Here is a 144,179-nt window from a genome sequence, read left to right on the forward strand (position 1 = left end):
AGCCCAAGCTTGAAGGCCCATGGAAAGACCTCTACAGCAGCCTTTATGGCGCTGCCCAAGCCATAGTGCAGCCAAGCCGAGATGTCGAGCGAACTCGCTCAGCCTCTAGGATCAGCCCCTAGCGGCCCACTTTGCGCAAAGCTTAGCGTGCCCAATCCAGCAAGCAACGCAGACCTCCTCACGCGCAGCCCGGCAACGGTTGCAGTAGCAGCCTACATGGAAGTAGCCCATTTCAGCAGCTTTTCAGGCCCAATCTGCGCACACTCCAGCACCCCAGCAGGTTAACCCGCGTGCCCTGACTCGGATCCGTGCCTCATTACGTCTGGGCCAACCTATTTTTTGGTGATCCGGACCCATTTTTTTAATGTTTTTTTTTACCTATTTTATGTAAATTTGGCATATTTTAGCTTAAATCTCACGCCTGAAGTCCATTACACTTCCACCACTCAAAGAGACGCATACCGTCCAAGCTCTTCCAACCCAAATGGCGAACAGCACTAGTCTTGACAAGTCATAAAGTTGACAAGCACCCACGTGTAGCAAAAGACCTTGGTGAATTAGCTATTGCAGTGTACCGAGATGTAGCGTGCCTCAGACGAGGTGTCCCGAAGTAGGACAAGGGCAAACAACGAGCCTCTCCAGCAGCGCCCTGGCAAGCAGCTCATCGACCAGCCACGAACTGACCATTCGGGCATTGTACATTCTCGACTGGGTCCCCGAGATAGCGTATACTCTCGTCTTAGCGCGCGGAGGAACGTGCACTTTCGGTTAGGTGCACGGACAAGCATACACTCACGCTTGGGTCCATACTCTGATAATCAACATGAGCAACCTTCCAAACAAAGTGTTCATTCGTAGCTAGGCCTGCAAGGAGCATCATTCACATTACATCGGAGTAGGCAACACGACAGACGAAAAGAAGTAGTCACATAATTCGGCTCAAGTTCAACTGTAAGCTTACGAGTAATTCGCTCGCCTACTAGGAACATACCACATGCACAACAACCGCAACATAGATAAACTGAGCATATGAAAAGGTAGCCTAGACCAACAGGTCACGACCGGGGGCAACCAAGAGCTCCGCTACCCTAACAAAGGAAAATTTAGGAGAAAGTAGAGAAGCTCCTGACAGAACAATTGTGCAATTTCCAAACGCAATGAGGTCATAAGTAAGGCACTTGAGCAGCCTCGAAAAGAATAAGGACGAGAAACAATACAACAACAAAACAGGAAGAAGGCTAAGCATAATGACTGATCCCTAATTGAATGAAGCCCGATGCCAAAGAACTACTATAAGTTCTTGATCCCGATCCACCAAATCCTCCGCGACATCAAGAGCGAACCATGGTTCAAGCTATCGAAGCAATCAAAGGGAGATACCTCTAAGTTAGAGGTCCTAGTCACACAATTGATGACTGCTACACTTGAAGAAACTACCTAGAAAAGCTAGTGGAAGAAGGCAATGTCAATAGATACATGGACAAGCCAACTGCCTAACCTAGAAGGAACACAAACGCCGACAAAGATCTACTAACTAAGACAATTTGGATCAATGACATCTTCGCCGACTTCGAACACTTGGGGGCAACCAACAACTCCAAGAAGAGGAAGATCCAGTAGGCTCTATTAGTCTCACAAGTTTCGGCAGTCAACACCCAACTTGGACCCATCATTGGCTTCACCGAGCAAGATGCCAAAGGCGTCGACTTCCTACACGACGACGCACTAGTGGTATCTGTCTAACTAGCCCAAGCTATAATCGAGAGAATGATGATGGACAAGGACATCGCAGTCAACTTACTCCAACTCTTAGTTATTCAGCAGATGGGCCTGGAAAACACGATTATATGTTGAGCAGAGATACGCACCGGATTCAACGGTCACACCTCGATTGCCATCGGAAAAATAACACTCGACATGAGAACACCCCCAGTGGTTTCAAAGCAGACATTCATAATAACTAGCGACCCGTCTCCCTAGAACTGGGTTCTAGGTCGGCACTGGCTAGTGAGATTGGCCGCGGTAACCTCTATTAAGTATCAAAAAATCTGATTCTGCATCCCGGGAGGAGAAGTTGGAGAGATCAAGTCAAACCAGGCTACATCTTGACGATACACTGTGCAAGTACTGAATGAGTCAAAGAAGAAGTCATTTATCCCCGTAGAGGCTACTAAAGTGTAGAAAGACAACTCTACCTTAACCGAAGATGGGTTAAGAGACGTTAATCACATATTTCTTGACCCAAAGCAGCGGTCAGACCACATCAACAACTTGGCGAAGGCAACGAGGCCTAACTTCGCTAATGCATATTCAATGTAAATCCAAGCGATCTTGAATATGAAGTCACCCATTACTCTGAAAGAGATTCAAGGTCTGACTAGATGAGCATTCGCACTCAACCGTTTACCCTTGTGATCTACTAATCAACGTGAGCCATTTTTTCGACTCAATAAAAAAAGAACAACAAGACGAACAAGACAACGAGTGCGAGAAAGCATTCAAGGACTTGAAGAAGTACCTGACATCACCTTCCTACTATCCAAATCGGAAGTAGGGGAATACATATTCATATGTTTGACGGTATCTGAAGCAGCAATAACCTCTACCCTAATACGAGAAGAGTCGGGGGCCCGACTACCTATATTCCACAGTTCAAAAGCTCTCATCGATGTGGAAATCAGCTACTAGAAATTCAAAAGCTAACTTTGGCGACAATTGTTGCAACCCAGAAGCTTAAGTTATACCTTCAGACCCACGTAGTCATCTTCATGACACACTATTCCACCTAATCCAAATGTGTGACAATAAAGGCGCAAACACTGGCGGAAGCAAAGTTTTCTCACGAACACAACAACTTAGCCCAAAAGGTGCGCCAAGGGCAGACAAACACTAGAAGGACACACTAGGAAGCAAGTTTTGTCATCGTCGCCCTACAAAATTCTACATAGGAGCAACATGTATCGACAATTGAGCTCCACCCTCTTGCTGCGCATCACACGGCCCCAACCGACCCTTGTTCCATAATTTAGCTCTAGAGTGGCCCAATACTGGCAGTTAAGTGTCTCCTACTGTGTGTAACATGGCCTTAACTCCATGACTCCTTACCGAGCCTTCACGCCTAGCTTAGGCGATGTAACAGAACGACCTAACGACGCCTTGCAGGCAACCGAGCATGCCTTAGCCAAGCCTGCTTCACTTGATAGAGACTTCTGGCATTTGCACGTTGACAATACATCCAATTACAAGGGCCTAGGAGCAGGCGTGGTCCTTGTCACCCCAGACGATTTGATGCTTAAGCATGCAATCACTCTAGGCTTCAAATCATCCAACAATGAAGCAGAGTACGAAGCCCTACTAGCATGCATTCGAACGACAAAAGACTTGGCGGTGAAAAATCTTGCAATTCATTTTGATTCCCAGTTAATCACTAGCCAGACTACAGGGGAGTACACGGCAAAACATCTGAAGATGGCGCAGTACTTATAGAAGGTATAAAAACAACTTGAGACATTTCAGACTTACACCCTCACTCAAGTTCCACGGGCAGACAACGCCCACGCAAACTCGCTAGCCAGCCTAGGCTCCGCCCTCAACCACCTACTCAAACGCTCTATTCAGATGAAATATCTAGACAAGCCAAGCATAAAGGCTGAGCCAGCAGCCGAGGTATCACATGTTAGTATAACTCTAAACTAGCAAGATTTCATTATAGACTACTTGGTTCATGACACACTCTTCATGGAAGGATTAAAGTTTGAAAAGCTCCAAACAAAGGCAACACGTGACTACATGTGGAACGACATTCTCATTCGAAGATCCTACACTAGACCACATCTTCGCTGCCTAGCGTCTCCCGATAACCTAAAGGTTTTAAGTTCAATCCACGAAGATATTTGTGGAAATCACTCAAGAAGCCAATCCTTAGCACATAAGGCTCTTAACATAGGCTACTACTAGCCTCATATGCATCAAGACGCTAATGAGTTAGTATAAAAGTGCGACTGTTGCCGATACCAACACTGCCTACCAGTGAACTACACTTGTAGACTAATCATTGGTCGTTCATACAATGGGTAATCGACTTGGTAAGGTCAAGGCAACCTGCTACTGGGGGTAGAGACATTATGATCGTGGCAACTGACTACTTCACCAAGTGGGTGGAAGCAGAGCCCATGACAACCATAACTCAGACGGACATAAAGTGTTTCATATGGAGGAACATCATTTGTCGATTTGGCATTCCTTAATCCATCATCACAGACAATGGCCCGCAATTCGTAGGCAAATATTTGACGAAGTTCTTCCAGAAATATGGCATCAAGTAGCACACATCCACGCCGAGGTATCTTTAAGGCAATGGGCAAGCCAAAGCATCCAACAAGACGATTCTTGACTGCCTTAAGAAATCCTTATCCGACAAGAAGGGAAAATGGCCAGACGAATTCCCCGGATGTTTATGGGTGTACATAACCAAACGATAAGCAAACGGTGAGACTAATTTGTCTTTGACATTTGGTTCAGAAGCAATCATTCATCCCAATGTTATCTTGCCAAGTATCAACACTCTACTGCCAAGCATCCAACAATACAGAAATGAGATGGCCACAAACTTAGATCTAGCAGAGGAAAAACGCAAGAAGGTCATCACCCATATCACAGCCTACCAGCAACAGCTCATCTATATCTACAACAAAAGGGCCAAGATTCAACAATTCTAGCCTAGAGATGTAGTCTTAAGAAAAGCCTTTATCACTGCCTGCAGAGAATGCTCCAAAAAGATTACTCACATATGGGAAGGTCCATATAAGATCAGCAGAGTAAGCAGTAAAGGTAGCTACAGCCTCGCCGTCATGAACGACAAAGAGATCGAAAAATAGTGGAACACCTACAATATAAGGAAGTACCCTGCGTGACCTCCCGCTACATTAAAGCTCGAAGACTCAAGTAGCTCAACGGGCACCACCTCGTAAGCCGATGACTATCTGTTATTATGCAGTTCCTACCTTATGTTGTGATGCAGGCCACATAGGTCAAATGATTGAAGAAAGCCAATGTTAACAGCTAAGTGGTCACGTGGACTAGTCTGCTTTTGTAAGTAAAGAGTTCGGCTGCCGACCCTACGACTAACAACTTTGCAGAAGTTCTACACTAACACCTGCGACTGCATAAGCTATGTGGGCCTATCTGCTTATAGAAAAGCAGCAAGCCTACCGATGGTCTAAAGGTCAAAGGTTGGCTGTAAACAAAAGAAGCAAAGATGAAGAAAAGCAAAGGATGCAAGTTTATTAAATTTTCTATCAAAATTGATAAACAAATAGCAAAGGCTGAAGAAGTTCAAGCAAAGCAAAAAGTAACAAGGAAAATAAAGAAAATCCTAAAGGCTACCTAGAAAACTACTTTTCTGCAGTTTGGACATCCCACAACTACTCGGTCCCCACACCTTCAGCAGTCACAACGCTTTCAGCAGCGGCATCATCCAGCACTTCACCTCTGGCTAGTCCAGCCTAGGAACTAACTTATCTGACTACTTCACCAATGGAAACCTCAAAAGTAAAGGTAAGTAAGTTTTCCGAAGAAATAGAGAAGGTCTTAGAGTCTTTCCCAGCAAACTTAAAGTCAAACGGCTTACCAAAGAGATGATCTACATAACCAAGCTTGTAGAAATCGGCATGACTCTGAACAAGCGAAGCTTCGAGCCCAGCCTCGAGCCTAGCCTCGAGCCCTTCAACTGCTCGTTCTCCTCGAGCAGACCAACATAGACGTGCTGCAGTTCATCCACTTCATTTTTTAGATTTTCATTGATCTTCAGTGCAAGCCTATCGACGACCTTCTTGAAGTGGATCATTTGATTATAAGCAGCAATCAATTCTTCATCTTTTGCGTAATCAGCAGAACGAAGCTCAGAAACGGCACGCTCAAGATCTTGAATTTGAGGTATGTAACATCCAACCTAGTCTTCATTTCCATACTTAACTTGGATCGCGTCAAGCCTAGTCTTCAAGTCAACAATATCCTAGCAAGTGGTCTCAAGCTGCAGAAAAGTGAGGGGCAGAGATATTGAACCTCTTCAAAGGAATAAGCTTCAGCTGCCATAGTTTTTGCCACTTCCTTGGCAGCCTCAGTAACCTTATGATCAATGAGTATAAACTCGGCTACTAGAATCATCATTTTTCTGCATCATGGTAAGCAGAGCAGTTCTCATATACTAGGTTATATGCTTCGCAAAGGAACTTAGGCAAACAACCCCTCTAACACCATCAACAAGTTTGGCACACGCGTTCATATCTTCAAGTAGATCGGGCTTAAAAAATGCATAGATCTCAGCAGACTCTCCAGAAACAGGCTTGGTGGATTTCTCACAACTACTCATGCGAGCAGTCTCTTCTTTCTCAGTAGGCGAATTAGTCCCAAAAGCAAGAGGAGTGGGCCTTGGTGCCACTTGAGCAGCAAAGTCCACTTTATCACTCTTAATAGTAGCAAGTTTCCCCAAAGGTGAACCAAACTTAGCTCCTAACGAACATCTTGGTACAGACTTCAGTACTGGGGGCATGACAAAACCTGTACACTGAGCAATCCTGTCAGCAATCGTACTAGCCATTTTCGGCATGTCAGGCACCACAAGCTCAGATTTAACAGCCTCATTTTTCTTCATATCAAAATAAGTCAAGTCAATCATAAGCCTCTCGGCAGCAGGCGGACCTTCACGAGCAATGGAGAAAGTTTTCGATTTTTTCTCAATTGGCATCTCTTGAGCATACTGGAAAGATCTCTTCTTTCCACATTCATTCATAGTACATTCCACGACACGATCGGATGAGCCAATGCATCCGCTTTAATCCTTTTTATCTCCTTTCTCTGGAGCAACCCACATTTCTCCCAACAAAAAGGATTAAGCAGCCAACACCATTTACTGTACTCAGCAGGGGAGCTCAACCCATGCTGGCTTTTCCCTCATTTTTTCTCTCGAACCAGCAAGCATGATCTTTGCATGCCCATCATTCCAGCAGCCCATGAGGCCTGTGACCTCATCATTTATCTCAATCGCCGACCTGGCCCACGTCAGGTCCAAGAGCCCAAAGGACATGAGCCATGCGGCTTGCCTAACACTGCGCCTCAACGCCTCAATCCGTGGCCCCACCCACACAGCTACCCTTGGCTCTAGCCAAGTCGAGCAGGCCAAGTAGTGGTCTCTGCCCCAACACTCCTCAGCCCATGTTGAGGCAACTTTTAGCCTTTGCTAGCTGACGTGTCGCACCACCTCGACAGCTGCTCCGCGACAGCACTATCCAAGAAAAAGACAAGGAAATTAAATTTTTCTTACCTCAGTGCAGTGTAAAGAAGATGAAGAAAGCAACAAAAGACGGTCTTTTGTACGGGCAAGTGTAAAAGATTGCTAGGGGAGGGGGAACAAATATCCTCTAGCTTTCTCTCTCTTGTAGGGTAGAATAAATTGCTCTTTAAAGTTGATTTAATCATATACTAAAGGTAGACTTAAATAGACTTTAGAAGTGATTTATTTCCCTTTCTTAGAATGATCTAATTTCCAATTAATGTGGAAATCTACATCAAAATATGAAACAATCTTACGTTTCCTAAAGCAAGGGAAGATCTCTACACCTGCTGCCCTTTCTTGCGAGCAGCCCAACAGGTGTAGAGGTATTTATGGAGCAAAAAATAATCAAGAAAATTATGGAGGCGACAAGTGAACTTTTGGGTGAAAAAGACAAAATTATCTTCAAGACACACCGAGATTCCCACACACATGCAATGGACAATAACAGCTTAATCAAGGAAAAGTCAAAGGTGATCAAAATGATATTTATTCAAAACTCTCTCATCACTCCTCATCAAATCTTCACTCAAAATGTAACTCCCAATTATCCTATTTAAATTAGGATTGATTACCAGGTTAATTGCAAGATATTAACCTCAAAAAACTACCATAAGTGGCCGGTCCCTATTCTCCAAATAGGGCTGGCCACACCCCTATATATAGTCTCATTTCTCCACCAAAAAACTAAGTTCATTCTCTCCCTAAAATTTCCTAAACACTTTCTCTCTCAAATTGTAACTTTGGCATTGGAGAATCTTCGGCCAAAGCACCCACCCCACCCAAATTCATTGTGGGCACTTGAGGCTCTTGACCTTGATCTTATGTATTATTGTTTTGCAGGTGTATTTTCGTCAAATGAGAAGAACGCGGAAATTTGCATCCACAATTATGGTTAGGAATTTTTACTAAACTTTTATTTTCTCAAAATATGCTTCTAAAGGTTTGCCTCATCTTCACTAATTTTCTAGCCATTCACTCGCTCTAAATTTTGTAAGGGCTTATCGGCCCTTCCTTGTATTCCCAATTAATTTTATAATAAAATCTAAATTTCCTTCATAGTTGAGTAGAATTATGGTCAATTAGCAAATGTCTTCCATAATTTTAATGTCCTTAGTAGTGGGGTCATTTCATCGTCAATTCATAAAGTAGGATAATACCAAAGATGCTAGTTAGCATCTAGCACTTAGCGATACTTTGACCTTCTCCACTAATTTGGTAGCTGCTATTCACTAGCTCTATATTATATTGATTGTGTCCTTAGACAAGACATGGAAAGAATAGTAGCAATCCAGAATGTCACTGCAGTTTAAATAATCGAAATGAACAAATTTTGTGACATACTTTTGGGTTTTGGCATCTCTAATAATTGTGGTCGTGAAAAACAATCACGATAAAAATCGAATTTGTTGGGGTTGGATTTGGGAGAGGGAGGAAAAGAAAAACAAGGAAACACACAAATGTGTTGTCTTTCAAAAGAATCTGTGATAACAAGTTAGCAGGTTAAACGATACAAAAAGAGAGCAATTAATCAAGTTGTGGAGTATTTTGGAGAAACTTTACAAGATAAATTATAACTTATATTGAATGGTTATACTTCTAATTGTACTGAGGTTTTTAATAATTAAACTAAACACATGTCGAGCTATGCATGTGGTTAAGTGTGATTAGCAGTAAGCTGATAGCCGTCTCTAAAATCTTTGACAAAATGAGCATTCATTAGCTGTGAAGGTGCGAGAAAGTGGTTTCTTCTAGTGAATTTAAGTTGGTCAATTTATGAAATTAGTTTAATAGTACGTCCCCTACACTTTATGGATCTTAAGTTTAAATCGCCATTAAAAAAAACAAATAGTATCTTAGTGGATAGCATGAAGCTACGTAAGATTCTTGGGCTAGAATCTGCCTTGGAAATATGTCTCCTTTCTCCCTCTGGGCTCACTGTTTGGTAGATTGGGAGCTTCCGGGTCTTTTCTTACAAGAGTAATTTGCTAAGTGTTTCAGTGCCGTTTGATTGAAATCAAAGGAGTGATACAGTAAAGAAAGGGTATAGTACAAGTGGGTCGAAAGTGATCTGCTACAATACATGAAGCGATTCAAATAACGTGAATGATGGTATTAGTATCGCATACCGCCGCCATACTGACAACGTACATAAATGTATTGAAACTGAATATCGGGATCATATCAACATTCAGATTCGAGTGGATATGGACACTTTAGCCACCCACCGAGACGGAGACCAAGTAGCAAGCTAACTCCATAGAATTCGGCAGATGGTAGAATTTCAACATGAAGTATACCCAATCAGTACGAGGAGTAAGTCGGTAGTTCTCTTAGGAGCTTGTTCCATCGCCCACTGATTAATCATATGGATCTGTTCATTTGCTAAGAAAATCGAAGGACCGTAGCAAAGTTCGCAAGTTTTGATTGAGAAATTCTTCTGTACTAGCCTTCATACATGTGCTCACGTGCATATAAAAGATATTTTTTGAATCACGGCGCGCTATACTCAACTTATACATTTTAAATATATTTATATGCGTGAATTGGTTCAATTTTTTTTATTTCACTGTTTTCTTTTTTATCACCGGCGCTATGCGCATGGATGGTTTGCTATAGGACCCCAAACTGAAAATGGGATCCAGGATCCCAAACCAAAATTTTTTGGGACCGAATTTGAAGACCAATCTCGAACCGAAATTTCGGTATTCCCAATTTTTAGGATTACCGAAATGTTTTTGGTATTTTGAGATGGATCGGGATTGTGTTTTGGGTCTTGGGCTATTGGGCATAAATTTGAGATTTTTGGGTTGTGGCCTAACATTTGGGCCTTTGGCTTAAAATTTTGTTGCCCAATTTCATATCAATTGAAATTTAGGTTTTTTTACCAATTACCAATTTGAAATTTCTTACCAATTGAAATATCAAAACATTCTTACCAAGTCAAATTGACATTCCAAAGTTCCAAACTATTTAATTTCATACTTTTATTTCTAATATAGTCTACTCTCAAATTACTTAAATTTAACATTCAACATGCATGCAACCAAAATAAATATACATATGTATTTTCGGTTTCGTTCGGGATTCCCATACCATTGAATATGTAATCCCGATTCTCGTACCAAAAAGTTCAGGATCAGTTCAGTATGGATCCCAAAATTTTCGGTACTATTGGTTTGAGAATTTTTGGGTATGGGATCGAGATTTTTTTGGTTTGGTTTGGGATTTTCGGAAAAAAAAAATTCAGCCATAGCTACGGGCCTCTTAAAATGTCTTGAACGTGTTTAAAAATAGAGAAAATGGTATTTAATAAACAACTGTTTGTGTGATAATTCGATACAACACTTGCAACTTTACATAAGAAGTCATAGCTCTTATAAATTCAAAGAGTTGTACAATTGGACTAAATAAATAATATTAAAACATGCTAGAAGAAACTCGTGGATATTCCACATAATGGTGAGATACTAATTATAAAAAAATAAAAACTTAAAAAAAAATTTGTTATGACTAAAATTACCAAATTATCCCTGCATTATTTTTATTTATTATTTTTGGTTGCTTTTGAACTTTTTTTGTTTGGAGGGCATTTCTTGTGACAACCCGTCCTGAAATATATTTTATTGATGGTGAAATGACTAAAGTGCCCTTGAACGTTTTGTGGTGTTGTGGGGTTTAAGCTTAGGATTTTGACCCATTTCTTTTATTCCTAAGTGTTTGGAACTTAAGTTATTTTCTTGTTTTTTGTTGTGGGCCAATCCGGACTACACATACACCCACACACGTTGACTCTCTCTCTCTCTCTCTCTCTCTCTCTCTCTCCTACTCTCTCAACTTCCATCTATTTTTCCGTACAACAGCATGTACCACTTCGAACCTAGTTCACTAATCGCGGATCGAGGCTTTGAAGGTTGGTTTTGTGTTCCTTGCCAGCTCCAGAGTTCATTCATGTTCCTAGTTCGACGTGAAGACCTTGTTTTCCCAAGAACCAGAGAACCCAATTTTGGAGCACTGTTCATTCGATCGTGATCGTGGACCTTCCAGTGAGTTTTAAGACCCTAGGAAGCTTTAGAACATCTTCATGAAGCTCGGGGAAGAAATTTGAAGTGATTTGGACGCCGAGAAGCCCTGTTTTGGTAAGTTGCAGAGGTGGCCGGATTATCGTGTCTTTTCCAGTGAAATCTTGTGGATTTTAAGACCTAAAAGTGGTAAATTTTTGTTCATCTCATCCTAAGCTTCATTTTGGTATATAATTCATGAATTTTGGTTGAGAATCGAAGAAGATATGAAGTTTTAAAGATTTGTCCAGTTTCCGGTGATAACAGCGGCACTGTCGCCGGACTCCGGCAAACTAAGGAAGAAGGACAAGAATATTTTGTCAAAATTGACGTAATATTCTAATGCCGTCAAGTAATTATAACGATATATGCTGATTTTTAACGGAATACTCCCTAACGCCGTTAGGGAATCCGTTTGGTGTGCCAGGCACATGCCTGCGCGTGAGCAACGCGTCTGCTCGTGCCTTGGCCGGCGTGTGGGTGCTCAAAATTTTTTTCTAAAAATATGGGGGTGTTCCTGAGGTTGAGTAGATCTCGGTGGTATATTTAAATACCCCATTTGAGCAATGTGTGAGAAGTTATTACCTAGTTTTGTGTATGTGCTTTAAATAATGTTTATATAGTTGTTTTGCATATAGGTGAGACCTATCTTGAGGACGAGCGCAGTCAAGCAAGGCTCGGAGGCTACGACCCTTCCACATATTAATGAGTGGGCTTTTCTTTTTCAGTATATGCCTATATACTTGGTATTTTTCCCAGAAAATGCATTTAAATGAAATTATGTTTTGAATTGCTATGCCTATTGATTTATACTTAGAATATGAATTAGTATAGTATGCATAAATATGATTAAACATTGTGGACGCTCAGGTAAGTACCAGGTAAGTTGTATACTGTTTATGTGTGATTTGATGATGATGTGAGATGTGTTGAGAATTTATAAACCTACACCCCGGTGTTAGTGCTCCCGCCAGTGGCCAGGGCACAGACCTTCACGTGATGTTCACCTCCTGCACCATACGCTCACCTTGGATCCAAGTTAGGTGCACAATCCTGTCGTATAGACCATTATAGGTGGTTCTGACTCGTAGGTGACTCTCGATTATTCGCACAGTCTTCATGTGATCATAACACTAGAGCGTATTTATTTATTTACACCTAGTCCTATCTTACAGACCAATTTAGATGGTTCCGACTTGTGTACAGGCATACTTGTTGAGTTATAGATTCAGCCGTACATGTTACTTTAAGTGGATCCGGCTGATATGCTATTTAACCTAAGCTATTGATTCTGTTATTTTGAGATATTTGGCATGGCATATTTAAGAATATCATTTTCTGAGTATGGTTTTGAGATATATATATGCATTTTAATTTCTGGGAAATTATATAGGTTTTACGACGAGAGGTTAGAACTTTTGATAAATGAAATGGTTTTGAAAAGCTTTGTTTTTGGCCACTCACACTTTCTGTTTTGCGCCCCTCCATGTTCTAGTTAGGAGTGCTTGTCGGTGGCTTAAGAGGAATTCACGGCAGCTTTGATAGATTATCACCAATGTAGAATTATCTTTGGTGTTGTATAATTAGTATTCGTCCTGCTGGACTACACTTAGGCTACTTATGCTCTAATTGTGAACTCACACTTATTGTCGCACTTGCACCTTACCTTATCTAGTGCTCTAGTTAGTTGGTTTTTATTTATTCGCATTTCCTTATCTTTAATGCTTCCGCACTATGCTCATAGCTACGTCATCATCACGTGACGGCCAGCATGCCTCGATCTAGGTCGGGGTGTGTCAGTTTGGTATCAGAGCCTAGGTTTGGCAGTCTTGATATCTTGTGAATACTCTAATTGTTTTGGTGTCTTCTATCAGAATTATGCCGCCTCATAGAGAGCCACGTCCTTCAGTTTTCCTTGATATTGCTTATTTAGGGGAAGTTATAGCTAATGCTATTCAGTCTTCGCTTCGTCCTCCCCAAATGACTCATCTGGAGATTGTATATAATTTGAAGTTGAATCATTTCTTGGGTAATGAAGGGTTTAAAGAAGTAGAGAAATGGATTAATCATCTTGAGAAGACTTTCCGTTTAATGCATAGACAGGGAAATCTTCCGGAGAATAGGTGGGTTGAGATGACTACCTGGTTTTTAGGTGAGCAACCTGCATCCTGGTGGAGATAAGAGTCGTATCAGTTGTCACCAGAGGAAGTTGCTGATTGGGAAGTTTTTAAGCAGTTATTTCATAAGAGATTCATTCCTCCAGAGTATATAGATCGCAAGAAATAAGAGTTTACAAATTTGAAGCAAGGGAAGATGACTACTAATGAGTACTACATGAGGTTTACTAATTTATCTCGCTATCACCCGGAGGTTGCTGCTAATCCGGTTAAGATGGTTCGTCGTTTTAGATTGAGTATTAAAAAGAAGTGGCGTTCTATGGCGACCACAGCTTCTTGTGCTACTTACCAAGAGTTTTATGAGGTTCTAATGCGAATTAAAGATTCAGAGAATATGCCTAGCGATAGTGATGAGGTAGAAAATGATGAAAATCAGAAGAAAGATAATAAAGGTAAAGGTCAATCATCTTTGGGACCTCACAAGTCTCAAAGTTTTAAGAGAGATGGAACTAGTTGCAGTTCTTCTAGCGGAGGTATGAGTTCCACTGGTCAAATGAGAGGTGGTAGATTTTCTGGGGGTACTCGTTTTCAAAGGCAAAGAGATTCTGGTAGCACAAGTGCACTTTTATGTCGTAGGTGCAATAATCGGCACTTTGGAGAGTGTAGGTGAGGCAGTAGTGGATGCTATACTTGTGGTCAAATGGGACATAGGGCTATGCATTGTCCTTAGAATCAGCAGAGGCCCCAACAGCCTTCCTTACCACCACCAGTGTCGATTCAGCCTATTTCAGGAGCTAGCAGTTGTGGTCAAGCGGGTCATGGAGGTACTTATCATTACCAGGGCGATGTAGCTGATTATTCTGCAAGACAGTATCAGTATCCACATGACCCGTATCAGCAGAGTGGTTATCCTTAGTATCCTGGAGGTAATATGCCATATCCGTTGTATTCAGCTGGTGGATCACAGTGGTATCCTGGAGGACAATCCCAGCACGTGAAGGTTGCTTCTAGTAGTGCGGGATCTTCAAGGTAGCCTGGTCAGCCGAGTCAGGGGCTAGGTGTGCAAGGACGAAGTAATCAAGCTAGCAGAGGTCGAGGAGGTCGACAGCAGACCCAGGGACATATTCAACACATGACATTGTAGGATGCTCAGAATAATCCTGATTTGATCATGGGTACGTTGAATATTCTTGGTCATTTTGCTAGAGTATTAATTGATTGCGGTGCTACGCATTCTGTTATTTCTCATACGTTTGCTCAGTTGACACAACCTCATCCTACACCTCTTGGCTATGATTTAGAGTTTACGATGCCTAGAGGGGAGAGATGTTATGTTAGTTGTGTATATCCAGGATGTCCCATGTTAGTGGAAGATGTAGTTATGCTAGCTAATCTCATCCCGTTAGATATTGTGGATTTTGATGTGATTTTGGGCACATATTGGTTGTATTACAATCGTGCCAATATAGATTGCTATGAGAAAGCAGTTACTTTTCATCGTCCTGGATTGCCTGAGGTTATTTTTGTGGGCGAGCATAATGGGGTGTGGCATGGTGTTATTTCTACCATAAGAGCTAAAAAGTTGTTAGAGAAAAGTTGTCAGGGGTATTTGGCTCATGTAGTGTTGAATGATAAGGTTCCTAGCAATGTGGAGAATGTTCGAGTGATCAGGCATTTCCCTAATGTGTTCCCTGATGATTTACCTGGATTGCCGTCAGACCAAGATATGGAGTTCACTATTGATTTGCTTCAAGGTACAGATCTTATATCTTTAACTCCTTATCTAATGGCTCCTTCTGAATTGAGGGAATTGAAGATTCAATTGCAGGAATTAGTTGATAAGGGTTTTATTCAGCCTAGTACTTCACCTTGGGGAGCTCCGGTGTTATTTGTGAGGAAGAAAAATGGGACTTTGAGGCTATGTATTGATTATAGGCAATTGAATAGGGTAACAATTAAAAACCGTTATCCATTGCCTCGTATAGACGATTTATTTGATCAGTTTCGAGGTGCCTGTGTGTTTTCTAAGATTGATTTGAGGTCTGGTTACTATCAATTGAAGATTAAAAGTGAAGATGTTCCTGAAACAGCTACTAGGACTCGATATGGTCATTATGAGCTTCTTGTGATGCCATTTGGATTAACTAATGCACCTGCAACTTTTATGGATTTGATGAATCGAGTATTCTAACAATATCTAGACAGGTTTGTTATTGTTTTCATTGACGATATTCTGGTATACTCTAAGTCTAAATCAGAGCATGTTCGACGTCTTACTTTGGTGTTGAAGAAATTAAGGGAACATCAGTTGTACGCAAAATTTAGCAAATGCCAATTCTGGATGGATTAAGTGGCATTTTTGGGACATGTCATATCAACTCAAGGTATTCAGGTGGATTCTCAGAAAGTGGCAGCTGTTGAGAATTGGGAGCAACCACTAACCATCACCGAGGTACGAAGTTTTCTTGGTTTAGCAGGTTATTATCGACGGTTTGTTAAAGATTTTTCAGTTATTGCATTACCACTAACGAGGTTAACCAGGAAGGATGTTAAGTTTGAGTGGGATGATAATTGTGAGCAGAGTTTTCAGTAGTTGAAATATTGTCTCACTCATGCACAATTTTGAGATCTACAGTGATGCTTCCTTGAATGGCCTAGGTTGTGTGTTGATGTAGCATAGTAGGGTGATTGCTTATACGTCGCGATAGTTGAAGCCTCATGAGATGAATTATCCTACTCATGATTTTGAGTTAGCAACATTCGTTTTTGCTTTGAAGATTTGGAGACATTATCTTTATGGCAAAAAATGTAAGATCTTTACCGATCATAAAAGTCTTCAGTATCTTTTTACTCAGAAGGATTTTAATCTTCGGCAACGAAGGTGGATTGAATTGCTCAGTGATTATGATTGCACAATTAAGTATCACCCTGGTCTTGCAAATGTAGTGGTGGATGCACTTAGTAGGAAGCCTCAAGGGAGAATTAATGCTTTATACGCTTGTCATGTTCCTCTTCTAGCGGATTTGAGGTCCACTAGAGTGAAGTTAGGAGTGGAAGATCGAGGGGAAGCCTTACTTGCTAATTTTCAAGTCAGGCCAATATTAATTGATCGAGTGCTCGAAGCTCAGATGAATGATGAGGACCCAGTGACGATTTTGGATTGGAAAGATAAGGTTCTGAGGAATAAGATCGTGCGCTTTGTGAAAGTTTTATGGAGGAATCACTCGGTGGAGGAAGCCACCTGGGAGACAGAAGAACGTATGAAAGAGTTATATCCGCGCTTATTTTATGGTTATTAGCGGTTGTTCATTGTTGTATGGAAATTTCGGGGATAAAATTTTCTTAAGGAGGGTAAGTTGTGACAACCCGTCCCTAAATATATTTTATTAATGGTGAAATGACTAAAGTGCCCTTGAATGTTTTGTGGTGTTGTGGGGTCTAAGCTTAGGATTTGGACCCAATTCTTTTATTCATAAGTGTTTGGAACTTAAGTTATTATCTTGTTTTTGGTTGAGGACTAATTCGGACCACATATACACCCACACACGTTGACTCTTTCTCTCTCTCCTTCTTTCTCGGCTTCCATCCATTTTTCCGTACAACCGTACAGACCACTTCGAACTTAGCTCACTAATTGCGGATTGAGGCTTTGAAGGTTGGTTTTGTGTTCTTTGCCAGCTCCAGAGTTCATTCATGTTCCTAGTTCAACGTGAAGACCTCGTTTTCTCGAGAACCAGATAACCTAGTTTTGGAGCACTGTTCATTCGATCATGATTGTGGACCTTCCAGTTATTTTTAAGACCCTAGGAAGCTTTAGAACATCTTCACAAAGCTCGGGGAAGAAATTTGAAGTGATTTGGATGTCGGGAATCCCTGTTTTGGTGAGTTGCAGAAGTGGCCGGATTATCGTGTCTTTTCCGGCGAAATCCCGTGGATTTTAGGACCTAAAAGTGGTAAGGTTTTGTTCATCTCATCCTAAGCTTCATTTTGGTATATAATTCATGAATTTTGGTTGAGAATTGAAGAAGATATGAAGTTTTAAAGATTTTTCCATTTTCCGGTGATAGCAACGACACCGGCGAACCAAGGAAGAAGGAACAAAATATTCCGTCAAAGTTGACAGAATATTCTAACGCCGTTAGGTAATTATAACGGTATATGCTGATTTTTAACCAAATATTCCCTAACGCCGTTAGGGAATCTGTTTGGTGTGCCAGGCACGTGCCTACGCGTGGGTAGCGCATTTAGCCGTGCCTTGGCTGGCGTGTAGGTGCTCGGAAAATTTTTCTAAAAATATGGGGGTGTTCATAAGGTTGAGTAGGTCTCAATGGTATATTTAAATACCCCATTTGAGCAATGTGTGAGAAGTTATTACCTAGTTTTGTGTATGTGCTTTAAATAACGTTTATATAGTTGTTTCGCATATAAGTGAGACCTATTCTGAGGACGAGCGTAGTCAAGTAAGGCTCGGGGTTTACGACCCTTCCACATATCAGTGAGTGGGCTTTTGGTTTTCAGTATATACCTATATACTTGGTATTTTTCCTAGAAAATGCATTTAAATGAAATTATGTTTTGAATTGCTATGCCTATCGATTTATACTTAGAATATGAATTAGTATAGTATGCATAAATATGATTTGACATTGTGGACGCTCAGGTAAGTTGTATACTGTTTATGTGTGATTTGATGATGATGTGAGATGTGTTGAGAATTTATAAACATGCACCCTAGTGTTAGTGCTCTCGCTCGTGGCTAGGGCACAGGCCTTCACGTGATGTTCACCTCCCGCACCATACGCTCACCATGGATCCAAGTTAGGTGCACAATCCTGTCGTACAGACCACTATAGGTGGTTCCGACTTGTAGGTGACCCGCCACGTGATCGTAGCACTAGAGTGTATTTATTTATTTACACTCAATCCTGTCATATAAACCACATTAGGTGGTTCCAACTTGTGTGCAGGCATACTTGTTGAGTTATAGATTCAGCCGTACATGCCATTTTAGGTGGATCGAGCTGAGATGTTATTTCACCTGAGCTACTAATTTTGTTATTTTGAGATATTTGGCCTGGCATATTTATGAATATCATTTTCTGAGCATGGTTTTGAGATATGTATATATATATATATATATATATGCATTCTATTTTCTAGGAAATTATACAGGTTTTAGGGCGAGGGGTTACAAGGAATTCATGGCAGCTTTGACAGATTATCACCAATGTAGGATTATCTTTGGTGTTGTATAATTAGTATTCGTCCTGCTGGACTGCACTTAGACTACTTATGCTCTGATTATGAACTCACACTTAATGTCGCACTTGCACCTTACCTTATCTAGTGCTCTAGTTAGTTGGTTTTTATTTATCCGTATTTCCTTATCTTTATTGCTTTCGCACTATGCTCATGGTTACATCACCCTCACGTGACGGCAATCATGCCTCGATCTAGGTCGTTGTGTGTCATTTATGTCCCATTATTATTAATTATAAAAAATAAAAACTTAAAAAAAAAATCTTTTTATGACTAAAATTACCAAATTACCTCTGTATTATTTTTTGCTGCTTTTGTACTTTTTTATTTGAAAGGCATTTTTGTCCCATTATTTTTTGGTGAAGCCGTGACCCCAAAAGTTGGCTTCCGCCTTTATATATAGAAGATTTGTTTGGTAACTATGCTCCTTTTTAAACGCGTGCAATTTACATGACGAAAAATTCTCATCGAATTGAGGTCAATGATCAATGCCTCTCAATTTGTCAAATTTTGTAACCGTTTTAATGATTTTTTAATTCAACACCAAAGTTACAATTCGTTACTTATAACACAAAATCAATGCTCTCAGAAGAAAAAATAAATTGAAAAGGGTCTACAACAAGGATAATGTTACGGGATCAAATTTTTTAAATCATATGATGTGGTTGTAGATGATTGGATAATTAATGAAGTGTGATTAAGATGCTTATTTCTTAATGGTGGCGTATCATTTGGTTTAAAAATTTAGTCTCCCTAACATTATCCTTACAACAAATGACCTCGTTTACGAACTAAGAACATTTCTAAATAAGATGTCTAAATGTCAAAATCAGCAATAACAGTAAAAAATAAGACAACAGCAATGCTTTTCAACTGAGAAACTAAATTTGATTTGGCATGACATGGAATAACATATCTCCCCCTTGCTGCCAAATTTGACACCATTTTCAAAAAAATTTAATTAATTATTAAATGCTTTTTAAAAAAAAATTATTGATTTAAAGCGTTACCTTTTTATTTCTTTTCATTACCATGCGATGTTTAAATATTTTTTTTACTTTTTAATTCATTTTCTTTTATTACCAATGCAAAGAAGATAAATATAAATTTTTTATTATATGTTCAAAATTTGACATATCGATCGTAGAGCAAAAATTTAAAAGATGTCAAAATATCACATAAAGCTATCACATTCAAACTTTTCTAGTGTGCAACTTACAAATTAAACGATCCTTTTTTATTTGATAAAACGATATTTTGGCAACTGTGCTTGGATCAACAAAGATTTAGTATCGAACTCGTCGTTCAAAAACTCAACCTAAGGCTCTTACTTAAAACTAAAAAAAATGGCTTTTCGAACTAAAATGCCCCTCGATTAGGTCGTTGATAACTTCATATCACCCAACCAACGCATCTCTAATTCAATCACATCGCCAAAACATTAGAAAAGCGCTACACTTGCCTGTACTCCACAATGGCACGAGTGGTAGGCCCATCCACTACCAACATTCATCTTCTTTGGGTGGGAAAAGACTGACAGCACTAGAGAATGCGTCCATTCTACGACAATTCATGACATCCAACCAAAAAATAAACCCAGACATAAGACTTCCAAGCGAAAACAACAGCGGAACTTCGAGAGAATTGTTTTTAAGTAACCCCGAGAGAGTCGATACGCCGTACTCGCTCTGAACCGTTAAATATAGACAATGTGATGGGTTAAATAAGCATAACTCAATCATAGTAAACCGTAATCAGCTGATAAACGATAGCTGATCACAGTTGACTGATTGATCAAAAAATAAGAATGATGATGCCGAAAATTGACATAAACCTGCTGTTATTCAAATCCAAAAAGTAAATTTACTCACATAAATCCAACATATAATTCCTTGAGTTTGCATTACATATTCCAAAACTAAACAACACTATTAAACATCAGACACTTGAGTAAATCGCCAAGATATCCCTCAGAAGCAAGCATCCAAGAGGCAACAACAGCAGAGTGCTGCTAAACTGCACAGTACATAAACAAACCATGTCAAAGATCGTACGCAAATGTTGCTGATCAGGCTTTAACTTCAAGGAAAAGGAAAACGAAACAATACGAAAAGGGACCGGTTATGTTCGAACTCCAATAAGTATCCCATTCAAAACCAACATGTAAATTAAGCATCACTATCTTCAGGCATAAAAACACTGCAATTTCTTAAGACTGTTACACAACAAAAATTACTCGAATATTATTAAAAAGAAATCAAAACAAACAAACAAAAGCGGAGAAATATTTGACCACCAAACAATCGTCAATTTCTTCAGCCATAAAAATAGACCTTCTTAGATTGTTTTATTCAACAAAACACTAGTAAAATTCTATAAAAAAAAAACAAAAAAAAAGAGCAAAACCTTCATAGATATTTAGGCAACAATCAATAATAAATAAAATAAGAGGAAACCAAATAAAAAGTGGAGATTAAGAACAGAAAACTCTGCAATCAAACAAAATATAATCTAGACAAAGAATTTAGAGAGAGAGAGAGAGAGAGAGAGAGAGAGAGAGAGAGAGAGAGAGAGAGAGGAGTGAGGGGGCTTACCATCCTTGAAGGCAACCGTCACTTTCTTTCCTAGGAGGGGGCTGCTGAGCATACTGGGGAGCATAGCCCTGCTGTGGTGGGTACCCCTGTGGAGGGTAACCCTGTTGAGGTGGATACCCCTGCTCAGGGTAACCCTGTGGAGGGTAAGCATCCTTTGGAGGATACCCTGTCCAACGATAAATAATTTGAGTACTAAATTCAAAGAACCAAAACAAAACAGACCAAAATTGACCCAAAAGGTAAAATAGACATGATTCATACCTTGTGGAGGAGGAACACCAACTGGAGCTTGCTGCTGATTGTAGTAACTCATCTTCTACAACAAAAACAAAAAAGACTGGATATTTTTAGGACTCGGGAGCAATTTGAGAACTGGGTTTGGATCGAATATTGAAAGAGTTGAGAGATTTGGAGGATTTTATAAGATCTGTGAAAGTCGGCTGAAGATTTTGAGGACCGGAACCTGTGTCGAAGTTTCGCTTGGAGTCCAAAAAGCAGAAGGAAAGGAAACCGATTATTTAGAGGAGGTTGTGATGTGTGCCGCGGTTTTCACACGGAGTATTAAAGTTAAACAACCCACAAAAAGAGGAGAGAAAGAAAAAGTTTGTTGGCCCATAAAATGGGTGGGCTTATCTAATGAGGGCAATATCTTTACCTCCAAATCGAATAAAAATCATCCAACGCAATAAAAGAAAAATGTTATTTACTCGATTAAGAAAGAAAATTAGTTTCTTGTGTAGTCTTATTCTTTATTCTTTATTCTTGTTTAGTTGGCTAAGTAAAGGATAATTTTCTTTGCTTGGGAAAAAAAGGATGGAATAAAATAGTCAAATTAAAGAGCATTCAGCAAATATTGTATGTACCGTCAAACTTCGCTTGCTGATCTTAAATTTAATTTAACAAATTTATTGTTTGACACAAAAACAAAAACAAAAAAAACAAAAAAAAAAACAAACAAACATCGCATGTACAGTTAAGGTCAAATTGTAAAATTCGTCTTCGATCTTCCCTCTTTGAACTTGTTTATCGTAACAATAACAAAAATAGCTGAAACACATAAAGGATTAAGACAGCTAAGTGTGTTGTCTCTCTTTTGATAAAGAGTGTTACACCAAGTGACAGTGACACGATTTCAATGAAAAAGTAGACCCATTTTGACAAGAGTGTTTGTATTCACAGGAGATTCTTTTGTAATTCATTTGATTAAGATAACAAGTTTTTATTTTTTTGTTTTGTTTTGGAAAAAGTTTGATGGTAGCAAAATTACAATCAAAACTCCCTCAACTTTTATTAAACAATAAGCCCAAAATTACAAGCAAACCAAGGGCTTTATTCAATTTTTCTTTGTTTTTTACCCCTCCTACCGCCCTTCTACTATCTCTTCTTTCTCCAATATACCCCACTTGTATTTTCAGCCCAAAAAGTGAAACCTAAAAACGAAATAATTATCCAACACGATCTTTAGATTTCAATGTTATATAGAGAGAGAGATAAAGAGATCCTTTCTACTCAAGTTGCTCAAAAAATCATCCTACTTTCAAGTTAGAGTAGAGTCAGAAAAGAACAGATCCTTTCCATTCAGGTTGCTCAAAAATAATGAACTGCACAAAACTATGAATTTTACAACATCGTAACCTTTCCAGCTACCCTCTAGAGCCCAGACTAAAAGCAGCCTTTTCTTGCGTGTACCATGCCCATGTTGACTTCGCAAAGGGCATGTTGTTAGCCGTTTGTTTACTACAACCAAAGGAGCCACCGGTTGAGCGGCTGATCAGAAACTTTTCTATTGTTTCAGGGGGCGACGCTGATTCTTTCTACGTTTGAGGAGCACCATCTGTGATACTCAGGAGAAGAAGCAAGTTCTTGCAAGGCTTTTGTTGTTGTCTCTCTGGAGAACAAGGACTGTATGTACTTATATACCAAATTATGCAATACATGAAAATTAAGCCGTAAATTTCTTTTTTTTCTCCTTTCGGATGTGGTGTGGAAAGTAGAAGGAAATAACCATGTAAATTTCTTTCGGATGTGGTGTGGAAACTATGCAATACATCAAAATCACTTTTTAGATAACGAGACATATATATAATCACCACTATTGAAATTTTGATAGTAAACTTGAAGTGTAGACTTATCTAACGTACCTGAAAAATCACAGTAGCACCCAGAATTTTGATGGACCAATTAACAAACTGAGATGTCATTATCTCGATAGATCCATCTTCTGCCAGGAACAATTTGTGGACTGCCCAGATGCCCAACCATGCTCCAGCCAGAAAAACAAAAGCCAGAAGAAATATAGCCAGCTGCAAATTATGAGAGAATTTCCTAAATCATTAGAGAATGAAGAATGTGTAGTAGTCTACTTGTAAATTATTTCCACCCAAAAAAGGACAAGCATTAGTCCCAACATATAAAACGTAAAATCTATATATAATAACTCGCCTACAGAATAATGGTGTGATTTCAAGTGTATCTTGAGAATAAATCATAATTGACCAAGGCTAGAACAAGAATAAGTATTATCAGTTGGTTTGCATAAAAAACCGACAGTGTGCATCAATTAGTAGTTAGCACACACCTGAATAAAACTAAAATCCAAGATGGTAAGGGAAATGGAGTAGTGCAGAATTATAAGCACATCTTGCCTGAAAGAGAATACAGAGTACATCAAAACCCAAAAGAAAAAGATGAAATGAAAAATTGTTTACCAGTTCATATTGTTAGTGTTTGTGTGTGTAGTTTTAGTATGTGTTTCAATGGAGGTTGTCTTCAAAGATAGAAAGAGTTTCCGAGAGAGAAGAAGCTGCAAAATGTCTCTTCAAATTTCATTTTTTCATATCCTGCATAAAACAATCTAACCGTTTATGAGGAAGGGAAGAGAGATCCTTCACTCTTCAACATACAATGCAATCTTAGCCATTCATTGGTATCATCCTATGAGATGATGCCACTTGGCTTATTCTATTACTTAGGCTAGATACAAGATTGAAATGCCATGTGGACTATGATCCAAAGGCTCACATTCAAACTGAAACAACACATAGAAATATGATTCTTGCTGCCAAGCTTCAGCTAAAGGATTATACACCAACACTCCCTTCTAATCCTTTGGCTGATTTAACTCCAAGTAGCTCCCTTAGATACACAAATCGATCTTTAGGTAAGGCCTTAGTAAGTATATCTGCAATCTGCTCCTCTGTCCTGCAGTACACTAACTCAATCTCTTTGGCTTGAATTGCTTCTCGGATGAAGTGGAACTTCCTGTTGATGTGTCTTGTCTTTTGATGAAAGACTGGATTCTTTGCCATAGCAATGGCTGATGTATTATCACACAAGATCTGAGTTCCTTCCACTTGTTCTTCTCCAAAGTCTTCTAGAACAAATCTCAGCCACTTTGCTTGTGATGTAGCCTCTGCTGCACTGACATATTCTGCTTCTGCAGTAGACAGTGCCACAGTGTTTTGTTTGATTGAAGCCCATGAGAACATACCCGATCCTAGTGTGAATGCATACCCTGAAGTACTTCTCATATCATCCTCACTTCCAGCCCAATCACTATCACAGTAGCCGATTAGGGTAGTAGTTTTTCCCCTTTCAAAGACAATACCAAAATCGATTGTTCCCTGGATGTATCTTAGTACCCTCTTAGCTGTTCCCATATGTTTCTTAGTGGGATTATGCATAAATCTTGCCAACATACTTGCTGCAAACATCACATCAGGTCTAGTTGCAGTTAAATAGAGCAGACTTCCAACAAGCTGCCTATATTCTCCTTCATCCGCAGGTTCACTTCCATCAACTTTGCTCAACCTCTCATTCATTGCAAGTGGAGTAGCAACTGACTTGCATTCTTTCAGACCAAACTTCTCAATTAGTTTCTGTGCATATTTCTTTTGGTGTATAAAAATGCTGTTCTCAGATTGCAGCACACCCATTCCAAGAAAATGATGTAATAAGCCCAAGTCAGTCATCTCATAGTGTTTCATCATGTCATTTCTGAATTCTTCAAGCATTTGTGGACTGCTACCAGTATATACAATGTCATCTACATATAGAGAGACAATAATGATACCCGAGTCCTTACTTGTCTTAACATACAAAGTTGCTTCACTTGAACTCTTCTCAAACCCTGCATTATTGAAGTATGCATTAATCTCATCATACCAAGCTCTTGGTGCTTGTTTCAAGCCATATAAAGCCTTGTTCAACTTGTACACCTTTGTTTCTTCACTTTCCTTCACAAAACCTTGAGGTTGCTCAACATACACTTCTTCTTTCAGTACCCCATTGAGAAATGCAGACTTTACATCTAATTGATACAAGTTCCATTTCTTCTGTGCAACAAGGGCAATTAAAGTTCTAATTGTATCCAACCTTGCCACAGGGGCAAAGGTTTCATTATAGTCGATTCCGGGCTTTTGTGAATAACCTTTAGCCACCAGCCGAGCTTTATTCTTCTGCACGGTGCCATCCAGATTAAGTTTGGTCTTATAAACCCATCTAACACCAATAACAGGCTTGTCATATGGTCTCTCAACAAGCTGCCATGTGTTGTTCTTCTCAATCATGTCCAATTCAGTTTTCATTGCACTCTTCCATGAATCATCTTTGGCTGCATCCTCATAGTTTTCTGGTTCAATAACACACATGTTGCATTGAGCCATGATTTCATTGATACTTCTCCATTTCTTCGGTGTATCATCATAAGTTGGAGATCTCTCAAGCACATTCTCACTTTGAGAAACATTGTATTCTTCAAACTGAGAATTGTCATCAACTTCACAGATTTCATTAGCATTCTTATGTTCAGTGATAACTGGAAATGTCACTCCAGTATCTATATTGCAGTTCCAATCCCAAGATTTACTCTCATCAAATGTGACATCCCTTGAGAGAACAATCTTCCTTGAAATGGGATCAAACAACCTGTAGCCCTTCTCACTTGAACCATATCCTACAAAGATACACTTGTGACTGTTTTCTTCCAACTTATGTCGGAGATTGGAAGGGATATGCACATAGCACAGTGAGCCAAATATCTTCAAATGAGCTATTCCAGGTTTTCTGCCACTGTAAGCTTCAAATGGGGTTGACTTCTTCAAAGCTTTAGTAGGACACCTATTGATCAAATAGACTGCAGTATTCACTGCTTCTGCCCAAAATGCATATGGAAGGTTTTTTTCATGTAGCATTGACTTTGCCATCTCCACCACAGTCCTATTCTTTCTTTCGGACACTCCATTATGTTGAGGAGTGTAGGCCATAGTCAATTGTCTCTGAATTCCTTGTCCATTACAGTATTTGTCAAATTCTACAGAAAGAAATTCTCCCCCTCGATCACTCCTGAGACATTTAACCTTATATCCACATTGTAACTCAGCCATTGCCTTGAACTTTCTGAAACATTCAAACACATCAGACTTGTTTCTCAAAAAATACACCCATGACATCCTTGTGCAGTCATCTGTAAACAACAAAAAATATTTGTTTCCAGAATGAGACTCTACTTGCATTGGACCATAGAGATCAGTATGAATCAACTCTGGTGGATCTTTAGCTCTCCAAGTTGATTGGGAAGGGAATGAGTCTCTGTGTTGTTTACCCAACATGCAACCTTCACACACACTTTGGGACATTTCTAATTTAGGTAATCCATGCACCAACTCCTGTTCTTCAAGTACCTTGAGACTTCTCTCATTCAAATGACCCAACCTCTTATGCCATATTTGAGAACAATGAGTGATACCTGCCCTTAGTGCATACTGTGTTGCAGGCAACATTGTCAAAGGAAAACATCGATTGTTGGTCATATGTACCCTCACTACTAAATTATCCAGTGACCATCCATCAAAAATATTCACTACATCACCTCCAAACAACAAATAATAACCATTTTCCATCATTTGCCCTACACTTAGAAGATTTTCCTCAAGTCCGGGAACAAGCATTACTTCTTGTATATGTTTTCTTCCCAATTTAGTTTCAATCACCAAAGTTCCCTTTCCTGCCACTTCACAGATTTCTCCAGTTCCCATCTTCACTTTGGATGTCAAACCTCTTTGAACATTGACCAATAATCTCTCATCTCCTGTCATGTGGTTACTACACCCACTATCAATGTACCATGAGTTATTGACTTTCACATCAGTCACTGCATTGCAGGCATAAAACAGTGATCCTGTTTCTCCCATTTGCTTCACATAATTAACTTTCTGCACGCCCCTATTCTCATGACAATCTCTCATAGAATGACCTGGCTTACCACAGCCTGTGCACTTTGGTTTACCTTCATACCAGCACTTCCCATAGTGCAACCTGTCACACCACTTACAATCACCCTGAGCATTGTTTTGCTTCTGGACATAATTAGGCCTATGATCCCAATTCCTTTGAATATTGTTCTGTCTCTGAGGATAATTTGGTTTGTGATCCCAATTCCTTTGAGTATTGCTCTGTCTCTGAGGATAATTTGGTTTGTGATCCCAATTCTTTCCCCTTGATTTCCAACTCTCTTAAGACCTTTGATTCCCAGAAAATCCACCACTTTTGACACCCTTAGATGCTATATTTAAACTTGCAAATGCCCTATCAGTCGAAGACTCAGTATGTAGATCAAGCCTCTGTTCAAATCCTTTCAGAGAAGCTACAACCTCTTGGACCTCAATAATTTCAAGATCTCTAGAATGCTCAATTACAGAACAAATTGCATCATATGTTTTCGGTAGACTAATAAGTAATTTCTGCACAATTCTCTCCCTAGATAGTTCTTCTCCATAACTTTTCATTTGGTTAATGATATCAAACAATCTAGAGAGATACACAGATAATGATTCACTGTCCTTCATACGAGTATATTCAAAATCTCTACGTAAACCTTGCAATTTTACATTTCTTACTTGTTTATCTCCTCGGAATTCACCCTTTAGAGCATCCCAAGCTCCTTTGGATGTCTCTTCATTCACGATTCTGGGAAAAATCTGATCCGATACTGCACCTTGTATCATTCCAAGCGCACGAGCATCCTTCATCAGGATCTCACTGAACGACACTCCATCCGGCGTCTCCTTCTTCGTCTCATCAACCACAGCTTTCTCAGACTTCGGATCTGGTGGTTCAAACCCATTTTCTACCAGCTCCCACAAACCATACAATTTCAGTATAGTTGTCATACGAATCCTCCAAAATTCATAGTTCTCTCCATTGAAGACCGGAGCTCTAAGCTCGACATTTCCGGACCCAGCCATATGAGACTTGGATACACGAAAGCACACTTTCCAGATTCGATTGAAGCTCAAAGATGTAGCTCAATCGCACAGATTTCACGCCCAGATTAGACGATGAAACCTGGCTCTGAGGCCATGTTAGTGTTTGTGTGTGTAGTTTTAGTATGTGTTTCAATGGAGGTTGTCTTCAAAGATAGAAAGAGTTTCCGAGAGAGAAGAAGCTGCAAAATGTCTCTTCAAATTTCATTTTTTCATATCCTGCATAAAACAATCTAACCGTTTATGAGGAAGGGAAGAGAGATCCTTCACTCTTCAACATACAATGCAATCTTAGCCATTCATTGGTATCATCCTATGAGATGATGCCACTTGGCTTATTCTATTACTTAGGCTAGATACAAGATTGAAATGCCATGTGGACTATGATCCAAAGGCTCACATTCAAACTGAAACAACACATAGAAATATGATTCTTGCTGCCAAGCTTCAGCTAAAGGATTATACACCAACACATATTTCATCAAAGCATGCAACTATATGCCGAAGTCAATGCGACGCGAGGAAATTTGTTCCCCCTAATAGAAAGCTGTTTATTGGTTATCACTATATAAGGCTGAGTAAACAAGCTATACTTCAGCAACAATACCAAAATATAAACATTCAAGAAAACAGGAAAACATGAATGATTTGATTTTAAAAAATAAAGGTTTCAAGCCAAACATGACAATCATATGCAATCAAATAATCTGGATGGAAAAAGAGGAAGGCATTTTTCTTTATGGTGAAGATAGCAGGGCAACTAAAAGAATAATTCAAGATAACTTACAGGATTATACATGTCTTCGCTAATTCCAATCTCTGTGAGTAGTGTACGCAATGACCCAGGTAGGTAGCCGAGGAGAAAAGATCCCATACCAACCTGATAAATTGTGAGAATTACATTGATCATTATCATGTAAATGAAAAGTGTAGAAACGTAAATTAACTGAGGTTTGGTACATACCACAGATGAGTACACAAAAATTGCAAGAGAATTCTTCCGACCAGTTGGGAGAAGCTTCATCCCCTGTAAACAACCATAAAAATTAAACCGTCCTACTCAGTTATATTATCTTGGATGGTGTAAGGACTTCATTGGACATTCAGCAATCTTATCAAGAAAAAGGATCACATCAGTACGGCAACTACATTACCTGAAAAAGTACCATCAATATTACAAGGACTACCCCAATTTGCCATTCCACTGCCGTAATAAAATACTAATGACTTGCTCAGGTGGGACGCCAAGCTCATCATGATTATGCCCAATATCAAAAATGTTACGTGATATTTAACAAATTCTGCAAAACAAAGAACACACTCAATGAACTGGTCACCAAATGCAAGGATTAAAGCAAGAGGTAAAATCGTGTGTACATTAGACTCCGGAGTGGTACCTTCTTCAATGGACACCTCCAAGCTCTCTAAGGATGAACCATATGTCCGTACATCTATTAGTTGGTGCTCAAAAGGTGACATGGACCTTGACCAGAGCCCTTGGGAACCTTCTGCCAAGAGCTGTGAGGGCACATCCCTATCCCAAGAGATGTATTTCTGCAACGAAAGAAAAAATAGATCATTCCACACAGAAATAACTTTACAGCAATACAAAACATATTTAAGAGACAATGGTATTATCATATCGCACGATAATGAATTTCTTCTCATTCAGTTAAGTCCTGTATGCATGGTGTCTGACATGCAAGTAGTATTAAAAACTCACATGACCCATAATATTCACGACTCTCCTGTGGACACAAACCTCGAAGGTCGGTATACGAGTGCTTGAATTTGTTCCTGATACCTTCACCTTCACCGTGTTGGCAAACTTCCCAATATTTTTAAGCCTTGAAACTTGAAAGTCCACGGATATGAACTCGTTCACACAGCACCAAAATGCCGGGCTTGGAACCGGGAAATTTTTTTACTGGCACCCCAAGAGATAATTGTAACCTATCCGACTCGGAAATAACTGCAAATGAAAAGCATAAGAAAGGGATGACTCGTTAAAAGTATAAAACTTCTCACACCCACCATCAAATAGGTAATTTCTATCTGCATACAATTCAAAGCCACTAATCTCAGTAGCCTTTTTCTACCTTCACAAGACGTTCCGAAAAAGCTGTGATCTAGTATGCAGGCACATTTTGGTTCCCAAAGGAAAAACCCATTTTAAACAACCAATGTAGCAGTCGTATCAGAAAAATATAATTTGACATAAAAGTAATTGTAGCAATGGTACTTTAACTTTAATTAAATTGGAACAACAATCTTTCAACTGAAAATTCATTATCATTAACCTCTTAAATCATCAAAATGTGTAGTTATGATCTTTTTCGTCAACTTCGTCAGAATTTTGTCAAAATGAGTTATGTTGAAATGACCATTGCTATAATTAGGTTAAAGTTGAAGGAGCATTGTTCTAATTGAGTTAAAGTTGATGGATCATTCTTTCAGTTAGATTAAAATTGAGGGACCAATGGTAATAAATTTTTAATTGAGCGACCATAATTATACGTTATGATGAGTTCAGAGACCAATGGTAATGAATTTTTAGTTGAGAAATCATTGCTCCAAGAAGTTAAAATTAAGTAACCATTGTTAGAATTTAGTCTTGACATAATCAAAGAGAAACCCACTCCAAATCAAAATTTGAAATTTCCCACAATCTTAATTCTTCAGAAAAAAATTAAGAAAAAATTAAGAAACCAGATGAATAATTCTACTCCCATTTACTTCAAAAACCTATACATTATGAGTTTTCGAATCCTTGATCAATTCGTAGCAAAAAGATTAAAATTTTAAACTTTCTTCTTTTCACTCGGTATTCTCAGAAACCCAATACGCCAACATTATAAACAAAAAATCAGTTTTGGGATTCAAATTACTGTTTATCTTAAAAACCCTAGATTTCATTACTTCGTTGAGTTGGATAAGCGCAATAAAACTTGATGGGGAATTGAAAAGAAAGTACCTAAAGAAAGCTCAATGGAGGGTTCGACGGAGGAGGAAAAAGGGAGTGAGAGGAAGAGAAGCCAGGGAATGCAGGCGAAGATCCGAACCGAATGTGCAGAAGCCATTGCTTCTGGTTCTGTGTTTGGCGGGGGCTCCCGAGTTACAGAACTGTCAGAAAGAGGGGGATAGGCGCGCGTAGAAAATACGGTACGATAGCAAGGGGATTTTTGCTATTTTGAGAAGAAGTCTCTAGGTCGTGTGTTGATAATGTATTACGGTGACATTGATAGTGCAGTGTATCGACATTATTATATTGTCCAAAAGATGGAATATGTCTTCAATATGGGAAATGTGCAAACCATGGCCCGACCCAGCACAGGTGACCATTTTTGTTTTCGGAGTTGCTACTGGCACTCAAAATAAAAAAATATGGATATATGTTTGGGTACAAACAAACACAGTGGCTTGTTGAGTAATTTGCTTATTAGTATTTGTAGGCTTCACTCTTTGGCGTTCGAAGAGGCTTAAGAAATTCCTAAATTTGTTGTTTGTAAGGCATGCCATCGTTGGCTTCTGTCTACAGAATGATATGTTGTATTTAGAATAGATTATATGTATATGCGATACTTGCTTACAAGTAAATAAAACTTCTTGATCATATTGTTCCACTGTCTAGCTCAAGTTTGATTCTTTTTAATGCTTGCCTGTTAAAGACTTTAATTGTTTCTTGATGTCAGACCATAAACTACTAAGATGAGGTTAGATATAAACATGTTATATATAAACACACCGCTTCAGTCATTTACGAATAAGAGCAGTAAACACAACACTGAAATTGATATTAGTAATATTGAATATCACAAAACAAGTACATACACAAATGAACTTAAAACAATCGAATTTTCTTTTATCGTTGGATTGGGTTAAAGATGCTTCCTTGTAAAGTGTTTCAACCAAGAGACAAACTTATATAATGGTTGGTAAAACGATACTACCCAAAGAGATGGTGGCAGAGCAATTCTAATTGGTCTTAGAATCTAAGGGAAGGAATCATAGAGTTCTAAGGTTCTGGTTTCAAGTGGTCTTTTGACAAGGCAAAAGGAATGAAGCAAGTAAAGTGAAAGAGCTTTCATTTTAAAGCTTGCGTCTTGTTTTGTAGAATGATTTGAGTGTCCTTCGCTCTGAGGTCTTTACTTGTATATATAGACCTTTCACTTCCTTCTTCAATGCTTCCTATATCTTCACTTGAAGCCGACCTAGGATTATTTTCCAAAAAGTAATGCACAAATGGTAAAGTAATCCAAGATATCTGGGTAGGGAATCTATCTTAGCTTAATCGAGAAGACGGTTTATGTCTGATCACCATCCTTACAAAAATACCAAAATACTTTGCATTCAATGTTCCCAGCGAGAGAGAAAACTGTTATAATGAATACCTAATACTTAGCATGGGTTATAGCATGGGTTGTAGTTGTTAGACCTTGATGTAATCAGCTAGGGTTTAGACTATGTAAAGTATGGGTCTAGGCATGGTGTGTGAAGCATGGTGTGTGTGTCTTCTGAGTGACACACATCACCACATCACCACATCACCTTTTCACTACTTGTATAAGTTCATTATTCTTTGTACCTTTGAATAATCAATATATACAAAATCTTCCAAACAATCACATGGTATCAGAGCAGGCTTCCTAAAAGAACCCGCTCTCTGAAAAGAAAACGTTTGAAATGGAAGAAGAAAATATTCTTGTTGATCCAACTGAGATCGTTGGTTCTTCATCAACTCCTTCAAGCGAAGTTAATGGAAATCCTAATCAACGTCTTTGTTCCACACTTCTAACCGAGTTTAACTATCTTCCGTGGTCCAGGACTATCACTTTAGCTCTTAGAGGAAGATCTAAGCTCGGCTTTATCAACGGCACTGTTGTAGCTCCCAAGCTTGGTGATCCCAAGTATGAAGAGTGGTTCTGTAAGGACCAGCTCGTTATGTCCTGGTTGCTTAATTCAATGGGCTCAAAGATATCCGAGATTTTCAGTTTCTCAGAATCAGCTTTTGAGTTATGGAAAGCTGTCAAGGAGATGTATGGAAATCAGAATAATGCAGCCAGGATATTTAAGCTGCAGAAGGGTCTTTCTGTCCTAAATCAAGATGGAAAGTCCTTCGTCGAGCACTTAGGAAATTTGAAGTCCATGTGGAATGAGTTGAATCTCTATTGTCCTCTCACCACAGATCCAACAATTCTTTTTAAGCGAGCTGAAGAAGACAAAGTTTTTCAGCTCTTGTCCAGTCTAGATTCTACTTATGAAGACATGCGAAGCCACATATTGATGAGTGTTGAACTACCATATCTCAATACTGTGTGCACCATCATCCAACGAGAAGAAATAAGAAGAAAGGTTATGAGTACCAAGATCAGTGATCTTAAGTCCAAAGCCTTTGCTGCAAGTGACAGGAAGTTTGAAAAGAAAAACTTCAAATGAAGGAAATGAGAGATGCTATGCAGTCATTGTGGGTAGAAGAATCATCTCAGAGATACTTGTTGGGTGTTGTACCCGCATCTTAAACCCAACTTTGCCAAGCAAACCAAACCTGATCGCAGTGCGAGTCAAGTCTCTCACTCTAAGACTGCCTCAACTGCTGAGAACTTCACATCGAATCCTTCAGCTCTCTTAAGTGAGTTTGCTCTCTCCAATCAAAGGAAAGATGGAAGCAACCCTCATAAGGGAAACAATGAAGTTAGCTCCACTGAGCTAATTGAACAGTTTGCAAAATTTCTCCAGACCAAAGTGTCATCATCCAATGATATGTCAGGTATTCTAAACTCCTTTATTATTGCACTTGCTTCCAGAAATCTTGCAAATGTTTGGATAATAAACTCTGAAGCAACTGATCATATGACAAATATAAAAAGAGATATGCATGAGTTTAAAGATGTAGTTATACCACAGTTTGTTTCAGTTGCTAATGGATCTGGTGTATTAGTTTTGGATGAAGGAAAGGTGAAGATATTTGATGAAAATGTTCAATCAACTGCTTTTTATGTGCCCTCCTTTCCATTTCAGCTTCTGTCAGTGGGAAGACTGACAAACTCTTTAAACTGTGATGTCATATTCTCGCCATTTAATGTGGTTTTCTAGGATCGTATTGATGCGAAAATTAACTTAACACACAAATTTAACCCTCTTTTGATAAATGTAGTATAAGTATAAGTATAAGTAGGGATCGTTCTGGATGGGGGATTTGGAGGGCTTGCTAATAACCTCTAAACTGACTCAAAAACATAAAACTAAACTTAAAAATACTTAACAAGACTCACAAGACTCAAAGCAAACTTAAAATACTCAAAACAGCTTAAAACAACTAAATAAACTTAAACTAGACACTATGAATGACTTTGGACGAAAATTGACTTTTACTTGAATCAAAACATTTAAAAACACAAATTAAAACAGATTCTAACTAGTTAGACACACTAAAGTAAAGGGGGATTGAGTTTTGGACGAAGTTGAAACAAACAAACAAGTATGAAAAATTAGACAGATTGTAAAACAAATGTGAGAAATAAGATGATGGATGGGATAGCTAGAGGTTTTTTCTCCACACATGACATGTATGCAAATAACTCGATTTCCAGTTACTACTTCATTGAATTATGAACGACAATGCTCCAAATTAACCGTGACATCACTAGTTAACTCTCAGATTTTCCTTGTTTTATTGGATTGGATGACATCATTCGACAACCCAAAACATTCTTCAAAAGTTCCCTACATGACATCATAATAGAGATACAATCAAAGATCATTATGTTTAATGAAAATCATAAGCATTGACAAGCACTTGCAACTATGACATCATGTCACTTATGCTAGGAATTGAACTTAACGCGATCGTTTATAAGCGACCTCCACTACATGTGAATATAAGTTTGTAACGATTATGTGAAACTTCCTTATATTCTAGCAACGGATTTATGCATGCCAATTAAGTGTCGACCCTTAATTAATAAGTACAAATAAGTTATCAATCAAATAGTTAAGCCAATTGCATTCACGATTCAAGAGTTCATAACTGGAATTTATCAAATTATATTGCACACATAATCATGGCTTTGACGTCACCCCTAGCTAAGAGGTGTTTAGCCACTCATATTTACAACAAAACCAAATGAAATGAATTTAAACATTAGAAACAAAAGAAAGAAAACACCTAAACGCTCCAACGATCCAAGTTGGACAACAAGCACGTCCAAGCACTTTCCTTCCCTTCCTTTGCTACGGCACAATGTGTTGGTGAGTGTTTGAAGGTTTGTTTGTATGGAGGAATGGATGTGAAGATTAATGGATGTGTTTGGATGAAGGTTGTGTTGAAATGGGAGTGAATGATCTAACCAAGTATGAACTAAGCTTATGTTACACACACTTCCTTTTATAGAGGAAGTGCATGGCAATGGAGGGGAACATAGAGTGGTGTAGCAATTGAGTGCAATGACTCAATGTAATGATGCATGAAATCTGAAATGATGGAGGGAACAAGGAATGGTGTAGCAATTGAGTGCAATGATTCAATGTAATGATGCATGAAATCTGAAATGATGGAGGGAACAAGGATGATTAGGCATGGCATGGGTGGAAAGGTGAGTAAGTGGTGAATCAATGAGTGCAAGGAGGTGAAAGGATATTGTGCACATGGTAGAGAAAGGAAAGGAAGTGGAATGATGCAACAAATGAGTCAATAGAGGGAATATGGATGATGATGCACGACATAGGAATCCAAAGGGAGTGCAATGGTGGTGCACGACAATGATGGAAAGGTGAATGGTGGAGTGACATCCCTTTGTGGCTAAGCTCTTTGTCATTTTTACATTAATTCTTCTTTCTCTTTAACACATTCCTAGCCTCTTTAGTCTTCAATTTCGTCCATCCACCTTGCTCCATGCATGTGCTATTCATTCCAAGCCCAAAACTGCTCCAAAATGCATCTTATTGCTTTATAAGGCCTATGGACCTACAAACACACGAAATAGCTTAAAATACATAATTAACTAAGAAATAACAACATAAATGCATGAGAACAAGCTAACTCAGTCACAAAAATATGCTCCTATCACGTATCACGAGGAAGAAGATTGGTGAAGGTGTTTACAAAGATGGTCTCTATATGCTCTCGGTGCAACTTGTTGAAGCTAGAGGCCTTCAAGTTAGTTCTTTGCAGAATCATCTACTATGGCATAGATGATTAGGACATCCTTCTAATCTTGTGCAATCACATCTCTTCAAAACTTCAGAGAATGTGATGACTCAAGATCGCGAAGTCTGTCATTTTTCAAAACAAACAAGGTTGCCTTTTGACTCCTCATCAACCAAGTCATGTAAACCTTATGAGATCGTGCACTCTGATGTTTGGGGATCTGCACCCGTGGATTCTTTTGATGGTTTTAAATATTTTGTCACCTTTGTTGATGATTTCTCAAGATGTACTTGGTTGTATTTGTTGAGATCAAAGAATGAAGTTATTAATATATTCCAAGAATTTTGCAACCTTGTTACAAATCAATTCTCAACCCAACTCAAAGTCTTCAGGTCAGACAATGGTACCGAGTATATGTCCAATGATTTCACTCGATACCTAACTGATCATGGTATAATTCATCGAACAAGCTGCGTTGGTACTCCGCAACAAAACGGAGTGGCAGAAAGGAAGAACCGCGATTTACTGGAAAATACTCGATCACTTATGCTTCAAATGAATGTACCCAAGAAATTCTGGTCACATGGGGTTCTTACGGCTGCATATGTGATTAATAGGCTTCCAAGCAAAGTCCTAAAATTCAAATCACCTCTGAAACTCTTAAGGGTAGGAAAATCCACTTGTCTCATATTCGAGTGTTCGGATGTGTTTGTTTTGTTCATATTCAAAACTTACATCGAGATAAGTTGGATCCTAGAGCTGTAAAGTGTTTGTTCTTGGGGTACTCATCTGTTCAAAAGGGATATAAATGCTATGATACAAAGCGCCGGAAACTCATTGTTCCAGAGATGTGAGCTTTGATGAGAAGGTTCCTTTCGTTGCAAATACCAGCGATGAAGAGCTTCTGGGGGAGGATTTTCTTGGTCAAAGTTTCATGCCGATCGTGGAAACAAACATATTGCCTGATCAATCTTTAGTTCTAGATCAACCAAGCAATAATGAAACTTCGATTGATCCAGCTGAGTTTGATCAATCATCTGACATAGTTGTTGAAAATGAACCAACTGAAGGTACTGACCAAGATCACGTTTTGCATGAAGAGAATCATGTCCCTACTTTTGAAGTGATCATTCCAAGGAGAAACCCTAATAGAAACTGAGGAAAGCCAGCATGGTTTAAAGATTATGTAGGTTATACCTCAAGATACCCTATGGAAAAGTTTCTTGAATACTCAAGAGTTTCTCCTTCTCATGTTGCGTTTCTAAGCAAAATAGCTGCCTCATATGAGCCAAGCTCCTTTCAAGAAGCTGACTCTCAGTTGATCTGGAAATCCGCTATGAATGAAGAGCTTAAGGCTCTAAATGAAAACAAAACCTGGAGCATCACCAAGTTGCCTAAGGGGATGAAAACTGTTGGGTGTCGATGGGTGTACAAGACCAAGTTTAAGAGTGATGGTTCAGTGGAAAGGCATAAAGCGAGACTGGTTGCCAGAGGTTTTACTCAAACTTATGGTCTCGATTATAAGGAGACCTTTGCACCCGTGGCAAAGATGAACTCATTGAGAGTCATTCTCTCAGTCATTGTCAATCATGATTGGCCCTTATTTCAAATGGATGTCAAGAATGCTTTCTTGCATGGAGAGCTTCAGGAAGATGTGTACATGCAATTGCCTTCGGGACATCCACAAGAAGGAAATGACATGGTCTGTAAACTCCACAAGGCCATATATGGCCTCAAACAATCCCCTCGAGCTTGGTATGCTAAGCTAAGTTATGTGTTAGAGGGTGTTGGTTTTAAAATGAGCAATGCAGACTCCTCACTGTTTGTGCGAGATAGTTCAGAAGGTAAATTGGTCGTCCTTATCTATGTCGATGATCTCATTGTTACCGGTGACAGTTTGACAGAGATTAAAAAACTTAAGGGCCTTCTTCACAGAAAGTTTGCCATCAAAAACTTAGGAACTCTGAAGTATTTTCTAGGGATTGAAATTGCTTCTTCTAGTAAAGGTTTACTCTTGAATCAGCGGAAGTACATACTGGATTTACTTCAAGAGTTCAACATGCTTGAAGCAAAATCAGTGGCGACCCCAATAGCATGCAAGGAGAAACTGGGATTAGATGGAAAATTATTGACAGATATTGGCTTGTACCAGAGATTGGTAGGGAGACTTATCTACCTCACAATTATACGTCTTGATATTATGCATGCCGTGAATCTGGTCATCCAGTTCATGCATGCTCTCGATCAACTCATTTACAAGCTGCTCGAAGGATTCTGCGCTACTTAAAGGGCACTATAGGTACTGGGATTGTTATGAGAAAAATTGGAAATACTCATATTGTTGGCTATACAGATGCAGACTAGGGTGGCTCCAACATTGATTGAAGGTCTACTACTGGATTTTGTACATTTGTTGGAGGAAATTTGGTGACATGGAAAAGCAAAAAACAAAACGTGATGGCTTGATCAAGCGCAGAAGCTGAATATCGTGCCATGGCATCTGCTACCTGTGAGTTAGTTTGGTTGCAAGGTCTACTCAATGAATTAGGGTTCAAAAGAACACTACATATGCCTTTTGTTTGTGATAATCAAGCTGCCATTTACATCGCTTCAAATCCTGTCTTTCATGAAAGAACCAAACATATCGAAATGGATTGTCATTTTGTTCGAGAAAAAACTCAATCCAATGTCATTCAACCTATGTTTGTTTGAAGCAAAGATCAACTAGCAGACATCTTCACCAAGGGATTGTCTCGTGTTCATTTCAGCACACTTACGATCTAGCTTAGCTTGATTAATATACTAGCCTTCGCTTGAGGGGGAGTGTTAGAATGAATACCTAATACTTAGCATGGGTTATAGCATGGGTTGTAGTTGTTAGACCTTGATGTAATCAGTTAGGGTTTAGACTATGTAAAGTATGGGTCTAGGCATGGTGTGTGTGTCTTCCGAGTGACACACATCACCACATCACCTTTTCATTACTTGTATAAGTTCATTATTCTTTGTACCTTTGAATAATCAATATATACAAAATCTTCCAAACAATCACAAAAACTGAGACTACCTTTGACAAGTCAAAAGTAATGTGAACCATGAAATGTTTATTTTAGACTAAATTAAAAGCTCAAACTCAATTTTCTTTGTGAATCGTCTTATTAGGGCAAAACCAAAGCTCAATAATATTTTTAGTGTAAACAATCTCATTCTATTTTTTTTTTAGGTTAATGTTTCAACTCCATTTCCCTGATCTGTATTGTTCTCCTTGATCATAAATGAAATTCAATTGCTAAGCTTGAAGCATACTGTTAGAGCCTAGACTTCTACCAAGTTTAATGGCTTAATCTTAGATGATTCTTGGCTAGCACTACATAAGTGCCCCCACACTCCCGAGGTTCAGTAATCTTGTACAGGTTACAATCTTTAATTCCAAAAGTGAAGAATTATGCTCCAACAAAACTGATTTTTGTTATAAATAAGCAAAAGTTAGAAAGATAACCTTTGCTAAAGACAAGAACAAAGCGGGTATGAAATATCACACTGTTTTGTTTCGTAGCTATAACACAAAAGAATTGCAGATAAAAAGAGGAGGGGATGGATACTGATATTATTACTTTCAGTAATTTTCTCTTTCAGTTGTTGTGTTAATCACCCACGGAGTGATCTATTTATAAAGCTACATTCGTAGGTTTATAGTGAATGGAAAGTCACACCCGTGACAAATCCAACAACATTCGTGATTTTTCTCTTCTGAAAAAGTACCACACAACAAACTCCCTACTATTCACTACTATTCCCATATGGGCATTCAATTATTCTTAGAATTATTACAACACTCCCCCTTGGATACCCATATATCAACATTAGTTGCCTCGTTAAAACTTTGTTCGGAAAAACCCAGTGGGAAAAAACCATAACGAAGGAAAAAGAGTACAACTTTACCCGGATTGTTGATATAGTGTTAAGCATGCTTATGTTGCCTCATTAAAATCTTGATAGGAAAAATCTTGTGGGAAAAATCCTAGTCGAAGGAAAAAAAGTACAACATACATGTATCATGGATGCTCCCCCTGAATTGTATCTCTCTCAAATTCCGCATTCTTCAAATTTAGTTGATTGGTAAGCCGATAGAATTCGATCCCCTGCACTAGCTTCTGAAACGTGCACTTTGGTAGAGACTTGGTGAGCAGGTCTGGCATATTTTCATTGGAGCGGATTTGTCTGACTTCAATAACTTTAGTCTTCTGAAGCTCATGTGCATTGAAAAACTTTGGAGATATGTGTTTAGTCTTATCGCCCTTGATGAATCTTTCCTTTATTTAGGCAACGCAGACTGCATTATCTTCATGGATAACAGTTGGGGTGTCTGTCTTTGAAGGTAGACTACATGAATTCTAGGTATGATGGATCATTGATCTTAACTAAGAACATTCACGACTTGCTTCATGTAAAGCAAGTATTTCTGAGTGATTGGAAGATGTAGCAACTAATGTTTGCTTTGTTGAGCGCCATGAAATTGATGTATCTCCATTAGTGAATACATATCCAGTTTGTGAGCGGGTTTTATGTGGATCAGAGAGAAAACCAGCATCTACATATCCAATAAGGGTCTGGTCATTTGTGGATTTCTCGTAGTAAAAGAGGCCCATGTTTGTTGTCCCACGACAGTATCACAATACATCTTTAACTCCATTCCAATGACGAATTGTTAGAGCAGAGCTAACAAGTTGACTGAAAAAGCTATATCTGATCTAGTACATTGTGCTAAATATAATAAAGCACATATTGCACTCAAATATGGTACTTCTGGACCAAGGACCATTTCATCATCTTCTTTTGGAATGAATGGATCTTTCTTAGTGTCCAAAGAATGAACAACTATTGGCGTCCTGAGTGGATAAGCCTTGTCCATGCCAAATCACTTCAGGATTTTTTTAATGTAAGCTGATTGATGGACCAAAATTCCTTTAACATAATGCTCGATCTGCAGGCCGAGACAATATTTTGTTTTTCCAAGGTCTTTCATTTCAAATTCACTTTTCAGATATTCAACAGTTTTATTGAGCTCTTCAAGGGTTCCAACTAGGTTCATATCATCAATATATATTGCCACTATAACAAATCCAGAATTTGATTTCTTAATGAACACACAAGGGCAAATGACATTGTTGGTATATCCTTCTTTGATCAAATACTCACTGAAACGATTATACCACATTCGTTCAGATTACTTCAGCCCATATAATGATCGCTTTAATTTGATCGACAACATACCTCATGGTTTGTTAGTCGTTTCAGGCAACTTAAGTTATTCTGGGACTTTCATACATATGTCAGTATCTAATTCTCCATATAGATACGCAATGATAACATCCATAAGTTGCATGTCAAGTTTTTCTGAAACCACCAAACTTATAAAGTAACGGAACGTAATTGCATCCATTACAGGAGAGTATGTCTCTTCATAATTAATTCCAGGTCTTTGTGAAAAACCTTGTGCAATAAGTCGTGCTTTATATCTTGCAATCTCGTTTTTCTTATTGCGTTTTCTTGTTTGTAACCCACGAGGTTTACACCAAGTGGGGTTTGGACTATCGGTCCAAAAACACTTCACTTTTCCAAGGAATTCAATTATGCCTGGATTGCATTTTGCCACATAGGCCAATCTTATCTCTGTTTGCATTCATTAATAGAGCGGGGCTCAATATCATCGCTTAATATGATTTCACTGGCTACTGCGAATGCGAACATGTCGTCGATGGTTATTTCATTTCGATCCCACAATTCGTTAGTACATGCATAATTTATGGAGATTTCTTTGCTTTCATATGCTTCTGTCTCTTCAGGGACATGTGTCTCATTAAGGACATTTTCTTTTTCTGAAAGTTCAAAATCATGAATTGTGGATTTATTATTCATTGTCTTTTTCTGAATGATTTCGTTTGGGTTTAGTTGTGCCCTCATCTTTCTCTTTCGAGGGGCTGGATCTTTTGAACCTGGGGGTTTACCAAGCTTCAAGCATGCGTTGAATGAATCATTCGTTGCCACTTTATTTTGTCTAACAGAGACATCAATTCTTGTAGGCATATTTGCAGCTGGTATATGTGATTTTGTCACTTTTGAAGCATCATTAAATGCATCTGGCATTTGATTAGCAATACTTTAAAGATGGACGATCCTTTTCACTTCATTTTCACATTGAGTGCTTCGTGGATCAAAATGAGATAAGGTAGGCACAACCCATGTTAGCTCTTGCCGTTCTTCTGGAACGATCTTTTCTCCCCCTAATGACAGGAAGATTGTCTCATCAAAGTGACAATCAGCAAAATAAGCTGTAAACATATCACCTGTCAAGGGTTCCAAATATCTAATGATAGATCGTGAATCAAAACCCACATAAATTCCCAGTTTGCGTTGAGGTCCCATTTTAATGCGTTGTGGCGGTGCAATAGACACATAAACAGCACAACCAAAAACTCGTAAATGGGAAATCTTTGGCTGCTGCCCAAACACGAGTTGTATTGATGAGTACTGGTGGTTGGCTATGGGTCTCAATCAAACCAATGATGCAGCATGTAAAATGGCATGTCCCCATGCAGAGACTGGCAATTGTGTTTTCATAAGCAGGGTACGAGCTATTAATTGAAGTCTATTGATAAAGGCTTTTGCTAAACCATTTTGAGTATGGACATGAGGAACAGGGTGTTCAACATCAATGCCCAGTATCATGCAATAATCATCAAAGGTTTGAAACGTAAATTCACCAGCGTTATTAAGTCGGATTGACTTAATAGGGTGATCTGGGAACTGTGCTAGCAACTTAATTATCTGAGTAAGAAGTCTCGCAAAAGCTATATTTCGAGTATACAATAGGCAAACATGTGACCATCGAGTAGATGCATCAACCAAAATCATAAAATATCGAAATGGTCCACAAGGTGGTTGAATAGGCCCACAAATATCCCCTTGAATTCTTTGCAAAAATGATGGGGATTCAGCATCAATCTTGGTCTAGTTACCAACTTCCCTTGAGAACAAGCTTTGCAAGGGTTATCATTTGGGATAGCAATGTGTCTGCTTAATAATAGATGTCCATTAGAGTTGGTAATGATCCTACAATCATAGTGGAACCTGGATGACCCAAACGATCATGCCAAAGCATATAAATTTTTGAATCAATGAACTTCTGGTTCATGATAATATGTGTTTCAATTGTCTTTATGTATGTATAATACAATCCACTCAATAAACCACGCAACTTCTCAAATATACGCTTCTGGGTTTTATTGGAGGTAATGCATAGATATTCCACATTTTTTGCACTTTTCGTTTCAATGTGTTATCCATTTAAACTTATGTCTTTAAAACTTAACAAATTTTGAATAGATTGAGTAGTGTACAACGCATTTTGTATGGACAATATTGTTCTATTTGGTAACATGATTTGAACTTTTCCTAAGCCTTCAATTACCTCTGATTGGCCTGATATTGTTTTCACCTTTTCTTTTGTAAGCATCAAGCTTAAGAAATATTTTCGATCTCGAAGTATTGTATGCGTGGTTACGTTGTCTGCAAGACAAATATCTCCGCCATTGCTCTTGTTTTGATAATAACCATAGTTTTTATCCATGCTTTATGAGTAAGGAAATCACAATTAAAAACAATTTATTCATAATAAAAGGAAACTGAAATGCCACTTATATTGAATTGAAATGCAAGCTTTAAACTACAAGTTCAGAATAATAAGAATACATCAAACAGAAGTGATTTAATAGGATGAATACACTTTATTCCCTTTTTCCACAATGAAGTCTAAAGACATCCAAGTGGATTTTGTTCAATTGCCTTGATAAATCGAATACTGGATCAGGTATATCCATCGGTTAAGCTTGGTCGATAAAATTGGTTTCGACACATTTCTCCTTGAGGGAGGCTTCATATAGATCCACCAGATGTTTTGGGCTACGACAGGTACGCACCTAGTGTCCATTGCCACCGCATCTATGACAAACTCCTTTAAGATTTCTAAGAGTGTTATTCATATGAACTTTGCCTTTCTGGCGATTTGCATTCTTGAAGCTCGGGCCTGAATTATGCCTTGGAACCTGGTTGTGAAACTAGACACTATAATTTTTGCCTTTCTCATTTTACTAGCCTAGCTTGTGGCTACATCCTCGTTTGTAATTATTGCTACGAGAGGATGTGGTGTTCACTTCGAGGGAAGCAGCATTCACTTCTGGGAATGATTGTGATCCAGTAGGTTGAGACTGATGATTCTTCATCAAAAGCTCATTGTTTTGTTTAGCTACAAGAAGCATAGATATCAGGTGGTTGTACTCAGTAAAGCCTTGCTCTGTATACTGCTGCTGCAGGAGCACGTTGGAGGCATTAAATATGCTGAAAGTCTTTTCCAGCATATCTTCCTCAGTGATGGTTTCCCCACAGAGCTTCATCTGAAAGCTAATTTTGAACATTGCAGAATTGTACTCAACTACCGTTTTGAAATCCTGGATCCTTAGGTGAGTCCACTCATAACAAGCCCTTGGAAGAATCATCATTTTCTGATGATTGTATTTGTTTCTCAGTTCATTCCAGAGGGCTAATGGATCTTCAACTATTAGGTACTCGTTTTTCAGTCCTTCATCAAGGTGGCAACGAATAAAGATCATGGCCTTCGCCCGATCTTGAGATGATGCACTATTCTCCTCCTTGATGGTTTCTCTAAGATTCCCTGTCTCCAAATGGATTTTGGCATCCACTACCCATGTAAGGTAGTTATTCCCAGTAATATCTAAGGCAACAAAATCAAGCTTTGCCAAGTTCACATTTTCTTTTCTGAAAGAAAAATGAGATGCGTAAGAACTTGCAATAATATGTGTTCTAGAGGAGTATAATGTTAAAACTTTTGGTTCTTAGAAAATTTTCATTTTGATCTTTATTCCAAAATGATAAGCATTCGAAACTTCAGACTCAAGATTTACATGATTAATGAGGAGGGCGATTGTACCGCACCACTCTTATTGAAACAATATAGCAGGAAAATTTAAATATGCATAGCAAGGTGAGCGATTATACCACACCACCTAAAATTGTAGTAAAATTAAATCTGTAGTCCAAGATGGGCGATGATACCGCACCATCTTCGATCGCAGCAAAAATAAATAAACATTGGGTTAGTAATCACGAGCTACACTAAACAAGAAATTAAAGATATAAGTAATTGTTATATTGACAACTAGAAGTAGGCATGGTGCTAGCAGTTCTTCACGAGGGTCCATCTAGCAGGTGATAGGAGCATTTTTATGCGACTTAATTGGCTTGTTCTCATGCATTTATGTTATTTTTCCTTAGTTAGTTTAGTGTTTAAAGTCATTTTCGTGCAATTTCAGGTTTTATTGTCAAAGTGTGCAAAAAGGAGCAATTTGGAACATTCTAGAGCATTTTTGGGCCAAGATTGGATTGTGCAAGCATGGAGGCATGATAAGGGACGAATTTGAAGACAAAAGAGGCTATGAACATGCTAAAAATCTGGTGAAACAAATACAAGTTGCAAGAAGGAATAAATTTCTAGAAGGATTGACCAAAACTTCACTCAAAACCAAGAAATTCTTCAATGCCGTGGGCATTGATTCACTTTCACCAGAAATTTGAGTGATAATGCAATGCTTAAATCACCATGACATGTGAGTGGATGATGCAATGCTTAAACTCCCTACCATTCACTACTATTCCCATGTGGGCATTCAATTATTCTTACAATTATTACAACAATTTTGATTTTGATTCCTTACAATTAGTAAATAGTTTCGTTGAACTCAATTTCATTGTCACTATGATTACATATAGTTTTTTCCTGTCAAATGTGCAGGATTGTAGATAGTTAATAACCACTTTAATAACAATATCCAATTTTGCAGTCTCACTGAATCATTCCTACTTCAACTCCTTTTTACTATAACTCATTCTCATTTCAATTCAGGTACGTAAAACACGATTGATAAGTTCAATAGGCATATGCTTCCTATACAGTTTGTGTCATAGGCCTAAACTTTCACATTTATCCTTTCATGTGACTCCCACGTGTTATAATCTAAGCAAAGTTTCAAGAACAAAAATGTAATTTGACATAATTTTATATTGCTTTTTAGTGCTTGCTAGCTTTCCATTGCCTCCTCAACACCCAGACAAAGCAAAGCACCAAGCGAGAATTTTGATTAAAGATGGGTACTTATCAACAACAGGAGATGAGGACAATTATTCAATCAAGAAACATGAATATGCATGTTAATTCAACATTTTTGAAAGAGAAAGTTAGTGGACCGAGCACTAAAAAAACCTTACTGTGCAGTGTAAAGGTAGATTCGACTAATTTAACCACAAACATAGTAAAGAAGTATGTTTTCTTTTATCAAGACTTATCATATTATCTAATTGCCCCACTTGAATGGCTCTACAGAAATTTAATTTTGATATACATTGGTGTGTACCATACACCGATATTTGAGGCCACAAGACCATTCTTAACTGCTGGACTCTTGGTCGCACATTTAACACTCATTCCATCCATTTCCTATCCTAACATACCGGAGTGTAGTAGAACTTTCTCCATTAGGGTCTACCCTCAATACCAATGTATTAGGTTTGCCGTGTGTAACTAGTAAGAAAATGAGTGAAATGACTTGATGCATTTGTGGGAAATTCTGGTATGAGACTGTGGCCAGGATTATTGGACCTAATGCCATATTAATGGAGAATTAAAGCTCTACGGCATATGGCCTCAGTCAAAGCATGTAGCAGTATATGCTGCAGAAGTAAATGTCAATGCATGTCTTTGAAGCAAGTTCTTAAGAAACTCAAGCAACCTATTAAATCCATCAAATTCATTTAATTATTATCTTGTAAGATCAGGACCACAACTACCGTAAACATTTTAATTTTCGGGCATATATAAACTTTTGTGTTTAATTTACGTTACTAGATAAATGCTTATATGATTACACTGAGAATTTGGAGTACAAGAAAATTACTTTTAAGCACCATTAGTATATAGGGAATTGTTATTGGCACTTCAAAAATCTCATTCTACACTTCAAACTTTCTATATTTGGAAACAAAAATACACTTGTGAGGAGTGTAAAATGAGATTTCTGAGGTGCCAATAACACTTCCTAGTATATATGAGTCTTTTTCATAATCATTTTGTTTTTTATTTTTAGTTTTCATTTTTTTTGTGTTTGAGACATGGGAAAGTGTTTGAAGAAGAGGAAGTATGAAGAAGGGTGGTGATATGAAAGGAAGAAATACAAAGAAAACATATAAAAAGAAAGAATTGTTAGGTTAGACTAAATTTGTAGACTTAATATGCAACTAATGATGTGTTACCAACAAGAAATAAATACGTTTATCAATACTTAAGTAATAATCCAATCATCAACTTCCATATTATTTAGTTTACAAAATTTATTCTACGCATTTAGTCTCCCTAGCTTTTACCCATAAAGAAAATTTTGAAATGAAAACAATAACTTACTAGATTTTGATTTTGAGTTTTTAATTTTCATTTTATACATCTTTCTTTATAGATTTTTTTTATTCTTCTAACTCTTCTACACTTTTATACCTTATTTCTTTCATGTATTTGTCATCTAATCTCTAACATAAAAATGAAAACTAAAAACTAAAAAAAAATGAAAAGATTATAAAACAGATTCGTAGCATTGATACTAAGCTACCCATTCATTGCTTGATAAATACAAAGGAAGGTTGATTAGTCTAATAAAATGGAATTAAGTTCAACTTTGGGCAAGATAGTTTGCACCTAATTACAACAAACTAAAGGGTTAACACGAATAAGCAAGAGTGGTATACGTGTCCAAGTTGAATGAGTTATACATGACATCTAAACTCTGGAAACCCTATAGGCCGTGGATAGCTAGCAAGGACGTGGAGTAGTGGAAACTAATAACTATCAGTCTAAAAAAGAAGAGATATATGAAGATATTGGAAAAAGCGAAAGGAGGAGTCGCTGCTTCTGCTTGTTTTTATTGGTGGGAGAGAAATCAAGAGTTGTGGGAGAGAAATGAATAGTGGAAACTAATATTTCAAGTTCCAATCTCCGCAATACTCTGCAAGGCTGGCCTCCACTGCCCCACACCACTTCCATCTCCACCACCACCACCATAATTTCTTCCCACGCTTCTGTAGATTCTGCCGTTGTTAGTGCTTGTGCTGCCACCGTTGCTTCCCACAATCTCCATCTGAGATAAATAAATAAGTATTTTAAAAACATGCATCAATATCTTTCTAAACCAAAAGACCCCTAAATTTAATTAAGCAAGTTTGAAGCAAACCTAACTAAAGTTGTTTACCAGATTAAGGGCTGGTTTGGTATTGCTATGTTTTGAAAAAAAACTGCTGTGAGAATAAGCGGCTGTGCTGTGAGAATAAGCGGCTGTGAAATAAATCAGCAGAGTATTTGATAAACTTTTTTGTAAAAGTGCTTTTGGAAAAAAAAGCACTCTAATATTGGGTCTTTTCATTAAAGAAGCATTGTAGCTCCATGTGCTTTGAAAAAAAACCAGTTTTCCAAAGCTACAAATAGCAGCTTCAGCTTTTTCCTTTGATTTCAGCTTATTCTCACAGCAGCTTCCAAAATAAGCTCTCTTTTTTCAGTTTACCAAATACTTAAAACCCTCACAGCTTTTTTTCATGGGTGCATTTTTTTTAAGCACCTCACTCCCAAACTAGGTCTAAGTGTCATGCATTAACTAGACATGTTCTTCTAAGAAAAACGTAACTTAATCATCATATGGTTAGCAGTTGATAACCAATTCTATCAGTGCTAATATTGGTAAGGGAAAAATGAATTCTCAACCCCCACCAAATATTTGTTGGACAAGAAGTATATCATTTATCAAATCATAAAGTGATCAGTTGAACCTTTCCTCTGTCATCATAAATCTGCCAGTCCTTCAATAAAGGCATAAACGCATCCCATGAACCATTGCAAATTTACAATGGAAGACTTATGGAATGATGACATAAGCCATGCCAATTATTGTACTTTGAACACGAAAAATAATTTTTGCATGCTCTTTTCTTTTTCTGCACATCTCTATATATATATATATATTTATGTTCTTCTAGCTTTCTTTAATTTATTCACTACGAATGTGAAAATTAAGTTTAAGTATGCATGTAAAGAAAAGAAATTTATTCACTACGAATGTGAGAAATAAGCGTAAGCATGCATATAAAAAAAAAAAAGAACGTGCGAAAATTATTTTCTTTTGAACATAAACCTTAAGCAAACATGTGCGGAAACCATTTTCATGTAAACATGTGTAGCTTTGATATGTTCTATAGCCCACACTCTAGCACTTGAAATTCATTGCATGCGGTGAGTGGATCTTACATAGTGGCCACCATTGCTTACCGTCAAATATGGCAACACAAAATTCCAATAAATGGATGAGAACCTAACCATGCATGTATGTTACGGAACAAGATTACATTACATGAAAAAAGTTGAACCTCTTTAACGATTTTTCAAACCAAAATGCTAATGTGTAATTCGGCCTTTTATTTGACCCTAACATTACCTCCTATCTTTTCTATGTAACAACCTTAATCATTTTTCAAATTGAAAGTTTTATTTTTTTATATATGTTATTTCTTATTGATTTGCATTTTTTTTTTTGTAAAGAGAAACTGTAATTATATCTTATATGATTTTTCTTATGAATTTTTTAAAAGAGATTGAATGAAATGTCCTTAATTGACTATAGACAAACATAAGAATTAAATTAGCCAAATAAAAAACACGAAGATTAAATTAATCATATAATTATAACATAAAGACCATTTTGACATTTAAGCTTAAATATAAAATGCTACTCCGACAACTTTCTTTTCCTAATGGAAACTTTTGACTGGGGTAAGATTCTTACATATATTTTATCCTGAGTGATGTATCTGACAAAAATAAACGTGTTACCATTAAAACCTACATTCTCGAGATACGTGGATTTAAAAGTAAGATCAGATTCTTCGAATTGCAGACGATAATTTAATTAATTTCAGTAGGACACAGTAAAATATCTCCTCTGCACAGATTTAACCTTTTCTTTTACTACTATTTTTAAAAATCCGTACAGACATCTGAAAGTATCCCTTTTTGGATGGCAAAGATGCCCTAATGAGTTGAAGTGACAAACAAAATGAAGATGCCCACACATTCACATACATATCCCGCACTACCGAAGAACAAAACTCAAGGTCTACATAGTGCTTGATATCCGAGCTTCATATCATTATCACGTCAATTTTGAATGACCAAATTACCCTGATAATTTCATGTGATTCAACAATGATTGATGCAAAGATGGTTTGATTATGTAGGTCTTTAAAGTTTATATTTACCTTGATGGAATTGTTGTTGACGGACTTCAAATTCTGACCTGCCAAGTCCTTCATCTTCATTTCCACTCCAAGCTCACCTCTATGTTTCAGCAACTTCCCCAGCTTCACAGATTTTTTAGCAGCAAACTCCTTCAACACATCTGTTTAAATATATAATGAAATATGAAATATTAAAATTAAAATCTTAACCAAAAATCCACTTACAATTTTGGCGGACAAATGTTTATATGGTCATACGGTAAGTTTCTTTGCCGGAAAAACATTTATATTGTCAAAGAATCGGATATAAACGTAAACCCTAGTTAATCTACCTTCATTTGTTTTGTTGCGTCTGAAAACATGAACTTGTACTATATAATCTAACTGAAACATTCTCCATAAACAAAAGAAAAGCTAATTGATTAAAACTCGTTTCTAAAAAACTGAAAAACGAAGCTAGAAACATGACCTTCGAAACTGATGAGGCGATAAACCTGTCCAATGAGCAAAGTGTCGTCAGGCCTGAGAAGCTTGAGCTGCTTCACTGGAGCACCAGTCTCAGACTTCATGGTCGGAGAGTTGACGACAAGAGCTACGTAGTGGCCGGGGTTGGAAGTCATGACCTCATGAGCGCCCACAGACCAGTAAATCCTCTCGATCTTGTTGTTCCCCGGGTGCTGAATCACCACCGTCGCTGCCTCTGCCGCCTGACAATTCCCCATTTCAATGGCCGCGATATTGAACTCCTCAAGACTCAAAATATAAACTGGATGGAACCCTTTGTGCTGGTGTAGCTCTAAATACGAATACGTGGTGGGTTTTAGTGACAGAAAGGTGACGTGGAGTATCAGGGCCGGTCCTGAGTATTTAGGGATCCTGTGCAAGACATAGATAGAGGCCCTTCAATTTTTTTTAATGTTAATTTTTTTTTCTTTTCTTTTTTTTTGGAATTTTTTTTATCTATAAAACGAATATATTACAAAGTACTTCAATGAGAATAAGTTGTTTGATTGGCCAGTTTTTTTTTCACTTACCTTCAAAGGTCCTAAGTTCGATACATGTTCGATGCGTTTTTGTTATCTGCTTTTTAAGTTTGCAAATTTGCAAAAGAAAAAAAAAACAACAAAGCAATGTCACTGAGATTCGAACCAAGCACATGGGCTACAAGGTATAAGAGCTAAACTGATAGTGCTAGAACCACATATATGATTGTCCTTTGCCTCTAATTTATTTTATATGCATCTGTATACATGTAATTAAAATCTGGGGGTCCTTCCGAATTAGGGGCCCTGTTCGGTGGCACCTTTTGCACACCCTTAGGGCCGGCTCTATGGAGTATAGGGTCTAATTTGGGGTCCCTATTATTAGAGTAGTTCCACGATGTCTAAGGCCATCTCTAACTGAATGGTCCAGAAGGCCAGAGGGCCAAAAATAGTTCGAAAATCGTCTCCAACTGAGAGCTAGGTCAAAGGGCTGTGGAATCCGAGAGGGCCCCATGGAATCGGAAAGGGCTGACCAGAAAAAATGGAAATCATGTCGATTCTAATTGACAGGAATACATTTATAAATAACATGAACGTATTCCTGTCGGTTAATGCTTTGAATTTTTTTAACAATTTTTTTATTTTTTTTATTTACAAATTTTTTCCTATAACTTCTATTTTTCATATATATTTTTTAAATTCTATTTTTTTCCTATAACTTTTATTTTACAAAATTTGTTTCATCTATTTTTTTTTAAATTCCATTTTTTCTTATAACTTCTATTTCACAAAATTTATTTCATTTTATTTTAAATTCTATTTTTTTCCTATAACTTCTTGTAGACATCGAAATTTCGTAAATAAATGTTGACCGGTAAATCAAAGTGTCAACGCTCATGTATTACATAAATTTTACACGTAGCGTGTGACTCAACGAAAATTGAAATGAGTTGGAAAAGTCATCAAATAGGACACGTGTCAACACCTGGCAGAAACGACTTATTTCATCTGGGATATTATATTCAAAATTAGGCCTTGGAAAATTCTATAAATACAAGCCTATTTCATTCATTTTAAAGGAACCAATTCACATTACACCTTAAAGCTCGGAAGCTCTGAAGCTCTGAAACTCCGAAGCTTTCAAGCATCCAGGTTTCCGAAGAATCAAGAAAGCCTTCTTCGTTCTTCGTTCATCGTTCTTCCAAGATCAAGCCCCGACGGCCCTTGGATCAACAATCATCCACCTTCAAGCCCAAGCCTCAACAGCCCCTTGGAGAAAGTGTTCATCGTTCATCAACTGTTCATCCTCAAGGATCAAGCCCCAACGGCCCCTTTGGATTGACAACATCAACGAATCCGCTCATCTCTGTTCATCAAGTCCAAGCCTCGACGGCCCTTGAAGAAAGCGTTCATCGTTCATCACCGTTCTTCGAGATCAAGCCCAAAAGCCCTCGAAGATCCGTTCAAGCCCAAAAGCTCTCGAAGATCCGTTCGTCACTGTTCTTCGAGTTCAAGCCCAAAAGCCCTCGGAAATCCATTCATCACTGTTCTTCAAGATCAAGCCCAAAAGCCTTTGAAGATCCGTCAATCACCATTCTTCAAGATCAAGCCCAAAAGCCCTTGAAGATCCGTTCATCCTCGTTCATCCAAGATCAAGCCTCGACGGCCCTTGGATCAATCGCACATCCCACAAATCAACACCTTACGGAGATCGAATCAGAGGATCAAAATAGAGAGAGATTGTAACCCAAAATCATCAAATACAAATATTTGTTTGTGCACGTCGTTGTTCTTGTCTCTTTCGTTTCAGGAATTTTCCGTGTTCACAAATTGGCACGCCCAGTGGGACCATCTCTGCCTCTCATCTCTTTCTCCAAAATTCAAGCGCACTTCGAAAATTAATGGCATCAAGGAAGGCTCAAACTGTTCCCGCAACCGGCGCAAAGAACAAGAGCGTCCTCGTCGCAAGTGGTGTCACTTTGGGCATCACGACTCGAAGCATGGCAAGAGCTACTTCTGCCACCTCTTTCACCTCTGCATCAACTCTGCCAAAGGGACAAGAGTACCCCAGGCGCGAGCCTATGATCACCTTAGCCTCACTAAGGGCACCAAGGGGGGAAAGACCAAGGGAATACTCCGAATCCATGCTCTCCGATGACGATTCAAGCGACGGTTCAGCCATGCAAGTCATGACCATTGGAGCAACTTCAATCGATGAGCAGCTGGCTCAAATGAATGAAGCAATCGCAAGGCTAACCCGAACTGTGGAAGAAAAAGACTTGCAAATCGCTGCACTCGTCAGCCGACTGGAGCCACAGGACGACGAGAACCCTAACCCAGAAGATGAGCCTCAGGTGGAGAAAAACGATGCGAAGCCCGAGCCAGATCAAGCAGCGGCACTAATGGGATCTCTTTCTATCCAGCAGCTGCAAGAGATGATCACCAACACCATCAAGGCACAGTACGAAGGGAGCTTAAATACCTCCGAGTTGTACTCAAAGCCGTATTCAAAGAAGATCGACGCCTTAAGGATGCCGAGGGGCTATCAACCGCCGAAGTTTATGCAATTTGACGGAAAGGGAAACCCGAAGCAACATGTCGCACATTTCGTGGAAACCTGCAACAATGCAGGGACGGAGGGAGATTACCTCGCCAAGCAGTTTGTGCGCTCGTTAAAAGGAAACGCCTTTGAGTGGTACACGGACCTGGAGCCCGAGTCCATCAACAGCTGGGAGCAGTTAGAGCGAGAATTCCTCAACCGCTTCTATAGCACCCGCCGCACTGTGAGCATGCTAGAGCTAACGAGCACAAAGCAGTGGAAGGACGAGCCAGTCATTGACTACATCAACAGATGGCGCACTCTAAGCCTCGACTGCAAAGATAGGCTCTCGGAGACCTCTTCAATTGAGATGTGCATCCAGGGCATGCAATGGGGTTTGCAATACATTCTTCAAGGCATCAAACCACGGACCTTCGAAGAGCTAGCCACTCGCGCCCATGACATGGAGCTAAGCATCGCCCATCATGGGAAGAAGGAACCGATCGCCAACTACAAGAACGACAAAGTTCTTGAGACAAAGGTGGAGAAGGCTACGTGGAAATCCACAAAGGAAGCAATGACAGTCAACAAAGCTCCCGTCAAAATCCCTACACGAGGCAAGGCGATTCAAACCAAAGCTTTTCGTGATCAAGAGATGCGTAGACGTACTTTGAAGGAGCTTGAGGAGAAGATTTATCCATTCCCCGACTCTGATGTAGTTGCCATGCTGGATGACTTGTTGGACAAGAAGGTGATCAGTTTGCCTGAGTGCAGACGGCCGGAAGAGATGAATCATACCGACAACCCAAGATACTGTAAATTCCACCGCTTCATCAGTCATCCAACGGAAAAGTGCTTCGTACTGAAAGATCTCATCTTGAAGCTAGCACAGCAAGGGGAAATCGAGCTTGACCTCGAAGACACGGTTGCGGCACACACTACTACTATCGTGTTTGAATCACTCGATCCTGTGCATATCCGAAGCATGCATGACCATTCCTGTCAATGTTCAAGTCACATGACACCTCCTACACAACCATCACCAGGGGCAAGCAACCAAGATGCATCTACTGGTGATAAGAAAGGGTGGACATCGGTGACCTACAAAATGAGGAAGCCAAGACCACAAGCCACAAGGCCAAAAGAGGAGCCTAAACCCACCCCTCGAACTTCAGTCTTCGAAAGGCTGAATTATTCAAAACCTAGAATTGCAGCACTTGATCGCATCAGTGGTCGAGACCAAACTTTCGTCTTCAAAAGGCTTGAGACGCCAACACCGCAAAGATCAGTCTTTGAAAGGTTATCAAAACCCAAGAAACAAAGAGGCACAGCTAGATCTCTTCCGCAACGGTCGGCTTTGGACAGATTTGAAGAAACTAATAAGCCTTCTAGAAACAGGAAGACAACGCCAAAGGGAGAGAAGCTCGACAGTCTAGCAGGAAAAGACGATGTTCAAAGCTTGATTCCTTCAAGGATGAAACGCCAAGCAACTTTAGAAGTCGACACAAAAGGACCACTGAAGGTAAGGAGGCGCACCATCATCTACACCGGCCAATCTTCACGGCAACAAACCCAAGAGGACCACACTGAAGAGAAGGCTCAAGAAGACAAAGAAGAAGAAATCCTGGAAAAAGACGTCACTTCCGGCTCTGTCAACTCAAAATTTTCACCTCAATTGCTGGGGGCATGCTCCAAAAACATGCCAGTCAAGCCAAGTGAAGTTGAAGGATGGACTTATGTCACGCCGAAGAAATTGCACAAGAAGCATATGTCTTCTCCACAAGCTCACCAATGGGAAAGGGGGCAAAACAGCTCATGTTCACCTCTAGAACAATGTGAAAGTGTTGGAGATAATGAAACTTTGACACGAAGATCATCCATCCCCATCACGATGCGTGACATCTTCCCAGAAGACTTCTTCAACTACTCAGTCAAGGCTCCTTGCTACGAAGATTGCGAGGAACAACTCTCTCAGATCGCTTGACGAACCAAAGCTCCTTGTCCGCACGAGCCTAAACTATAGGACACAAAGCTCCTGGTCTGCAAGAGCCTAAACTGCAAGACACAAGGCTCCTCGCCTGCACGAGCCTAAACTGCATGGCACAATGCTCCTGGTCTGCACGAGCATAAAAGGCAACACCAAAGCTCCTTGCCTGCACGAGCCTAAACTGCATGGCACAATGCTCCTTGTCTGCACGAGCTTAAACTGCACGAACCAAAGCTCCTTGCCTGCACGATCTGAAACTGCAACACGGCACCAAATGCTCCTTGCCTGCATGAGTTAAAACTGCAAACGGCACAAAAAAAGAAAATACCAAAAAAAAAAAATATGTATGTATTTGAACTACGTTACGACTTGATCTCTTTCTTAGGAAGGGTACGTAGGCAGCTTGAGCATTCAATTTCAAGTTCAGTCACATCAAAATAAAAATAAAAATAAATATATATATATAAATGCTTTATTAAGAAGGAAATTTTATTACCAAAAAAAAAAAAAAAAGAAAAGAGAAAAGGAATACACACGTTATTCTTTGTTTACAATAAATAAATAAATAAGTAAATACATATGTTATTATGTATTCAAAAAAAAAAATAAAAAAAAATAAAAAAAAAATAAAAAAAAAGAGGAAATAATTATATATATATATGTCCTCTATCCAGCCAGCCCATCAGAAGGAGGTCGTCCAAACCCAATGGCAGTGACCAGGCCCAAGCCTATTGTCCAAATCAGGCCCCGGCCCATCTTCCGAAAGTCCTAAATCCCTCATCCTTCCACTTCATTCCGTGACCTGCATCTCAACTTCATCCCCTTCGTCTCTGCCGCTGACGTTGACAAGCTTCTCCGATGCGGCGAATCGCCGAAAACTAGCAGCTACAAATCCGCTAGCAGCATCCGCGAGCTCAATCTCATCTCCACCGATGCGGTCTTCGACCCCTGGCGATTCCAAATCCACCTGCTTGTGACTCGCGAGCTTCACTCGCTCCCTTTCTCACTCTCTCTCTCTCCTGCAGCCCTACCTCACCAACTTAATCAAAGTCGTACTTATGGCTATCCGCGTAACCCTCAGCTTCTCCGGCTATATGGCCCAAAACCTAGCATCCTCGGCAAGCCTCCTCGCGGGGAACTGTCGAGGATTTCAGGAATGCTGGGTTCGGTCTTGGGTATTCAGATCCAACCAGAAGCCCGATCTCGACCCCGCCGTCCCCGTCCGCAATTACCAGACCCAATTTTCCCGCTCGAAGCATTCGACGGCTGCCGTTAAGCCCTTGCCGTCATTATACACCGCTCTCACCGAGGAGATTCTGGGCGAGAGCTGCAAGAGCCCGATCGTGCTAGGCTTGATCTCGCTTCTGAAGTCAACGGCTATCGCCATCGGCGTCTCTTCAGCTCCGGCCTGTTTGGGGATTTCGCCGTTTAAATCCGGTTCGGTCATGCTTTTTTTTTTTTTTTTACAGGTCTCAAAGTGGTTGCCCTGCAACGAGTCCGTCCCGGTGTCGATAATGAAGGAAGTGGATAAAGGTGGAGCGTTGTGTGTCGATGACATTGCAGAAGCCTCGCAGCTTTCCAAGAAAGACATTGGGAGGACCGGTTTTTTTGTCGCGGTTGTTGAATTATTGCTCGGAAGACACTAAGGCTGTGTTCACTGCTGTTACAGTCAGTGTATTGTTTAAGTCTTTCTTGGCTAAGCCCCGATCAATTCCCTCCACTTCAATGTACCCTACTCTCGATGTCGGCGATCGGAGATTGGCGAGATCGCTTTGCGAATTGCGCAGCTCTACTTGGGGCAGTACATGAGGACCAGCGAGGCAAGCTACCCCTCCGAGGCGTACATATTCTACGAGGCGATTCTCAGCAGAGAGTACTTCAAGGAGGGCATGTTTCAGGACCTGAGCTTGGCCAACAAGCAGCTCCGGTTTGTTTCGAGGTTTTTTTTTTAATGGTGTGCTTGCTCTTGAATCGGCGAGAGATGGTGCAGCAGCTGCTCAATCAGCTCAGAGTCTTGGTTGATGAAGTGCAAGAGGACCTTCCAGGAAACTGATTTTAAAGAATGGAAGCTGGTGATTCAGGAAATAGTTAGATTTTTGAAAGCTGACACAGCTTTTATGAATATCAGGCCTTTGAGATACAGTATTGTTCTAGACTGTCATCCTGTTCCTCTCGTCAGTCAAGCGGAAGCCTATTCACTATTTTCCTCACAGCTCCAGTGCAGGCTTTCTGTTTACTGCTTGGTATTTCACGCTCTTTGACATTGACAACGGTTCGTGGAGCATTTTCCGGGTTGATTTCCATTTTCCCAAGGATCTGGAATCCTCTTCTGGGTTCCCAATCACTCCCACTCGAGTCACTCCATCGGGGCTCCACTACTTTCCTCATTCCTCCTCAGTCGGACAGCCGTGCCTTCGACTTGCAGCTCACCACACGCCACGGGACGGCCCAATGCCATCATCGATTCCACTCCCGTAGCAGCGCTTCGCCAAACTCCTGCCCACCTTCTTCTTCTCCGCCGTGAGAACAACAGCCGCAGCAGCTCAACGCCCTGCGGCAACCTTCTTCCGCCTCTGCAATTGCACCGACGACCCATGTCGAGATGCTCGAGAGCCTGCCCTCATCCTTATCCTCCTCATCTCAGATCCGAGACCAATGCTCGCAACCTGTTCAATCAAATGCCTCACAAGGATTTGGTCACTTGGACTGCCTTGATTTCTGGCTATTCTCAACACGATCGACCTCAGGATGCCCTTGTTTTGTTTCCTGAGATGCTCCGCCAGGGGCTGGAACCCAACCAGTTCACCTTGTCTAGCTTGTTGAAAGCTTCTGGCGCTGTATCTGATAACAACCATGGCAGGCAGCTTCACACTTATTGCTTTAAGTACGGTCTTGATTCCAAATGTCTATGTGGGCACTGCTCTTGTGGACATGTATGCTAGGCGTGGTCATATGGATGAATCCCAGTTGGTCTTTGACGCCTTGGACATCAAGAATGAAGTGTCCTGGAATGCTTTGATTGCTGGGCATGCTAGGAAAGCTCAAGGAGAGCATGCACTCAAGTTGTTCTGGAAGAAGCAGGGAGCGGCGCCGTACCGGATCTTTAATTTGGGGAACACATCACACCGTCTGAATCTCCACTTCTCTTCCTCAGCTGCCCAGCAATGGAAGCAGCAACCTAGCTTCTTCTCCCTAGCTGATCATCCTCCCCCAACAGCACCGTGTCGAGAGTAGCAGCAGGCGGAGCGAGAGAGACGCCAACGGCAAGGATCTCGACCTCGAGAGAGACGGCTCTCGTGGCATCATCGACGAAGAGGATGGCAAGACGTGCAGGAAGAAGCTCAGGCTCTCCAAGGATCAATCTCCGCTGTCTCTGCGACATCCAGCCCAACCCCTCTTCACCATTAGAGCTCCACATTCGAGATGCTGGAAGGTGGTGCCAACTCTGTCGCCGCGTCGTCTGAATCTCCACCAAACCCCACCTGCTGCACATGGTGCGCACACCCGGAGCAAGTTGGGCTGCGCTCTCGGCATCGACTCCTTCCACCGCAGCGCCTGGCCTCCCTCGAACTTCAAAACGACCGCCGTCAAACGACTAGCCGGTCGTAAAGCTCGAAGCACCATCTTCTCCGTCCGCCTTCTTCCTTGCTCCGCTCCCTGCAAATTCCCCAGCCCATCATCGAAATTTATACAAAAATAATAATAATAGAAAATGGGATAGTGGATAAAAGATGGGGAACAGCCCCATGGCAGATCAAAAGTTTCTGGTAATGCATGGGCACCATGTGCAAAAAAAAAAAAAAAAAAAAAAAAAAAAAAAAGAAAAAAAAAATGATGATGGAACTTGGTGCATCCAGCACCAAAAGAAAAAGATAATTAAAGGCAAAATATATATAAAAAAAAAGGGATCTTTGGTGCGTCTGGCCAAAAGAAAAAGAGAAAAAAAAAAAAAAAAAAAAAAACAAAAGAGTATATGTACATAATATATATATATATATATATAAAATAATAAAATAAAAAAAATAATAAAATAAAAAAAAAAAAATTGCATTGAGAGAAATAAAGTTCATTTTATTTATTTTTCTGGGAATTTTTACATAAAATTGCATTCTACATACCAAAAAAAAAAAAAAAAAATTTGTGCAAACAAACGGAAGGGAGTCTTTATTGCTCAGGTGGTGTCTCAGTACTCGGCGGAACTCCAGGAAGAAGAGGAGCCAAAGGTTGATCATTCGAAGCTTCACTACGCGGTACAGCCCCAGAAGATGAAGGCAAATGTTGTTGGAACAAACCCACAAACCTCCGATGATCAAGTAAAATCTGACCATCAGATTCCTGCATCTGGTCAATTTTCCTCTTCATGTTTGTGGCATAGTTGTGTGCGAGCTTGTGCAACTGTTTATTCTCATGCTTGAGCCCTCTGATCTCCTGTTTGAGACTCATCACTTCAGCCGCCAACGATTCAACTTGACGGGTTCGAGCAAATAGGCGTTGGGCCATATTAGACACAGAACCTGCACACTGCACACTGAGAGCCAGAGAATCCTTAACAGCCAACTCATCAGACCGTTTGGAAAGTAGTCTGTTATCTCTGGGAGTGACAAGGTTCCGGGCCACCACCGCAGCGGTCATATCATTTTTCATCACCGAATCCCCAACGGTAAGAGGACCAGTAGGGGATATGAAGGATGGGCGCCATATGTTGTCTGGAGAAGGCGGGACTGACTCTTCACCAAGATTCAAGTCAAAACGACGGTCGGAGGGTCCAGACATTTTCAAAGTGTTGAAGGAAGAAGAGATCGGACAAATCAAGATCTTAGAAGTACAAGAGGGGAGTTTTCACAAGCGAAGTGTGCTTTGAAACGAACTGCGTGCCTCTATAAAATCAACACTCGACGGCATTTCAGAGATCGAAGAGGTGAGCTCAGAGTTCGAAAATGCCGATTCAAAAATCGAAGAGGCAAGCTCAGAAATCGGAGAAGCATCTTGCTTTTCCAGACGCGTTAGCACCCGTCACATGCAAACTCAGATTTACGGAAATCACGGGCAATTTGTTAAAGCGCCAATCCCAGATATCGAAGAGGCGCTAGTCTTTTTCAGCCTCGTCAGCACCCGTCACGCGCAAACTCAGCTTTGCGGAAATCACGGGTAATTTGTCGAAGCGCCGATCCCAGATATCGAAGAGGCGCCAGTCTTTTTCAGCCGCGTCATCACCTGTCATATGCACATTCAACTTTGCGCAAATCACGGGTAATTTGTCAAAGATTTTCAGTGAAGGAGAAAGCACGTGAAGTTTACTGTTCAATCACGCGTTAGTTGCCGACACGAGTGAAAGAATAATACCTCTACAGGTATTAAGGGACCTCCTATAACTGTCCACCTTCACCTTCCATAGCAAGGCAGACATACAGAGCCTTTCTTCATCTCCAAAAATGCTTTCCCAACGAAACCTCTCGAGTCATTCAGTGTTCCTTATTCCTTGGGGTACCTCTGCAAGCCAATGACTCCAAAGCAAAAGTATCTCATATCACCAGGGTAGAAAGCAAGAGTATCTCATATCATGCGTTCTCCCTGTCCTTTCCTTTGTCCTTGTTCTTACCTACAAAGACAAGGATAAAGAAAACAATATGTCGGAACTTCCACTCAAACTCGGGTAAGGAACCGACTGCTTGGAACCCTTCCCTGATTGCCTACCTAGCACTGCTCTCGAGTACTCGTTTCCCACTGCTGCTGTACTTCCAAAGAAGTTGCCCCATCTGCCTGGAGAACAGATAATGCAAGTCAAAATGATACCTTGCAGCATGTGGAGACAAGGTGCAGAAGGAACAAGCAGAGAAGAATGCAGTCTGCACAGTCAACTCAGGAGAAGGAGTCCGAGCTGAAGAACTCGAGAAGCTGCCATATCTGCCTGAAGAAACAAGCAGAGAAGAATGCAGCATGCTCAGTCAACTCGGCGGAAAGAGTCTGAGATGAAGAACTCGAGAAGATGCCACATCTGCCTGAGGAACAGATAAAGGAAATGAAGATGATACCTTGAAGCATGTGGAGACAAGTGCAACCAAGCACGTGCCGATTCATCCGCTACTTCTTCAAAAGCAAGAGTATCTCATATCATCAAAGTTGCAATCACTCTGACGGTGAATTCGTTTTGACCCTCAAATTCTTGGGTCGACTTACTAGGCGTTGTGGGCTGCACGTGCCGATTCACCACCCTTGAATCAAATCCTTAAAGATCAAGTCACCAACTGGAAGAAAAGCCCATCAATCTTGAAGATCATACCGTTGACCAAACTGCTCAGGTGTGAATTAGAAAGATTGAACAGAGCAACAAGTCGTCACCTTCACCTAGTGCCTGCTTGTCATGTGTTCAAGTCAACCTTCAAGGATCAAGCCCTAACGGCCCTTGAAGAAGTTTCCAACCAAATTCAAGATCAAGCCTCGACGGCCCTTGAGGAAATCACAAGTCCGATTCAAGATTAAGTGTCTACCACCCTTGAATCAAAACCTAGTTCAAGAATAAGCTGTGGAAAATCAACAATTGGAGGAATCCAGAAAATCCTCCAACCCAGTTCAAGATCAAAGCTGTGGAAAGTCAACAAGCGCAACAAAATACGTACCGATTCATCCATTACCAAAGCCAAAGATCATCTACCACATGAAGCTCCTTGTGGCCCAATTTCAACCTTCAAGATCAAGCCTCGACGGCCCTTGAAGAAATTTCAAACAAAAGTTCAAGAACAAGCCTCAACGGCCCTTGAAGAAATCTCCAGCCCAATTCAAGATCAAGCCTCGATGGCCCTTGGATCGACATCTACAGTAAGGGACTTCAAAAACGCATCTCCTACACGTGACAAGCACATGTATACGACGTGCCTTGAAGTGGGGGCATTTGTAGACATCGAAATTTCGTAAATAAATGTTGACCGGTAAATCAAAGTGTCAACGCTCATGTATTACATAAATTTTACACGTAGCGTGTGACTCAACGAAAATTGAAATGAGTTGGAAAAGTCATCAAATAGGACACGTGTCAACACCTGGCAGAAACGACTTATTTCATCTGGGATATTATATTCAAAATTAGGCCTTGGAAAATTCTATAAATACAAGCCTATTTCATTCATTTTAAAGGAACCAATTCACATTACACCTTAAAGCTCGGAAGCTCTGAAGCTCTGAAACTCCGAAGCTTTCAAGCATCCAGGTTTCCGAAGAATCAAGAAAGCCTTCTTCGTTCTTCGTTCATCGTTCTTCCAAGATCAAGCCCCGACGGCCCTTGGATCAACAATCATCCACCTTCAAGCCCAAGCCTCAACAGCCCCTTGGAGAAAGTGTTCATCGTTCATCAACTGTTCATCCTCAAGGATCAAGCCCCAACGGCCCCTTTGGATTGACAACATCAACGAATCCGCTCATCTCTGTTCATCAAGTCCAAGCCTCGACGGCCCTTGAAGAAAGCGTTCATCGTTCATCACCGTTCTTCGAGATCAAGCCCAAAAGCCCTCGAAGATCCGTTCAAGCCCAAAAGCTCTCGAAGATCCGTTCGTCACTGTTCTTCGAGTTCAAGCCCAAAAGCCCTCGGAAATCCATTCATCACTGTTCTTCAAGATCAAGCCCAAAAGCCTTTGAAGATCCGTCAATCACCATTCTTCAAGATCAAGCCCAAAAGCCCTTGAAGATCCGTTCATCCTCGTTCATCCAAGATCAAGCCTCGACGGCCCTTGGATCAATCGCACATCCCACAAATCAACACCTTACGGAGATCGAATCAGAGGATCAAAATAGAGAGAGATTGTAACCCAAAATCATCAAATACAAATATTTGTTTGTGCACGTCGTTGTTCTTGTCTCTTTCGTTTCAGGAATTTTCCGTGTTCACACTTCTATTTCACAAAATTTGTTTCATATTTTTTTTAATTCTATTTTTTTCCTATAACTTCCTAAGCCATTATACAACATTAAATTAAATAAAACAACATTAAATAATATTAACCAACATAAAAATTATACAACATAAAAAAAACATTTAACAACATGAAACTTAAACAACATTTAAGTTGTAGTTTTTAAATAATAAATTATGTTTGGCCCTATGACCCTTTGGCCCTCGGTTGGAGACGGTTTTTTGTGACAGGGCTAAAACGAGCCATGTGGCCCTTTTGCCATCGGTTGGAAATGGAAGCAAATATGGTCATGTACTGTTCATTAAAATATTAATATCTTGGAGGGCCAGAGGGCTAAAACGAGCCATCTGTTGGAGATGGCCTAAGGTCCCTTAGGGCTATCCACTATTTAATTCACCTAATGAACAGTAACTACCTTTAATAAATAGTAATTGTTTTTTGCATCTCCACCCCTACATTGAATAGCCTTGGCAATTGGCAATAAAATATTAATATTCTTTTCTCCCCCAATCCATCAAACATCCCCATCACCCTCCCTTTCCTTTTTTCCCCTAATTTGACCGGTTCTTCCTCTCTCTCTCTTCCTCATCTCTCTCTTTCTTTCTCTCTCTCTCTCTCTCTCTCTCTCTCTCTCTCTCTCTCTCCCTCTCTCTTCTTTCCATCTCTCTTTCCCCTTTTCCCCTTTTCCCCTTATTCCACCATCATCATCTCTCATCTTCTATGCTTTCATTCCCTCCCTCCTCGGTTTCTCCTTCTTCCCCAATCTTCGTCTTCGTCTTCCTCTTCCACTTCCCTTTTCTCTACGTCTCTCCGGCGAAGATATCACGCATAGCGGCAATTGCTCGTCGGGACTAGAATTTCTCCCCAATTTCTTGCGACCCATTCTAAGTCCCAGCCATGATTCCCAAATAGTGAGTTTAATCCGATGATTCTTTTTTTTTTAATTTCTTATTTGATTTATTTGCTGTCAATCAAATTTGATCCTATATGCGATGGTTTTAGAATCGTAGTTTTATTGGAAAATTTTAGTTTAATTTAATTTTTTGAAATTGATTTTGCATAGTTGAAATTTTTTCGTTCGAAATGAGGGTTTGGGTGTGTAGATCTAGGTCAAATGAGGGGAAGGAGGACAGGGAGATGTCGAGGTTGGCTCATGCATCGATGCCGCACATCAGCCACACGTCACACAGCCTTCAGGCTCTCAGGCTGTCGATTCCCGCCTGGCCTCTCACTAGGGCCTGCTTGGGCTCACTCGCCAACACATGCTGGGCTTCATCACTCGGGCTCTTTGGCCCTGTTCCTGCGCCTGTCCCTCGGGCTGGAGCACACGATGGAAGTGCTCTTAGGGAAGGTCCGTCATTTACTCTGCAAACCCAGCAGTTGCTAATAATAAATGGAATCTAACTATTTCACGTTCACTAACCAAAGCACGTCAAGAATCAAAACTCATAAGGGATGTGACAAACTGACAAACACAAAGCACCACGATCGTACGTCCAATACCAAGGTCCAAGAAACCCTAAAAGAAAAAGAAATGGAAGCTGGAAATTTCAAAACCAATGATTTGGCAGTGCAAAGGAAATTAGGGGGAGAAGGGTGTTGGGTGCGCTTATAATGTCATATTTTAGGAAGTGAAGGCATATTATTATTATTATTATCATGGATTATGGTTGAACGCCGAATTGCAAGAAAAGCAAAAATAATATTAATAGTATGGGAGCAGATGTATTAGATTTGCGAAACCACATGGGTTGGGGTCCACAAGAAGGGAGAGAGGGAATGTGGGGGCAATGTAAAGCCATCTCCAACCGAGGGCTGGCCAGATGACTCGTTTTAGCCTCTGGCCCTCCAAGATATTAATATTTTAATGAATAGTACATGACCATATTTGCCTCCGTTTCCAACCGAGGGCCAAAGGGCTAGAGGGCTCGTTTTAGCCCTGTCACAAAAAATCGTCTCCAACCGAGGGCCAAAGGGCCATAGCGCCAAACATAATTTATTATTTAAAAACTACAACTTAAATGTTGTTTAAGTTTCATGTTGTTAAATGTTTTTTTTATGTTGTATAATTTTTATGTTGGTTAAGGTTATTTAATGTTGTTTCATGTTACTTAATTTAATTTAATGTTGTATAATGGCTTATGAAGTTATAGGGAAAAATAGAATTAAAAAAAATATGAAACAAATTTTGTCAAATAGAAGTTATAGGAAGAAAAATAGAATTTAAAATAAAATGAAACAAATTTTGTGAAATAGAAGTTATAGGAAAAATGGAATTTTAAAAAAAATATGAAACAAATTTTGTAAAATAAAAGTTATAGGAAAAAAATAGAATTAAAAAAAATGAAAAGTAGAAGTTATAGGAAAAATTTTGTAAATAAAAAATAATAATAAAACAGTAAAAAAAAAAATTCAAAGCATTCCTATCGGTTATAACCTACAAGAATACATTCATATTATTTAGTATAAATGTATTATTATCGGTTATAATTGACAGTAATGCATTTATATTAAGTTATATGAACTTATTCCTGTCGGTTATAACCGATAAGATTTCCATTTTTTCTGGCCAGCCAGCCCTTTAGTCTAGCTCTCGGTTTGAGACGGTTTTCGAGCTATTTTCAGCCCTCTAGCCCTTTGGACCCTTCGGTTGGAGATGGCCTAAGGGACCCCATTGGATCTTTAACATTGTGGTTTAATGATCTTAGTAATCTCTCTGATCAAATTTAAAGGCTTCTTTTTCTGCTTTTGGTATGCAGAATAAGTACGATATGATTAATTCCATACACAATACACAACACCTTTAAGTATTAGTATAGAGATTGACATAGAAAATGTCATTCATATCCTTATTCGTTCTTCATGATCCCATGTGTGCATCGTGATACAAAATGCAAATGTTGAGAGAGAGAGAGAGAACGATAATGCAAATGTTGAGAGAAGAGATACGTCTATCAACCATGACCACCATAGTATGGCGTATATGCTTGTCTTAATAGCAAAATGTATAACATTTGCCTTGACCAATTTAGGTGTTTCTAACCCAATTCATTTGTTCATTTAGCATTGTTTATTATTGTTCGCACGCATTGATTTGGTATATAATTGCCTAAATGATTTGTTATTTTTGTATGTAATTAATATAGCAATTAGATTCTAATTTTTCAACATACTATTCTTCTTCTTTTTTATTAGGAAGTGATTCTATATATTTTTTTTCGTCTGTGTAAATATTTGATTTTTAGATTGAATAAAGTAAAAAAAAATCAAGAGAACAAATAAACAAAAGTGTGGAAGAAAAGGGTAGGAAAATCAATTTTCCTTTTTATTAAATTAAAACACAGTTTCTATTGCATTCCAAGTTTAGTTAGGAATGTGAGTTTTGAAAAATCCTATTGGTATTCTATATTATATTTTAGATACTTTCCTATTTCAATTAATATGTATTAATTGAAAGCCAAGGATTCTCCATTCCTTACTACTATATATAAAAGTACAATGAATACACACCTCAGAATTCACCAATTCCTCTATTTTGTCAGCTGACGTTGCCCCTTTCTCCCTTCTATAATTCTTCAGTTAACTATTCCTACAACATGTTATCAACACATTTTTGCTAACACTAAGGAACTGAAGGTTTGTGGAGGAGGTTTGTTCAAGGAATTGGTATGCGTAAATTATCCGATTTGAAATGCTTGTAGTTCTCATTTGGAAGTTTTGTCAAGCTCAAGGGATTATTCAAAATTATACTCACTTGATCTTATGTACTCTTTTTATCCACGATTAAGAGTATTTTTCCCTTTGGGTTTTGCTACTTGACTAAATTTAAAAAAGGCACCCATCCTAAGCTAGTCATACCCTTGTATGCATCCTACTTGCATCTTGAAGGCCTTTAGTTTTGATTTGATGCAAGTTCTTATTTTTCTCCTAAAACCATGACTTATCCTACATTGGATTTTACTATAGAGGTTTTATGAGTTCTATTACTTATGCATTCTTGCGTTTAATGTGAGACTCGCATTCGCTCATTGTACCAACGACTTCATCAACTAACTTCGTCACTAAAGACTTGATGCTACATTTTGTTTGAGTATTCACACACTCAAGAGAAGTGTTGCAATCCTAATTTAGTTAGGAATATGATTGTATAAATCCTACTTGGATTCTATAGTATCTTTTAGATAGTGTTCTATTTCAAATGTATTACTTGAAAGACAATGATTTTTCCTTCCTTACTATTACAAATAAAGGCACAGTAAGGTATATACACGTCATAATTCACCAACTTCTCTCTTCTCTCTACTACTACCGTCTCTCTCTAATTCTTCAGTTAAATAGGTTTACAACAATTTTAAGTTTTTTTATTTATTACATTCTCAGATACTCAATTTTCATTCTCTATGTATTATAGAAAAATAAAAAGAGTATTTTTTTTTTGTTGCAATATCAGACTTCTGTTAGTTTTTATGTTAATTTGTCTGTCAAATGCTGATGTGGCTTGAGACGGGGCCCACTCCCTAGCCTAACTGGATTAAAAAATTAGTTAAATATTAAAAAATAAAAAAATAAATCATTTAAATATTTGTCTAAAAAAATATGGACCTACCCCTACAAACCCATCACCGCCACCCTTCTTCCCTAGTCCACCCGTCTCCCTCAACCTTCCTTCACTCACCACCAAAACCAGAGCCCCTCTTCCACAGTCGCCCTCACCCGCCAATCACCACCCTCTTTCGTTGGACCACCCAGCTCGAATGGAGTCTCAGCGCACCACCCAGCTCGAACTCCTCTTTTACCTCCAATCCCAAAACGTCCCAGCCTCCTCTCCTGGACCCCAAACCCAACCTCAGAAACCCGATCGAACCCGCTTTCCCTTCGACCCCAGAACCTCAACAAAGCCACCTCTGTCGATTTCAAGATCTCCAAAGCCTTGCAGCAACGATCAGTCCCTAGTGTCGTCACCCAAGATGATGCTAGGTCTGAATTCAAATCTAAACCCAAATCCGACAAACAGGTATGTTTCTTGTTGATTTTACTGAAAATTTTCATTCAATCAGTTCGATTTATATAAAATTTATTTAAATTAAGCGTTGTTGGTGTTGGTAATTTAGGAACATTAGGAAGATTGTTGCCCAAGATGTCCCCAGTGACATTGCCCAAGATGATGCTCGCTTGATTGTCCGTGTAAAGACTGACGAACACGCCACCGTGTGTTCGAAACATAAGGGAAAGAGAAAGATGGATGCATGGGGATTTGCTGGTGGCGGTGGCAGAGGTGTCAAAGGGGCGTAGCAACATAGCACACCCAGTTTGCGAAATTCTGGGATTTGATTTGTTTGAGTAAATTAACCAAATTGGGGACTGAAATGGTAAAATAATAAGTAGTGAATAATTTGGGCTGAAGAGCAGCAGGGAGAGAGGGTGGTGATTGGTGGGTGAGGGCAGCGGTATGGGAGGGAGTTCTGGTTTTGGTGGTGAAGGAAGAAAGGTTGGGCAGAGACCTGTGGAGTTGGGAAAAAGGTTGAGGGTGATGAGTTTGTAGGGATGGGTTCCATATTTTTTTATAAAATATTTAAACGATTTATTTTAATTTTTTCATATTTAATAAATTTTTAATTCAGTTGGGTTAGGGGATGGGTTCTGCCTTAAGCCATGTCAGCATTTAACATATAAATTAATAAAAAAATTAACAGATGTCAGATATTGCAACAAATTCGTAAGATAATGTATGACATTATAATTTTTAAAAGATGAAATATGAAATTGTGGGTTGATGTATAGCTTTAATAGTTTTGTTTCATTTACCATAACTTTTATGTGTCTTCTTTCCCTCACAAGAAATACTATATTGTAAATATGTAGGGTCCAATTTTGCCTGCGTGTGTACTTGGGATGAGTAGGCAAAATATTTTATTATAAATGGATATGTGGGTCCAGTTTTGCATACGCATGTAGAAGTAAACAATGTTGCCTACTTTGGAGGAGTGGACAGAGTTTACATGGTCAATTGACTACTCATTTGTGTATCTGGATTATGTGGCTTGCCAAAAGAAATTTAACTATTCATTTGCTAACTCCATTAGAGATGAGTATCTGGATTTTGATATTGACATCGACACTTTAAGAAATGAGATGTGACTAAAAGATGAAACCTTCCACCTATTATGAGATGACGAGTCTGCGAATAACATGCCTCTTGCGAATACTTTGCCGTTTTCATTTATCTATATTTTTGCATCTGGCCAAATTCATGCCTTTTTTCGCTTCTTCTGAAAAATGCATTTTACACACTATTTCTTACCTTATGGATACTTTTTTTTGTTTGTTTTGTAATCATTAAGATTAAACAAATAAGATAAACTCAACAAGTTAAATTAACATAGAATATGTAAAAAGTAAAAACTAGTGTGTTAAAATCACTACTCTTTTTCTTTTCACATAACAACATGTTGAATGGTGATTTTCATATCGGACAGTAAACGGTCTTCACACTATAGGACAAGATCATGGTCATGCATGGATAGTTGAAATTAATTTATCTAAGTCCAAAAAAACGATCATCTTTTTGTATAAGAAAGATATCGAGATACATAGAAATTTTTTTAATGCCAATATTGACATTAGAAAATAGAGGTAATATTGTCAATAAAAGGGGATAAATTAGTGCATGGTATTTGGAATTGGTTGTATACCATTTAGTGAACTAACAATTTATACTCCAAAGAATTTGTAGTTTGATTTAGGGGTGGGCACGGGCCGGGCCCAAAATTGAAGGAACCGGATTGACCCTTGTAAATAACACGAGGTAGGGCGGGTTTTGGATTTTTCAAAATAAGATCCGGACCTAACCCAGCCCTTTTGAAACGGGCCGGTTCCTACGGATCCTCACCTTCTGGTCCCTCCCTCCTTTCTACAACTCTCCCTCCTCCATCGCCTACCTCCTCAACTCCCTCCCCACCCAAATCGCCTCCGCCAACAACGTGTCCGATGTCGACCCCATCCCCACCAGCATTCCGATCATCGTCCTCGTCAACTGCTCCTTTTCCAACAATAATTACAAAGGTGAGTTCTGGCACCTCCACCAAAATTATAGAAGCCACATTTTTTGGGTCAGCTGGACGACTCAAACGGGGAGATTCGGTTGAAGACCATCTTCATCTCGGAGAAGGAGTGCCAGAAGCTAGATCTGCGATTCAAAATTTCACAACTTTTCACAAATTTTGTAAATCAAAATTAAGAAATTGACGAAATTGGAAGAAATGAGGGAAATGAGTTACCTTGGTGTCGAGATCGGAGGAAGAGACGGAGTAGTTGGTGGGGGAGGAGGGCGGCGGCAGCATATCATTTCTCGATGGGGTGTGGGTGTGGTGTGTCTGTGCTCCGGGAAGGAGAGTTGCAGAGATGGGGGAAGAAGAAACAAAGAAGAGGAATAAGGGAGAAGGTTCGAGAGATTGGGGGAGGGGGAAACATTAGGAAGTGGGGTGTGTGTGTGTGTGGAGTGTTCAAGAGTAAGACTCATAACTATCACGGGGAACAAAAGGAAGTAGGCCTGGGAGCCAGTACCCAACATGGGGGTATTTTTGCAAACATGTTGTCCGGGTACCTATTTTTCTATACTTTTGGAACTGGCCCGAACCTAAAATCTCAAAGCCCCTCATTGCCCCGTTTCTCTTTTTTTAAATTAGGAACTGGCCTGTACCTGCCCCTACCCCCGGTTCCTGTACCCGTTTACCTACCCTTAGTTTGAGTAGTTAAAAACGTTTGCTTGAAAACGAAGGTTATGTATGAGGATTTGTTGTAAAAATGATTAGTTATCCTGCACATGCTATGCAGTAGAGAAAAATATGGAAGAATTTGTTTCTTAAATTGATTTTTCAAAAATCTGTATAAATAATATAATATTTTATCATTTTAATGGAATTTTTTTAGGGTAAATTACACTTTCATACCTCAGGTTTGAGGTTTATTTCAATTCCTTACAACATCTTTAAAACATTTCACTTTCATACCTTAAGTACTATTTTATTTCAAAATAATACCTCCGTTACATTTTCCATCCATTGATCCGTTAAATGCTGACGTGGCTGCCACATATATGCCATGTGGCTGCAAAATGTTTGCCATGTGGCAAATAAAATAATTTTTAATTTTTAAAAAAAAACCTGAATTTTTTCAAAAAAAATAAAAAAATGAAACCCACATCTGCAAGAAGAAGAAGAAGAAGAAGAAGAAGAAGAAGAAGGAGGAGGACGGGAAAAGGGTCGCCAGGCGGGGGTAGCGGGGACGGGAAAAGGGTCGCCGGGCGGGGGAGGGGGGACCGGGGCAGGAGAAGGGTCGTCAGGAGGGGGGACTGGAGGAGGGTCTCTAGGTGGGCGAAGAGGGGTGGGGGAAGGGGGCTTCTTCTTCCTGCATATGTGGGTCGTTGGGGGGGGACAATTTTTTCTTTCTTTCTTCCTCCCTCTTCTTCTTCTTCTTCTTCTTCTTCCTGCATATGTGGTTCACTTGGGGGGGGGGGTGGGACAATTTTTTTTTTTCTTTCATCTTCCCTCTTCTTCTTCTTCTTCTTCTTCCTGCATATGTGGGTCGCTGGGGGGGGGGTGGACAATTTTTTTATTTTTTTTATTCTTCTTCTTCTTCCTGCATATGTGGGTCGCTGTGGGTCGCTGGGGGGGTGGACAATTTTTTTTTTTTTTATTCTTCTTCTTCTTCTTGCATATGTGGGTCACTAGGGGGGACAATTTTTTTTTCTTTCTTTCTCCCTCTCCTTCTTCTTCTTCCTCCTCCTACATATGTGGGTCCCTAGGGGGGGAGAGACAATTTTTTTTCTTCTTCTTTCTTCCTCCCTCTTCTTATTCTTCTTCTTCTTCTTCTTCTTCTTCCTGCATATGTAGGTCGCTGTTCTTCTTCTTTTTCCTGCATATGTGGGTCGCTTGGGGGGGGAGACAATTTTTTCGTTCTTCTTCTTCTTCTTCTTCTTCTTCTTCTTGCAGATGTGGGTTTCAAATTTTTTTTTTGTTGAGAAAATTCAAGTTTTGAAAAAAAAAATTAAAAAATATTTTATTTGTCACATGGCAGACATTTGGCAGCCATATGACATATATGTGGCAGCTACGTTAGCATTTAACAGATTAATGAATGGAAAATGTAACGGAGGTATTATTTTGAAATAAAATAGTACTTAAGGTATGAAAGTGAAATGTTTTAAAGATGTTGTAAGGAATTGAAATAGACCCCAAACCTGAGGTATGAAAGTGTAATTTACCCTTTTTTTATTGTGAATCATAGCAAAAATGGTTTTTTTGCTGTGATGATGTAAGTGATTTGTATTATCCAAATAGATCATATACTTGGGGTGTAAGTGAGATTGTAAATGATTTCATTTTTTTAATTTATTATTTATTAAGGGAAGAGTGGAGGATCCGAAACTATTACATAATTTAGGAGAGTGAGGAGTTTCGAACTCAAAACGCATGGGTGAGTGAAAAGCGAGCATCTCCAATGGAGATCTCAAAAGAGAAATGTCAAATGTTAATTTGATGGCTGACGTGACAATGTCAGATTTTTTCTTTTTCCAACTATTATGTTTTTTTGTTATAAATGATATTTGTAGGACCCATTTTAAAAAGAAATCAATTAAAATAAAATTTCAAGATTTATAATTGGTGTATTAATAGGATTCATACAATAAAATAATTAAAAATTATTTGACATCACATTTTCTCATATGTCAAATTTGATATATGAAAACTCATCCACATAGGATTAACATATCGGTTGGAACTTGCTCCTACCTTTAAATTTAATTACATGACATTCCACTTAGAATTTGACATCTCCTTTGGAAATAGTCTTATCCACTTGGATATTGTACCAAACATGTCACTACAAGTTAGGCTAATCATTAATAACATGCTTTTAGGTCAACATACCATGATCTCACCGGTCAATGTGTTTTGGAGGGTGTAAGAGCAACAACCCACCCTAATGAGGTTGCACTAAACTCGCTTGTCCCACCAACATTTATGCCCACTGCAACATGAAGAACCCATGCATCATGTGGAAGCAAATTCCCACCATCTTCTCCTTTGACGAAATGCACCTACAAAATAATAACACCTAAGAGTAAGGTCAAAAGCCTCATGCGCCTATGATGAATTGGGGGGAGGGGGGAAGGGGGGCTTTGGCCAAAAAATCTCCAATGCCAAAGTTAGAATTCTGAAAAGAATGTGTTTAGGAGTTTGTAGGTAGGAAATGGCTTAGATTTTTAGTAGGATAATAGGGCTATTTATAGGGGAGTGGTTGGCCTTTAGGGTGAGGAGTGGCCAGCTGTATATGGTGATAATTGAAGAATAATTGCAATATATTATGTGAAATAATATCTTGCAATTAACATGGTAATTAATCCCAAATTAAATAGGATTTTGAGAGTTACCTTTTGAATAAGAATTTGATGAAGACTGATTAGAGAGATTTAAATAAATACCATTTTGATCACCCTTGACTCTTCCTGATTGAGCGTGGGAATCCCAGTGTGCATTGCGGGTAGCTTTATCCTTCTTACCCAAAAGTCCATGCGTCACCTCTATAATTTTCTTGATTATTTTTTGCTCCACAAATGCCCCCACACCTGCTGAGCTGCTCGCAAGAGAGGGGAGCAGGTGTAGAAATCTCCAACTTTGATGTAGATTCTCACTTGGACTAGGAATTAGATTCTTTTAGAAAAGGGAAATAAATCGCCTCCAAAGCCTATTTAAGCCTATCTTAAGTAGGGGATTAAATCAACTTCGGAGGGCAATTATTTATCCCTACAAGAAAAAGAGAAAGCTAGAGGATATTTGTTCCCCTCCCCTAGCATTCTTCTTCGCTTGTCCATGCAAAGAACCGTCTTTTGTTGATTTCTTTGTCTTCTCCACACCGCACCAATGTAAGAAAAAGATAATTTTCCTTGTTTTCTTCTTGGGTAGTGCTGTCGCGGGGCAGTCGTAGAGGTGGTATGACACGTCGGTTAACAGGGGCCAGGAGTCAGCTCGGCATGGACTGAGAATGTGGTGTGGCAAAGGCCATGGCTTATGCTTCTCGGCTTGACTAGAACCAAGGGCTAGCTTGTTATAGGTCGAGGAAATGGCATGGCATGAGCCACAGTTTGGGCTGCCTCGTTTGTGCTACTTGCAAATAATGGGGAAACTGCTTGAGTTTGATTTCTCAGCTATTGTAAATGGAGCAATTGAAGATGGAGATGCCAAGACCGGAACTGCCGAAGATGAAGTGTCGGATGAGCAAACTATTGAGTGTGAAGTGGTTGCTGCCCCTTGACCATTTGCTTCTTAGCTGGTATTCGAGTATTTGATCTTTGGACTGTGTGGCCTGCATTGCAACATGATAAAGATATATGGAATATGAAATTTGTTAACTAATCACATCAAAATGAATAGTTGTGAGGAAATTCATTGGCAGTTTGCCCCCTTCAGTTGAAGAGTAAACCCAGATAGGCGTCGAAAAATTAGTTTACCTTCTCACACTGGAGAGCAATTAGTTTATCCTCTCGTACTGGAGAGCAAACACAGATGGGTGTCGGGGAATTAGTTTACCCTTTCGCACTAGAGAGCAATTAGTTTATCCTTTCACATTGGAGAGTTTACCCAGATAGGTGTCAGGGGATTAGTTTACTCTTTTGTCTTGAGTGTTGAGAACAAAGTCTGCCCCCAGTTCTTGGTAGTCGGGCTGGTGTCCTTCTAGTACTTGTCTGCCCCCAGCGTGCCATTAGGCTGAGCTGCTGCGTTTGTCAGAATAAAAGAAGTCTTTATATTCGGCAATCTATGTGGGGTAGTCCCGTCTACTCGATCTTGTCATTGAAAAATGATTAACTTATGTTGGTCATGTCTCATCAAAGCGCGTTGTAAATAACTTTGTTGGGCTGGAAATCGGGTAATCGCTCAGTCAGGAGTATTTCTACTTCTTCCTGAATTTGCCTTTGTTGGGGGTGGCAGAGCCCTCGGCTGCCCCCGGTTATGACCTGCTGGTTTAGGTTGCTCTTCTATGTGTTCGGCTCGTCTATGTCGCGGTTGCGGTCGATGTGGCATGTTTCTAGTAGGAGAGCGAGTAACTCATAAGCTGCTGGTTAAACTTGAGCCGGATTGAGTGATTGCTTATCTTCGTCCACTGTGCTGCTTACTCTGATGTGAGGTGGATGATGCTCCTTGCGGGCCTTATCGCGAATGAACACTTTGCCTAGAAGGTTGCTCATGTTGATTATCGGAGTGTGGCCCCAACCGTGAGTCTATGTTTGTCTGTGGGCCTAATTGAGAATGCACGCTCCTCCATGAGCTATGACGAGAGTATACACTATCTCGGGGGTCCAGTCGAGAGTGTATTCCATTAGAACGTTCGGTTCGTGACTGGTCAAGTGGCTGTTTGCTGGGACACTGGTGGAGAGGTTCGTCTGCCCTTGTCTTTCTTCGGGACACCTCGTCCGGGGCGCGATGGATCCTGTTGCGTTGCAAGAGTTGATTCACTAAGGTTGTCTATTGTGCAAGGGTGCTTGTCAACTTTATGACTTGTCGAGACAAGTGTTGTTCACCATTTGGATTAGAAGAGCTTGGAAAAAATATGTCTCCTTGAGCAGTGGAAGTGTGGTAAGCTCCGGGTGTGAGATTTGAATTAGGAAATGTCAAATCCATGGAGAAACATGGTGAAAATGCCCCCGGCTAGATGGTTGGTCAGAATGGTGGAGAAACTTGGGCCGATCTAGGCTGCTTAGAATGTCGTGGGAGCAGTTTGGGCCACGCGATTGGGCTCGGCTTGGCAATGCATTGGGCTTGCGTTGGGTGTGGAGTGACATGGCTTGGGCCTTGGCCTTAGTATCGTGAGCCGCCTTGGATGGCATGACTCGGGCCGTGGTGGTGACACCATGGACCTTGCCGCAGGTGGCTACCGTGGTAGCCACCGCAGTGGTTCCCATGGTGGAAACTCGTGGTGGTGGTGCCGCTCCACCTATTGTCACATTTAGCCTCATGGATCACCGTGGTCCTATCTTTTGAATGTTAAAATTTTCATTTGTTGAATTTTCTAAATTTCTAGCTATTGTACATCTCTTTTACATTTTATCAAAGAATTTTTGTGTGAAATCCCGTTCCCGAATTTCACTGTTATAATCTACGTATTTGTACTATTGAGATTTTATATTATTTCTCGAGAATTTATTTTAAATTGTTTGGATTTAGATTTTAATTAAACTAGTTACGAAGAGTGAAGTTTGGAAAATAATTATTTAAAATTTGTTGACTTTTTGAGGTCATAAGTAACATTTTCGAATAGGTCTCGAAGCCACGAGAGTATAGGCGAAAGCCGTTTGCAAGTCAGAGTTATAACGGTTTAGTTACAGGCGTTTGAAGTTGTGATACTATAGATTTTCAAAATTATTTAGACTCCCACTTTGTGGGAAAGAGAACCAATCAGATTTTTAAAAGGTTAGGATAGGGGTGGGTTCAAATAACCGAAAACCGAAAAAAAACCGAAAACCAAACCGAATAGAGGTCGAAAAAAACCGAACCGAAAAAAAATATATATATATAAATACTAAAAAACCTGTTGTCGTCAGGGTTTGAACCCCTAACCTGCAGGTTGGGTTTAAGTGCTGCAAGCCAACTTGACAGTAAGCTTTATGTTGTTATAATTATACCAGTATATTATTTATAGGTTTCTTATATTGAATGCTTTATAAAATTTCTTAAGCTTAAAACCCTAGCCGTCTCAGTGTCCCACTCCCATTTCATTTTCAGATCTCAAAGTTTGAGACTCAAACACTCGCTCTCTCTCCCCGCTGCTGCTTCCTTTCTGCCTTGCTTCCTCAGTCTTTCTCTCTCTCTCTCTCTCTCTCTCCCTCTCCTTCCTCTCTTCCTCCATATCACTCTCTCTCCAGTGTTCTCTTGTCCTCCTCGCGGATTCTTTCTTCCAAACAATGATTTTCCCTCGCCCCTTTCGAGACCCGATGAAAAGAGGAATTGTAAGAGCTTGCGACAATCACTGCGATGTCGCTGCAGCAAAGGTTGTGGGTTTTATTTATTTTTCAGTTTATGGGGTTTTAATTTTATGGTTACCCATTTGAAATTTATGTAATTTAAGGTGGAAAAGTTTGTATTTTTCTCTGAATATGTTTTGTATTTTTCTAGATCTATTGTGGACTTGACTATGAATTTGAATGTGGGCACTGGGCATGCGATATTGGAGTCCGATTATGGCATTTAGACGAACTCATTTGCTTTTTTTTTTGTTTCGATCTGCATCAGTTAATTTGTTGAATTATTTCATGATTTTGCAAAGTTTTAGAATTTCGAATCCTGTACATTTCCTTGAAGAATACATGTTTCTATATTTGCTTAAGTTTTGAAATTTTGAATTTGATCTGCTTGATCATAAGTAGTTGAAATGCTTGAATATATTCAGGATTTTGAGGCTCTCACTTCGCTGATATATGAGAACTGGGAGGTTGATAGTTTTTGAGAAAAAAAAAAAAAAAACCGAAAAAACCGAAACCCAAACCGGAAAAAACCGAAACCGAAAAAAACCGAACCGAAAAAAAACCGAAAAAAAAACGAACCGAACCGAACCGAACCGAAATTTCGGTTCGGTTTCGGTTTTGGCAAAAAACCGAACCGTTATAAACCGAACCCAGCCCCAGGTTAGGAGCTGCCCAATCAAGAGAAGGGGAAAGAGGGGAAATGAGAGACCCGAAATGGGTCATTTTTGACTCACGAACCACCATTTTTGACCTGGCCATATCTCTTTCATACGAACTCCGTTTTGGGTGATCTTGGTGTCCATGGAATGCCCTTGATGAGCCCTACATCGTGGTAGTGTTAGATTTCCCAATTTCTTTCCCATTTTCCAGTTTGAAGCCACAAACCCACAGGTGTTTCGGCGGCTTTAACCCTTTTCCCGATGGCTCCGACAAGTTTCAGCATCCATGACCACCACCAAAAGACTTCCCTCAACCCTAGGAACAAAGCCCAAGCAGTGTTGGAGGCGTCAGAGTTCGATTGGAAGCCGAATCAAAGCACACCATTTTCTAGGGTTTTGGCGGGTTTGAGTGAAATTGAGGTGTTTCCCGGCCAAATTGGACTTGGCCACAGGTATAAAGTTTGCTCTACTCTTTGAGATATCCATTTCTGTAATTTTTGGTAATTTTTAAAAATAGTTGAATTTTCTGGCAAGTCGGGGCGGCCGACCGCCACCCGCAGCGGCTTGGCCAGTGGGCCGATGATGTCCTTTTAAGTTCAATTAGATGCTCTAATTTCATAATTGATATCCTTATGATATGGTTTAATTGTTTGAACCTAATTTCATTACGATACGTGGTTAGGTCAAAATATGATTCGACGATCCGACCGTTGGATCGTCACCAAACCTTAATGTGTGATAGAACATAATATTTTTGGACCATAGAAACTTACGGATTGATAATTCGACGTACAGATCTTCCCTAATTGGATTTCTAAGTTGGTAAAATTAAATGTCGACTGCCACTTGAATTTTGAAATTGGCGGAGATCCGACCATCGAATCATGTTGAGATTTTAGTATGTTTTTATTTGAGCATAATGTAGACTTTGGAAAGTTACGGATCCGAAATCCAATGTGTGGATCTTCAGGATTGAATTGTGGACCCTACCTTTGACCGAAATCCAATGTCTCGAAACGTCCTAATTACTAAAATTAGTACTACGGGGGACTAAGTGAAGTCTAGTGGGCCTACATTGGTTAGAGAGTGACTTGAATATATGTGATATGGTTATTACCTTAATTTCCTATGTTAGTATCCTTTGTGAAGATGAATTGGTTTTATAAATGTGATTTCTATTGAAATGTGATTTTTATATATTTAGCCAAAGGCCTATGATTATTAAACATGATTTGGCATAGTACTGATGATGGTTGTGACATATGTGAGTTAAATTATCTTTTTAGTAATGTGATTCATGTGTATGATTATTTTTATGATAATGTGATCCTAGAATCCTATTAGAAGTGTATTGTAGCACTTATATGCTTGGGTGGCATATTAATGGTGACCTTGAGAAGTTGATGGTGTAGATGATTACGTTGTAACTCATAGGGGTTGAGATGTGGATAAGTTGAGGTGTTGAATTTACTGCACCATGTAGTACTTGTACATTGATGGTCCTGCTTGGTATATCCGTGTTGGGGGACCATATGCATTCTATAAGTGAGGAGGATTAGTTATACTTGGTACATTTGATGGGGGAATCATATGCTTGTTTGGATTCCGTTGAGTGATGTTCCAGAATCGTATCCTGGTTCGGATTCCGTTGAGTGATGGTTTAGAATCGTATCCAACTTGTATCTCATTGAGTGGTTCGATTATATATGCATGGTACTTCGAGATTCCATTGAGTGATGGTTCGGAATCGTATCCTAGTCTAGATTTCGTTGAGTGGTCCGGAATCCCTTTGGTGTCTTGTCTTGGTCCCTTGGATTTGTTTTCAGCTTCAGAGATGTAGGCTTCGGCATAATTGTGTTGCTCTAGCCCTACTTTTCATGGTGTTGTATGAGATTATGATTATAAGCTATTGTGATTTGTTTCAAACGAACCGTTGGATGTCTGGGTGACTCATTCAGAGTTGTTAGAGTTCCTTGGTTAAATTTGTAAAATGATATGTTACTGCATTCATTGATTAAACAATTAAATGCTAAGATCACGTATCTTTGATTCATGATTAATTAATTGATGTGATTGTGGAATGACGTTGGGTATGATTGAGATTATTATGATTAGAGTAATTGATTAATGTGACTTGAGAATAACATTGTGCTTCGTTGGTTATTTGATATGTTACATACTATGATTTGCGGTATTATGTGAAACATAGTGATTTATATGATGGAGGAATTCGAAAGTATCTGTGTGAGAATGGGTTACATGCGTGTATGAAAGATGATAATTGTTGTTTGACGTAAGGTTGATGTGTAATATGGTGCATTATGATTTTTCTGTTAGAAGTATTTTACGGAAAGAGTAGAGTTGACGATTGGTGAACTACCAATGGCTTGATCCCTTTTGAGGGTACGTAGGCAGTCTAATGAGAAGATTAGATGCAACCATAAATTATAAGAAAAATTATCATGAAATTCGAATCTTGAGTTGTTCATTGTCCATATCTCGGAGGCGGGGTATGTGAGTGATACAGGCATTTGGTAACGTCACGTGTCGATCTTGGACGTATGTGGGGATCGGGACGTGACATTTTGCAAATAAAAATAATAAGAACGTATGAAAAATCTACAAATGGACAAAAAAATAGAAAACCTTGGATGCGAGAGTCTTCTACGAGTGTGGGACTCAACTCTCAATGAAAGCACCAATTTGTGGATGCAAATTTTTTCCTCCTTGATCTTGGACAAAATTGCACCTACAAAACAATTAACACCTTTGGTTAGGGCCAAAAGCCTCACACGCCCACGATGAAGGGGGGCTTTGGCCGAAGAACCTCTGATGCCTAAGTTAGAATTTAGAGAGAAAAGTGCTTAGAGAGTTTTTGGAGTTTTGCAAGAGTGTGGACCTCCTTTCTTAGAAAAAATAGGGTCATATACATAGGGAATGGAGGTGGCCGGCCCTTAGAGGTTTTTTGTGTGAAAATGGGTGATTTAATTGGTGATTAATGGATTAATTAGGAATTAATCCATTAATTAGCCAATTAATCTCCATTTATATGGAATAATTTGTAGGTTATGAAGTAATTACCTAAGATGAGGATGGATGAGATAATTTGGAATTGGTTACCTTTTTGGACATTCTTGGTTTGATTAAAGAATGATTGTCCATTGCTCGCGCGTAGGAAAACCGGTGTGTCTCAGGGGTAACTTTGTCCTTTTACCAAAAATCCACGTGTTGACTTGTGATTATTTTTTGCTCCACAATATGTCCTTTGTTACCACGGTCTAGTGATAATTTTCTTCGCTTATGAGTGAGATGTTTTAGGTCCAAGTCTTGTGAATTGAGTTTGTGAGACCAAATTATTGTAATTGATCCATTGTGTGGCATAACCCAAATCTCCACTCCTTAATGCATATAATATTGCTGTATTCAATATATAACATATTATGTTATCCTATCTTTAATATGAACTACCCCTTGTGAAGAGTCTCCCCAATTAAGAAATGTTCAAATAACCTTGTTTTGGGACACCTTGCGAGACTAGCTTAGTGTTTTGACTCAATGATCAGAATAATTTCATTCAAAATCATGAAAAAAATTAGTCAAATTGAAAACCACTAAGACACGTAGTCGTTGCAAAAACACTAATGTGGAGCCAAAAATAATCACAAGGCGACACGTAGATTTTTGACATAAAAAGACAAAACTACCCTTGAGGTATACTGGGATTTCTACGTGCAATCAGCAGACAATTATCCTTCAACCAAGTCAAAAGTGCCCAAAATAGGTATCAACTTAAAACCTAATTTATTCATATATTTCCCATTTCATTATTTAGCTAATCAATTAGCTAAATAATATACTTATTCCTTTCATATTTCCTAAAATTGATTAATTAAGGGATTAATTACCTAATCAATCCCTTAATTATCAACTAAACCTCCAAATTATAACCAAAAACCCACTAGGGCCGGCCATGCCCTTTATTTTCTGTTTGTTGCTGCCATTTTCTCCCCCTTTTTTATGACATTCAAATAGCTAGTTAATTAGGTTATTACTATTTGCTAATTAACTAGCCAATTATTTCCATAACTCCCCAAAATAACTAGCCCATTATCTCCATAACCTCCCAAAATAAATCACCATTTCCTCTCCTATAAATTGGGTCCCATTTTCACAAAACACTAGTTCCAATTCTCTTACAAAAAATCCCAAATATTCTAAACACTATTTCTCTCTAAAATTCTAACTTTGGCATCGGAGGTTCTTCGGCCAAAGCCCCCCCATTCATCGTGGGCGCGTGAGGCTCTTGGCCTTAACCTAAGGTGCTAGTTGTTTTGTAGGTGCAAAATCGACCAAGATCGAAGAGGAGAAAATTTGCATCCACAACTAAAATAATAACCATTTTAATTGAGTGATTAAATGGTTTCAAATTTTTTGTAATTTTTACTACAATGACCGTTGTGTTGTTTTTTTTGTCGAAAAAACAGAAAAGAAAAAAGAAGAGAAGAAGAGGTCGTTGTAGCAATGACCGTTGTGGGAAGACATAAGAATTAAGTGATTCTGATTATATTATATTAATGAATGGGTATACAAGGTTATCCCTCTAATCTCTCTCAACCGGAGCTCCCTTTTAAACAATAATTGAGATTAACAATTTATAACATAACTAATAACTTTATTTAGTAAAAATTATTATATTGCTCTTTTGCATGTGGTGTGGGATGGGAAAAATAACCGCGGTTATGTACTCTTCACGGTTACGATTATGGGTAACCGTTTAGATAAATAAATGGTTATGGGTATAACTGTTTACCTGTGAAATTTAAATGACTATTTATGGTTATTAACCGCAGTTATAAACGGGTAACCATTTACCCATTTATTTTATATATGTAAAATTTGATAAGGAAGGGGAACTGGGGAAGGCTTTTGTGTGGGGAACATTTTTCCTACCCGGTTTAAACTTTGGTGTACGTAACTCCCTACCTAATGTGATGCTGTGTGTCCCATAAGATACCCAAAGTTAACCATCAATAATTAATAATTTAAATTATCTATTAGTACATTTCTTTTTCTTATGCCAACGATAGTTGGCTTAGTTGGCTCAATTAACCATCAATAATTAATAATCTACATAATCTAAATTATCTATTAATAATCTAAATTACCCATTTATTTATTTCAAAAGGAGTTACGTAACCCAAGAATGCTTAGCAAATATTATATTACCTTAATTGGTAACAGTTAAAAATATTGTCCATAAACTATTATTTTAATTATTGAAATGGTATAAGGACTTAAAAAATTAAAATACAGAAATATATGATGAATGTACCTATAACGATGTTTAATTATAAAAAAAAAAGAGAAAATTATGAATTTGTTGCAGTCATATTTAGAATAGGAATGTGATTGTGTAAATCCTAGAGAATCTAGGAATGTATCTTATATTCCTATTAGGATTAGATTACCTATTAAATGTTGTAATCCTAAAGGGAAAGGTTTTACCCTTCCTACTACTATAAATAAAGGCACAATGGGGTGAATCAAACAGACCTCACAATTAAATTAATCTCTCTTCTTTCTAATAATGGTCGGCCCCCTCTCTCTCTAAACCCTAGATCGTTCAATCAAATAGGCCTACAACATGTTATCAGCACGCTCTTGCCGAACTAAGGAATTGACGCATCGTTGGAGGAGGCTATCATCCACCAATTCAAAGGTTTATTCGTTTTCTGCTAATCAGGTACGCTTAAAATAAAAGAAGATATTTGAAATGTCCACGAAGCATGAAAACATTCCCCATGATGCATGAACCCCTCTATGTTTATATTTTCCTTTCGATATATATATTGTATATGTTCATATATTTGTCTATATATATATATATATTTGTTTCATGCATCACACAATTAAATTGTTATGTGGAATTTGTGAGTTAAATTATACAAAATAAATTAGAAGCATATTTAGGGTTTTTCCTCAACCCTAAGGGATTTGAAAAAATAAAGGGACACTAGGGCATGGTACGGCACAACATCGGGAGCAGCCCTCTAGGCTTTACTGCACCTACTTGGACCCCCAGGCCTTCGGCCTGATTGATTGGAATAGGCCTGCAACCTTAGTTCTATCTCTAAGAAGGCCTGTAGTCTTCATGGATCCAGACCAAACCCACGACAAGCCTTGCTTGTTGGGTCCTTGTCCCGTATGCACATGCTAGCCCACGGGCTGGGTTTTTTTTTCCCTGTGCATCACCCATAAGGCCAGCACTTGTTGGGCCTTATCCTATGCCCTCCCTCAGTCCAACTTCGAAACCCAGCTGCGGCTGGGGTTTCCCTCCCTTAACCGTGGCCTATAGCCACCATCCAAGGACCTTTAGGCCTTGCCTTATGCTTAAGGCACCCAAACCTGTGCCTCTTAACCCACGGCACCAAGCCCAAAATTGTTTTGGGGCTATATTTTTGATCCAATAATATTATTTAGCTTCTACAATCGACCCCGTATGGCCCAATTTATTGAATTAATTAAAAGTGATCTGCAATCCATTAATCTGATAATGAATCCAAAATTATTGACCTGAAGATCACTTTTGGACATTAACGATTCAATAATTTATTTTTATACTTTGAACCGTCAAATACTTTCGTAGTAACGAAGCTTTCACACTTGAGTTCCCAAAGAACCTCAAATCCATTACACTTAGTATATTGCATTCTGTGTTTCTTGCAGAAACCTCTTATTATGAACTAATTGTTCATAAAACTAAATTGAACCTGTAGTTTCAAATTTAGTGCCTTTGAAACCCGAAGTTATCATTCAAAACATCCCACATGAAACTTGCAGTTTTCATGCATAAATTAAACCACTACATCTATAAAACCTATATGTTCTACGCTATATGTCTATGGCTTACCAAATGACTAATCGCGTTTTCTCTTTCCATTTTAGGGACATGTTGAACTTGAACAAGCTCGATTTCTCTGCTCTAGAAGTCTTTGGAAGAAAATATCTGAAGTGGGTTCAAGACGTGAAACTCTATCGTACTGCAAATATTTTCTTCATCTGACAAACCTATTGACGAAGCTCAGAAGGCTACTGCAATGATCTTCATCTGAAAACACATTCATGATGCACTGCAAACTGAGTATCTCGCTGAGGAGGACCTACGCACCCTCTGGCTTACTCTGGCCGACCGTTTCAATCACCAGAAAGACATATACTTGCCTAAAGCAAGACACGACTGGCAGCATCTTCGCTTCCAGGACTTTAAGTCCGTGAATGAATACAACTATGAAGTTTGTAGAATCCGTTCTCTGTTGAAATTCTGCAAAGTGGAACTAACCGAATCAGATCTCCTGGACAATAAGTATTCGACCTTCCATGCCACCAATATTATCCTACAGCAACAATATAGAGTATAAAAATTTATCAAGTTTTCGGATTTGATCTCTGTTTTACTTTTTGCTAAAAACCAGAACCAGCTTTTGATGAAAAATCATCAAGCTCAACCCACTGGCTCGAACGCCGCGCCTGAAACACATACGACCTATTCTAGTAACCATAAACGACGAAAGAACCATCGTGGCAGTGGCAATGGGCTTCAAGCCCAACCATGGGCCCAAGGTCAACAGAGTGCCGCACCTAAGGGAAGAAATGTGACCCCGCAGTGTCCACCACTCACCCTTAAGGTCCCAAACTTCAAGAACAAGGGCAAAGCTCCCGTTTAGGCTACTTCTATTGAACTGGGCATGTGCTATCACTGTGGATCAAGGGATCATTGGTCACGCATATGCCGAGCTTCCCTTGAGGCTATTGCCAAGTATCATTCTCGTTGTGAGTCTAACTTTGCACATGTGGATCATCTAGAAGATGCAACTACATCAATGGAGAATCGGATTTCAAGGAGGCGTTAGCACCTATGGATGAATAAAATAGACATGTATTTAGGACGTTTACCCCTAGTGGCCGAACCCACTAGGAGTGGCCGGCCCTACCCCCCTATTTTGCTAGGTTTATGGTTTAATTTTGAACAATTTTTCTAAGTATTTGGAATAATTTGTTTGGTTTTGGTTTGTTTTGAATTATGGATTGTTATTTGAATGGATATTATTTCTTGAATTGCTTAATTGAATGAATGGACTTATATTTATACATATGACCAATTCAATCAATTTATTTCTAGGTATGTCTAGTGGGGAAGTTAGTTATCTTGTAGATAGTGTAACCACACACACCATCTTGCATGAACGACACTATTTTACTAACTTCATACCCAAGAAAGCTCATTTAACAACTCTCTCAGGCTCATCCAACTTGATTGAAGGATACGAAAATGCACGTATCATGTTGTCTAATGGTACAATTCTGACCATTAAGGAGGCACTTTATTCTCCACGTTCCGGAAGAACATTGCTGAGTTTTAGAGATATTCGAGATAATCAATATCATCTTGAAACCACTGAAGATCATGGTTTTGAATTTCTTTGTATCACTTCGTATGAATATGGCCAGAAGTGTTGGAAATGTGCCCTAAAGCCAATCATGTGATGATACTTTACGGACATTTCACATGTTAAACTAATCTAGTTTTACATATAAAGGGCAAAGATTATTGTTTGAGCCGTCTCATATAAATGTTATATGCTTAAACGATAAAGTCCAAAGAATATGTGATTGGGAGAATGTAATCTAATGAAGTTAGATTCATGAGACCATTCTTTCGTAGACACATCCTAAACATTCCTGATCATAGGATTGCCAATTGGGCGTTGACAGTCCGTTAAGATCAGTACGTACTATGTCTTCTCTCAGGGAGAGTGATTAGTCTCGAGTCATTGGTGTGTGTGACATCAAGACAAGTACGGTAGGTGCTCAATAGAGAATGAGTTCACTGAACGCGATCAACAAAGGGTTCTCATATTCCATGTCACATGAGAACTCATGGTTGGGATAATGCAAAGTAGTCATTTGACCTGAGGCATCATAGTTGTCTTGTGGTTAAGTCCTTGATCTTTGATTATGTCAAAGTCACTCCATCAGGAGGGTGTCCACGGCATCGTTGGGGTCAAGCCACTTATCTATGGAGACAAGTGAATGCGCAACAAGGGATCTCTAACCTTCAAACCGTTTGAGGGAGAATACTCTCTGATATGATTTGAATCTCTGGCCAGAGTATGAATGAGATTAGGGAATGCGTTCCGAATCACATTCAAGGTAATCATATAAGCACAAGACACACATTGGATAGTAGACATGAGAAAATAAACTATCAAACCAAACAATGTGGTCAAGAGTATTAGATTAGAGAAAGACCGTATTGCATTTGTAATCTCGAACTGAATAGGTTCTCTAACCTCTTCTGATTAGCTTGGATAACCATGATATGCTGCTAGGTGTCACTCATGGTTTGTGGAAGCCCTAAACGTGTGTAATCACTAAAGGGAGAATTGAAAATAGTTTCAATTCACAATCGATGTAAAATGGTTTTAATCGCCCACTACCTCGCTAAAAGGAACCTAATGGATCGCACACCATAAAAGGTAGAGATTGGAGATTAAACGGAAATGAGTAAGAATGATTAAATGGTTTAATCATTTATTTATGGCAAGGATTAATTAATATGTTAATTAATCAAACGAATAAGTTCGTTAAAGACTTTGGGATAGTTTTGGACCTTAAGGCCCAATGGGCTTCGAACGTCATGCCCATTAACTTAAGTTGTGTGACAATTTAATGAATAAAGATTCATTAAAGCCCAAAAGCCCAAAAATCCCAATATGGCCGGCCATAGTGTATGAATTAGGGTTTTGGTTGTTTAGGTCACTTAAAGAAGTGACTATATAAATGACTTTATAGCCAAATATTCATTAAGGATTAAATGGGTTTATTTTTGGGGAAAATTGGTGAGAATTGTCTCTCCATTTTCTCTCTAAAGAGGCCAACACCTTGGAGGGTACATCTAGCAATCCTACTACTCCAAGGTCACTCATTTCTTCTACAATCTAACCTTGGTGAAGAGACTTAGAGGTTCTCAATTTTGGGAACTTGGAGAACCTATTCTTCCATCCAAATCCATGGATCTAAGAAGCAAGGAATGAAGGCCCCTATCTCTTTGGGTGATTAGCCTTTGCTTATGCAAAGAGGAATCTACAAAGGTATTAATTTCAACTCACTTTGTTTTGAGTTGATTATTGGTTCACCAATCTACTAGGCTTTGAATTTCATGGTAATGTTTTGTTTTTGAGTGCATACAAGCATGATTCCGCCTTTAATTGTTAATTGCATGCTATATGATGTTGCTCAAATGAACATGTTTTCACAAAAGATTTCCTTCAAGAAGTATATTCACGAGAAATTGGAACGCATGCCGAGTGGGTTGTACATCATAACCATTTGCGGCATAAAAGCCCACAGTGTGGCCGGCCCTACGCCTGAGTTCCCAGACACTTTGTTGCTTTGCCATGATCGTTTGGGACATCCTGGACGTGACATGATGCGCCGTATCCTCAAATCTTCACACGGGCATAAGTTACATCCCTATGTTGGACTCCCATCATGCAAATTGTGTTCTTTAAAGAAGTTGAATACTCAACCCTCATATACAAAGATTATTCATAACCCCCCTAAATTTCTTTAAAGGATTCAAGAGGACATTTATGAACCAATCAAACCAACCTGTGGACCATTTAAATATTTTATGGTGTTGGTTGATGCATCAACACGATGGTCACATGTTTGCTTGTTGTCCACAAGCAATGCCACATTTGCTAAACTCCAAGCTCAAATCATTAAGCTAAGGGCTCACCACCCTGATTATTCGATCAAGTCGATTCGATTGGATAACGCTAGAGAGTTTATGTCACAAACTTTTGACGATTATTGCATGTCAGTAAGGATTAATGTGGAACATCCTGTATCCCATGTTCACACCCAAAACGGCATGGCAGAAGCTTTCATAAAGCGCCTTCAATTGATAGCTCAGACTTTGGTTATGAGAACTAAATTGCTGTTGTCTGCCTGAGGCTATGCAATATTGCACGCAGCTATGTTGGTCCGCCTGAGGCCCATCGCTACCCAACCACATTCACTGTTACAGTAGGTCACTGGATACAAGCCTGACGTCTCGCATTTACGGGCGTTTGGGTGCGCTATTTATGTGGCAATAGCACCGCCGCTACGCACCAAAATGGGTCCTCAGAGAAAAATGAGAATCTATGTCGGTTATGATTCGACATTAATTGTTCAATACTTAGAACCTTTTACAGAAGATCTCTATACCGCACGTTTTACGGATTTTCACTTTGATGAGACAGTCTTCTTGTCGTTAGGGGGAGATAAACATTCTAACGTTCTCGTAGAACATCGTGAATTATCATGGTATACTCCCAATATGTCTCATTTAGATCCTCGCACTACCCAGTCTGAAACTAAGGTGCGTCTAATTATAGATCTTCATACCATTGCTTAAAACATGCCGATTGCTTTTAATGATTTAGAAAAGGTGACAAGATCACACATACCTGCTGTAAACACACCTGCAAAGATAGATGTACCCTGTGTACGTCAACAACCTGCTTGGGAAGGCTAAACCGTCCCCGAAGATGGGGAGGCCGCACCTTCCACACGGTAAGGTACATTGGTGGCTAGCCAATCATATGCTCTGTCCCTGAAGCGTGGCAGACCCCTTGGTTCAAAGGATTCACAACCTCAGAAGAGGAAAATGGCACCAACTAGTGACCCTAGTTTGAATCCGACCATCGCTCACTCATCCGTTCCAACGCATGAGGTTATTCTAGATTACGGTGATGCTTCATATGAAACATGCCGGTCTTCCAAGAATCTCGAGATTTTGGTCCACTACACAGTATTCGATGAGGTTTGGAATGAGAATGAGATGATCATCGATGATGCATTCTCGTACTTAGTAGCTACTGACATCATACTTAGCGATGACATTAAACCACGTTCCGTCGATGAATGCCAATATAGAAACGATTGGTCAAACTGGAAACAAGAAATCCAGGTCGAACTCGATTCGCTCGCAAAAAGTAAGGTATTTGGACCTATCGTTCCTACACCACCACGCGTGAAGCCCGTTGGCTACAAGTGGGTTTTCGTGAGGAAGCGTAATGAGAATAATGAAATAGTGCGATACAAAGCACGCCTCGTAGTGCAAGGCTTCTCTCAGTGCCCAGGGATTGATTACGAAGAGATGTATTCCCCCGTAATGGATGTTATAACGTTCTGCTACCTAATCAGTTTGGTAGTTTTCGAAAAACTGAATATGCAGCTTATGGACGTGGTAACTACGTATCTCTATAGGGATCTAGATACGAAAATTTATATGAAAGTTCCAGAATGACTTCCATTAACTAGCTCAAATAGTTTTAGACCATGGAACACTCTCTCAATTAGGTTGAGGAGGTCACTCTACGGATTAAAACAATTCTGGCGGATGTGGTATAACCATCTGAGTGAATATTTGACAAGTCAGGGTTATGTGACCAACGAACTATTCCCATGCGTGTTCATAAAGAAGTCACATTCTGGATTTGCAATCGTTGCAGTTTATGTCGATGACATGAACTCATTGGGACTCCCGCAGAGCTTGAGAAAATTGCTACACAGTTGAAATCGGAATTTGAGATGAAGAATCTTGGGAAAACTTGATATTGTCTCGGCCTGGAGATTGAGCACTATTCGGATGGAATCCTAGTACATCAATCGAATTACACCCAAAAGGTGTTGCGACGTTTTAATGAGGATAAAGCGAAGCTTTTGAGTACACCCATGGCATTCGAACTCTAGATGCTAAACGAGATCCCTTCTGTCCAAATGAGGATGAGGAAGAGATTTGGGCTTGTTCTATTCCCGTGAATCTCCAAGTGTTATCTCCTTTTATGGCTCTCGGATTGATTCTCGCCTTGTTGGTTACGTAAATGCTGGATATCTATCTGACCCAGTAGAGCACGTTTTCAAAAGGGTTATGTCTTTGCCGTTGGAGACATCGCTATATCTTGGAGGTCTACCAAGCAAACGCTAGTTGTGACTTCGTCTAACCATGTTGAGATTCTCGCCCTACATGAAGCACAACATGAGTGCTTTTGACTGAGAAAAGTTATGGAACATATTCGAAGCACTAGTGGTCTTACATCAGTCGTCGACTATTCTACGACGATCTTTGAAGACAATGTAGCATGTATCGAGCATCTGAAGAAGGGATACATCAAGGGAGACAACACCAAGCACATAGCGCATGTTGATGCACAAAATCAGTGAGGACTTTGAAACAACAGAAAGTGTTAAATTTGTGACCTTCGCTAGATTGCTCCGGTCACTAGTGTGGATAAGTATGTAAATGGATAGGGACAGGGAAGCCAACATAAGATGTACATGGTTCACCTAGATTGGCTACGTCTACGGAGTAGAGGAGTTCTCATTAATTGTGAAGGGTTTACACAAGTACATAGGTTCAAGCTCTCCTTTAGTGAGTACTAGTGAATGATTTAGTACAAATGACATTAGGAAATATTGTGAGAGAATGATCTTTATTTATAGAAGAGAGTTTCTAGTTTCATTCTGACATTGACACGTGTCATGTTGTGATTGGCTTCTGATGTGGACACTTGTTGCGCTATGATTGGCTTCTGATGTCAACATGTGTCGCGCTATGATTAGCCTCCTGGTTGGCGGGAAACTCTTCTGGGTCCTTGACGGTATAATGTTGACCGGTGCTCAGTAGTTTCGGGATTGGTCAAGTATGGTACAAACAGTGCTCCCCTAAGTTCCCGAGTGAGGGAAGCTCCTCGGTTGGGGACTTGCAAGATCCAAGCCATTGAGTAATCACGAAACTTCTAAGTACCGAAGTGTGGTATCATTTTCACTTGCCTTATCTGTCTCATATGTAGATGTGGTATCTTCTCTGGAAGTACTTTTCCTCCATCCAAGAGTGGTATCTTTAACCGATGAAGATGCACAAGGTAATGTATTAATTTCACTTGAAGCTTACTTGTAGTTTCGGGCTTGGTCAAGTGCGATACAAACCCTATAATAGGAGTCTCCCAAGTCACCGAGCTAGGAGATTTGCCAAAGGAGGTAACAGACAAGGTAAGCAATCAGACTTCCATGTAAGCAACCTGGATCGGAGGTTCGACTTCGGCTTCCGGTTGATTGTTCTCCTTCTCCTTGTGTCGTAAACAGCAACAAGGATAATGAGAAGCAAATGGAGAAGAGATGATATGAGATACTTTTACTTTTGAAGAAGTAACTTTCCACAGGCTTATTCTTGAACTGGGCTGGAGGGTTTTCTGGTTTCCTCCAGAGTATAAGGCTGACTCAAGAATTTGAGGCTCAAAACAAGTCTATCAAATCTAGAGTACGTTCGACCCTGATGATATGGGATACTTTTGCTGTTGACAAAGTAATGGATGTATCGGCACGTGTTCTGTTACGCTTGTCTCCACATGCTTCTTTGTATCCTTCTCACTTGCCCTATCTGTTCCTCAGGCAGATATGGTATATTCTCTAGAAGCATAAGATGTTGAAGATAAGTACTCGAGAGCAATGCCAGCTAAGTAATTAGGCAAGGGGTTCTAGGTAGTCAGTTCCTGACTAGAAGCTTGATTCCAAATGCTGACTGATTGCTCTATTTCTCCTTGTCTTGCAGGTAAAAACAAGGCCAAAGGAAAAGACAGGGAAAAAGCATGATATGGGATACTCTTGCTTTTAGCCTTGATGATATGAGATACTCTTGCTCTGGTGTGGATTGTTTGCAGTGGTATTATCGAAAGGACAAGAAGCTGAGTATTTCGAGAGACTTTGTTGAGAGTACCCTCTCGGATGTGAAGAAAAGTTGAGCATTTTTTTTATTTGCAGGTCTGGCTGGCTGTGGAGGATGGAGGTCGACATATATAGGGGTCTCCCTAACAACAAGTAGTAGTGTTATTCCTTTACCCTTCTTGGTCATAGCAATGTAGTGGGAGCTACAAGCTTCACGTGTTTTAACTTTGTTAGAGCACTTTGAAAAAATGGTCTGTGGTATCTGGAAAGTTGATGTTGCGTGTGATGCTTGCAAACAAGCTTTATCCAAGGAAATCTGGCTCTCGAAGTTCGGAGAGCAGTGCCTCTTCGATTTTCGAACAAGCAATCCTGTCGGGGATCTGGCTCTCGAGATTAAGAGAACGGTGCCTCTTCAATTTTTGAGAAAGCAATCATGTTAGGAGTCTGACTCTTGAGAGTCGGAGAGCAGTATCTCTTCGATTTTTGAGAAAGTAATCATGTTGGGAGTCTGGCTCCCGAGATTCGGAGGGCGATGCCTCTTCGATTTTTGAGTACGTAATCCTATTGGGAGTCTGGCTCTCGAGATTCAGAGAGCGGTGCCTCTTCAATTTTTGAGAAAGCAATCCTGTTAGGAGTCTGACTCTTGAGATTCGGAGAGCAGTGTCTCTTCGATTTTTGAGAAAGTAATCATGTTGGGAGTCAGGCTCTCGAGATTTGAAGGGCGATGCCTCTTCGATTTTTGAGTACGTAATCATGTTGGGTGTCTGTCTCTCGAGATTCAGAGATTGGTGCCTTTTCGATTTTTGAGTAAGCAATCTTGTTGGGAGTGTTTTCTCAAATGTGAGTAAAGGTTGGGCATTTTTGCCAGTCTACCTTGCCACAAAGCACGGAGGTTGACACACATTGGGACTTTCTAGTTATCAAGCAGTGGTGATGTTCCTTTACCCTTGTGGGTAATAGTAGGGTAGCTGGACCTTCAAAATTTATAAGTCTAAACTTTGTCAGAGATCTTTGGCAAAGCTACTGTGGTACCCAAGGAGCTGATGTTGCGTATGGAGAGTGGTGCCTCTTCGATTTTTGAACCAACGGTCCTGTTACCTTTTCTTTTATAAGGGCACCAATTGTGTGCAATAAATACATTCAGAGAGTTATTGCTTGTAGGAATTTTCCCCTTATTTTTGTACTTAAGAGATTTATTGCACCTTATTTCTCCTTCATCATTTCTGAGAATGTTTGGCCTATCCGATCGTTGTTTTGACTTGAACTTTGGTGAAGAGGCAGCCATGCCTTCTTAAGACAACATATGGCGCCCATCCTTCTTATCCCCTACTGGTCCTCTTACCGTTGGGGACTCTATGATGAAGAATGATATGACCGCTGTGGTGGTGGCCAGGAACCTTCTCACTCATAAAGATAACAGACTACTTTCCAAATGGTTTGATGAGTTGGCTGTTAAGGATTCTCTGGCTCTTAGTGTTCCATGTGCAGGTTCTGTGTCTAATATGGCCCAACGCCTATTTGCTCGAACCCGCCAAGTTGAATCATTGGCGGCTGAAGCGATAAGTCTCAAACAGGATATTAGAAGGCTCAAGCATAAGAAAAAGCAGTTGCATAGGCTCGCACATGACTATGCTACAAACATGAAGAGGAAGCTTGACCAGTTGCAGGAATCTGATGGTCAGATTTTACTTGATCATCAGAGGTTTGTGGGTTTGTTCCAAAGGTATTTATTGCCTTCATCTTCTGGGGTTGTACCGCGTAATGAAGCTCCAAATGATCAACCTTCGGTGCCTCCTCCTTCTGGGGTTCTGCCCAGTACTGAGGCTCCGAATGATCACCCTCTGGTGCCTACTTTTTTTGGGGCTCTGCCGACTGCTGAGACTTCTCATGAGCAACCTTTGTGAAGGCTCCCTCTTGTTTGTTTATTTTGATTCATGTATATGTACATATTTGTAACTTATCGGAGATATCAATAAACAAGCTTTGCTTCATTTCAACGTATTATGTTAAATACACCAAGGCCTTTTTCACTAAGTTCTTTGAATTTTTTTTCTTTTGTTGAAGCTTGTGTGTTAAAGCTTTGAGAGTGAAGCATGTATGTTGTGGTAGTGCTCCCTTAATTTCTCGAGTGAGGAAAACTTCTCAGTTGGAGACTTGAAAAATCCAAGTCACTGAGTGGTCGTGAGACTTCTGAGTATCAAGGTGCAGTATCATATGGTAGGAGTCCTCCAAGTCTCCGATCAAGGGAGTTGACGAATGAGGCATTTCCTTTCTAAGTGGTAGCCCAAAACTCCTTCTTCATATATATTTGTTATGAAAGTTGTTAGGCCCAAAAAAGAGAAGGCCTAGGCAATTTTTTGTTTTTCGAATTTTTTTTCTTTCTAATTTTCGAATTTTTGAACTTTCAAATTTCCGAAAAAAAAAATAAATAAATATATATATATTTTTTAAAGCTTTGTAGGTGAAGCTTTGGTGTTGAAGTTTTGTAGGTGAAGCTTTGAGGTTGAAGCTTTGTTGGGCACCATGAATTGATTTTGCTTCACACTATCTTGATCAAGATAGTGTGAAGCTTTTGTAGGTGAAGCTTTTGTGTTGAAGCTTTTGTAGGTGAAGCTTTTGTGTTGAAGCTTTTGTTGGTGAAGCTTTTGTGGGTCAAGCTTTTGTGGGTCAAGCTTTTGTGGGTCAAGCTTTTGTGGGTCAAACTTTTGTGGGTCAAGCTTTTGTGGGTCAAGCTTTTGTAGGTCAAACTTTTGTGGGTCAAGCTTTTGTAGGTGAAGCTTTTGTGGGTGAAGCTTTTATGGGTCAAGCTTTTCTAGGTGAGGCTTTTGTGGGTGAAGCTTTTGTAGGTCAAGCTTTTATGGGTCAAGCTTTTGTAGGCGAAGCTTTTGTGGGTAAAGCTTTTGTGGGTGAAGCTTTTATGGTGAAGCTTTTGTGGGTGAAGCTTTTGTAGGTGAAGCTTTGGAGTTGAAGCTTTGGTTGGGTACCATGAATTGATTTTTCTTCACACTATCTTGATCAAGATAGTGTGAAGCTTTTGAGAATTTGTAGTTGTCCTCCATTGATGAAGCTTTTGTTGGTGAAGCTTTTATGTTGAAGCTTTTGTGGGTGAAGCTTTTACGTTGAAGCTTTTGTAGGTGAAGCTTTGGAGTTGAAGCTTTGTAGGTGAAGCTTTGGAGTTGAAGCTTTGTAGGTGAAACTTTTATTAGGTACCATGAATTGATTTTGCTTCACACTATCTTGATCAAGATAGTGTGAAGCTTTTGTAGGTGAAGCTTTGTAGGTGAAGCTTTTGTGGTGGGTAAAGCTTTTGTTGGTGAAGCTTTTATGAGTGAAGCTTTTGTGGTGGGGGAAGCTTTTGTTGGTGAAGCTTTTATGGGTGAAGCTTTTGTGGTGATGGAAGCTTTTGTGGGTGAAGCTTTTGTGGTGGGGGAAGCTTTTGTGGGTGAAGCTTTTGAGAATTTGTAGTTGTCCTCCATTGATGAAGCTTTTTTTTACACCATAAATTGGTTTTGCTTCACACTGTCTTGATCAATAGTGTGTGAAGCTTTTGAGAATTGTGGTTGCCTTCCATTGATGAAGCTCTTGTTGGCACCATAAATTGGTTTTGCTTCACATTGTCTTGATCAAGAGTGTGAAACTTTTGAGAATTGTGGTTACCCTTCATTGATGAAGCTCTTGTTGGCACCATAAATTGGTTTTGCTTCACATTGTCTTGATTAAGAGTGTGTGAAGCTTTTGAGAATTGTGGTTGAACTCTTTTGATGAAGTTCTTGTTGGCACCATAAATTTGTTTTGCTTCACACTGTCTTAATCAAGAGTGTGTGAAGCTTTCTACGAATTGTAGTGTTTGCATTATTACAGAGGGGAAATGTTTGAAGCAGATGCAAGAAGGCTGAATAACTTGATCTTCGTATGCTATGCACTGAAATTGTTGTTGGATTGCAATAAGACTTTGTTGGTGACTATAACTCTTGTTGGGCATAAGTGCTCCCCTAGTAGAGGTGTCAAGCTTGAGGGTTTTTGATTATTTGTGAATGTTAAGAGTTCACATGTACAAGTTGTACCATTCGTCTTCTGGTATGTGGAATGAATGGTGAGTTGCTTTCATCACTTGGTTGGTGGTACGAATGTGAGTTTCTTCATCACCTTTCATCACCTGGTTGGTGGCACGAAGATGAGTTCCTTCTTCACCTGGTTGGTGGCATGAATGGCAAGTTGCCAAATGATATTAGAGTACGGGTTGTACATTTCATCATCTAGTTGGTGGCATGAAGGAGAGTACGGGTTGTACATTTCATCACCTGGTTGGTGGCATGAAGATGAGTACGAGTTGTACATTTCATCACCTGGTTGGTGGCATGAATGGCAAGTTGCCAAATGATATTAGAGTACGGGTTGTACATTTCATCACCTGGTTAGTGGCATGAAGGAGAGTACGGGTTGTACATTTCATCACTTGGTTGGTGGCATGAAGATGAGTTCCTTCTTCACCTGGTTGGTGGTATGAGTGGCAAGTTGCCAAATGATATTAGAGTACGGGTTGTACATTTTATCACCTGGTTAGTGGCATGAAGGAGAGTACGGGTTGTACATTTCATCACCTGGTTGGTGGCATAAAGATGAGTTTCTTCTTTACATTTCATCACCTGGTTGGTGAGAATAAAGGCAAGGTGTCTAGGCACATTGAAGCAAGTGTCAAATGACACAAAGTATGTTGAACCCTTTCAAAGCATAGTTGGCTTATGTATGAATGTGTTGAAGTGTATGATTGAACAAATATACTGTGAAGCTATTTATTTATTTGTATAGTCTTGTTGACATATACTTAGACTTTGTTTCATGTTGGAAGCATTCATGTTGAAGCTTTCAACCCGGGTGTTTCATTGCTAGGAATGTAAGAGGATTAGGATTGAGTTGTCTAAATCACCTCTTTATTGAATTCATGCCAAATAGTCTTCGTTACATAGGATGCCGAATGGCTGAAGCTTAACACTTGTATAATGTGAGTTTACTTGTAATAGTACTTCAAGTGATCAGCGTTCCATGGATGGTCAAGGGTCTTGCCATCAGAGCTTCTAAGCTTGTAGGAGCCAAGGCGACTGATACCAACAACTTCAAATGGTCCATCCCAATTTGGACTAAGTGTTCATTCACTCGGGACTCTGTCGCAGAGTAATCTTTTCTTCAATACCTAGTCCCCCACTTTGAAAGAATGAGGTTTGACCCTTAAGTCATAGTAGTTGGAGATGCGCTGCTTGTAGGCGACATTCCTCAAGTGAGCCTGGTTTCTATGTTCCTCGACTAGATCTAAGTTGAGGGTAAGTTGTTTGTCATTTTCGCTTTGCACGTAGTTCTGGACTCGGAACGTTGCTTGCTCAAGCTCAACTAGGACAATTGCCTCTGTATCAAAAGCAAGTAAGAATGGGGTTTCTCCTATTGATGTCCGATACGAAGTGCGGTATGACCAAAGAACTTATGGTACAAATTCTGGCCAACAACCTTTAGCCTTGTCCAAGTTGGTTTTCAAAGTTCGCTTGATTATTTTGTTGATGGCTTCAACTTGTCCATTAGACTCGAGATGAGCTGTGGAGGCAAAACATAAGTTGATGTTGAACTTAGAGCAGAACATCCTGAACTTATTGTTGTCGAACTATCGCTCGTTGTCAGTGACTATCGCATTGGGAATGCTGAATCTGCAAAAGATGTTCTTCCATATGAAGTCTTCTATTTTTGCCTCAGTAATGGTTGCCAAGGGTTCTACTTCGGTCCACTTTGTGAAGTAGTCAACTGCAACGATTGCATAGCGAACCTTGCCCTTCCCTTCAGGCATTGGGCCGATCAAATCAAGTCCTAATTAGGTGAAGGGCCAAGGGCTAATCATAGGAGTGAGCGGCTCAGGAGGGCAGTGAGGAATAGTTGCGTAGCATTGACACTTATCACATGAGCAGGATATTCTGATGGCATCTTGGTGAAGTGTTGGCCAGTAATATCCTTGGCGAAAAGCCTTGTGTGCTAGGGATCGAGATCCAGCATGATCTCCGCAGACTCCTTCATGTATTTCCCGAAAGACAGTTTCCGCCTTTGCGGGTATAAGGCATCTTAGGTATGGTAGGTTAAAACCCTACTTGTAGAGTTGGTCGTTAATGATCAAGTAACGGGTAGCCTTGTATCGAATCTGCTTAGCTTGGACTATGTCATTTGGAAGGGTGCCATGAGTAAGGAATCTATAAATCGGGGTAATCCAACTATCCCCCTGTTGTAAGTTGCACACTTCTACAGCCATGGTGCTTGGTGCTACCAACAATTCGACCTGAATTTTTCTCCCAATCTTGTCTTCCACCGCTGAGGCGAGGCGAGCCAAAACATCTGCATGACTGTTTGCCGCTCGAGGAATTTGGATGATCTGGTAGTGGAAGTGCTTGAGCAACAATTGTGTTTGTGCCAAATATGCTGCCATGGAGCTATCCTTAGTGTCAAAGTTGTTGGTGACCTGGTTAACCACTAATTGGGAGTCACTGAAGATATCAATTCGTTTAACCCCAAGGTGTTTGGCAAAACGTAAGCCTGCTAGGAGGGCTTCATATTCGGCCTCATTGTTCGACGCCTTGAATTTGAAACGAAGAGCATACTCCATCGCCACTTTGTCAAGGGTCGTAAGGACTAGTCCTGCTCCACAACCCTGTTTGTTGGACGAGCCATCAACATATAAACTCCATGCTGGGGCTGTTGGTTCTATTTTCTGAGCTTCCGAGGGTAATGAAACTGCTTCTTTAGGCGTAGAAACAATGTCAATAGGATATGTGAAGTCGGCGATGAAGTCTGCCACTGCTTGGCCCTTCTCGGTTGGCTTTGGTTGGTAGGAGATGTCAAACTCACCCAATGCTATCGCCTATTTAATCATTCGCCCAGAAGTGTCAGGACTTTGAAGTATCTGTCGAAGATGATGATTGGTAAGCACGATAATGGAGTATGTTTGGAAGTAAGGGCCAAGTTTTCGAGCATACATGACCAATGTTAGAGCCAATTTCTCAATGTTGGAGTATCGTGTCTCCGCATCTTGTAAGGCCTTGCTAGCGTAGTAGACAGATCGTTCGACATTACCATACTTTCGAATGAGAACGGAACTTACTGCTGAAGCCGATACCGACAGATAGATAATGAGAGTGTCACCAACCTCAAGTTTGGAGAGCAGAGAGGCTTTACTCATGTAGTTTTTGAGGTTTTTGAATGCCTCAGCATATTCATCAGTCCATGTAATGTACTTCTTACTTCCCTTAAGTGTTTTGAAGAAGTGAGCACATCTGTCTGTGGCCTTAGAGATGATCCTAGTTAAGGCTGCCACCTTGCCAGTAAGGCTCTGGATGTCTTTTGAAGTTACCGGTTCCTTCATGTCAAGGATTGCTTTGATCTTCTCAGGATTAGCCTCAATGCCTCGTTGGCTTATCATAAAGCCTAAGAATTTACCAGAGCCTATGCCGAAGGCACATTTGTTGGGGTTTAACCTCATTCGATACCTCTTCAGAATGGTGAAATTTTCAGATAGGTTGGTGATGTGTTGGTCAGCATGTTTGCTCTTGACTAGCATATCATCAACGTAAACTTCCATGCTCTTCCCAATCTGTTCAGTGAACATTGAATTGACTAGTCTCTCATAAGTCGCTCATGCATTCTTTAGGCCGAAGGGCATGACTTTATAGCAATATAGTCTCATGTTGGTAGTGAAGGCTGTGTGCTCTTGGTCCGGAGGGTTCATGAGGATTTGGTTGTATCCTGAGTAAGCATCCATGAAGCTCAGGAGTTCACACCCTGCCTTAGAGTCTATAAGTCTGTCTATGAGAGGAAGAGGAAAGCTATCATTCGGGCATCCTTTGTTTAGGTAAGTGTAATCGACACACATTCTCCACAAGACCTTTTGGAGCAGGAGATTTTCCTCGGTCGGATTCTTTTTAACAAGGACAACATTTGCTAACCACGTTGGATAATTGACTTCGCGGACGAAGCCTATACCTTTGAGTTTTTCAACTTCCTCCTTCATTGTCTCGTACCGTTCAGCGTCATAAGATTTTCACCTCTGTCTCACTGGCTTGGTCTTGGGGTCAATACTTAAACGATGACAGATGATATTGGGAGAAATGCCTTGCATGTCCTCGTATGACTAGGCAAAGACCTCAGTGTTCTCTTACAAAAAAGAGATCAATGCCAACCGAATTGGTGGTGACAAGGTGGTGCCAATCTTCACCATGCGATCTGGATAATTTTTTGAGATAAAGACCTTCTCCAACTCTTCAATGGGTTATGCTTGCTGGGTGAAAGAGTTATCTCGAGGATCGTTGGGTTGACTGTTGTCACCGTGAAGATCCATGTTGGCTTCATCTGGGCTGGTCTTTATGACTTGGTCATGTATAGAAAGGGTTTCCTTAGGCACAGACAGGTGCTGTTTCTTGACCAAAATGTTGTAACATGATCGTGCAATAAGTTGATCTCCTTTGATGTAACCATTACTATAGGGGGTTGTAAATTTCATCAACAACATATGTGTGGATACCAAGGCCTTGAGATCATTGATACCTATACGTCCGAAGATGACATTGTATGTCGTTGGGCAATCAACCACCAGGAAGTTAGTGGTAATGGTAGCTGTGTAAGGGCCTATACCAATGGTGAAAGGTAAGTGTATGTTCCCCAAAGGTTGCACGATATCACCGAAGAAGCTTATCAGAGGGGAAATCGAGCGATCGAGCAAGTGTTCAGCTACATTAAGTGCCCTGAAAGCTTCAGCAAACATGATATTAACCGAAGCCCCCGTGTCTACCAGGATTCATCGTACTTCAAAGTTGGCTATGTGAGCTTCCACGATCAATAGGTCGTTGTGAGGGTAGATGATACCTCTTCTTCCTCAGGGTAGAAACATATTGGATCCCAATTAGGCTTTTGATACTTACCTCCCCTGATGTCTTCCACGTGAAACACTTGGTGGTCAGACTTTAAAGCTCGTTCACTATTTTTCATGGCCCTGTTGGAAGATTTAGATATGGGTGTGCCACCACTTATGGAATACATCACATTCACTTGGCGTTGGTTATGGTTACCCTTTGGAGGGTGAAGGAGGAATTGATCAATTTTTCCTTCACGTGCCAAAGCTTGAATATGATCACGAAGGGTGATACACTTCTCGCCATCATAGCCGTTATGCTCGTGGTAGCAGCAAAACGTGCCTGTGTTCTTCGTGGCCTTGTAATCCGGGTGCCTCGACTTTAGCTTCGGTATCAAGTGTGCTATGCTGGGGTAAATGGCCACGCATATGGCGTTCAAAGGTGTGTATGCCTTATACCTCGGGGTAGGGGTTGTCCTGACACGTGCTTGACCCACTGTGTTGACTGCCTGAGGTCGGGGATTATCATGGCGATACCCTTGGTTATCGCAGTAGTGTCCCTTACTTCTTTTACTAAAATGAGATTGGTGAAGATGGAAATCTTTCCTTTTGCCCTGAGATTGATATGTCTGTTGACGTGGCAAAGTATTAAGTAAGGCAGGGGGAGGCACCGCTGCCATTTGGAAGGTCGAGGTTTTCTCATTTGGTTGGATCTGGCTTATACTCCCTACTTGCTGATAAGGGGTGGTTGTAGGGGGTTTCCCTTGATATGTCCTTACCTCGACGGAGGCATGGTTGTAGGCCTGTGTCATCACCTCAAAGTAAGTCTTCCAAGTGTTGGCATTGATCATGTACTTGAAGAAACAGTCACGTAGGCCTGCCGTGAAGGCTTTGAGGGCAGTCTTGTCATCTGCCTCTGCACAACGGGAATACTCATGGCTGAAACGGCCAGCATAAATACGTAATGACTTGTCTGGCTTCTGGCGAATAATGTACAAGTCATTCGCAGAGTGCAAGCGATCGGTCTGGAAAATGTGTTGAGAAACAAACAGTTTCCTCAATTCCTCAAATGAGTCTACCGTCTCAGGTGAAAGACGACAATACCAGTTTAGAGCTTCACCAAAGAGGGTAGAGGGGAAAAAAAGACATTGTTCTTCATTGGTGTGCATCTGATATGCCATGGTGGACTCAAAAAGGTTAAAGTGTTCAATTGGGTCCTCTTTTCCAGTATAGAGTTGCAAGCCAAGCTTCTGCTTTGTCTTTGTTTGGAGGAGGGTGTCGAGGATCCTTCTTGTAAGAGGGCTAGGCTTAGGTTGGTTCCAATCAGGTATCTCAGCTTGTCGTTCGGCCTTTAACTTGTTTACTTCCTTAAAGAGTTGTAGGACAAGATGGTCCTGAGTGGAGTCATGTACCACTAGATTCTTTCGTACATCCCCATCTCCTTTTGGAAGTAGGAAGGTTTAATCACGAGCATGTGGTTTTTCCCTGGACTAGCCGTACTGACTTCCGAGGTATGTCTGTCGAAGCATCTCTGAGTCCCCTATACCTTCGTGTTTCTCTAGGACTTGTTGCCCCTTCCCCAAATTGGTAGCCAGCTTAGGACATAGGAGGGGATCGAGTCTTTCAAAGACCCTTGGCTCATTGCTCTTCGAGCTTACATGGATGGGATTGTCTCAACGTTGCTTTTGGAAATCTCAATAGTCGCGAGAAATGGCTTTCGATCCTTCCACTCCTTCTGTAAGGAGGTGTCTTCCTCCACTTTTCCTACTTCGGGTCGAAGCAGCTCGGTTGAGAGAAGTCTCATGTTGATCAATGTTGTGATGATTAGGTCGCTCCTCATCAGGGATACCCATGTCAAAGGAAGGTGACCATCCGTGTTGGGGGGCACCCAGATGACGGTTGATGTTTACAAGGGTAATGAGCTTGCGTGTTTGAGTATGCCTAGTTTCATGGAGCGTCTCAAAGAGCTTTTCATACTGCTCCTGGAGTACCTTATTCTTCATCGCTATCTTGTTGTTCTGAGCTTCTAACTCATCGACTTTAGCTTGAAGAGTAACCCTCTTTCCTTTCTTCTGTCGTTCTCTCGCACCAAGTGCAAGAGGGGTGTCATTCTACGTGATGTGGCTTCCTTCGCTCCCCATGTTGGAGAGGGATGTCTGGTAAAAAACGAGTATACGAATGGTAGAAACCAGCTTAACAGAGCTAAAGAGAGTGGGAATAAGTGTCGTTCCCACAAACGGCGCCAAATGTTGATGCACAAAATCAGTGAGGACTTTGGTACAACAGAAAGTGTTAAGTTTGTGACCTTCGCTAGATTGCTCCAGTCACTAGTGTGGATAAGTATGTAAATGGATAGGGACAGGGAAGCAAACACAAGATGTACATGGTTCACCCAGATTGGCTAGGTCCACAGAGTATAGGAGTTCTTATTAATTGTGGAGGGTTTACATAAGTACATAGGTTCAAGCTCTCCTTTAGTGAGTACTAGTGAATGATTTAGTACAAATGACATTAGGAAATATTATGAGAGAATAATCCCTATTTATAGAAGAGAGTTTCTAGTTTCATTCTGACATTGACACATGTCGTGTTGTGATTGGCTTCTTATGTGGACACGTGTCGCACTATGATTGGCTTCTGATGTCAACACGTGTCGCGCTATGATAGGCCTCTTGGTTGAAGGGAAACTCTTCTGGGTCCTTTACGGTATAACGTTGACCGGTGCTCAATAGTTTCGGGATTGGTCAAGTATGGTACAAACAGCGCCGAAGTTCTTTTACTCACACCAGCAGTAGCAGCATCAGAACATTGAAGTCAAGTAAATCCGTTCCCAGGACAACCTGGCCGATCTCTTTACCAAGTCATTCCCCAAGTCTACATTTTAAAAGCTCGTTCAAGGAATCGGTATGCGTAAATTATCTGAGTTGAATCGTTTGTAGTTCTCTTATGTAGAAGTTATGTCTAACTCAAGGGGAGTATCTCGAAGCATACTCACATGATCATAATGTACTCTTTTTCCTACGATTAAGAGCATTTTTTCCACTGGGTTTTTGCTACCTAACGAGATTTTAATGAGGCACCCATCCTGGGATGATCGTACTCCGATGAGTTCACTACCTTCGTCTAGTTTGACGAGTGTTTTAGACATTATGCATATTTTTTTTACTTTTCTCCTCAGTCTATGGGTTTTTGCCTATCTTGGGTTTTATCATAGCAAGGTTTTTGTGAGTTTTTACAAATGCATACTTCAAAGTAAATTTGAGACTCGCGATCACCCGTTGTGTCGATGAATTCATCAACTATTCTACCTTATCTGCTGAAGATCTGATGCGATAGTTTGTTGAGTATTTACACACTCAAGGGAGAGTGTTGCAGTCATATTTAGAATAGGAATGTGATTGTGTAAATCCTAGGGAATCTGGGAATGTATCTTATATTCCTATTAAGATTAGATTACCTATTAAATGTTGTAATCCTAAAGGGAAAGGTTTTACCATTCCTACTACTATAAATAAAGGCACAATGGGGTGAATCAAACACACCTCACAATTAAATTAATTTCTCTTCTCTCTAATAGTAGCCGGCCCCCTCTCTCTCTTTCTAAACCCTAGATCGTTCAATCAAATAGGCCTACAACATAATATTTTTTTTTTAATTTTCAAGTTGTTAAAAAACATGTAGACTGATGAAAAAGGGGTAACGGTAAAAAAAAGATAAATAGGTTAGAAGGGGTAAATGGGGTAAACGGGTATTAAACGGTTGCGGTTATGGGTATGGTTAACCGTTTATAAACTATTATAGGTATAATTGTTTAGGCAATTACCCAACGAGTAAACAGTTATGCGGGTATTAGCATAAACGGTTATGGGTAAATAACCACAGTTACCCACCAGTTATAACCGTTGCCCATCCACTGGTGGACTACCTTGGTGAATAGGGCGTTACTTTTCAACCCATTGCACCACAAATTTGAACATTCTCCCCAACCTCTTTTCAAAAAATGTGTTATTAATATGATCGGACTTGCTTTGGTCATGTTTATTTTCAAGCTTTATTTGGTCCATGTTCATTATTGGGCATTATTTGTTATGGCAAATGACTCCATTCTCATTGAGCTTTTCCATTGACAAACGAGTCCATAGTCATTGGGCTCCAACTTGCGAATGCCTAATTTTTTATTTTTTTATTTTTATAAATGATAGTGTTATTGGGTTAAATTATTAAATGTTAAAAAGAGAAGTTGATCAATCGGGATCAAACCCGCACAAAGTGCATATGCATTGTTGATTTTCATCAGTGCGGTAAAACACTATCTGCGAATGCTTGATGCTTGAGAAGCTTGAATTTTTAGCGTAATTTTGTGCTCACTTTTTTCCTTATATGTACAAAAACATGACTACACTAAGAAGAAGAGGAATTTTCTTAATTTACATCTATCTACAAGACTTGAACTTAAGACACGACATATTCTTTTATAATAACACAAAACACTTTTGAAGAAAACACTCTCTCAATTAGGTTGAGGAGGTCACTCTACGGATTAAAACAATCCGGGTGGATGTGGTATAACCATCTGAGTGAATATTTGACAAGTCAGGGTTATGTGAACAACAAACTATGCTCATGCGTGTTCATAAAGAAGTCACATTCCGGATTTGCAATTGTTGCAGTTTATGTCGATGACATGAACCTCATTGGAACTCCCACAGAGCTTGAGGAAATTGCTACACACTTGAAATCGGAATTTGAGATGAAGGATCTTTGGAAAACTCGATATTGTCTCGGTCTGGAGATCGAGCACTGTTCGGATGGAATCCTAGTACATCAATCGAACTACACCCAAAAGGTGTTGCGACGTTTTAATGAGGATAAAGCGAAGCCTTCGAGTACACCCATAGTCATTCGGACTATAGATGCTAAACGAGATCCCTTCCGTTTAAAGGAGGATGAGGAAGAGATTTGGGCTTGTTCTATACCCGCGAATCTCTAAGTGTTGCCGCCCTCTATGGCCCTCGGATTGATTCTCGCCTTGTTGGTTACGCAGATGTTGGATATCTGTATGACCCACATAGAGCACGTTCTTAAACGGGTTATGTCTTTACCGTTGGAAACACCGCTATATCTTGGAGGTTTACCAAGTAAACGCTAGTTGCGACTTCGTCTAACCATGCTGAGATTCTTGCCCTACATGAAGCATCGCGTGATTGCTTTTGGCTAAGAGAAGTTAGGGAACATATTCGAAGCACTAGTGGTCTTACATCAGTCGTTAACCTTCCTACGACAATCTTTGAAGACAATACAGCATGTATCGAGCAGCTGAAGAAAGGATACATCAAGGGAGACAACATCAACCATATAGCGCCGAAGTTCTTTTACTCACACCAGCGGCAGCAGCATCAGAACATTGAAGTCAAGCAAATCCGTTCCCAGGACAACCTGGCCGATCTATTTACCAAGTCATTGCCCAAGTCTACATTTTAAAAGCTCGTCCAAGGAATCGGTATGCGTAAATTATCTGAGTTTTTCCTACGATTATGAGCATTTTTTCCCACTTGGTTTTTGCTACCTAACGAGATTTTAATAAGGCACCCATCCTGGGATGATCATACTCCGATGAGTTCACTACCTTCGTCCAATTTGACGAGTGTTTTAGACATTATGCATATTTTCTTACTTTTCTCCTTAGTCTATGGGTTTTTGCCTATCTTGGATTTTACCAGAGCAAGGTTTTTGTGAGTTTTTACAAATGCATACTTCAAAGTAGATTTGAGACTCACGATCACCCGTTGTGCCAGTGACTTCATCAACTATTCTACCTTATCTGCTGAAGATCTGATGCGATGGTTTGTTGAGTATTTACACACTCAAGGGAGAGTGTTGCAGTTATATTTAGAATTGGAATGTGATTGTGTAAATTCTAGGGAATCTGGGAATGTATCTTATATTCCTATTAGGATTAGATTACCTATTAAATGTTGTAATCCTAAAGGGAAAGGTTTTACCCTTCCTACTACTATAAATAAAGGCACAATGGGGTGAATCAAACACACCTCATAATTAAATTAATCTCTCTTCTCTCTAATAGTAGCCGGCCCCCTCTCTCTCTTTCTAAACCCTAGATCGTTCAATCAAATAGGCCAACAACATAAATTTTTTTTTTTAATTTTCAAGTTGTTAAAAAACATGTAGATGGATGAAAAAGGGGTAACGGTAAAAAAAAGATAAATAGGTTAGAAAGGGTAAATGGGGTAAACGGGTATTAAACGGTTGCGGTTATGGGTATGGTTAACCGTTTATAAACGGTTATGGGTATAATCGTTTAGGCAATTACCCAACGGGTAAACGGTTATGCGGGTATGAACATAAACGGTTATGGGTAAATAACCACAGTTACTCACCAGCCATAACCGTTGTCCATCCACTGGTTGACTACCTTGGTGAATAGGGCGTTACTTTTCAACCCATTGCACCACAAATTTGAACATTCTCCCCATCCTCTTTTCAAAAAATGTGTTATTAAAATGATCGGACTTGCTTTGGTCATGTTTATTTTCAAGCTTTATTTGGTCCATGTTCATTATTGGGCATTATCTGTTATGGCAAATGACTCCATTCTCGTTGAGCTTTTCCATTGACAAATGAGTCCGTAGTCATTGGGCTCCAACTTGCGAATGCCTAATTTTTAATTTTTTAATTTTTATAAACGATAGTGTTGTTGGATTAAATTATTAAATGATAAAAAAGAAGATGATCAATTGGAATCAAACCCGCACAAAGTGCATATGCATTGTTGATTTTCATCACTGCGGTAAAACATTATCTGCGAATGCCTGATGCTTGAGAAGCTTGAATTTTTAGCGTAATTTTGTGCTCACTTTTTTTCTTATATGTACAAAAACATGACTACACTAAGAGTAAGAGGAATTTTCTTAATTTCCATCTATCTACGAGATTTGAACTTACGACACGACACATTCTTTTATAATAACACAAAGGGGTGTGCTATCCACACACCCCTTTTTACTTCTCACACACCCCTTGTTAATTTCTGTCCGTTGATCTTCTTTAATTCATCCGATCCGACGGTCGAAAACCAAAAAGGTGTGAAAAAAGTAAAAAAGGGTGTGTGGATATCACACCCCTAACACAAAACACTTTTGAAGAAAATGATTTCAGAACAAATTCTTAGTAAAAATGTAGCGAATTTTGAAAAAGCACTTAAAATGCTTCTAATATATTTTTTCGCCATCCTCACAGCCATTTAAGCATAGCAGGTCATATTTAAAAATAAACAAAAAAATTAAATAAAAGTAAATTTGTTCTAGCCTCTCTCAAACACACCTGTATAGGCGTGTACAGTTTAATACTTAACTCTTACTCTTAATAAAACTGACGGAAAGCAACAACGCCAGTTACACAACCATTAAAGTTTTAAAGAAAAGATATATTCGAATTAATTTAAGGTTCAGTTTAGTGTTATGGTGCAAGTTATGTTACCCTATTGTAATTGCGTTTCACGTCATTAATAACATTTGGCCTATAAAAGGACAATCTTGTTATTTGTTCTTTACCATCCTCGACATCATCATTTGCAACCAAAAAAATCATAAAGTTGAAGAAAATATGGCAAGGTTGAACAGTTATCAAACTTGTGCTGCAATCTTGATTTTCGTGGCTGCAGCTATGCTGGCTTTACCAGGACGTGCAAATATATCACCCACCTCGGCAGTTCATAAATGTACAGAAGATTGCGAAAAAAGAATTACAGTCGAGTGTGGAAGAGAAATATATTATGCTATGACTGAGGATTGGCATCTCACCGAGGGTTGTTGCTCTCAACTTGTATCAATCGGTAAACCATGCCACAACGCATTAGTGCATAAATCTTTTGCGGGACCTCTTGCCATCAGGAGTGCGCAAATTTGGGAGTTTTGTGTTGATATCACGCCAGCTTCTTCTCCTTCTATAGAAGCATAACTAATGTTTTTTATGTACTCTTTTTAAATCAAAATGTAACTCCGAATTAAATAAAACCGATGCTTTTGACATGGAGTCTTCAATTTAAATTCATATACTAAGATTTTTTTATAAAATATATTGTCTGTAACCTTCTCATTCATCTGGTGACTGGTAGAGTGCTTACTTGAATGCCCTTGAATTTTCTGTACCCAAATATTACAAAAACGTACCACCTCCTGAATTGAATGCTGATGAGAGGTGGTTTCTCAGAACCAGATTATTTGATAATGAACCAAGGATTTTGTTTGAGAATAACCATGTTGACAAGGAGACTTTGGGCGATATTCAGGAAGATTCTATGCTTTGTTTTTCTGCAACCGGTGATTGTTGATGAGGAGGTGGGTTTTGAGGAAGCTGGAGGTGGTGGTGATGAGGCTCTGGAGACTGGTGTAGAGGGTGAAAATCAGGAGGGTTAGACTGCGGTGATTCCAAAGTGGAAGCAGAAGGTGAATAGAAAAAAGAGTGTATCGGAAGGTACTAAAAGGCCACAAGCAATGGGTACTAAAGGCTGATCTTGTGCAAAAGTGGAGGCTGACTTCTGATAAGGACTCTGAGGCCTCTGTGTAAGTGAACCTTTTGATAACTTTTCTATTCCTAATATAAGTACTGCTTGTTGGGGAAACTCGGATTCATTCTTATCTCCTTTGCCTTTAGATGTTGATTGTTATAAGCCTACTCTAGTTGATAATAATGTCCAGGTTTTGGATGCTGCTTTAGAGATTGATTTAAACTATTTGGTACAATCTGATGATTTGTTTAGATTGTTGATAAATGATGATTTATTGTTAATGAATCTTTGGAGTTAGGATGTAGTGGTTAGGGATGGGAAAGTAGATGTCAGTAACTGCGAGAATCCAAATGAGGCTGTTGAGAAGTTTATGGATGCTAGATCGGAATTGCCGAGTGCAAGTAGATCTGTGATTGGAACGTTGAGTTTGCTGCAGAAGCAAAAAGTAGCCATTGTCTTGAAGAGATCGACTGATGAGGAGCATGATGTGATTTTATTTTTTTATAACCGTTGAAATTTTGAGTCCCGTTACTTAATCGCTGAATGTTTTTTTTTTTTGTGCGATTTTTTACGCATGCTATCACGGAGTACATAAAAACATATTTGACGGTTGGATCGTTAAAGCTAGTTTTGTAGAATGCATATCCTATCAAATTGGTAGATTTAACAAACACAGTTTATTTTATACTTCCAATAAGTACAACATAAGATTTTGTGGTATCCACTAGTGTAATATTTTAAATTGAAGGTCAAATTCATTCATTCTATTCTTACAGGGTCAAAGAGTCTAGCTGTAAAAAATCATCAAAATTGAAGCTAAAATAACTATTAAATCATGATTTTTTTTTTGTTTATAACCGTCAATTTTTTTGTCCAGCTACCTAATCTCTTTTTTAATTTTTTTTTTGCAATTTTTTACGTATGTGATCTTATAGTATATACAAACAAGTTTGACGGTTGGATCGTTGAAACTAGTTTCGTAGAATGCATATCTCTGTTAAATTTGTGCCTAAATATTGAAGTGGGAAAAATAATTTGTGGTAAATTTTTATTTATGTTTTTGAAGTATTGATTAGACAATATTTAGGTTGTGTGATGACATTTTCATTGTACAATTATCTTTTTGTTTCTTTATCGCATATTTACATGGGTTATTATCTATTTAAATACGTATTATCTATTAAACCAAATAATTATTTATTTCTTTGTTAAAAACGTATTCTATTTAATACATATTATTTATTAAACCAAACAATTATTTTTTTTTTAAATCATGACAAAATTTTGGGCGGATATTTCCCTCCATTCTTTACACAGAAAAGCATGCTGTCGGTTATATCCGACAGCAATACGAAAGTGTACTGGATAAATTTTTTATATTTTTTTACAGAAAGACTGTTGTTGGTTTTAACCAACAGTACTACCGATTCTATATAATAAAACCCCTCTCTCTCTTCCTTACGTCATTGCCTTCTCCCTTCCCCAGTTTCTTCTCACTTCCCGCTGCATTTCTTCCCCTCTTTCATTCTCATCTCCTCATTCTTTCCTTGTCCTTCTCCTTCTCTTCTCCCCTTCTCCTTCTCACTTCAATCACCATGAATGAACAATTCGAGGAGCAACATCTTGAAACCAGTACGTTTTAAATTATTTGTATTACGTTCATTTTGTGTTTTAAATTTGATTATGTTGTTAAATAAAGTTTGTATTTTGAATCTTGACTTGAGATACCTTAACAAATATTATGCATAAATTGAAAATTGGTCTTTGTTTAGAGCTTTTATGTAGGTTTTGTTTTTATAATATGCATTGTAGAGCCGAAAATAATCCCAAAAAATATGGAGCTTACACGTGGATTATTTCCCACGAAAGGCAAGAATGTCCCAATTAAATGAGCAAGAAGCAATCTCCTTCACCATGCGTAGCTCAAGTAAAGTAGGCAGAGATCAGATCAACCATTGCTCAATGCACCCCTGCTCATAGGAAAAGTCAAAGGTATTTATGATAGAATAATTCCTTATTCATATCATAAGTACATTCCTAATAAGAAAAGACCATTTTCAAGTAAATTATCCTAATTCCATTTATTTAGGATATTTACCTAATTATTCTAAGATATTTATTTACACAAATATCTTAGAATATTCCACCCAAAAATACCACCTAGGGCCGACCACCCCTAAACCCTAGAGTGTCGGCCCATACTCATCCTCTCATATAAATACTCCATTTATCTTCAAAATTCAGTAAGCTTTAGCTATCCCTAAAAAGGCTTTTTGCTCCCCATAAACACTCAAACACATTCTTCTCATAATTCTAACTTTGGCATTAAAGATTCTTCTGCCAAAGCCCCCCCATTCATCGTGGGCGCGTAAGGCTTTTGGCTTTAATCTTAGGTGTTATTATTTTGTAGGTGTAGATTCATCAATCAAAGAAAGGTAGAAATTTGTATCCACAAATTGGTGGTTTCATTAAGAGCTCTGATCTAAAAAATCGAAGAAGACTCTCGCTTTTGACTTCCTTCGTTCGTAGATACATAACTATGATGGCAAGAAATTTAGAAACTACAACCAATGGGACATCCTACGTTGAAGGACATGGACCAACCGATGGAGATCACGATGTGGCTCTATGTCGTCGTTCATCGAGGCTTACCACGGCAAAGACTGTACCTTTGCTACCACGAGGTACCATGGCCATGCCAGCAGTGGTAACCGCTGCTGTAGTGGCTCATGGGGCAACCTCCACTCAAAGCAAGGAAACCTTAGGGCATAAGGCCCACGACACAAGCAGCTAGCAAGCGCAAACCCAAGCAGTTACTCGTCTTCGACAGCAACCTTTAACGCCTACCACCTTTACTTGAACATGAGTTGCCCAGATCGAGGCAGCACAAGCCACGCCAACCAAGGTGGCCCAACGCCCATGCGCCCAACCTACTCTCGCAGCCCTCTAGACGGTCCAGCATGGTCCCAAACCAATTCAACCAGCCCATATCCAGATCCCAAGGCTGAGAACCAAGGGTATTTTCACCCCCACCTTACTTAAGATCTAACTTATCATGACTCAAGCTTTGCACTCGGAGTCCATTACACTTCCACAACTCAAGCAGATGTCTACTGTCATAGCTTTTCCACTCCAAATAGAGAACAATACCTATCTCGATAGGTCACCGACTGACAAGCACCCTCGCGTAGTAGACTACCTTGGGAAGTCAGCTCCTACAGCACATCAAGATGCAGTGTGCCCTCGATGAAGTGTACAGAAGTAGGATAAGGACATGCGATGATGTTTCTTTCCAATAACGTCGCAGCAAGAACCCTTCGACCAGTTACAAACTGAGCGTTTTGGTAATGTCCACTCCCGCATGGGCCCTCGAGATAACGTAGACTCTCGTCTTAGCGCGCGGAGTAGCGTGCACTGTCAGTTAGGCTCCCGGAGGAGCATAAATTCACGGTTGGGGCCACATTTTGATAATCAAAATGGACAACCTTCCAGGCAAAGTGTTCATAAGCGGTTAGACCTGTAAGGAGCATCATCCACCTCACATCAGAGTAGGCAGCATGGTAGACGGGGATAAGCAGTCGCACAATCTGGCTCAAGTTCAACTGGCAGCCTACGAGTAATTCGCTCACCTGTTAGGAACAACTATATGTATAACATGCACGGTATTGACAAGCTGAGCATAAGGAAGAGCAGCCGAGACCAATATGTCATGACCGGGGGCAGCTGGAAACCCCGCTGCCCCGACAAGGGTAAATTTAGGAAGAAGTAGAGAGGCTCATAACTGAGTGATTACGCGGATTCCAACACATCGACATCATAGACAAAGCCCTTCGTAAGGACGTGGCACATATGGACAGATCACCTTTCACGAACGAGATCGAGCAGACGGAACCCCTGCGTAAGTTCAATACGTCACATTTTACCATATTTAAGGGAGATGGAGACCCAAAAAGGCACTTGCACTACCGCAACGATGATTCTCTACGGGGCCAATAACGCCTTAATGTGCAGGATATTCACCAGTACTTTGCAGGACGAGGTGCAAGATTGGTTATATACCCTGCTTCCACAATCTATCTAAAATTTCGATGAGTTTTCCGTAATTTTCACTAAGGAGTACTCATTCTACCGCTCGATCAAGAAGAAGTCCAATCATTTCTTCAACATCAAGAAGAATCCAAATGAGTCGCTTTGCGACTATGTCAAGAGGTTCAAGGTGAAGATAGTCGGCTGCAATGACTCAATTGTCAGCGCAGCCTTCCAAAAAGGACTCCTAGCAGATCATTCTCTATTTGGAGAATTGAGAAGCATGCACTTTGGGATGAGGCTCGAAGAGAAATCAAGGCACCTGAGCAGCCTCAGAAAAAGTCTGAGGCAGCCCATAAGAAAGTGGACAATAAGCAGTCAAACGACCAAAACAGGTAGGGGCCAAGCGTAGAGACTAATCTCTGGCAAGAGGAAGATCTAGCAGTTTATAACAATCTTCTAGGTTCAGGCAGCCTACTCCAAACTTGGACCCATTGTTGGTTTCACTGAGCAAGATGCTGAGGGAGTTAACTTCCCACATGACGATGCTATGGTAATATCCATTCAACTGGGACACGCTATAGTCGACAGAGTGATGATGGACAACGTATAGTAAATCTACTTCAGCTATCCATCATTCAGAAGATCTAGAAAGCACGATAACACGTCGAATAGAGGTACTCACCAAATTCAATGGATACACTTCGACTGTTATTGGCAACATAACACTCGATGTAAGAACACCACCAGTAGTCTCAAAGCAGACGTTCATTATAATCAGTGACCCATTTCCCTATAACAAGATTCTGGGAAGGCCCTGGCTAGTGAAATTGAGCGCCGTAACCTTCATTGAGTACTAGAAAATCTGATTTCGCATTCTGGAATAAGGAGTGGGAGAGATCAAGTATGACTATGCCGTATCCCAACGATGCATAGTGCAAATGCTGAATGAGTTACCGAGGTTGAGAATGACGAGCCTGCTACCAAATAGCAACTACAATAGGTGGATCAAGATGATAGCTTTAAGAGGAGACATGTCGAGCCAAAGAAAATGGCTAAAATCGGTTCACGATTGAGCCTAAAGGAAAAAGAAAAGCTCACACCCTTCCTTAGGGAAAACCGTGATGTTTTTGCATGGTCACCCTCTGACATGCCCAGCATTGATCCCAAGGTAACTCGTAGCTAAACCGGTAATCCAAAAACAAAGACACTTCGCTCAAGAACGAGTAGCGATCATTGAGGCAAAGATAGACAAGCTACTAGAAGCTAGATTCATTGAGGAAGTGGTGCATTCAGCATGGCTAGCCAACGTCATGCTGGTAATGAATAAAAAGAAAGGCAAGTGGAAAGTATATGTAGATTACACCGACCTTAACAAGGCTTGCCCGAAAGATCTATTCCCTGTCCCCCGAATTGACTTAATGGTAGACTCAACTGCAGGGAACCAGCTACACAACTTCTTAGATGCATATTCCAGCTATAATCAGATTGCCATGTTTGAGCCCGACAAAGAGAAAACTGCATTTGTGATTGAGCGAGACACCTACTACTACAAGGTTATGCCTTTTGGCCTTAAGAACGCATAAACTACCTATCAAAGGTTAGTAAACATGATGTTCAAGAAGTAGAGTGGGGTTACCATGGAGGTTTACGTCGACGACATTATGGTAAAAGGAAAGCAGCAGTTAGACCATCTCAGAAACTTGGTAGAGACATTTAGTATCTTTAGGGAGTACAAGATGAAGCTCAACCCTGCCAAATGCACATTTGGAGCCTCATCAGGGCGATTCTTAGGGTACTTCGTAACCCAGCGAGGAATTGAGGCACATCCTAAGTAGATCCAAGCAATATTGGAGATGAAATCCCCCACCACTTTGAATGAGATACAAAGTCTGACCGGACAATGCAAGAAGAGTTAGGGGCCATCATGAAAATGCAAAGAGACAAGTGGGATAACGAGTGCGATAAGGCATTTCAAGACTTGAAGAAATATTTGGCATCCTCTCAATTACTATACAAGTTAGAAGCAACCGAGGAATTATACATCTACTTGGTAGTCTCAGACGTAGTAGTAAACTCTGCCCTCATACGAAAAGAGCTAGGGACCCAACTGCCAGTATTCTATACTTCTAAAGCTCTCATCTATGCGGAAACAAGATATCCAAGGATCGAAAAGCTAATTTTGGCGTTAGTTATTACAGCTCAAAATCTCAGACTATACTTTCAAGTGCATACGACTGTCGTTTTGACTTAGTATCCCCTACAATCTATCTTACTTGGTCTAGACACTTCTCAACAAGTGATGAAGTGGGCGTTGGAACTCGGCCAATACGGCTTGGTTTACCGGCCCCGCATCGCGATAAAAGCTTAAGCTTTAGCAAACTTCATAGCAAAGTTCACTCTTGGCCTGGAAGACATAATGACACAACCCAAAGATGCCTTTGAGCGTGCCTTGGCCAAACCAACCCTTTATGACAAAAACTTTTGGCGCCGACAGGTCGACGATTTATCCAACTACAAGGATTCTGGTGCACTCTTGGTTCTTATCACCCCCGACGGCTCAATGCTCGAGCAGGCAATCACTCTAGGCTTCAAGGCATCAAACAACAAATTAGAATACGAGGCCTTATTGAGAGGCTTCTGAATGGCATATGATCTGGCAGTCAAGAAGCTTACAATCCATTCCGATTCTCAGCTTATCACTGGCCAGACTACCCTGGAATATGCAGCAAAGCATCCAAGGATGGCACTATACCTCGAGAAGGTATGAAAGCAACTTGAGGAGTTTTAGACTTACACCCTCACACAAGTGCCATAGGCAGACAACGCTCATGCGGACATCTTGGAAGCCTCAGGCACTGCTTTGGACTACTAGTTCAAACGCTCTATCCTAATTGAGTATTTAGGAAAACTGAGTATAGAAGAAAAACCAGCAGCCGAGGTTTTACAAGTCAATACAACACCAAGCTGGCAAAATCTCATCATCGATTACCTAATCAATGAGGCACTCCCTGCAAATAAATTAGAAGTTAGGAATCTCCAAAAAAAGGCGGCACGCTACTACATATAGAACGACATTCTCGTCCAAAGGTCATTTTCAAGCTCACATCTTCGCTGCCTAGCACCTTTTGACGACTTAAAAGTTCTAAGCTCAATCCACGAAAGAGTTTGTGGAAACCACTCAAAAGGTCAAACCTTAGCATAGAAGGTCTTCAACGCTAGCTACTACTGGCCTACCATGCATCAAAACGCTAAGGAATTTGTTCAAAAGTGCGACAGCTGCCAATGTTTCAAGCATGTACCCACACTGTCTGCCAGCGAGCTCCACCCGCAAATAAGTTCATGGCCATTCATGCAGTGGGCAATCGACGTGGTAGGGCCCATGTCGCCTGCTACTCGGGGCAGATGCATAATGATCGTGGCTACCGGCTACTTCACCAAGTGGGTAAAAGCCTAGCCCATGACCATCACTACTCAATTAGACATAGAGCACTTCATATGGAGGAACATTATTTGTCGGCTCGGCATCCCTCAATCTATCGTCACTGACAATGGCCCGTAATTTGTAGGCAAAGACTTGGCAAAGTTCTTCCAGAAATATGGCATCAAACAACACATGTTTACGCCTAGATATCCCCAAGGCAACAGCTAGGCGGAGGCATCCAACAAGACAATCCTAGATTGCCTTAAGAAATCCCTCACAGATAAGCAGGGAAAGTGGCCAGAAAAACTTCCCGGTGTCCTATGGGCGTATCGTACAACCAAACGACGAGCAACCGGTGAAACTCTTTTCTCATTGGCATTCGATTTAGAAGCAATCATCCATCCCAATGTCATCGTGCCGAGCATCAGCACCATATTGCCAACTTTTAAGCAGAACAAAAATAAGATGGCAACAAATCTAGAACTAGCAGAGAAGGAACGCGAGAAGGTTATCACCCATATTGTAGCCTACCAGCAGCAGCTCCTCTCTAGCTACAACAAAAGGGCAAAGATTAGGCAGTTTCAACCTGGAGATCTGGTCCTAAGAAAAACATTCATCACTACCTAAAGAGAAGGCTCCAAAAAGATTAATCATATATGGGAAGGTCCATATAAAGTCAGCAGAGCAGGTGGCAAGAATAGGTACACCCTAAGCACCATGAACGACAAAGAGATCGACAAACGATGGAATGCCTATAACCTGGGGAAGTACTACGCATGACCTCCCATTTCTCCATTTATCTCCAAAATTCAATAAGCTTTAGCTACCCCTAAAGAGGCTTTTTGCTTCCCACAAACACTCAAACACATTCTTCTTGGAATTCTAACTTTGGCATCGGAGATTCTTCAGCCAAAGCCCCTTTTCATTATGGACGCGTGAGGCTTTTGGCCTTAATCTTATGTGTTATTATTTTGCAGGTGCAGATTCGTCAATCAAAGGAAGGCAGAAATTTGTATCCACATGCATCACAAATATATTTTTTTTATTATTAACAAGGAGCAATGCCTCAACAGAGAACTCGGAGATGTGGAATCCCAAAATGGATAGGACAACAAAACTGTTAATTTGATTCCATCGGAAAATGCATAAGTTTGAATAGTGATCATTTTTCAAAGTTTATTGCTTTTGAGGGCAACGATCCTTAAAATATTCCTTTGACGAAGGATTGACGCTTGATTAAGGAAGATGGAAAGGAAGTCAAAAGTAGGTATATTTTTTTTCTTACAAATTGTATAATTAGTAAAAGATTATAAACATAATTAACGAACTTATATGTATATATGAATATATATTATGATGGATAATTATTAATTTTGTTTATTATTATTTATTCAATTACTAGTTTTGTTTATGTTTATTTAAATTGTCATTTTTATTTTTTTTTATTATTAATATTTTTTCTGTCAGTTATGGACGACAGAATTGTCCTTGTATCCAACCGAATTTCTCAAAATTTAGTGTCGATTGAATCCGACGGAATGATTAATGTCACTTGTAACCAATGCCAATGTCTCCTATCCGACACCATTTTGCTTTTCTTGTTTAATGGACTCTCCTTTTTCTAGGCGGATTAAGAGTCCTATCCGACAACAAAAGCATTTTCGTGACACAAGCAATGTTGTCAGTTCTTTTATTAGCCATTACATGAATTTCTGTTGGATTTTTTGTTAATTTCCGACATAAATGGGCTTTTCTTGTCGTTTTTAAAAGACAATATTGGGTACTTTTGTAGTAGTGAAGGACCATCTTGCATAACCTTTGATTGAAACGCTTTTCCTTGCCACCTAAGCCAAGCATTTCAAGAATTAAAATTCGAGCACAACAACGTATGTGAAAAGACACAGTAAAGGAAAGAGATGTACTTGTTTGTTGAGATGTTGCAGAAGTTGCCTTCTCTTGCCCATTCCCTTGCTTGTCACTCTTTCCATCACAATTATTGAATGACTTTCTTTTCTTGGCACTTTTAGAGAATTCCCCAGAGACCTTGCCCTCTTTTGTCGTTTAGAGTAGGTTGGCTTCGAGTTGAGGGTTTAAAGGAGACAGGGAAGCAAAGATGTAGATGGCAAACCACCCGCAAACTTGAATTTTTGTATCGGCACAAGCTAAAGTGGCTCCACTTTTCTACAAAAACAAAAAACAATGGATAAGCTAAACAAGAGACTTAAGAAATAATTTACTATTGTAAAAAAAAAAGCAACAATTAACTTTAAATCTAAACCAACTAAAAGTGTAACAATCCAATTAAGTAAGTAATATAATCAAATTCGATCCCCAACAACGGTGCCAGAAAGTTGTTATGAAATTAGCAACTTAAATATTAAGCTACTAATTACACGTTTTAAACTCACAAGTGCACAAGATCAAACACATAGTGTAGAAAGAAAGTACGAGATCATTCCCACGAGGATTGCACTAATATATACTAGAATATGATTCATTTATAAGTGAGAGGTCAACCAATTCTTAAGGAGACATTGAACAAGAAAAAACTAAATAAAGTAAGTTAATATGGTATAGTTAACTTATTTGTGGCCTCATGGTAAAAGATCCATTGGTATTTTTATTCATTTATAAGTGAAAAATTTTAAGCTTAATTTTCGCTAAAAACGAATATGAGTAAAATTATTATGGCTAGAATCTTAGGGCAACAAAAAAAAAAAAAAACAATGTCTGGTAAACTATTACATAAATTGGTGTGAATATGTTAAATGACTAAAAAAGACATGGTATTTTTTTTCAAACGATATTATCTACACTAAAGAAGTGATGGTGTGGGTTAAGCTTCACAATAGGCTAACAATAATGTGGTTCAAGTTTGCCTTTGGCGAGAATCAAACCTAAGACGTCTCACTTATAAGGGAAAATGAATATCACTAGACTGTAGTACTAAATGACAAATAGAAATGGTTTAATGTAAAATAATAATGGTCAAAGAGAAATGTAGGACAATGATTGTAATTTTGTAAAATATGTGGTATACTTGCCATTTAAAAATTTCTTTAAATGGACACTGATTAGTGATTACTACGCTTTGAAAAAAAAAATCATTTTTTTTAGAAGCATTGTAGACTCTACTTATGCTTTTTTTATATGTTATTTTATGTTTTTCTATTGTCATTGTCAACAGTTTCTTAAAAAAAGTTTTTTTTTTTTTTTTACCAAACACATTTAATGTTTCAGATTTTTTAATAAGTTGTTTTTTTTTAAAAAAAAAAAAAAAAAAGCACCACAATCCCAAACTAACCCTTAATTCATTTTCCCAAACTAGCTAGGTACCAATTGCCACACAAAAATTTAAGGCTTGGGAAAAGAAATGAATGAACGGTTTGCAACTTTACATGCATACTCTGTGCAGTAGATAACATGTATCAATGATCCAATGTCATGGACTCATGGCAGATATATATTATAATTGCCCAACAAACAAACTTGCATGGTTGCACCCTTAAATCTATGAGGAAGCTATGCATTATTTCCCTTGCAATATCAATTTCTCAACGTCCTTTGTGTGAACCATTTACCTATTGATCACATATCCATTGTAGGACAATGCATTCAAGTGCCCACTCCTACTGATGAGTGATGATATTATGTAGAAGAGAAAGAAGGTGATGAGTGATGATATTCTAGTGTGGTTGAGTTAATACTAAGGGTGTGATATCCACACATCCCTTTTTACTTCTCTCGCACCTTTTTAATTTTAAGCCGTTAGATTGGATGAATTAAAGAATATCAAATGACATAAATTAACAAGGGGTGTGAGAGTAGTAAAAAGGGGTGTGTGGATAGCACACCCCTAATACTAAATGTATGGACTCTAACAAATAACCCATTAAAACTCGACATCTAATATGGACATTTAATTAAATGCCTATTAATAATTACGGTACAGTTTTCAAAAACCAAAACCGAAACCAAACCGTTTCCTACTTTGCGGTTCGGTTTCAAAACCAAAACCGTTTCAAAACTGCAAAATCGAACCGTTCGATGTGAACCGAATTTGTTTGTGTTTCGGTTTTGGTTTTTTGTTTTAAGTGTCCACCCCTACTTGGTCGTCGAATTGGGGTTGCCAGGTGTGCTTTTTGTTTTTGGGGGTGGGGACCTGGGGTGGCTTCAAAGGAATGAATGAGGATCTTCTTCGGATTTTCTTTATGAGGATCCTCCAATCACGTCTGTTCAACGTATATCGTGCGGCTAGTTTCCGTCAAGTACTGTTTATATTCAATTTTAAATAAAAAATTTACAATAATTTCTAACTGCACGATGTACGATGAACGAACGTGATTGAAAGATCCTTGTGATTCTCACAAAAAGGACCCGGAAAGGATCCTAAATGCAGAAGAATGAGGGACAAAGTTGAAATTGTCTCCATATATTTTCACTTATTTACACTTAACACATTAAAAAATATCAAAGAATATACCGTAAACAAAAAAAAATGTATGAAACGTTCAAAAAGTAAAAGGATAAAAAATTATTTTCTATTAATTTGTCAGCCTGATGGCGCTTTATGGGACACATCTCTCAACAAAAGATTGCATTGGGTCACGTAACTTTTAACGCTCGAACACCGCCTTGGCTTAATCTCAAAGCAGTTCGGCAAAATATCTTGAATTCCCTCCGAGACGTGCCAAACTTGGTAACAACTAATAAGTGTCTGCTGGCCCACCCGATCGACCTCCACCGGCATCTCCGCATCTCCTCAATCGAATCTCTCCCCTCAATTCCCAAATCTGTATTTTAATTTTTAATCACCCACGTCCAATTTCCTCTTGTGATTTCTATCAAGGACAATTCTCCTTCTTCTGATTATCACTGCTCCATTATTTATACAAATATATATAAAAAGGACCGACTCTGAAGACCCCATCTGGGAAAGAAGACGAATCTCCTTCTGGGGCTGCTTTGGTTGTTCTCAGCTGGCGGGTCTTCGATTTTTCGGTACGTTTTCTCACCTGGGTTTTGCTTGGCATGCTTTGATTTCCCACCATTACTTACTATTTGTGATTAGATTGTTAATGCTGGATTTTGCGTACCTTTAATTTGGCTTTGGTTTCCAAGAAAATGCAACAAAAGAAAATGGACAATTAGATTTGAGACTAAATTTTTTTGTAATGGGTTTGCATTCTCTCTGCAATTGTTCATATTTCAATTCAAAAATAAAAAATTTGATGCATTTTTCGATTTTTTACGTTGGATTTGATAAGGGTCAATGCTTCAGGATCTGGGTTCATTGCCTGGTACCTTATAATTGTTCTTTGGCAACGAAAGAGAGAATTTTTCAATGTGTTAAGTGTGACATTGTATGATTTGGGGTTAAACAGAAAATGGGGAGCGAAATCGAAGAATTTGAAGATCCAAAACTTTCATCCGAAGCATTGGAGAACAATCGTGCATCTTCGTCGAAGGAAGGCAAAGGAAAGTGGCTGTGGGAGAAGGTGAAGTATCAGCTGGTTGAGTACCACACTTTGCCAAATTACTTGAGGGACAATGAGTTCATCTTAGGCCATTACCGGTCTGAATGGCCATTGAAGCAGGTCTTGCTTAGTATGTTTACCATCCACAACGAGACGCTGAACGTTTGGACGTAAGCCTCTGTCTGTATATGAGTCTTCTTTTTTTTTTATATATTATTTGGAAATGTTTAGTTGTACATATATGACATTATGTGATCATTTGGTCTGCACCAGTAATATGGTTAACGGGTCTGTTGCTTTCAGATAAAAGCTATTAATCGGGAGTTTATTTTAAACAGTTTCTATATTTCCCCTCTTGAAGTTTGTAATATTTAATGAGAAAGCAAAAACTGTTCATAATTTTCCTTGTTTCTTCTGAGTTAACAGTAGTGGATTAAACTGTTGAATATGACAATTTACTTCGATCACAAGAATTGTATTGACTTCCATATTTCTATGTCAAACCCACGAAATTCTCTGATGTGAAATTATGTATCCTTTTTTTGTTATAGAGGTGCGCGGTTGGTTTTTTTAACTTTGTGTAAAAATATATTTTTGGTAACTGATATGTCGGAACTAGAACGGCATAAACTTCAACGTTGGACAATCTTTTCTAACAAATTATTGCTTTCCAGGCACTTGATCGGATTCTTCCTTTTTCTTTCCTTGACCATATACACTGCAAATAAGGTTCCAGAGGTCGTTGATCTTCATGCTCTGCAGCATTTTCCTGATGTGCTGAAAAAGGCGGATCTGCACAAATTACATGAAGAATTCATGACCTGCCTCCCTTCCTTACCCAACATGCCAGATCTTAACAGACTTAGAGAAGAGTTAAAGATGTCGTTAACTTCAATCGATCTGCTACCCTCACTCTCTGGTTGGCATGTTATGGAACTTCTGAAAAACTGTTTGCCACAACGATTCTCCCATGGCAACCAAACTGATGTCTGTGTGCTGGTATGCTCGACCTTTAAAGCCGTAGATCCAATGATATTAACTTATCCACTGACCATTTATATACATTCGTAATACCTTTTAAGCTTTTAGATTCTTCCATTATGTTCAATAGGTTCTTTCTTCCTGAATGAACATTTTACTATTTGACGTTCTCCTCCTCCAATTCAATATGAACAATAAATAGTTTATGTATTGTTGAAATATGTTTTAACTTATTTTGATCCTTTGGCATTTAATTATCTAGTTCCTCACATCTACACACTCATCCCCAGTGTGCCATTTACAAGGCTTTGATTTTCTAGCATAATGTGCTTAGAATTGTATCATTTATGTGAGATTTTTTAGTATAAATGTGAGTTTTGCAAAATGGTTTTCCTTAATAGTTTGGCTACTCAAATTATCGCATAGCTGTCCATCTAAGATGATATGTAGGAAAGTTAACTGATAGTTGTGTCCTATTTCACACACACGGGCGCGTGCACAATCTAATTGTGTGAGCCCTTGGAGCATTAAATAATATAAAAGCATGAGCAGTTAGAATCCCCAATCATATAAATCTACTTTCCATTGTCAATGTTAATGTACTTTGGGAGATGCATCTGCTAACATACTTTAATTTGTTGTTTGGATTTAAGCAGCGTAGCATGAAGGAGGATGTAGCAAACATAATAGCACCATTGATGATTAGACCAATCACAAGATGGCCATTTTTTGCCTTCTTGGGGGGAGCCATGTTTTGTTTGCTGACCAGCAGCGCATGCCATCTCCTCTCTTGCCACTCTGAGCTCATGTCGTATATCATGCTCAGGATGGACTATGCTGGAATTGCAGCCCTTATATCTACCTCATTCTACCCTCTCGTCTACTACAGTTTCATGTGTAACCCTTTCTTGTGCGCCCTCTACATGGGATGCATAACCCTCTTGGGAATTGCCACAGTTTTGGTTTCCCTTATCCCAGTCTTTCAAAATCCTGAATACCGAATAGTCCGTGTGTCTCTTTTTCTTGGCATGGGCTTGTCCGGGATTCTACCTGTTATGCACAAGCTGATCTTGTTTTCAGATCAACCTGAGGCACTCCACACAACCGGGTATGAGATTCTGATGGGCCTTCTCTACGGGGTGGGAGCCCTGGTCTATGCCACAAGGATTCCGGAACGATGGCTGCCTGGGAAATTCGACATAGCAGGGCACAGCCACCAGCTGTTTCACGTATTGGTAGTGGCGGGGGCATACACCCATTACCGTGCAGGGCTGGTGTACCTCCAGTGGCGCGACTTAGCGGGTTGCTGATTTAGTGAATTAGGAAGGTTGCCTCTTGACTCTAGTATTAGTGGGTAACTGTAAGGTCTCTGTTTGTTGTTATTTTATGTGTAGCGTAAATAATGTGATTTCCGATTTGTGACTAGAATTGGGCACAGAAAATCGTGTTTGGTTCCTGGGAAAATGAAAAAAAGAAACATTGTATTGGAGTATTTCTATGTTTTTTCTTGTACGCTTTCTGTATGAAAGAATTGCAGTGCAGTACGTGAACAAAAAGGGAGGAAAAATAATTTGTTTTTGCTTTCATTGAGAGTTGAACTCAAGACCTCCCGCTTACTAAACGGGTGCTCTAACCAACTGAGCTATGAAAGCTTCTTGTTATGTATTCCATCGGAATTATTTTTTACAAGAATACGGCCAATTTTTCACACCGCGTTTCCTTTTCCAATGCATTCCCTTTTCCCGTTCATCCATACTTTCTGAATTTATTAGCGTGGAAATTAATGGGAAGAAAATTTGTATATTTAAGTAGATCCAAGCAATATTTGATAAATGAATTTCTAATTTTGTTCTGGTAAATTAACTGATTTTGATATTGTAGTTTGGTTAAAGTTCTATTTTAATTTTACAGATTTTTCAATGTCAACTCACAAAGTCAACTAAATTGTTTGAGAAACGTCTCACATGTGATCCGAACGTGTTAAATTAAATAAGCATAATTAGCAAATTATTTAAAATCATGAAAAATCCAACTAAATTAAATTTGTAAAGCTTCGGCAATCATCAATCATAACTACACAAACAAAGGAGATGCCACAATAGGGGTTTGTCCTTCCATACTTTAGGGTCTCACAATGAAACCATCTCTAACCTGAACTAACCAACAATAAATTCATCTAAATTGCTAAAAAAGAGAGAATTGCTTTGAAATACAGTAAGTTTAAACTTAAAACGCAGTGAGTAGCATGTTGTAGAAAACAAAAAAGAACATCCAAATTTTTTACTCCTTTACATTGGCATTCTACGTTTAGTTTAAGCCATATAAAGTAGCAGCCATAGTCCAAACTTCATCTTTCTTCCTCCTTTCTCTATCATTCAGTCATTCATTTATGTTCATAAAATCCCAGATCACAACCGGCACTGCAATGATTACTTGCCCTTTCTACCTTCATTCCTTTCGGAAACAAATCCCCTTTCTCCCATAAACGTCTCCCCAAAATTCAATTCCCACTTCCAATTTTAGGCATTTGTCTCATATTAACAAAAATCGCCAAATCCCCAAATCCCCAGAATCCCAATCCCCCCTTCTTTCTCTCTCTCTCTCTCTCTCTCTCTCTCTTCAAATATGCATCCTAATCCTATCCCACTCTTCCCACTTACTCCACCTTCCCACCTCCCAAACACCTTCCAATGGCAAAACCCACCCACCAATCCCGACCCTGCACCGACGGGTTTTCCTTCCTCGCTGGCCTATTCATCGCCCTTTTCTCCGTCTGGTTCTTCTGGTGCTTCATCGCCCTGTACCATCACAAACCCAATTTCGGATTCCTCCTTTTTCCTATACCCGGCTCGGGATACGCCGCCCACGACCCAAATCCAGAACCCGACCCGATTGACACTACCTTTTACGACGACCCGGAACTGAGCTACTTCATAGAAAGCCCGATCAGGAACTGGGACCAAAAGCGGCGCGTTTGGCTGGACCTACTTCCGTCGCTCGCTTCCGGGTCGCGAAACCAGGTCCTCCTCGTCACCGGATCGCAGCCGTCCAAGTGTAAGAACCCGATTGGCGATCATTTTCTTCTGAGGCTGTTCAAGAACAAGGTGGACTACTGTCGTTTACATGGACACGAGATTTTCTACAACAACGCGCACTTGCATCCCAACATGGACTCCTATTGGGCCAAGCTTCCGGTTATTCGCGCCGCGATGCTGGCCCACCCAGAAGCCGAATGGATCTGGTGGATGGATTTAGATGCGGTTTTTACGGACATGGAATTTAGGGTTCCGTTGGGCCGGTATGAAAATCACAACCTTGTAGTCCACGGTTGGCCCAATATGGTTTATGGGGACAAAGATAATAAAAGTTGGACCGGGCTCAATGCCGGGGTGTTGTTAATTCGAAATTGTCAGTGGTCCATGGACTTAATTGATGAATGGGCCTCGATTGGCCCACAGACCCCGGATTTTGAAAACTGGGGCCGAATATTGACATCGGTATTCAAGGACAAGCCGTTCCCACTCCCAGACGATCAATCCGCTCTGATTTACTTGCTCTTCACGGATGAGGAGAGGTGGGGGAAAAAAGACTTATTTGGAGTGGGAGTACTACTCGGAAGCTTATTGGATAGGGGTAGTGGGGAAGTACGATAACTTCACCGAGAGTTACGCCGAGACGGAGCGAAACGACAACGGTTTAAGGAGGAAACATGCGGAGAAAGTGAATGAGTGGTACGGTGCGAAAAAAGAGACGTATCTTAAGGGGCGCGTGAGGAGACCGTTTGTGACGCATTTTACCGGGTGTCAACCGTGCAGCGGAGAGCACAATCCACAGTATACCGGGGATTCGTGTTGGGACGAGATGAATAGGGCTTTGAATTTCGCGGATAATCAAGTACTTCAAAATTATGGTTTTGTGCACCTTGATTTGAGTTCGTCAACTGTTTCTGTTATGTTGTAACGTTTGATTAATTAATTAAATTGTGAGGTTTTAAATTATAGAAAGATAATAAGCATAGTTGTGTTTTTGTTGGTTGTACATGTTGTATTTGATGAAATATGTCCTCTACAAGTAATCATATTTTATTGAGAATAAAAAAATCTGAAAAAACAATGTATTTGATTTCAAGTTTCAACTAATGATCCTTAGATTTCGTGGAGTGTAGAAGCGAAGGTCTATAATATATTATGAAATGGGAAATGCTGCCAAATTAGAAAACTTTGGTCAATAAAAAACACATGATTATTGCTTTGTATGTGGTCACTATTTATAAACAATGTGTCATTCTTGATTGGTGTAACGATCACATTTGGAAAAAAAAATTTCCGTTTAATTTTTTTTCTTTCCCAAAGGTAAGAATTTCATTATACTTGTCAACAATGTAGTGGTGTAATTTTATAAAATATAAAGGATTACAAAGGCAAGAAGGGTCCCACTTCAGACAATATTAAACAGGTTAAAAAACTACTTATGTAAGTGATTATGTTGCGAATCTTCTGACATTGGTATCTGTTAGTGTTAATCTCCACTGTTTACTTATGGTTTTGGTTGTTTTTCTGTATAAGTATATTAATAAGACTGACCCATACTAATATGAAGATTATTATTATTAATTTGTAATTTTAAAACATTATCTCCAGTTTTCATGTAAGATGCTTCACCTTGTAGTTATTATGTTTCCTTACCATGTGCTTACCAGTCAACAAATTGAGCTAGGTGTGGTCTTTTTTTTTTTTTCACTATCATTAAACATTTATTGTTGGTCTGATTGCTTGTCTAGCGATCCCTTCTAGCTGTCATCGAGAGTTCGGATTTGAGATGCTAAATAAGAAGATATGTAAGCGAGGTGCAAAAGCAGGCATGCAACAAGTGAAACGGACTACCTTCTCGCCTCATCCCATCCGAGTGGACACCACATCTTGTCCTAAACTCTGTTGTTTTTCAATGCTAATCATTTTTTATTAAGAACTTGTAATTTTGATGGTTAAGATTATTTATATCTGTATTTGAACTAAAGTCTAACTTCCCCTTCACAATGTAATTTGTATATAGAAAATGGGGGAAAGAAAAAAACTATTTTTGTAGGAAAAAAAAAAGCTAAATTGAATATTACAAAATCTTCTCTTTTTTTTTGTTGGTTATAACTAGGGGAAAATGTAACTCTGAACTCATGCTTATGTTAACTCATTGAAGTTGCACCATCATCTGGAGAGACTTTTTTGTGTATCCAGAACATAAGGTGGTACATCATGTGTTATAAAGTGGAGACATTGAAAAGGGTAATGCTAATTGGGATGGAATTTATTGTCAAATTACCGTGTCAACGGAATTGTTAACTGTACCATACCGATTTTGTGTCAATTGTAATGGCACGGTATTGTATTAAACCGAATTTTTTTGATACGGTATTGATATTCGATAACATTACTAATGATATTATTGTACTGTACCAAAAAATATAAATATATATTACATAATTTATATATGTAAATATTTAGTAAAAATCCATTATTGCCTCTCATTCCTTTGGAGCATATCAATCTTATCGTCTACTTATATTATAATACGTTATGTATCATTTTTGTGTTCCGAATACACATCAAAATTTATCCATCATTTATATCACTATCTTATGAATATAAGTAAACTAATTATGAACTTGAAGTTTTCTTTATACACGTGGTATGGCGAGAATCAGATACAAAACCCTCAAATGGAGGAATAAACACTTTGACGATTTGAACTAGAGATTATGTGACAATAATTTGCATTGGTGGGTTGCAATTTTACAAGCTTAAAATCTCATGTTCATCACTTGTTTGAATGTTGCCACCTGTCTGGGTAATTATCAATCAACATCATAACTAATTCAATTCAACACTATGCCAACTCTATTTGCCAAACCAATTCCTTCCAAATAAAAGAAATCCTTTTACAGAATTTTTAAAAAAAATTTAAAAGTAAAATTCTGCATGAACTCTCTGTCAACTTATGTTTTCAACACAATTTTTATACCGATATTTAAATATATTATGTCAAAAATAAAAAATGTTGAAAAATTCATAAAAATCTTACTTTTGAAAAAATTTCCAAAACATTTATCTCCAATAATATAAGTTTTAGATTTCCTTTTCATTCCAAACAAGTCCATGTTCATTATTAATATCACAATAAAGTGCACCTAAATGACCATAATACCTTCCTTCATTCCTTTCTTGTGAGTCGCACCCACACTAAAGTAACGTGGTGTGGGTCATAAAAGTAAAAGCGACAAAATTCTAATTTCTACCCACGAAGGTGCCGGTTCATAAACACATACATACACGTGTCTGCTTGATCAAGGTGTAGGCCAGACAAAGGGACCCAACGAATGCCGTAGATCGTGGCGCACTTTAGCATCTTCAGCGCTACTAAACCGACTATGCACTCTACACTCCCCCCACTTCTCAAACCCTTCTGCTAAACATATCCAGAGGACCAGAATAGAAGCTGTACGAAACCCTTCATCGATGGCCGCAAAACGACACCGTTAACAACCCAGCCCTGTCGCATTTTCCATTTCCAATGCTCTCCCCTGAGTTGCCTCAAATGTCGAAACCCTATGCCAGAGCAAGGCCGTCTTCCTGGGTCGCCGACGGACTGCTTTTCTTCGGCGGCGCATTTATCGCTCTTCTCCTCCTCTTCACTCTCTGGACTTTCGTAACCCCTTCTTCCATCCCCAATTTCAACCGCACGGTCGCTCCGCCGCCAACCGCTGCTGAACCCGATCAATGCGCCGACGACGCTGACCTCCGCCGGGACCCCCGGAACCGGACCTTCTACGATGACCGGGAGGTCCGGTACACGCTCGGACAGCCGGTTCGGGACTGGGACGAGAAGCGGCGGCAGTGGCTGCTGCACCACCCGTCGTTGGCGTCGGGAGCGGGGGAAAGGATTCTGATGGTGACGGGATCCCAGCCGTCCGCGTGTAAAAATCCTATCGGCGATCATCTCCTCCTGAGATTCTTCAAGAACAAGGTGGACTACTGTAGAATCCACGGCCACGAAATCTTCTACAACAACGCGTTGCTGCACCCGCGGATGGGGAACTACTGGGCCAAGCTCCCCGTAATCCGGGCCGCCATGGTGGCCCACCCGGAGGCCGAGTGGATCTGGTGGGTCGACTCGGACGCGTTGTTCACCGATATGGAGTTCAAGCTCCCGCTGGACCGGTACAAAAACCACAACCTCATCGTCCACGGGTGGACGCACCTGGTAATGGAGACGCACAGCTGGACCGGGCTCAATGCTGGGGTGTTCTTAATCCGGAACTCCCAGTGGGCCATGGATTTCCTCGAGGTGTGGGCCAGCATGGGCCCGCAGACGCCGGAGTACGAGAAGTGGGGGGAGACCCTCCGGTCAACGTTCAAGGACAAGGCGTTCCCGGAGTCGGACGATCAGACGGGCCTGGCTTACTTGATCTACAGGGAGAAGGAGAAATGGGGGGACAAGATTTATCTGGAGAGCGAGTATTATTTCGAAGGGTACTGGGCGGAGATCGTGGGGACGCTGGATAAGATCGAGGCCAGGTACGACGAGATAGAGAGAGGGGAGGAGGACAATGCGGTGCGTTTGAGGAGGAGGCACGCGGAAAAGGTGAGCGAACAGTACGGTGCGTATAGGGAGGAGTACTTGCGTGAGGCGGGGTACGGGAAGGGGAGCTGGAGGCGGCCGTTCGTCACGCACTTTACGGGATGCCAGCCGTGCAGCGGAATGCACAACGAGATGTATTCCGGGGAGTCGTGCTGGGACGGGATGCGGAAGGCGTTGAATTTCGCGGATAACCAGGTGCTGCGTAAATATGGGTACGTGCACCCGAGCGCGGGGGAGAGTGCTGCCACTCCGGTGCCGTTTGATTACCCGGCCGAGTTTTGAAAAGGTGCAGAATAGCATATAGCTTTTGTTTGATTGCTTTTGCTTTTGGCTTTTGTTTATTCGGCTTTTGTAAAAGGTGGATTTATTAATCAATTACTTATGCTGATTGGATTCATTGGATGATGAAAGCTCTTGACTGATTTGTTGACTAAATTGTATGGAAAGTGACTAAATTATTGGATCTGTCTTATGAGCGGGGAAGTGTTTGGCCATGCAAAAGGTATATAGGGGAGTTGTTGATGATGATGACAATTTGGGAAAACCCTAATGATATCTTAATCGTTGTTAGGAATGATGATAAATATACTTGTTTTTTTAATGGGGAGTTCAAGACTTGGAAGTTATATCAAACAAGGATAGAAACACAGACGTATCTTAATTTCTCATCACTGTTTTATTAGGGGTTTGGTGTCACATAGCTACCTTACCTACCCTCGTTTACTTTGCGTTGTATCAATTGATTCTTTAGCTTCCACATCTCCGTTGGCGGATCCACCTAGGGGCCGCCAAGGCTTCCAATTGCCCTACCGCCCACCGTTATTGCTACACATGATATCGTCTAAGTTCTTTTGATCTTCTCCTTGGGCCAAATGTCTCTCCCCTCCCTTCCTCACATTTCATTTCATGTACTTCTTGTAAATTCACATCTCACTATGCAATAAGTTTTGTTGACAAACATCGGAAGCTCCCACAACTTACAGTCTAGTGATATTTCTCTTTTTAATACTAAAATAAGTTCTAAGTTCGCAATACCAAGACTTCGTGCTATAGCAGTTTGAACCGATAGGCTCGATGGAAGGTTGGGTTGAACAATGTCAACCCAAGGCAACCCAAACGGAACCGGATATTATGAACAATAAAAATGATTGATTTTACTAAATATGGGCATCCCTCTTATTGTAATTTAGAATAAAACGTGAAATGGCAAATAGTTTGATCTTAATAAAACGTTCTGTGCGAGCGCATATGACATACCATTTGCCCTTGTTTTAGTCTTGCCCTCTTTCTTTAGCTTGCTTCTTTGCCTTCCCCCTTTGCTTCACTTTGTTCTGATTACCGCAAGCAGGTGTCTCATTGCCTGAACAAACGCAATCTCGCGTTAATTTTCTCACTCCATTTTTCAAAATTTCAAATGAAATTACCCAAAACAGAAACCATAATTTAGTTTACGAAACAATCCAAAAGATTTCTGCACTCGTGTTTATTTAAGTCTTTTTATTCTCCTTTGATTTCAATTAAAACTTATAATTTAAACAAGATTTTGCGAAGATCACTTCCCAACATTTTCTAACCCGGTTTCTCAGCGATAGCAGCGCCAGGTTTCTCAGAGGCATTACGTCGAACACCTTGTGCTTCATTTTCAAATTGTTCTATTGTTGAAGGTAAAAGAGGCCCAATAATTCCCCTTAGGCGAGAAGCATCTCCCTTGAGCTGCTTCTTGCGGAGTCTCTTCCGTTGAGCCCTCATAAGCCTCTGAGGCTCACTTTCGCCTTTGCCATCGTCTTCACCGCTCGTCGCTGAAGACCCACTTTCCTCTAAGTCATATGTTGGTACTTTGAAAGTAAACTGTGATGGATCATGGAATTCGAAGACATGGTTGGGGAGTTATAAGTGGGTGATTCGAGATTTTCCAGGTGTATGCGAAGAGCAGGACGGGCGAGGAAGAGGCCTTTTCATTCGGCAATCTTGGCGGAGCATAGGCTATTCGTGCAGCACTTGTGTTTTGCAAAAACGAAGGATTTATGAAGTTGGAGATTGAATCAGATGCCCAAGTGCTGCTGCGAATGATTAACAAGGGGGTTGAAGTGGATGCTGATTTGAAATGTCTTTTTGTTTGATATTGATTCTTTGGTGAAGTATATTGGAGATGTCAAAATTGGGTTTGTGCCACGGGATAGCTGGCTGCACACGATTGCCTCTTTTACTGCTGAACATAGTGATTCATTTGTTTGGGACGAGATAAGCCTTGCATTTTTATTTAATATTCTTGCATATAAACATTTCGATTAAATTATAAATAAGTCTATATTTTGATCCAAAAAAAGGTCTTCGCTAAGGTACCGTTTGGTACGTAGATGGAACGGAATGGAGGTTTCGTGTATGTTTGGTACGCGTAGGACGGAATAAGACGATTGTTCTGTTCTGCGTTTGGTACGTGTTGGAAGGAACAGAACCAAAAGATTGAATGATTGCGAAGCCACAGCCGGAGATGCAGAGACTGTAGGGCTTCCGTTGGCATTGTAAGTGTTCATCACGCTCAGCAAACTCTTCGGCACTTGCAAAATTATAGAATCGAAAATCGAAAACCAATTACAAAGAATTCAGCTTTGCAGTAAATCATACAATCTAAAACAAAAACCAACTAAAGAATTTGCATTTAATTATATAATCGAAAACAATAACCAACGAAAAATTCCGTTTTTCAGTAAATTATGAATCCTAAAACAAAACCAATTAAAAAGCATTCATCTTTGCAGGAAATTATGGATTGCAAAACATAAACCAATTAAAAAGAATTCACTTTCGCAGTAATTCTAAAACAAAAATCAATTAAAATTAAAAACCAATTCTCAAATTACCTGATAGAGGCTAAGAAGGCAAAGATTGGCATCGAGATTGTAGGTCTGCGAAGAAACCTGAAAAACAACCAAATAAACCCTGTCGTTCAATCAAAATTAATCAAACCCAAGTATTGGTTCCCGTCAATGAAGAGACAGAGACAGAGACGGAGAGGAAGATACATACCTGCCCGTTGACGTAGTTTTCGAGATTGGGAAGGATGTCGGGGTTGTACGAATTCACGGCGAGCAGCTGCTCCACCGCGAGCGCTACCTGCTGCTGTATTAGAAATAATCTATTTCTGTGAATTTTGTATTGTCGTTTTTCTTCGATACAAAATAAAAGTAGAGAAAACGAAGGGAGGGAGCAAAGATGCCATGGAAAACTAGGGCTCGGATGGAAGCGAGGAGGAAGAAGAAGGAGATGGAGAGGTTGGGATCTAAGGAAAGAGACAATGGGAAAGGGACATTTTTGTTTTAAAATGTTATAATTTTGTGTTCTACAGACGTGGGACGAATCGTTTCAAGGGGGTGAGGGGGAACAAAAATTCTCGTCCTGTGGAACAGTGCGTTCCACCCATTTTAGGCGCACCAAACCTTAAAATGCCCAACGTTACGTCTTCAAGCTCATCATTTGGCGAAAAAAAAGGGTTTGGGGGTGTGATATTCACACACCCCTTTTTACTTCTCTCACACCTTTTTAGTTTTCGGCGGATCAAATGAATTGAAGAAGATCAACGGACATAAATTAATAAGGAGAGTGTGAGAAGTAAAAAAGGCTGTGTGGATAGTACACCCCAAAAAAAAAATGTTGAGAACAGCCTCAGGGAACTTTGGGTGCTTTTCCTCCCTGCGCTTTTTTTTTAACGGAAAAATGGGACAAAATACCCACCCAATTGGTCCAATTCTTTGCTTGGTTTGGTTGTTAGCTAACTTAGCTTTGAGAAGAAGAAAGTGTTTGCCAAACCTTTTTTTTATTACGAGAGCCAGACAGCTTCGAGTCAGTCCCAATGATCTAATGCAAAAAATGTACGCATAGTTGTATTATTAGCACGGAAGACCGAAGTTGACAATGCCATTTTAGTTCTAATTTATGAGGAGATGAATATATTGAAATGTAATATTTAGTGCAAAGAAGCAAACTAATTGACCGAATCCAGTCTAATTAGTTGCTGTTTGTTTGTAATTATGCAGCTTTGGTTTTGCCTGTACGATGTTGCTTTGCAAATTGCAATTGCAGCTTTTAATTAAGTAGATTTTTATCATCTAATACAGGTTGCAGTTGCATCTACCCAAGTGTTTTCTATGTCCGAGTTGTACACATACAAATGTATCAAAAGAGCATTTTAGAAGAAGCACAATTTTTTATTCAAAGTGCTTTTTGAGAGATTCACCTTTTGAGCCTCCGTTTGCACTGAACTTGCACTCCATATACTTTGTCTTTGATCGACTTAGGTGAAGACTTTTAGATTCCCACACTTCTCTCCAAAGGTTAAACTTCGCATTTGCTCATTCATGAGTTTCATCTATCAACACTATATCGTCTGTGAAAAGTATAAACCAAGTAATATCATCTTGAATATATCCAATTAACTCATTCATTACCAATGCAAAAAGGTAAGGACTTAAAGGTGAGCCTTGATGTAACCCTACAGTTATGGGGAAGCTTTTGGTTTGTCCTTCATGAGTTCTTATGACAGTTCTTGCTCCATCATACATATCCATTTTAGCTTGGATATATGCTACTCGTACTCATTTCTTCTCTAAAATCCTCCAAAGAATGTCTTTTGGGACCCTATCATACGCTTTTCCAAATCTATAAAGACCATGTGCAAATCCTTTTTCATATCTTTATATCTTTCCATCGATCTTCATAAGAAATAGATTACCTCCATGGTTGAGCACTCTTGCATGAACCCGAATTGGTTGTCCAAGACCCGTGTCTCTTGCCTCAGTCCATGCTCAATTACTCTATCCCAAAGCTTCATTGTATGACTCATTAACTTAATACCCCTATAATTCATGCAACTTTGTACGTTGCCCTTATTCTTATAGATAGGCACCAAAGTGCTCTTTCATCATTCATTTGGCATCTTCTTCGTTTTCAAAATCTTATTGAAAAGGTCTGTGAGCCATGTTGTACCCTTTTCTCTCAAGACTTTCCATACTTTGATCAGTATATCATTTGGGCCCACTGCTTTTCTATGCTTCATCTTTTTCAATGCTACAACCACTTATTCCTTCTTAATTCGGCAGTAAAACGAGTAGTTTCTACACTCTTCTGAGTTACTCAACTCCCCCAAAGAAGTACTCATTTCATGTTCTTCATTGAAAAGATTATGAAAATAACCTCTCCATCTGTCTTTTGACCACGTTTTTATATCCATAATATATAAGTGTATATAAAGATTAAGGTGCCTGTTCTAGTCCTAAAAAAGCAAGGAAAACTCGTGAACCAACTGTGGGGCTAGCAACATGGAATGTCGTGAATAAATCTCTCTCGCTAATTCCAATCCAAATTGATCCAACCCAAAAGTTAGCAAAAACAGTGGAGGCCCAGAGGATGATCAACACAGAGATTGGGTTGAAGACTCGTGGTAGAGCTCTATTGACAGTAGGCTTGGTAATTTCTGACACAACCCGATAACTAGACAGGACACAACAGGAAATTAACAGGTGTTTGGGTCGACACGATAACGAATCGGGTCATTATCGGGTAACCCGATAAGCACATGTTAAGATAACGGGTTGGTTCAGGTATACACGTGGGTAACACGATACACGATAAGCAAAATATTAATTTTATAATTTTATAACCCTAAAAAAAATACTATAATAATTATATATATATATATATATATAATTAAATATTAAAAATTGGTGACCATTGGATCGGCTTAAATATACATACCATTCAATTTCTTAAGTGTTATATGTACAAAATAAATAAATTTAAATCTACTTAATAAATAAATATATATATATATATATTTATATATATACCATTGAACTTGATGGGATATGAATTCTACGAAACTAATTTCAATGATCCAATCATCAAACTTGTTTGTATATGCATCGAGATCGCATTAGCAAAAAATCATAAAAAAAAATATTCAGAGATCAAGTAATGAGACAAAACTTTTCGACGGTTATCAACGAAAAATCATGATTTAACGGGTATTTTAACTTCGATTTTGATGATTTTTTACAGTTACACTCCTGATCCTATATGAATACAATGAATGAACTCGATCTTCAATTTAAAATATTTACACTAGTGGATACCACAAAATCTTATGTTATACTTAATGAAAGTATGAATAAACTCTTAAGTGTTAGTGAATCTATTGTTTTGATGGGATACACATTCTACAAAACTAGTTTCAACAATCCAATCGTCAAATATGTTTGTATATACTTCAAGATTGCATATGCCAAAAATTACAAAAAACAAACATTTAGAGATCAAGTAATGGGACAAAACGTTTCAATGGTTATCAACAAAAAAAATCACGATTTAACGGTTATTTTAACTCCGATTTTAATGATTTTTTTTATAGCTACACTAGTTGACCCTATATGAATACAATGAATGAACTCGATATTCAATTTAAAATATTTACACTAGTGCATACCACAAAATCTTATGTTATACTTAAATGAAAATATAAATAAACTCTAAGTGTTAGTGAATCTATCGTTTTGATGAGATATGCATTCTACGAAATTAATTTTAACGATCCAACCGTCAAACTTGTTTGTATATGCTTCAAGATCGCATACGTCAAAAATCGCAAAAAAAAACATTCAGAGATCAATTAACGGGATAAAACTGTTTGACAGTTATCAATGAAAAATCATGATTTAACGATTCTTTTAACTCCGATTTTGATGATTTTTTACAGTTACACTCCTTGACCCTATATGAATACAATGAATGAATTCGATTTTCAATTTAAAATATTTACACTAGTGGCATGATGATCGATGAAAATTGAGGATTTTGTAAAAGGAATAACATGCAAACTTTGAGTTCCATTGATAAGGTTTAAACTTTTGAGAAAGGCTTCACAACCTTGAAAACAAAAACTCTTTCGTTTTGCATATCTTTGAACATTTAATATTTTGTAATAGACTAGTAGTGTATGAATGTTTGTTTATTTGACTCTTATTTTCGAGTGTAGATATAGTACTTAAACGACAAATGTGTTTTAATGTTTTAAAGTAATGTTTATGTGGCAATGTGTGGTATGTGCAAATTTAAGGAATATTTTTTTTCTTAACGGGTCATAGCGGGTCATAATGGATTGGGTCATTTTACCCGTTTTGTTAAGGACCCATTAAGATAACATGTGTTACACAAAAATGAAACGAACACGACATACACGACCCGTTTGCCAGACCTAATTGACTATCAAAGTGGTGGAAAGAATTAACTATGGAGGAGAAAATGGAGATTCGAATGGTTTGGAGGTTAGTTAACATTTTCTTTGGCAATAATTGATTTATCTGATTGAAGTTTGATAAAAGGTTGAACAATTGAAGTATATCTATTTATTAATTTTGAGTGTGGGCAATTGTAATACTTGGTGAATAAGTAAGCTGATAATGTTCCACTTAAAGCACTTTCAGTGTGTTATTTAGCCCGGTGGATATGCTCCATTTGCAATCCAATCTCCTCCCAAAGTGGCACCAGCCCATTCGGGCAATTGGGTTAAGGGGGAGCCTGTGGGAGAGCTCAGACATAAGTCTAAGGCCCGAGCGCCTAAGGGGGAGTGATGCAAGGCTGACGTCAGCCATGTTATTAAAAAATTTGCATCAGGCATGTGCATAACATGCGCACATGGGGGCGCATTATCGACAAGATTTCAAGATGTGGGGCCCGCGCTTTACAAGCTGTGTTAGCCATTATTGGGTGCCATGTGGCACCCTTTCGGCCGTTGGATTTCAACGGCTCTTTTTTCTGGACCGTTCAATTTCCACCGGTCAATTTTTATAATTTCGTATTTATTTGATTTAGTACTTTATTTAAACTAAGAGTATCTTTATTTATGGGGTGTGATTACTTCTCCCACACCTTTTTAGTTTTCGGCCATCGGATCGGATGAATTGAAGAAGATTAATGGACATAAATTAACAAGGGGTGTGTGAGAAGTAAAAAGGAGTCTGTGGATAGCACACCCCTTATTTAATTTGGTACTTTATTTAAACTAAAACACACCAAAAAAAATTATATAAACACACTAATTAAAAAAAACCCACACTAAATGAATTTAAAAAACACACCAAATAAAATTACATAAACACACCAAATGAAAAAAACACACTAAATGAACTTAAAAAACACACCAAACAAACTAAGAGCATTCTTCTTCTACCACAAGCTTGTTTTTAAGTTTCTCGAGCTTGTTTCAATCCCCACAAGTGCTCTATCAAGTCACTTTGCCGGGCTTTGCAATAGTATGAGGATTGGATTGAAGTATATCGTTCAATGATCCTTTCTTTGTAACGTCCATCATTTTCTAATGGCTCGTGTTGAACGGGTTCTTTAGTGGCGTCATGAGCACAATATATTTGTGTTTTGGAATTGTTCATCATGTCTGACTCAAATTCATCAATGACGTCATAATTATACTCATCTTCCACAATCATATTATGAAGAATGATAAATGTCATCATGATGGATCGAAGTGACTCTAAATCAGATAGTATGGTAGCACATCTGACAATCGCTTAACGAGCTTGGAAGATATCAAAACAATGCTCCACATCCTTCCTACACCCCTCTTGACAGCTTCTGAAGTGTTTTTCCTTTTCACTTCGCGGTCATGGCACTATTTTGACAAACGATGTCCACCTTGGGCAAATGCCATCTGCTAGGTAGTATGCTCAATCGTACTTATGCCCATTGACCCAATACGTGACTTTCGGTGCTCTTCCTTGTAGCACCTCGTCGAACACTGAAGATTGGGCAAGGATATTGAGGTCATTTTGAGCTCCTGGAACACCGAAAAAAGCATGCCAAATCCATCTATCAAATGATGCCACCACCTCCAAAATGATATTTTATGCTCATTTTCTGTCTCTATAAGCTGCTTGCCATGCACTTAGACAATTTTTCTTAGTCCTATGCATACATTCAATTCTTCCAATCATGCCACGAAAACCTCGCATCTTACCCTTCTTCCGAAGCCTTTGCAAGTCCATTGTCGTAGGTCTCCATAGGTACTCTTTGTGTAGATAGATTTGATTGTGAGCAAAACCTCATCAAGAACTCAAGAATGGTTGATTTTCCCATTCCCGATATCTCATCCACTTGGTTTGCAGATACTCCATATGCAAGTATCTACAAGGCAACAATAACTTTTTGCTCAGGAAAGAGAGCCATGACACTAAAAGCATCTTTCTTTTGCACAAAGTAAGAATCATAGTTGCGAACGACAATCATGATTTTGTTGAACAAATGTCACTGCATTCTAAAACAACGTCTAAAGTACGTATCAGGGAATGCACTGTTACAGACAAAATAATCGTCTAAGCAATCCTTACCTCGTTGTTGTCTGCTTTTATCAATGTTTGCGGAATGCATGGGCCTAGAGATCTCAGCCACATCTTGGATGACTCGACGGGAATGTGAGGCTCTTTGGCCTCTTGCTTCATCATCTCTCCTTCTACGCTCCTCATTTGACATGGTTGTCAGAATTAAGGCACAAATAGACTGCTATTTGTGCTACTCTATGACACGAATGCAATATTGTGCCTTATCATCAAAGGGCACATATAATATTTTAGTTGCTACACTGTTGCTATTGATCTATAGGCATATATGTTGGTTTCCTTAGCCTCATAGGACACATTTAATTTTTTATGTGCGTTGGCAATTTTTCTTGTAGTGTGTCCAAAGCAGTCTATAATACTTTGGACATAAAAGTCCCTTACCTTTACCGAAAGCCTTAGGGAAGCTTGATCAACTTGCTGAGTTTTCTTCGATATTTCTTAGATTTGTGCTGTGTATCTGCTAAACGTGGACAAACATGTTGCAAGTGTCAAACATTTTTTGTGTGACCTATCTCATCAGTGTTTTTTTTCTTTCTAGGTTTTGTTTTTAATTCTCAATCCAAAAGATGGAAAGAGCCAAGCGGATGAACTTTTGCTACCGTTTCAAAGATCATATCTTCCCGTACAAATCCATTTCTTGCAAGCGATTAAAGTAAAATAACTTTGTACTTATGCTACAAGTTTTCAAATTTCTTCAGGATGTACAACATTTGTGGCAGGTGCGCTTGTAGTCATTCAAATGAGGCTTGATGAAGTTAATATGATTTTAAAGTATTAATACAAGCACTTAAGAAGGAGAATCAAATTTCATGACAAATTTCTTTACTCATCAAAGATAATGGTACTTGTTGGACCATATCTCCAATTATATGATTAATTACACTTACATGGAAAGAAATATAACCGCTAATAACTTTGCTAATTTATCACATAATTATTAGGGGTGCAACTCAGGCGGTTTGGGCGGATTAAATGGTCAACACAATCCTAACCCAAACTTTCACAATTCGGATTTGAGTTCGGGTTTAAATTGTGTTCGTGCTTACTTGGGTTGGGTTCGGGTTTGGGTTTGCCCAAACAACGTCAATGTATAGTAGACTATTAATTAAAATTCAATTTTACACATCTTCATCCACAGAAAAGTTAAACCAAATAATATGGATACCACTTTTAATGTTTCAACCAAGCGAAGTTGAAGCAAAATTACAAGAGAATACTAAAGTTTCAACCAAACGAAATGTAAAGACAACATTATCATTTATTATACAATCATAAATCAACAACAAAATTTGATTGCAGTCATCCCTTACTTAATGCTTCAACAATATGAAGCGGGGTGGGTAATATATGCATAAGGGAATTCGGGCTAGAAATCAGGTTGGGTTTGGGTTGACATGGGCTAGCAAATAATCAACCCAACCCAACCCAATCTAATAAACGACCAGGATGAGGTCGGGTTGGGCTTGGTGGATTTTTACTTCATTTTAACACGTTTGATCAGGTTTGAAACCGGATTGAACATGGACGGATTCGGGTTGACCCAACCCAAATTGCACCCCTAATAATTATAGTCAGTCTTGCATTTGGTTTGTACATTCTGCTCTCCTAAGGTCCTCTTTTTTAGGACTTATGAGGACCGAATGCATATTAGCCACAAAATTATATGAGTTTTGATCCAAAGGCTTAAAATGTTTGACAACTTAATAAAGCAAAACTAACTTAAAATCCATGAACCATTAGAGAACTCAATTTCTTGTTTTTCTTTATTAATTTGTCAAATATTTTAAGACTTTGAATATAAACTCA

At 39.5% G+C, this 144,179-nt stretch overlaps 7 protein-coding genes, 1 long non-coding RNA gene, 1 other non-coding gene and 3 pseudogenes across 10 annotated transcripts; 7 read left to right on the top strand and 5 right to left on the bottom strand.

Annotated features, from left to right (window-relative positions):
- The first annotated feature begins 14,817 nt into the window (after nt 1-14,817).
- Nucleotides 14,818-16,807, top strand: LOC139191312 (uncharacterized). Its single transcript, XM_070811953.1, has 4 exons — nt 14,818-15,399; nt 15,538-15,690; nt 15,901-15,960; nt 16,286-16,807. Exons 1-4 carry the CDS (start codon nt 14,818-14,820, stop codon nt 16,805-16,807), a joined length of 1,317 nt encoding a protein of 438 aa, XP_070668054.1.
- Nucleotides 16,808-20,590: 3,783 nt separating this feature from the next.
- LOC103407171 (cysteine-rich and transmembrane domain-containing protein WIH2) lies at nt 20,591-22,034 on the bottom strand. The gene is made up of 3 exons (XM_008346125.4): nt 21,623-22,034; nt 21,362-21,527; nt 20,591-20,783 (listed from the first exon to the last, which is right to left on the bottom strand). Exons 1-3 carry the CDS (start codon nt 21,672-21,674, stop codon nt 20,738-20,740), a joined length of 264 nt encoding a protein of 87 aa, XP_008344347.1. The 5' UTR covers nt 21,675-22,034; the 3' UTR covers nt 20,591-20,737.
- An 877-nt stretch (nt 22,035-22,911) lies between these two features.
- LOC108170114 (uncharacterized) lies at nt 22,912-31,703 on the bottom strand (annotated as a pseudogene).
- Nucleotides 31,704-44,919: 13,216 nt separating this feature from the next.
- Nucleotides 44,920-47,336, bottom strand: LOC103404345 (uncharacterized). The gene is made up of 2 exons (XM_070811964.1): nt 47,245-47,336; nt 44,920-45,604 (listed from the first exon to the last, which is right to left on the bottom strand). Exons 1-2 carry the CDS (start codon nt 47,334-47,336, stop codon nt 44,920-44,922), a joined length of 777 nt encoding a protein of 258 aa, XP_070668065.1.
- A 1,150-nt stretch (nt 47,337-48,486) lies between these two features.
- Nucleotides 48,487-52,018, bottom strand: LOC103404162 (uncharacterized). The gene is made up of 3 exons (XM_008343051.4): nt 51,639-52,018; nt 51,191-51,330; nt 48,487-49,026 (listed from the first exon to the last, which is right to left on the bottom strand). Exons 1-3 carry the CDS (start codon nt 51,889-51,891, stop codon nt 48,871-48,873), a joined length of 549 nt encoding a protein of 182 aa, XP_008341273.3. The 5' UTR covers nt 51,892-52,018; the 3' UTR covers nt 48,487-48,870.
- A 5,322-nt stretch (nt 52,019-57,340) lies between these two features.
- On the top strand, nt 57,341-58,487 carry LOC114823065 (probable thylakoidal processing peptidase 2, chloroplastic; annotated as a pseudogene).
- Nucleotides 58,488-69,296: 10,809 nt separating this feature from the next.
- Nucleotides 69,297-69,992, top strand: LOC108175199 (uncharacterized). The gene is made up of 2 exons (XM_017337224.3): nt 69,297-69,596; nt 69,694-69,992. The coding sequence occupies exons 1-2, from the start codon at nt 69,337-69,339 to the stop codon at nt 69,872-69,874; spliced, it is 441 nt and encodes a 146-aa protein (XP_017192713.1). The 5' UTR covers nt 69,297-69,336; the 3' UTR covers nt 69,875-69,992.
- Nucleotides 69,993-78,354: 8,362 nt separating this feature from the next.
- LOC139193317 (uncharacterized) lies at nt 78,355-78,831 on the top strand. Its single transcript, XR_011577690.1, has 2 exons — nt 78,355-78,626; nt 78,751-78,831. It is a non-coding gene; the product is annotated as an uncharacterized lncRNA (long non-coding RNA).
- Nucleotides 78,832-123,479: 44,648 nt separating this feature from the next.
- On the top strand, nt 123,480-126,832 carry LOC114820984 (heptahelical transmembrane protein 4-like). Of its 2 annotated transcripts, none has more exons than XM_029092480.2 (4): nt 123,480-123,883; nt 124,267-124,529; nt 125,034-125,358; nt 125,997-126,832. In XM_029092480.2, exons 2-4 carry the CDS (start codon nt 124,270-124,272, stop codon nt 126,648-126,650), a joined length of 1,239 nt encoding a protein of 412 aa, XP_028948313.1. In that variant the 5' UTR covers nt 123,480-123,883; nt 124,267-124,269; the 3' UTR covers nt 126,651-126,832. The 2 variants fall into 2 exon arrangements, with proteins under 2 accessions (XP_028948313.1, XP_028948310.1); XM_029092477.2 differs by having other exon boundaries at nt 123,501-123,883; nt 125,994-126,832.
- An 86-nt stretch (nt 126,833-126,918) lies between these two features.
- TRNAT-AGU (transfer RNA threonine (anticodon AGU)) lies at nt 126,919-126,992 on the bottom strand. The gene has a single exon. It is a non-coding gene; the product is annotated as a tRNA-Thr (tRNA).
- A 572-nt stretch (nt 126,993-127,564) lies between these two features.
- Nucleotides 127,565-129,368, top strand: LOC114823761 (glycosyltransferase 6-like; annotated as a pseudogene).
- Nucleotides 129,369-131,794: 2,426 nt separating this feature from the next.
- On the top strand, nt 131,795-133,437 carry LOC103411018 (galactomannan galactosyltransferase 1-like). Its single transcript, NM_001328775.1, is given in 1 exon segment — nt 131,795-133,437. A coding segment is annotated over 1 exon segment (1,350 nt). The 5' UTR covers nt 131,795-131,904; the 3' UTR covers nt 133,255-133,437.
- The last annotated feature ends 10,742 nt before the right edge of the window (nt 133,438-144,179 follow it).

Source organism: Malus domestica, chromosome 02 (genome assembly GCF_042453785.1).
Source record: "Malus domestica chromosome 02, GDT2T_hap1".
NCBI lineage: Eukaryota > Viridiplantae > Streptophyta > Magnoliopsida > Rosales > Rosaceae > Malus > Malus domestica.

Excerpts from the sequence above, each read along its gene's own strand:
- LOC103404162 (XM_008343051.4), bottom strand. The coding sequence starts at position 51,891 with ATGGGGAATTGTCAGGCGGCAGAGGCAGCGACGGTGGTGATTCAGCAC. Across the intron at positions 51,331-51,638 it reads TCGCCTCATCAGTTTCGAAG|ATGTGTTGAAGGAGTTTGCT; the intron begins GTCATGTTTCTA and ends ATATTTAAACAG. Across the intron at positions 49,027-51,190 it reads TCAACAACAATTCCATCAAG|ATGGAGATTGTGGGAAGCAA; the intron begins GTAAATATAAAC and ends TATTTATCTCAG.
- LOC139191312 (XM_070811953.1), top strand. The coding sequence starts at position 14,818 with ATGCCTAGAGGGGAGAGATGTTATGTTAGTTGTGTATATCCAGGATGT. Across the intron at positions 15,400-15,537 it reads GGGGAGCTCCGGTGTTATTT|ATTGATTTGAGGTCTGGTTA; the intron begins GTGAGGAAGAAA and ends GTGTTTTCTAAG. Across the intron at positions 15,961-16,285 it reads AACCACTAACCATCACCGAG|ATTTGGAGACATTATCTTTA; the intron begins GTACGAAGTTTT and ends TTTGCTTTGAAG.
- LOC114820984 (XM_029092477.2), top strand. The coding sequence starts at position 124,270 with ATGGGGAGCGAAATCGAAGAATTTGAAGATCCAAAACTTTCATCCGAA. Across the intron at positions 124,530-125,033 it reads GAGACGCTGAACGTTTGGAC|GCACTTGATCGGATTCTTCC; the intron begins GTAAGCCTCTGT and ends ATTGCTTTCCAG. Across the intron at positions 125,359-125,993 it reads AAACTGATGTCTGTGTGCTG|CAGCGTAGCATGAAGGAGGA; the intron begins GTATGCTCGACC and ends TTTGGATTTAAG.
- LOC103404345 (XM_070811964.1), bottom strand. The coding sequence starts at position 47,336 with ATGGATGGAATGAGTGTTAAATGTGCGACCAAGAGTCCAGCAGTTAAG. Across the intron at positions 45,605-47,244 it reads GGTGTATGGTACACACCAAT|AAAAGAAAATGTGAACTTGG; the intron begins GTATATCAAAAT and ends TTTTTCTTTCAG.
- LOC103407171 (XM_008346125.4), bottom strand. The coding sequence starts at position 21,674 with ATGAGTTACTACAATCAGCAGCAAGCTCCAGTTGGTGTTCCTCCTCCA. Across the intron at positions 21,528-21,622 it reads TGGTGTTCCTCCTCCACAAG|GGTATCCTCCAAAGGATGCT; the intron begins GTATGAATCATG and ends ATCGTTGGACAG. Across the intron at positions 20,784-21,361 it reads GACGGTTGCCTTCAAGGATG|TTTAGCAGCACTCTGCTGTT; the intron begins GTAAGCCCCCTC and ends TGTACTGTGCAG.
- LOC108175199 (XM_017337224.3), top strand. The coding sequence starts at position 69,337 with ATGGAGTCTCAGCGCACCACCCAGCTCGAACTCCTCTTTTACCTCCAA. Across the intron at positions 69,597-69,693 it reads AACCCAAATCCGACAAACAG|GAACATTAGGAAGATTGTTG; the intron begins GTATGTTTCTTG and ends TTGGTAATTTAG.